At 45.6% G+C, this 141985-nt stretch overlaps 2 protein-coding genes across 2 annotated transcripts; both read right to left on the minus strand.

The window, feature by feature from the left end:
• Window positions 1-5333: 5333 nt before the first annotated feature.
• On the minus strand, window positions 5334-61185 carry CEP170B (centrosomal protein 170B). The gene is made up of 20 exons (XM_082001040.1): window positions 60375-61185; window positions 48644-48733; window positions 45499-45571; window positions 42496-42560; window positions 41045-41183; window positions 32887-32985; window positions 31259-31735; window positions 28953-29015; window positions 27335-28098; window positions 25086-25274; window positions 24781-24889; window positions 21552-23324; window positions 18127-18376; window positions 15798-15957; window positions 11925-11963; window positions 11218-11361; window positions 9557-9645; window positions 8897-8990; window positions 7459-7510; window positions 5334-6732 (listed from the first exon to the last, which is right to left on the minus strand). The coding sequence occupies exons 1-20, from the start codon at window positions 60477-60479 to the stop codon at window positions 6494-6496; spliced, it is 5013 nt and encodes a 1670-aa protein (XP_081857166.1). The 5' UTR covers window positions 60480-61185; the 3' UTR covers window positions 5334-6493.
• Window positions 61186-97754: 36569 nt separating this feature from the next.
• Window positions 97755-102298, minus strand: ZBTB42 (zinc finger and BTB domain containing 42). Its single transcript, XM_082000264.1, has one exon. It carries the CDS (start codon window positions 102282-102284, stop codon window positions 100854-100856), a length of 1431 nt encoding a protein of 476 aa, XP_081856390.1. The 5' UTR covers window positions 102285-102298; the 3' UTR covers window positions 97755-100853.
• Window positions 102299-141985: the final 39687 nt, after the last annotated feature.

Below are 141985 nucleotides of genomic sequence, written 5' to 3' on the forward strand. Positions count from 1 at the left end.
ACTTCCTTTGGAAAAAATACTTCAATTTAAAAAAAAACAACTGTGATTTGCATAGCTTAAGTGATTGCAGAGTCCTTTACTGTCTCAATCTCACCACACTCCTCTCATGTGGCACTTGTTCTCCAGTCTCACCTAGGAAAGATGACCTACCAGTATTAGGACAAGCTTCGGTATGTTCTGCCTTGAATATATCTGGCTTTGTATTACAAAAATTACACTCCGTTTCAATTTGCAAAGTACCTGGCAACCCAGGGAATCACTGGCCGAATGCAACTGCGATCCTCATGTCCTCCTGAAGATGAAGAACATTTTTCTTGCTTACACAGAGGTTGCTTTGCCTGTGGTGAAGGTGTGTTATGGGCTGTGTTATAATCCATCCTCTTCGGGCCTGCCCAGATAGCAGCAGCCACAAGCGAGATCCATGCCCTGGTAGAAACGTACCATCCGCTGCCGATGGTTACTGCTGTGCTAAAGCCACAGGTCCTCTTGCTGAAACCAAATTTCTCCCGTGCCTCTGGCTCTTTCCTCGTTCGCGAAGTGTCCCAGGTGGATGCCAGCTTTTGGGCTGTTTGTGGGGTGTTTTCTTTTTTTTCCTCTTTCTCATGGTTCCTGCGAGTTGGGTGTTGACAGAGGCAGAAGCGTTACTGCTGAACAAGCCTTTTGCGGCACTAATTCTTTTGGCAAGTACAGTATTTTCCATAATTTCTCTTCAGAGGAGGAAAAAAAACCTTAAGAATGGTAGAGTCCTAGTAAGTGCTATTTTCTTACATTCATTTTTCTTGGCTTCCCTTGCTCAGCCCACATCATTCAGAGACCTCAGCAGTCAATGCATTAAATTAAAACACTTTTTCTAGATAACCACATCAAGCATACTCCTGTGTGCAGGCACTCCAAGTCTCTGCAGGGCTTTATCCAAATGGTTGTACCCCTCTTAAGGAAAGCAACACAGCCCACAGCCAAACGACTCATTGTTGCTCCACACCAACCCCATCCCACCAGAAACAGCCGAGACCAGCAGGGCTTCGCTCTTGAACAGTTCGCAAATGCCCTTGTTGAAAAAGGCATGGCCCTCCCCCACGATTGCGTGGGCAGGACCCAACAGATGAGAGTCTATCGGTAGATCTTCACACGACATCAAAAAATGAGAACCTGTCTCTCTGATGACTTGAAGTTTTGCTCTGAGGAAGGATCCTGCAAACCCTGCTCAAGGCAACGCTTGCCGGTGTTCCCTTCTATACACACATGGAGAATCAGGCTCTATTTCCCAGTTGAAGAGCCAGGCAGGATTGCAGCCGAACACTCAGCAGGAAGACGCAGGGAACAGATCATTACTTTTGCCATCTATCCTTTATTTTTAAATTCTGCCAGATAGCGGCTTTCATTATATTGCAAATCATTTCAGCCACAGTTCCACTACCTCTTACATTTGTTCACTGTTAAAAATTAATGAAGTGGATGCACGACTGATTTCAAAAGGGCGCTTTGCACGGCATCCCACCTCAAATACCCCCCAGAACTGCTGGGGAAGCCTGGGGAGAGGCAGCATGGTTAGCGTGTAACCCAGCCTTGTGTTTTAGAGAACACAAGGAGCCTTCTCTGCAGACACAGCATACACAAACTAAGTTTAAGAAAGCTTTTTAAGAGCAGCAGAACAATTTTTTTTTTTTAATTTTACAAAAAACAAAGTCCCTCCCTACAATGTTAAGCATAAAAGGTCTCATGTTCAACTATTTAATGCAAAGGTCACCAGGCAATGGGAAGTCTCCCACTGATCCTGGTTATGTACTAACATTTTTTTTTTTCCCCCACCTTTGTGTTTTCGTTATTGCTGGCAAACAATGCACTGCTTTTATCACATACACATGTTCTACTTCCTACAGAAGCCGTGCTAATGCAGAGAACATGGAGGCAGAGTCCAACGCGGCACCGAGCACGGTGGGGGAGGCTGCAGGCACCTGAAGACTCTGCGGAGGGGAAGGAGGAATTAAAGTTATTTCAGAAGTGCCAGGAAGGATGCAAAGGGGGAGGCGGGAAGGAGAACAATGGTGAAATGCAGGGGGGAGGATCAAAAGAATTTCATGAACACATAAGCTCCAGTACACATATATATAAACATGTATGTAAGGTGAGAGCAAAAGAGCGAGTCCAATAATGTTTTTCTATGATCACATACCTGTTGGGGAATGATCATATCCAGGCTAGATTTAAACTACCATTGCTAATCATGGCAACGAAATAAAACTGTACTAAAAATTAAATTGAGCATCGCCACACCCTACTCAGAAGACAGACCACCCTCAGGTGATAGGGACTTGGGGACTTCAATCGTGTAACTACGGGGGCAGGGGGAAGGGGACTCCTGTACTACTGGAGAGGGATCTGCCCCAGCCTTAGGTGTCACCAGGACGGATCCAGGTGTGCTGCGAGTCTGCATTTGCTGATAGTTCTTTCATTACAGGGTACTTAACACCAATGTAAACAGGCAGTTGAAAAATTTAGTCCACCAAACATATCCTGCCCCCCAAATGAGCACACAAAATCCAGAATCATTGTCACATGATAAAAGAATGATTTATTAGAGCAACTTTATGATAAAATTATATAAAATAACAATTTTTTTAAAGACATCCACAATATCACCTTGAAACAAAATGTACAGATACTGCCTATAATCCAAACAAAAATAAATTACCATTCAAAAAAACAAAAGCAAAAAAAAAATCAGGGCAGGAGAAACAAATCAAAATTATACACAGCATTTCAAGAGGGTGTGGAAAAGAGAAAGTCGTTAATCGATTCAAGTTATACAAACGTGTTTCAGCTTTACTCTCAGACAGCTCAGCTTGCATTTGTGTTGCATGCAAATGGAATGATCCAGTGAACAGCTCAGAACAGCAGAATCAGCAGCATAACAACAGCAGAGAGTGAAATAGGCACAATTCAGCACGGGGCACATTGAAAGTGAACAGGTAGTTCTGTCTGGTCTTTGCAAAAGTTATACACATTTACCGAACTTCAAAAATAGCTAGTGTGATCTGCAAAACAAGAAAAAACTAGTAGAATCTTGCACTTAAATACTTTACACTTTCTAATCTATTTTTGTCTTCTCTTTTTTTCAGTAGGCTGTATGTAAACATTCCACTAGCTGTACCTTTACTAAAATACTCAAAGATGATGCAAGTGTTCTTTTCTCCTGGAGCACAACCATGACATGACATCAGTGCAGATACATTTAGGTGCTCGCTCACATTCTCGCAGGAGTTTACATTCACGCCATCAGAACAGAGTAACGGGTTTTTACATTTGAAAGCATCAAATTACGATGATGGTTTTCAAGTATAGTGGAAGAGCGGAGGGTTGGGATTTTGAAAGGTGCTCACGGTGTCAGGCACCCAAAGCATATGGAAACCCAAAAGGGCTTGAGCACTCCCTTCCCTAAGACTTTGAAAATCCCACCCTTTGTTACATTTCTTTAGCCAGATACAAAACACATGAAAGCAATATGGTCTGAGTGACCCACAGGTCAGCGTCACACCTACCAAGCTCAGCGCAAGGCCCATCCGTAGCTCACGGAAGCAAACGGGTATCTTACGTGCTCACCCTGGGTCACCCAGACACACCGCTACTACACACCTGTGACGGTCACACTGGAGTCACACAGAGGCATGTTTCCATGGTTGCATACAGTACTGCTTGTGAGAACGAACAATCGACGAAGGAGTAATAGTCAGGTGGCTAGCTCTTTGGCTTATCAGGAGCAGACGAGTGCAAACGGGGTGTATTTCAGAAGCAGTGAATACAAGAAAAAAAAATATGTTGCATTTCATCATTCACTAGCAAAACTGTTTTAAATGCAAAGGTCCAAGGAGGAACATTGTGTCAGGACACAGAAGTATTCTACAGTCTGGCCAAGTCATAAATAAAATAAATCAAGCTATGCATCCTTCTCCCCTTCACACATACATTTCCAAATTATAAACACAGACCGATTTTTGCATCCTTATTAGTCACTTGAAGAGGTACCATATTTTGCGGGTTGATTTAATTGATGTAAGGTGTCTGTGGGCTCGCTCTCAAGTTCAGAACAGAGCAACCAAGGAAGTATATCCACTCCTTATGTGTTCATGAATGAAAGAAGAATCAAGCAATTTTCAAGTGAAAGTAAACAGAAAACGCATCAAGGACACGTTGTAGGGAAACAAAATCCACTAGAGCATAGCCATGAAGATGTGGAAATGTGGGTTAACAAATAATAATAAAAGTCAGATGTCTGAGTAATTCATGTGTTCACAGCAAAACTGAAACCAACAGCAACACCTTATCTGTGAACGTCCTTCAACTCCTAGTGAGTTGGGGTAGCACCTGGTTGGTTCAAACCCTAACCAAGAAGGGTTTGAAAAATTGTCTCTCATATGTCAGGAATGATACCACCACTTATGATATTCATCAAGGACACAGTCCGGTATTTCAAGAAAAGACAGATCAGAATAAATGACTGAATCAACACATTCAGATAGTGCATATATTACAGGCAGAAGAATATCAAGGGCAAATTCTTTTTTTATTCTGCATTCATCTACATGAAATCCAGCAGATTTCTTCACGGAAGAGCATCTCCACACAAGCAGATGAGTCTTATAACCTACTGGAAAACTTGCAAGGATATTTGCACCTGTTGTTTACCAGCCAGCATCTTGCACGCTCAAAAGAAACTAATGGCCTGTTGGCATTCCCCCATTTTGGGACTGATCCTACTTCTGCTGAAATTGTTAGAAAGCTCCCACTGGCTTCACCAGGAAAGCAGTCACAATCTTCACTAGTAAGATTAAACACTTTTGTGAGCATCCCTATTTATTTAAATTACTTTAACAGGTTCCCACCGTTAACAACATTCTAGCAGAAAAGCTCAGGTAACTACTGAAGCTAACTAAGGAATCCACTACCCACCCCAAAATATAAAGTCAGCACACAAGAAGCAGTCAAGCTTGGGAAATCATTTTCACTGGTTAAACTACACACCGTATGAGGGCAAAGTGGAACTCATCTGCTCACCTTTCCCAGTAAACGTATCCTCCACAGCTACAAAAGAATTTCTTTACCTCATTACTGTTTATTGACCAGGAAGAATGAAAAAGGAATCAGTAAGAGACAGAAAAAACTGGGAGCAAACACACCTGGAAGAGATTCCCTCGAAAACAGAACTTTTGTTCTTAAAGCAACAAAAAATTGCTGAGATTTGGAGTTTAACTGAAAGACAGAATACAAAAACCAACTTTTTTTAAACAAGGAATTGCTCAGTGCAACCGCACATAATCCTTAGTGTTTCTATAATTATAACAGACCAAAAATAAAACCCAGACAAAAATACCAAATGTACCAAGTGCTTGACACTGTTGAATAGTTTCTGAAGGATACCACAGAATAATGGTCTTCAAGCACTTTTGCATTGACAAAAATTCATAACAGAACTAGCCATAAAGGTGGAGCTACATCTAAGCCATTATTTTTTCAGTGTTGTCAAGTGAACACTAGCTCACAGCAACTGTGCAATTAAGTTTATTACGTGAGCCATTGGAACAGATGTTTTTCTTAGCAATTAGCTAATTGCAAACATCTTAGTCTTTGGCTCAGCCAAGAGCATTTGTAGCTCATTGTAAAAAGATTGTATATTTAAAAAAAAAAAAAGCAGCTTAAAGACAGAGTTTGTACCGAAATCATGAAAATTTGGCAAGCAAAACTGTAAAATCTTACTTTTTGTACCTACCCCACACTTTGGGCTTGAAACATCATCAAAAATAGTAACTGTATTAGTAGTCATTACATGCACACCATTATTAACTTTTACACTTTTCCAAGAGAAAAAACAAAGCGTTTATTCTGTCTTATTTTGGTTTTTGGACTGAAAATAAGACGATGCACAACTTCAGTGTGGTCACCTTTTTACAACCACTGAAAAGGACTTCTTACACTACTGTACTAAGAGTTTCTCCTAGAAACCCACGATATTGCACAATCATTCTGCTGGATTTTGCACATTGATTCCAACAGAGTTGTAATGCTTCACTTGTACAATTAAAAAAAACAAAACAAAACAAACAAAACGACAACAAATGTAGTACCAAAAAACCTGTTTTTTAAATTACGCTTCATTAACAACTGAATATTATAAACAGGCCAATGTAAGAACACTTCAGCTTCCGCAGTATTGAATGGAGCGTACGCAAAGCCTGTTTTCTTATGGCACACTGGAAGAATAAGTAATTTTCTAAAAATTAGTTTGCCTCTATGCTGAATATGTGCTGCTCCACAGTGCTAGTCTTGTTTAAAAGGCATACACAGACTTTCCATTCACCCTCACAGCATAGATTGGGGTTTTTTTGTGCAACGTGTTAGCAATCAAAACATCTGCTCCACACAAACTGTCCACAAACCACTCATACACAAAACTAATGCAACAGTAGATTACAGTATGATAGCAATACAAAATATTGTATCAGATCACATATTTCTCTCCATCTGGAATGAAATTCGAATCTTGTAAGCTAGAAGTCCCACAGTTCGATTTCTGTGTGTAGTTTCTCATCTGTGCTGGGGACAAAGTCTCCAGTGCAGATCCAGAAGTGTTAGTAGCAGTCCTGACTTTAGTGGCTGTAGATTGTTTAGCAGCAGAAGATGCTTTGTTACTGGCAACTACATCCAAGTTTCCAGTAGGGTCAATGATAGCATTTATGACTGTTGGGGGAAGAAAAAAAAAAAAAGGAAAAAAAAAGAGGCACACAGACATATTAACAGCACTCAGCGGTTTCTAAACAGAAGGTTGCTGCCTTCACTTTGAAGGCAGTAGAACTGTAGGCAGTACTTGTGTTCATTTTAGTCACAGTATTTTCTTCATTAATACCTTCAGGCCTAAGCAGCTTTAACAAACAAAAACTCTCCCAAACGGAAGCTACAAGGACGTTCAACTGATGGTTAAATTGGAAAAGACAGCAGCCAAACTACAGCAGCCAAATGGCAAGCTTTTAGCAGGAGTCCAAAATGACACCTGTAATGGTTTTATATGTCTTTATTAAGCTTCTAGATGATGCAAGAGCTTGTCTTGCCTTTCCTATTGCACAGAGCTCTATGTGCAAAATTCAAGTTGAAAAAGCACAGCACAGTTCATTGGCTGAAAGAGCTACTAAATACTATTTCAGCAGAACAGACCTTTGTCTTATGGGAATATGCTAATTACCACAAACAAAGCATTTCCGCTTTGCAAAAGTCAACGATTTTCTTAAAAATTGGCAGCACAAGATAAATCTACTGTTCATTCCATATGCACTCGTCAGAGAGCATTATGCTAACAAACTAAACTTCTGCATCCCTTCCCAGCTTTCACTGGCAAATCAAGCCACTTTATTTCATTTTGTACAACTTACTGGCATTTGAGAGACAAAAAGAACATTTTACATGACCAACCTTCAAGCTGTTTTTGAACTCTCCTAAGCTCCTTCAGGATAGAACTGATTTCCTAGAAACAAAAGCATCATAATGGAAAATTAAGCAACAAAGTACTCAACTGGCACAGCAATCTAGTCTTACTTCTTCTGCCTTATCTGATCAAGAAGATTCAAAGTCAGTTCCAACCTTGCTTATTTAGCAGAAAAGACAAAGCTAGTATCCACAAAGACGATCAGAGGGATGGAACAGCTCTCCTATGAGGATAGGCTGAGAGAGTTGGGGTTGTTCAGCAGGGAGAAGACTCCAGGGAGACCTTAGTGCAGCCTTTCAATACTTAAAAGGGGCTTATAAGAAAGATGGGGACAGACTTTTTAGCAGGGCCTGTTGCAATAGGACAAGGGGTAATAGTTTTAAACTAAAAGAGGGTAGATTTAGACTAGATCTAAGGAAGAAATTTTTCACCATGAGGGTGGTAAAACACTGGCTTCAAACAACTGAAACACAGGTTGCCCAGCGAGGTGGTAGATGCCCCATCCCTGGAAACATTCAAGGTCAGGTTGGACAGGGCTCTAAGCAACCTGGTCTAGCTGAAGATGTCCCTGCTCATTGCAGGAGTATCGGACTAGATGACCTTTGAAGGTCCCTTCCGACCCAAACCATTCTATGATTCTGTGGATCTGTACCTAGGGGCACCTGGTCAGTGCACAGGGACCTCTGCTCTAAATACTTCTTTCACCAAGTGCTACTACACCACCCAGTTCACAGCCACAGTGGGTTTTAGATTTGAAATGCTAACCAGATTAACTGTACAAAGGCTCCCCCATATCTTCCTTAATACCAAATGCACAAAGATATTGGCAAACCCAAGTCCTAGACCAGACAAAGCAATTGGCCACATATATACTGCTGTAGCACCAAGCTACACAGGTCCTATGCATTATGCTTAGCTTTACCCATATTTGCTGGGTCCATTATTGCACTTAAATCCCTACTGGCAGTCCCCATAAATGACAATAAGGGGTTGTGAAAGCACAAACACCACCCTAGGGCCAAAGCTTTTTAATTGACCTGTTATCGAAATGTTATAGGTGAAGAAAACAAACATTCAGGAGAAACACCTGTTTACAACTGAAGCTGTGGCAACCACATGGTAGGTAATGCTTTGGTAGATGTTTAAATGAAGCCTAACGACCCTGAACTTGAACATCTGTTAAGGGACTGGGTCTTTGAAGATGAATCACGAAGGGAGAGGGGAAGAGTTTGTTGAAACACAACAGCTGGAGGAACACACTTTGTTTCACTTCAAACAGCAACAACAAACAGCAGTTCAACATATGCAAATGGACTAGGAATTTCAGAAATATATTTGAGAAGGGCCAGAACTTGTTATTTTGGTTTCTTACAAAGCTTTCACGGATACAAGCCTTCCGTATTTCACTTGTTCGCATGGCCTTACCTTGTTTGATGTCTTCAGAATTGGCACTTCATTTTCTGAATTAATTTTGGCCTCCATCTCCTCCCAGGTCCTTTCTGAGTTTTGAAACAGAATCCTGCAGCACAAGAAGCAGAGCAGGTTTTAAAATTGCTATCCAAAAGCTGCTTGTTTAAAAGACTTAATTATCACAAGATGTGGCAACAAAGGAGATTAGCGGATTAGCAACTGGACAAAGCGCCTTTCAGGTGATTTAAGAATAATCCAAAGTCCTTCCCTAACTTATGTCTTCTAGAGCAACAAGAGACTTTGAAGAGCTTTCACAAGCCTTGGTGACCTGCAGGGTTTTTAAGAGCCTTGGGACAGGGGAGGAAAGAGGAGACAATCCATCAGCAGGAATACATTTTCTCCTAACTCTTTGCACAGGCAACATTTCAAAGTTAAGGCATCAACAGGCATTACAAATCCAGCATTAAAATTCCAAAGGCCAAACATATGAGGAAAAGAGATGGCAAGTGATCATGTTACCTCTCGTTCACTACACACACAGTTTCCTACATCTAGGTTCCCTGCATCCTGATAACAAGACTTTCCAAGACAACAATGCATTATCTTCCGCAAGTAGCAAGCCAACAAACTCAGCAGCAAGTCAACATTTCAAGCCAGGGCTAAAAAGTTACTTACTTCATTTTTTCAGCTAGGTTTTCTGTATTTTCACGGATTGTATGTGATAACTGAGACACCGGGTTCAACATCAGATTGTCGAAGATTACCTAAAATATAAGGGCAGATCAGAGAACTTTTAGCAGAAGTGGCATATTACAAAACTGGAAATCTTTACAGTAAATGATCTCAATGAAACATCTTCATCTATGGGGATGATTTTTGAGGTTCAAGGGAGATAAAAACGACATACAGCTTTGTTGCAGCACTTTGGCAAAAAGATTAATACTAACTTGTTTGGATTTTTTTTTCCCTTGAGGAGTATACAAAGAGACAGAGTTGTCTGCAGTAAGGTAACTATTTAAGCATTTCTGAAAGAAGCAGCTTAAGACTCTCCAAGCCTCACAGGCACCTCCCCCACAAAAAAAACCCCACAAAAACAAAAAAGCCAAATCACAATGCAAGAAGTCCCACAAGCAGCCTCACTAAAACCATCTAATGTGATTTATATGAGTTCAAGCCACCTTCACAGCCATGTAATCCCACCATGTTACGTTCTGCTTTAAGAACAACAAAAAAACCCCACCAAACCCCAAATATTCAAGTCCTGCGGTTCAAAAGAGCCCCCACACTTCTGCCATGAAAGCCCACATCAGTTGGGGGCACTCTGAACCTGCATCTTTTGTTCAGCCTTGGCACATCTCTAGAGGGGAGTGAGGGATTGCTTCAAGTCAGTCACAGGACAGGACCAGTGGCTGAGCCTGAGCTCCCCTCCATCAGCCTGTTTGAGTCACACTCCCCCTCCAGAGCAGCAGAACGACCGTGCTGGGGCCCAGCTCTCCCCTCCTGCTTGCGCTGCCTCCCCGGAGCCTCTGCCCCAGCTCTTCCTTCTCAACCAGAGCCAGCAGGCAGAAAGCAGGCAGAAGCAACAGCTGAGTGTTGCATTAGCAGCCTGCTCCTCTGCTCTCCATCACCATCACCCTGTTACGGCCCTCACTCAAACACCATCCCCAGCCTCAAGTTTCAGGGCCAGGCTTCCTTTAGCATCATCCCAGTGATTTCCAGGTTACCCTGCTCTCTCATCTCAAAAGAATTGCATGACATTGCACATGTTGGAGCAAATAACACAGAACAAATGGCTTGCTGTCTGCACAGTAAGCCAGATGTGCCACAGCACTTGAGCCCAGCTGCAGAAACTCCTTGTAAGGTCCAGATCCTACCACTGCTGCTCTACATGCAGCTCTGACCAGCATGCCCATTGCAGAAAAATAAGGTGCCTTTATTGATTCGGAATTACTGTTTTCATGCCATGATTTCTTGCCATTAAACTATCAGTGCTGGAGATTTCAAAGTTGAGATTTTGGGTTTTTCTTTAAAAGAGCAGTGAAATAGCCTAAGTGGGCTCTGACACTGAATGCCACCTCCTAAACAAGTGACCAAGCCTCAGGTTTTAATGGAGTTTTACACAAGAGAGGAAACTTCCAGTCATATTGGCAAGAAGGGTTATTCTGTTCCTCTTTTTTTCTTTTTTAAACACTGTCTCTATACCTACAAGTCAGGGTTCTTGAGAAATGCATTGATTTGTTTTTTCAGTAGCCGCCTTTGGCAACTTAGAAAGAGTAGATATACATACTGCAGCTTAAAGTAATGTCATATATAAAGTAAAGAAAAAGGTGGCCTGCCTCCTCACGGTTTCTTGTCCACATTTTTCTTGAGGGATCCTCTTCTCTATTATTGTTCATATTTTGGTCAAAATCCTTCAGTTCCACTGATCCCGGAGGCACCTTCTGGTAGTTCAGACTTGCTTCTGGAATGTGCTGCACCAACTTGGAAATAATGAGTAATGAGTCATTAAAAATTACTAGGGAAGGAGGCACACAGGCACTCACTGCAGGTATTGCAGATTTTCAGGCAAGCCCCAGAGGAACACTGATTCATTTAAGTCCTGTTCAGACAGGTATGGGTTCCTAAGCAAATTACTAGACCCCAATCCTGCAAGCATCTACCCACTGGAGTCATCCTACAAAACTCAGTGGGGCTATTCCACGTTATAATTTTGAGACAAGCATGTAGTTGAAAAGTACATTTTTGCCTTTTTTTGAATTTAGGCTAAAACTCAAGAAGACCCTGTTCTCCCATATCTTATGTTTTAATATATCAATGAAACATTAAATCCACACTAAAATTAATCAAAAACCATTTAGTAACACATGGAAGAGATGAAAAAGCAATAGAAAACCACTGGTAATGCAAATAATTAACAGGAAGAACAGAAAAGACAAGACAGCTACTCCTGTTTGGTTCACTGACAGACAAAAACTCTAAAAGAAGGGGAGGAAAATAACAGTGACAAGACAGAGATACAAAAATAATGGGATGGAAAGTGCACCTGAGATGGATATGCCAGCCGAAAAGATCTACGAGCAATCTGTGTTAAAACAGAAACAAAGAGATCAATGCTAGTGAATGACTGTGACAGCAAGTATCAAAGAGAACACATGGTTTGGGGTTATTTTGGGTTGACATTCCCAAAAGCGCATTCCTGAGAACCAGTGCTCGACACCCACCCCCAACATGCACTGAAGCCCATGGAAGTCCTGGTAACCAACCAGTTCTGCAGAGGTGGTCTCGGGCAGCTCCCCCAGTTACTTCGAAACAGACTGTGCTGAGTGAAATCCAGCAGCCCTCAGAGCACAGAGAATGAGCTAAACATACAGCTTTTGGCAAAGCACACAGCTCTTGCAAGGAAACCATATGCTATCCAAAGTCCAGGCTCCCCACACTCTATGCAATAGCACTTGGGTTATACACAGGCAAAAAGTATGAGATATTATACAGGGGCACAACAGCCACAGTGTTTAGCTAATAAGCTGCTCTTTTTTAAGCATCCTTTCATGAAGTGCAGAAACAGTAAGTTAGGCTGCTTGCAGTGGCAAAACAGTATCAGAAGGGAATGAGATATTCCTACAGTCCAGCAGTTCTCAACACAACCAGTTGAAAACACAGTAAGGACAGCACATGCTCCACCATCACCAGATTTTCATGTGTGACTTGGTCCCTTCTCGTGCTTTCTGTTGTCATACCCGTGGGCATTTTCTCTTGTCATACCAACAGTCATATTGAGTACATTTAACAACAACTTAAACATTATTGGGCTTTTAAGTTTTTGCTATTACCATTACAAACTTAAAAAAAAAGACCAACCAGAAGAATTTCACACAGGGTTAAAATTTGCAGAAGTGGCCAGTGATTTGGAATGACCCACTTGACTGTGCTTGCAGCAGCTGAGCTTTCCATTTAACAGCTCAGCTCTGCAGAAAGCTGGGCCTTGTAAAACCTACACACCCACAATGCAAGGCATCCCAAACAACCCATGGCTTTGCTAAACAAGAATCATCAAGGTTTCACCCTTGATGAACTCTTTTTTTGTTTTGTTTGGGGTTTTTTTTGCTTAATTTGTAGCAGTACTCAGCTCAGTATGCCAAGAATCTAGGTTATTATAAACTACACAGCTGAGGCTACAAAAACAAACAAAAACACCCCAAACATGCACTGAGGAAACTGAGAACCTCCCTGGCAAACATCCAAGCCAACACTGGACCTAAAAAGACAAAACATGAAGAATAAGGTTTAAATCTAAGGCTCCATCTTAACTTTTGAGAGAACACTCATGATTTTAATCTGTAACCAAGCTTCGTAATAAAAGTAATTTAAAATGAAATTCGAGGCAGAGAAATGCTGTGCTACACAGTGGTCCAAAGTGAAGCTTCTGGTATGGCATTAAACCCTAAAAAGTGATTCCAGCTTCAGTACTTATTTTTCCTGCATTTTTCCCCACCTTATTAGAATAGGTATAAATATTTACTAGTGGAAAATCAAGAATGCACAATGGCATACAATACTGCAAGAGCCACAGCAGAAGAGTCACACACAGCAGATATTTCTTATTCACATACATACTTTTATCAGATGTTTCAATATATTACTATTATAACTATAGTAACTATTTCTCATCACTATGCCCTTTCCTAGAATATTTAATATAAAGTTGTTTAATAAACATTCACAAAATTCACAGTCTTAGCATCACACACACTGATTTTCAGCTATTTCCTAGCAATTTCCCTTCATTAAGCCAAAATAATTATTTTGGCACAGATTCAGCAGCACCTAGACCAAGGGAAGCGTGTCCGCCGATTCTAGCCCAGTTCCAAAGACAAGATGTGTGTTTATTAAACCCATATGAGTTTATATTGCTCCCATTCATAACATGACCTCCAAGATGCACCAGCATTCAGGATCCCAAGCTAGTCAGGATTCAGCTCCACATCCCAGCACTGCCAGTAGACAGTCCTGCTGATTTAACCTGTCCCTGGCTATCAGTAACATAGGGCAGCTCCACTGACACATGGTGGCGTTTTGGGTGTAACTCAAATGGCCTCCCAGCCACTGGCCCTCCTGAAATCGCCACGCCACCCAACTCGATTTGGAGTGAGTCTAGTTAAAAGCCTTTATGGCGGTTTCAGCCACCACTGGCTGAACACACCAAAGGTTATGGCTCCTGATCTGTCTTCATAGGCTCCTACCAGTGCTTCTTCCTTTACACCACTGTAAGATCTCAAAGACTGCTCTAGCAGCAGGAACCACCAGGAGCATTACCTCCAGCATGACACAGGCCTACGTTTGCTCTCCCAACTATTGCGAGGGGGCTGACCGGCAAGTCCCACATGGCAGCGCTGCAAAGCCACGTCACAGAGAAACCCTCAAGTCGCCTGGGTCCGAGCAATCCTGGCTTTGTGATCCTGCCATTCAGTATCACAACCATGCGCATTGGAGCCCATCGTTTTGCACACAGTAGAAACACTGTGTTTTGCAGGTGTTCTTCCTCTATCAGCAGAGGACATATGCCTTTCTATGAGCTGACTTATGGTTGTACCCTTCAGTGGCACTCGATAAAAAAGTAGGTATGCTGATTTTCTGGAAGGAAGCAGGTGCTTGAATGCTGGTCATTACCAACGCACAGCAAACGTTGCATTTGCAAGTCAGAAGTAAGGTAGATTTGTCACCTTCACTGCTCGAAGAGAATAATACAAAAGGCAGTTTTGTAGGTGTGGCACTTAGGAAACAAAAGGAAACAAAGCAATAAAACACTTTATCTCAGCCTGAAGTTACTGTGAAACGTTTGTGCACTGCTGCTCCAAACAACCCCAGGAAAAAAAACCTCCCTGAGCAGGCTGCAGCAGACCATGGCTTAACACAAGCACAGTCACACTCGCCTGATCTTCTGGGCATCTCCCTAAACTTTTGCTTTGCACCTTCAGTGGATCACAGCAGGGTCACGGGGCCTCCAAATACTCTCTTGGCAGGGTAACAGGTTTGGTCCTCAGCTTTGAACCCTGCTTAGTACAGGTCTGCAACTCTTGCAACAGTCAAAGACAACAGAGGGCCAAGACGCCCATCGGAACAGCAGATAAAGAGAGCTGTGTAATTTTCTAAGCCCAGGCTGGTGGTAGACAGGGGGGAATTTGGATTTAAACAGCAGCAAAGACAATTCTGCTTTAGCAGCTGGAGCCTCCTGGTGACCTTGCAGCCAAGTTTGAGCTGAGCTGAGTCCCTGCGCTGCAGCACTAGCGAGTCAAATTAAGAAATTGCCTCTCTCCACCCACTCCAGTGCAGACAAACTGTGCTACACAATTTGTGAGGAAGCCACAGCTTCACTGAAGAGCTGGAGGACAGCACTTCCCAAGTTAGCTGCCTTCCTCCTTGCCCAACTTGCTGGCTGGAAAGAAGAGTCCCTGCCCTCTCCCATCAATACGCAGATGGAGGGAAGGGATTCAAATAACACCTGCACAGCGTTTCAACAGCCATGGCAGAAAGGACACAGCAGAGGTACAAAAACCACAGCTGATACAGAGCATGCAGCCAGAGCCTGCAGTCAATGCTTTGTCTGAAACAAGGAGGGAGGCTCTGGCTCCCCGACGCAGCAGCGCAGCACACCCACTCCATCCTTTTCCTCAGATGCAAACTTCAGGGACCAAAGTTCAACTAATATGACTCCCACCTCTTGCAGGCTGGCTGTAGCACTGAGGATGGCAGAATAAAGAGCACCATAACAGACTGCAGTCAATCTTTCTGGTGGTGTTTTTTAGGACAGGGGATGAAGGTTTTTCAATGCTGCAGCACATGGGGATGCTACCCTGGTCTCCCACCACAACTGTGCCTAGCATTCAGAGGAAGAGATTTCTGTCATCCGGGATCTTACCTCTTCTCTCGCTGATATGGTGGAAGCAGGAGTGTTGGGCACAGAGCTGAGGGAGGTGCTTGGTCCCGTCCCCGATGAACTCTGTGAGTCCCCATCTCCAGCAACATCGTGAATCTCTCGAGCAAGGATGGCCACATCCTTCACCAAAGTTTGGCTGAGCCTAAAGCACAGGGCATGCAGCAGAGCCATTAGGACACAACAAGCCTCATATTCATAAAATATAAGAGCAGCCACAAGAAGTTTGTGGGAACTATAACCTCTGCAGAGGCTAGGAAAAGCAGGGGTTTTTTGGGGTGCTTTGGCAGACTCCCAAGGAATGCTCTGGCTGCATACAAAATAAATCCGCTCCCCTCCTGGACCCAGCTTCAAAGTAGAGATCTGATAAAACGCAAATTCTAGTGACTGCATACTACCAGAAAGTTATTAGAGACAATCCATAAATAAGCTTTATGTTATTGTTCTCCCACCCATCCACTCTACTCCCTTCCTTTTTTAATACAACACAGACAATTTTTCTTCTTGGGACTTCTTTGTTTTCCCTTTAAAAGCCCCCACAAGGAAAAAAACTTTTTTCTTTGTTACTTAAAAAAATAAAACCCCACATTTCCTTTCCTTTTTCCTTGTGGTTTATAGACTGTAAATCAAAATATGCCTCCACATTCTCCAGAAGGACTGAGGGATTACCAGGGTGAGCACAGCATACCTTAGAGGGATCTGGTTTTCAGAAACCAAGTCTTGAAACTTCAAGCCCTTTGACAGGTGTCCAGTTAACATTCAGCGATTGCAGTACTTTGCTCTACTTCCTCTAGATTTCACAAACAGTTTCTAAGTCTCTAGATTGTTGCTAGCAGAGCTTAAAAAACACCCCTTCAGACCAAAAGTTGCTGTGGTGGTAATTTTAAAGAAAAGCTTCTGAGAGAAAAAAAAAAATCTTGCAGCTAGCCAGCTTCATCTGAAAGACACTTTCTTCTTTAAATGAATAAAACCAAGCAATGTGATAAAACTGTCAGTTCATCAAAACATCTCCTCAGAAAGAAAATGCGTAATTGAACTAATAAAAAGCAGTTTTATCTGCCTGCCTAAGGTGCCCCCCACCCGTGCTGGTTTGGATAGAGCTGTCACCAAACACATCCATTCTGTGATTCACTTACTGTAAACAAGTGGCATTTTCCCTTTTAACTCTCCCTGATTCCTCTAAACCCCTCCCAGTTAATCTGGGAGCAGCAACAGGAATCAGAACTGCAATTATGAAGCAGACTCTGTGACCGAGCCCTGCAACGTGCAATGCCAGACAAGTCTGACGCAACCATTTATTTATAGCTGCTGCAACACGAAGCGCTCTCCCGCGCTAGAAACGCTGCGAGGAGGGAAGCCAGCGTCTCCCACGCGCACGCTTTGTGCGGTACAGGTAACACAGCCTGGTTTGAAGGCTGACACACTTTCTAGCAGCCTGACAACAACGTTCACGCAAGAAAAGCCCTTTCGAGATCAGTGCGGGAACTGATATAGGTGACATGGAAATGCTGACCAAAAGCCGACAGAAGACGGCTTCCTCAGTCGAAAGTATTTCAAGTATGCCCAGTACAATGGAAGACCAGTATTTCTGGAAAGTTGGCATAACACAGTTGCATGTTAGAGATGTCAAACCTCAGATGCCACTGTTTAAAAAAAGAATCTATTTGCTTTACTGCTGAGGTCCTCTAGGCAACCATAAGACCACTAGGATACAATAGGTCCTATATCCAGTGACATCAAGCTAAGTAACAACTAATTTATACACAGGGCCCAGACAGATTTTTCTTGTTTGGATTCAGTTGTGCCAAGCAGAGGTTTCTGTCCTGCAGCAACTGCTTATTGCTCCCTCACCAGCTTCAGGGAAAGCAGCTTCAACAGTTTACGTATTCAGTCTTGCCAATCCATTTGACTTCCTCTGCAGAGAATTAGGACAGTTCACACCAACCGGTCCACGCACACACAGTGACTTCCAGCAGAAAGCAGAGATAAGCAACTATAGACAGTTACATCTTTTGACAGACTTAAAGCTACAAGAGGAGACCCGTTCATAGCCTGAACAAGAAACAAACCAAGATACAATGCCCTGCACCTTGGCCTTTTCTAGAACCAGCACAGCCTAGCACAGGCTGTAAAGCTTCACGAAAACCTTCCAGGTCTGAACAAGCCTACATTCAGATATGAAGGAGCGAGAGGGCACACAAACAACAGGAGAGAGTGCCTCTCTTTCTATCTCCACACCTGAGTGTGATTTGACCACCAAGGAAAACTCAATCCATTTTCAACATGTGGGTCAATACATACAGCCCCACCTCACCTGGCTATTTCTGCTATCTCTGCTGTTTGCGCCATGAAGTTGTAGGGGTCAGGGTGGTCATCAAAATCTTCATCGTCATCCGTTTCTCTGCCGTTGTGCTTCTGCTTGCCCAGCCCAGAGCCACGTATCCTCGGTGTTTGTGTGGCTGTTGAAGTATGGGAGCGTTTGTGTTTAGGGGAGCTGTGATTTGAGCCATATTCTTCCTCCGAAGTAGAAGTGTAATCTGAACCCTGTAGTCTCCGCCTTGATGCTTACAAAAAATGAATTGGTTTCAGACCGAGGAAAGTAGTAAAGAATAACTACAAAAGGGCAAAAAGGTAACACAAGACTAGCCCAAGAGCACAAGGAAAGGAGAGTTTCTGTGCAGATTTTAAGTTAAGCTCTGAGAATGAGCTGGTTATTTCAAAGTTGAGCACTTGTATTGCTCCTGTTCACTATACAAATTTGGAGTGGGAAATTCCAATGGAAAAGCAAAATGGCTTTGTTAACAACTCCAATGTAGTAAATTATTACCACAGACTTGGCTTTCCATGCACAGAAGCTCTGTGTATAAGTAGCACATGTTTCGGACTCCTCATAGTCCCACAGAAGTCCTTTTCTAAAAAGAGCTCAATCTTCAAGCCTGCAGACACCTTTCCAATTAGCTGCGAGGACAAGCAAAAGGACGCTTTTTTGAGTGAAGAACAGACTACAGTGCTTGGTGTTATTTGCAGAAGTCCACACCCCCACATTCGCCTCCTGCCTTGCAATTCACCACTAATGACACTCTACGAGAATGAGCGTTCACACAGTCAGAACCAGCTTCAACCCCTGGAGCCAAGTGGAAGCTGCCCACTTATCCCAACCAGTTCTGCAGATCTGTAGACACCCAGGTCCTCCTTGCATGGGAAGCATCGAGATGTCGTTATTTGAAAACTGGGCTCCCGGTGTTTGCTGCCTCACTACACTCTCTACGGATACCGCTTCATTCCCTTCCGTCCTTCCCTGGAGAATGAAGACCCACCAAACACAGAACCAGCCAAGTTATTTAAAATTACAACACCTAAAAGCATCACTGTGTTACCAAGATTTTTATAATGCTGAACTGCTACAAGTGAATTAAGCTAGCATCATAGCTCATACAAACAAAAATAACAAATTCAGCATATAAGATGCAGGTAGAAACTATAGGTAGTTACTGTAGAGTGAAAAAAAAAAAAATTCCTAGACATTGCTATCTCAGCTGAAGCTATATAAATGGCTTGGCTTACAGAAAAAAATAGAGTTGCTCATATTCCACCAGTAGAAATTTTTTTTTAATTTTTAAACACAGGTTTAGAATCAAGAGGTCACCCTGTCATTGAACAGCAATTTTAAAATGAAGAGCCTAATTTTCCATTACTGTACGCCAAGGGAAATCAGAATCAACTCCCTCAGTACCAGTCAAATTACACTGAGTAAACAAATCATGTACACAGAAGAACAGGGGAGACAGGCCCTTAGCTTTCAGAACTGGTAACTTGAGTTATTTTGATGTTATCTGTGCATTTCACATAAAGTTACTTCAGATGGCCTGACAATCTACCGGCATTTCTTGTCTCATGGCCAGATAGCTCATTCTGTTCCTCCGTTAGTGAGATTAACTTTCTCCCCCTGGGAGAGTTGGAAACTATTGTGGTTAGCTAAACACTTTAAGAAATCCTTGAATAAATCAACCGCATCTGCTTCCTTACTCCCAAGACTTGACACTCAATGTTTTCAAGGGTTATTGTATTGTGCTAAAAAATGTCTTAATGGCACAGTGCAGTAGTTTATCAACATTTCACTTTTGTTCCAGGAACAGGGTGTTAGATGTTGATTCACTCACTCTATCTATAATAGCATTAGTATAGGAACATGCATCGGGTACTTGGTACAGCACGATGAAGCACACTAGTATACTTAGAGCTTGTGCAAGGTCCACAATCTTATCAAGGAATTAGGAGGTTAGTATTTTAAGAGCAACTAATTCAGAGAAAGGATTAGCATCATCTGTTGCAACTATGCACAAGGAAAGGTGTTAGCATGCTGCTACAGAGCTCTGGAAATCAAAAACCAATTCATTTAAACCAAGAACTGGCCAACGCTTATCATTTTTCTCCAAATGATTTGAAGTTTGCGGTCCAAAGACAGAGGAAGTGCAAACAGTGCCTCCTATTTGGAAAACTCTGACCACATTCATTTGCTTTAAATTTGATATTGTTTAACAAGAAGTCAATAATAGCATCATCTCAAAAAAGGCGAGAGAAGAGACTGTACATACTCTTTTGGCTTATTCACATTCTGATTTACATGCATATACAAATGTGTAAGGAAAAAAAATCATTAAAATAAAAGGGAAGCTGGATGCACTAAAACAATCCAAATCAAAACAAGCAGCAAATAAAATTTTTAGCATGCAATAAAAGTGAATACTGCAAGAAGGATAATTATTTCAACTGCATGAAATTATATGGAAAGGACACATCCAGATCTCTAAGACCCCTTACAAAAAACACAGATCTGCTGAAAATAGTATCGCTCTCAATAGGCCTGAGAAACCCAGCCAAAGGGGTTCTTCCTGTCCCTTTCCTCCCCGCCTCCCTGTCACTCCTAAAATCCTAAGCAAACAGATCTGCTTTGCCACATCCATGGTAGGTCAAGGACTATGGGCATAGACCCGGATTTAGACTAAAGGTGTCAGGGACAATCTCTGATTACCAACTACCATCTTAGGCTTGTCATCTGCATTGTCCCCACCTCTTAATTAAAGGCTGATTCAGTTCGACAAATGTTGATATTGGAAGGGGTGATACGTTGAGCAAACAGCTACAGGGCAAGATAGCCCCCAAACTTCTGCCTTGCAGGAAACAGGACTGTGCACCTCCCTTCCATATGGCAAAAGTGAATGAAAATACACAGTATTAGGAATCTCTTGGGACAATCAGCATGTAGTGTCCAGCTCCACATTTGCATTTACAGGAAGAACAAGGGAACAGCCTTCACAACACAGGGATATTAATTCCTTGTTCTCCTGTTTCAAGTGCCTTTAAGCCTGCCACCTTGGACATCAGCTGTCATCAACACCACTATAAGCTCTCTGGGAGAAAGCTTTGAATCTTAGAAGTCAAAGAAAAACAGAACAGAATTCCTTGTAGCACTGAAAAGGCACTAAATTCTACCTTTTTAACAGAAAAATGGCAGCGTCTTCACAGACATACCATAATATCATCTCACTGGGTATGAGAGACGCTCTGCTGTCTCCAAACCCACAGGAAATCTCAACCTCCATACCGCTCGCTAATGCAGATTTCCGTACTCACCAATGCAGCACTTGTACTACTGAGATACCAGTCCTTGACAACCATGTGCAGCCTATAAATCAGAAAGAGGACAATAGGGGAGAAACATAAAGCATGAGCACTTACTGGACGAGGAGGAATACTTGACACTGCTTGAACGGGTCCTGCTGAAAGGCTGCTTCGCAGAGGCAGCGGCTGCCGTTTTCCTCGCCGCAGCTCTAACCTCTGAAACACCCGTCTTCCGATAGGACTCCACACTCCGGCCCGAAAACCCCGTCCTCGACTGCGCTGTCTCAGAGTCACTGGGCACCGTAAATGAACCTGCCCGTTTCCTTGGCATAGCAAGGATGTCCAGCCGGGAGAGCTTCTTCGTCTCTGTGGACTGCTTGGAGCCTGGTGCAGCAGCTTCAGGGTTGGAGGTTGTTTTCTCAGTATCAACGCACTCATTGTCTGAAGCATCTCCCAGCCGGGCACGACGTAGCTTCGAGGCCCTTGTGGGCCGCGGGGTGGATAAACTGTTGGAGCGGGTGAGAACTTGCTGGATCTTCTGCACGTTCGAGGTCGTTTTGCTGTGGTCCTCTTTGGCAGCCTGAGTAAAAGGTTTCCTTCTAGGAACTGGCCGGGTTACCGAGTGCTCATGGTCAGACACAACTGTGTCAGGGACTGGCAAGTAGGGCAAGCTCGAGCTTCTCTCGTCATCCGTGAAATCGAGTGACCCTCGAGCCCCAGCGCTTCGCTTCATCTGGAAGCGTTTGGTGGCCTCTGCGCGGTTTGATGGCTCTGGCGCTTGTGTTTTCCGCTTCTCTGTCAGCCTGTCCCGAGCACTCGGCTGCCCACACTGGTCCTGGATGGATGGCGTGGAGCAAGACTTCTCCTTCTGCAAGCTCACAACCGCTTTGCACTTCAGGGCACTCGTCGGGACATTTTTGCCGCTCACCAAGCTGACCGTGCTGGCAGTGTCCACGTCAGAGTCCCCAGACAAGGAGTCCTCCAGCTGACCAGCAGTTTCCGAGGGCTCCTGCTGTTGGCTTTGACCAAGTAATTTGGCTTCCAGTGCTGCCAAGGCAGTTTCAGTGTCCTTAAGGAGAAGATGAGTCTCCTGACCAAAGTCCATACGGGTTGACCGAACAGCCTCTAAATCTTTAAGCAGAGGGTGACTTGAAATATGGGGGAGTTTATTTTGAGAAACACCACTGCTTGATTTATCTTTGGTAAAACTTTCCTGTCTAACAAAAGATGATGTTTCCTTTCCTGCCATGTTTTCCTGATCTTGAGGCAGACTCTGATGAAGGGAAATAACCACTTTTCCTGCTGCATTGATGTAAGCGCTAACATCTTTAACCGGTGGCTTTCCAGGAACTGACACGCCAGCAGACTTGAAGGAAAACTCATGATCCTTGCTGTCTTTGTCTGCTCGAGCATGGGACACACTCAGAGAGAGCCTGGAGGGAATCCCCACATCATTGCTGTCATCACCAATGTAGAACGAAGTAGAAACTGGCTCACTTACAGCTCTCACGTTTGAGACCCGGGAGGCTCCTGGCTGCCGACTCTCTGATTTTGTGTCTTCCCCCATCTGCTCTAGCATTTTATTGTTCTCTTTGTATTTCTTGCCTTTTTCTGTGCTGAAGCCATCGTCAGATCTGCTGGCATCGCTGAGGCTATCTGGATCCAAGTCTTCTTGGATGAAGAGGCGGGGGCTGGGATCACCATAGGCTTCCACGCAGTGGTCCTTCATGATGGTTCTCTTGGTAATCTCGGAGTAGGACTCCTGGCAGACCAGGACCGTGGGCGTGGGACTGTCTGATTTATCACTTGGTGGGAGTTGGGGAAGAAGGCGCCTTGTTCTCAAGGGGACAGCATTTTCTGATTCCCCAGGTTTTGGGGCTACACTGCTTTCTGAAGAGAGTTAAGTGGACAAGAATCAACTGTTGTACAACTACACCATTTTTTTTTCCTTTTAATTTAGGAAGAGCTTGATCCTGCAAAGTGCAAGTTCGCAAAAGAACTCAAAAGATACATGCTTAGAACTAAGCTTTTATGTAGTATGAACACCAACGGGGCCTGGCTCCTGCTCAGTTTATCAATACAGACACTTCAAGTAAAATTGTATTTAATTCCTTTGCTGGATCACAGTGCTCGACATCTCTCTATCAAGGCAGGATTTCAGATTCATTCTCATATTATCTATCCCTCAGTACAAGCACATATGTTTAGAGGCTAACAGGCACCAATCTACTATAAATCAGGCCATGGGAAGGAGATGAAAAGCCATCAGACAAAACATTGCAGTGATGCAGTGTTTTGTGTGCCATTCTACACAACACAGCCCATTTGACTAAATAGATGCCATTTTTCACAGTACAAGTTCTCATATGATCATATCCCCCAGCAAAGTCTCAGCAGAAAGACCCTGTAACAACAAAGAGGCTCTGAGTTACAGTTCACCATCCCAGCGAGGGTGGGCTTATCAGTACAGACACACTTCATCGAAAGAGTGCTCTTATTTCTCCTATGCCGCTGGCCAGGGCTTCATACCTGATACTGCCTTTAAATACCAGGATAACTGGTTATTTGACTATTTTAATATTTCAAACGCTCCAGGAGTCAGGTTCTCACACAGTGTGAAAACAGTGGCAGTGACCTCCAAAACAAAAGTTTCTCCTAATGTTTACTGAGTCTATCACTGTTGATGGCATGAAGGTAATGACAAACGTTTCCAACCAAAAAAAGGGTGAAAACATTTACAAAAGCCAACAAAGTGCTGTTCTCTCTTTCTCGCATACCAACAGGACCAGGGGGTCTGTAAGCTGTCTTGCCAGCTACGATGAGAGCCTGATGTTCCACACCCTTCCTCCCCTCCATACCCAGTTTTCTACGCTAATCTCCACACTTCAAACCTGTCACATGACAGCAAACCCTGGAACACCCTAAAATTCTCAACACAGCCAGACACAGGGGAAGCAAACAAAAAAAGCACAAGTCAGCAACTAAGCCCAAGACAAGTTGCAAAGGGCTTTCATCTGGCATCATAAGGCAGTCTAAAGAACCACTGCTCAGGGCTTGTTAACACCCAAGGCTCTTACGATGTCTCTCCTTCCCAGATGCCCTTTAGTCATGTCAAACATAACATTTAAGAACTTCTTGGATGACTCTGAAATGCAAACCAGAGGCTCTCTCCATCTTTATTGCCCTAGGAACGATTCACTCTGTCCTTCCCATCCCCAAATACATTAGCTAAAACAGAAAATAAGCCACAGCCAGATGCATAGAAGCCCTTAATTCTTGCTTTTCATATCATCCTGGATTAGGATGATATGCCACCTTCAAACAGTAATGTCAGGATGAGACTTACCTGCACCTCCATCACCCTGCCCAGAGACAGATCCAGAGTCAGAGTAACTGTCCGCAAGGCTTGCCCACCTAGACACCCACTTCTGACTCCCTTGAGATGCCGTAGACATCTACAACAAGGTGGGGAAGGCAGTGTCAGAAAGAGGGTTTGTCAAACCAAATCCTAGCCACAAAAATCTCTCCTCTCATACACGCATCACTCAATCTCCTCAAAATGGAAATCAATTTACGCATCACATTTCCATTCAGACAGAAAACCCATCTACACTTCCACCATCCCAGCAAATCCACCTGGACTGCCCATACCTGCGCATCAGCCTGAGACCCACTCACAGCTTTTGAGGCAAATGCCTGGAGCAAGGGTGACTTCTGACTAGTGCCATTTTCACTGATTAAATGCTGATGAGAACCGCAGTCATCTTTTTCGCCTTTAATTATTGGTCTAAAGGCTGATGAGATTCTGGAAAATTCAGGCGACTCAAGAACACCAAAAACCTGAAAAGGTGTTTGCATGGGAAAGATTAAAACCCAAGAAAACAGGAAAATATTAGCCCAAAATCCAAATCCACAAAGCATTAGTCACACACAAACTATGATCCCAAAGGCTGAGAAACACTTGCAAACGCTTCCATACAAACTAAGTAAATAATTTTATTTTCTTCACCACAGTCGCAGCTTTAACTATACTTACTCATAGAATCCCACTCACACTGACATTTTCTCTCACCCTCATTATTTCAGTGTGTTGTCTTTAACCATAGTAACTTTCACTGAAAAGGAGTCCCTTTTCAGCCCTGAGAAATTTAGGATGAGTGTCAGGAAAGCTATTTACCAGCTAATTCACAAAGAATTAGAAAAAGCTGGGGATGCTCTGTCTCCAGGACCTTCCAGAGACTGTAGCAGCAAGTGGGCTGAGCAAAGCAGCCTTGCACTGCCATGTGAGGACCTGGGAAAGGACACACCTCAGAGATGGGTGAGTGTGTGAGCTAACTGGACAGATTCCCTCTGGCTTTCCTAGGGGGGTGACCAAGATCCATGTCTCTGAAGGGCTTGTTTCTCTTCCCTGACTACAAGTAGTTCAGAGGAAGATGCTACCACGGATGGTATCTAGGCTGGGCTGAGATAGCCTTAAAATTCTCCACTCTCACTTCTATTTAAAAAAAGTATGCCGGGCAGGGGGGCAGAACAAAACAGCAGGGTCACCTCAAAACCTCAGCAAGTCCAGAATTCATATCATCTTTCTTCCTGGACAGAAACACTGAGGTCCAGTTACTAGTTGTTTTCCAAGTGGCAGGTCTGCACTGCACCAAATCTATGGCAGAGTCAGGAGCAGAACTTGGCCAGCTTGCCTGCCTGAGTCAACGGCTGACAAGACTACTCCCCAGAAATAATTGTATTTTTTGTGGCATTTTCCCTCGTATTTCCTCACCAGAACAAATAGCAATCTAAAGTCAGGACTAGGGCTTTTCTGTGGCTTAAACACCCTGCCCTGAAAGCTTCCGATCATATTTCAAGCAATATGTAAGGAACAAATGTAACAAACAAAAGAGGAAAGCTAGATCGAGGCTCACAGAACACCGTATACAAAGCTCTAAAGACAGGTTCAATTAAGGCTTCCTTTAAACCTCACCATCCTCCTGCCTACATTTTACTAAATCTTCATAGCAACTTGCCAGTTTTGTTTTCATAATAAGACTGCAGATGAAAGTTAAACCTGAAAATCAGCCAAACTTTGGTTTGCCCTGCAGTTGCTTAGTTGGGTGGGGTTTTTTTAAACCTCTCCCTCAACTCTGGGGTTTTGTTTTTAGGCTATCATTCACTTTGCAAAATCCAAACAAGTACAGATCCATCTAGGATTGCCTCTGCCCTAGAACACACCCTGTGCTATCTCAACTAGCTGCCACTTGCCCTGCCAGCAAGCACTTCCTTTCTAACCAGGCACAGCCAAATACAGAACCATCCAGCCACTAAGGCTTGATAAGGATCAAGAGCACCAGCCCTTGGTCTGCATTTCCTTGGCCTACCACAGGATGCTGCATCAGTGATGGGCTGCAGCTCCTGCCTTCATAACAGGGGACAGGAGATGATGCAACACCAAGGCAGAGGCCTGGGAGCAGTCCTAGAGAGCAGAGCTGCTCCCAGCCGTGGCTCTCAGCAGGATCAGCCCCATCTTTATTCTGCTGTTGCCTTACCTCTAAACAGGTGGCAAGCCCACTCTTGCACTTTTGCATCCAAATCTCATTTTAGAACCAAGACAGCTCTTTGCTGTGGGCTTATCTGCCCTTCTGGCATTCTGTGGGTTGTTCGTTCGTAATTTTGTTGTTTTGTTGGGGTTTTTTAAAAACCAGCCTCTTCACTTTTTCAATGCCTATCCTTAACACGGGTCACCCAGGATGATTTCCCATCCCTAACCATAAATGTCTGCTGCATCCCATGCAAAAGGGAGCAGTCCTTCAGGGCAACAGCTAATGAAGTTAGGCCCTCCAGCACAACGTGCAGAAGCCCAAGCCTTCAGCCCTCAGCTCGCTGGCCAAGCACAGAAAAGCAGCATTTACCTGATCTATCATTTTTCGCGCTTCCTCCACCTCTTTATCCTGCGATTCTGTCTCGATGGTGTACGTGCCTGTCTCACTCACACTGTCTTCCTCATCGTTCCTCCTGCCCTGGGCAGACTTAACCTCCGGAGGTGGGGCAGAGGCAGACTCTGGTTCTGATGATACAACCACGCGTGGAGCTACTGGCATGGGCAGAGGTGCCGGTTTCTCAGCGCTTGGCTTCCCAGACTGAGCAGTTTCCCGCAAGTACTCGGCCATAAAATCCTGAGCCATTTTAGACTTCCTCCCAACACTCCCATAAGTTTTGGCTGATGCTCTGGAAGCAGAAGAGGATGAAGAGTTGATCCGATCCTCTGTCTTCTCCCTCTTGAAAGAGTTAGTTCTTTGGGTCCCGGAGGAGCTGTTATTGGGCTTGCCTGCCTGGGCCCCAGGGTGGGATGGTGGCACTGCATTTCCCAGCTTCTCTGCTGGCACTGCAGTCTTGCGCTTTTCGATCTTGGTCTTCAGCCCCGGATCAGTGTCGCTCTGGGAGGAGTGAGCGCTGTGCGTGAAGGACTGTGACCGTTTCTTCCGCGGCGTGTCCTCGAAGAACTCAATGACAAAGGCCTGCTTGTTGTGCAGCATCTCGTGAGGATCACGCCTCATCTGGCGCTGCAGCCTGGTTTGCTCCGTCGCACGTTCACTGCCCGTCGCAGTCTCCTTCTCTGCCTTGGGCGCCACGGGGTCTTCAGAGTCACTTTGTGTCCCGTCCTCGTGCCTGTTGCCTGGAAACAAGGTATGGAGATTTGACTTTCATATTCTCAGTTGCTGTGGCCTTGTCATTACCTCGCAGTTGAAATTTATCTTTTCAGTTAAAAGAAAAAAATCCTATAGGATTAAACAACTCCAAAGGCATCTGATGTGATACATAGATTGCATCCCATCAGAGGAAATAAAAGAGAAGGCAGCTGCCTCCTGACCCTTTTCACAATTGATTGGCTATCGAGTTATTAAAAACCAATTCAAGGAATCATTTCAACCCCAAAGGTTGCTGGTTTTATAACACTGATTGTTTTAGATACCTAATGCTTTGTTTCTTTCTTTTATTTCCATTTAAATAAAAATGATGGCATTATTTTGCTGTTCTTCCCAATTACTGTAGTCCAAGATCACCTCATTAGGTTCTCTCTGTTACAGAGCAGAAATACCTCTGTGGGGTCAGTAAATAAATCCTGCACAGAGCACCCCACGCAACCAAATCCCCACGATGACAGACCAGATCAGTGCGTTATGAGTGCATGCACCTCTGAGCACCCACGTTACCCCACTCTACAGGGGGAAATAAACCACAGCCTACCAGAAAAGTGCATTTGCAGGATTCTTTACTTTTCCTGAAGATTTACGAATCGCACTGTGACACCCCCATGAGTTACATCATTTCATCACCAGCAAAGCAAAGGTTAAATGATTACTGAAGAGTTCACTAAGCTTAAAGTTTATAATTATTTTCACTTATATTAGCAACAACCATCTTTACAACCTTCCCTATGTATCAGCGATACCTATCCCTCAGCACCTTAGTTCAAGACTCTCTGAAAGTAAGTTAAACAAAAAGTTAAAAGTAAAACAAAAAACAAACCTTTTTTTGGAGAAGGAAACGGGTGTGAAGGCACACAACACGATTCAGTCAACGACCAGGAACCTGTCATCGGGAGAACGGGGAAAGAGGTCTCTGCGCTCTAGACTGTAATATGCAGCAAGATATACTGGCTAAAATACCACGTGTTTGAAAGGAAAACTGCTCAAACCTACTTTGCAAGTTCTCCAGACACATGGGTGAAGACCATTTATTACCTCGGGTTAGCTGTGAAAGATTAGAATTTAATACAAGATCCATTCAACCCAGGAGTCGGTCCTCTGAGGAATTTCCTAACACCCTCATGAAGGAAGCCAGCAAACTTTGCATTGTGCCCTGAAGGCTGATAAGCTTCGTCCTTGGAAGGGAAAGTTCTTAAATTAAAGGGTCTTGGCTAAGAACTCTGCTGAATGCAAAACAGTGAGGACACAAGGAAGAACACCCATCATGCCCATGGATACCCCAGCAGAACACCATGCACATCCCCTCAAACGGCTAAGGCCTGAACTCTCTAGTCTTGATACCAGGCTTTACATTCAGCACATTGTTCCTGAAAGCAAACAAGTGTTACTAATGAAACCCGATGGTGGGCATCTCTGATCCTGAAGACCCAAACCTGACAGGCAGCCAGCAGTAGCCTCCAAGACATCTTCAAAATTATCCCTGCCAGAAGAACATGTTACACAGCTATCGCAGATAAATGACACCCTGTCCTCTGCCAAAGCAGAGGTGGATAAACTCCTCAGGCCACCAGCAGTGTAGCTTTTAATCAAATGTCCAAAGAGTTGATTTCTTGATATGCAAATTACGCATTAAATTACCTCAGCTTCTTTCCATGCCGTATTGACTGTAGAGAGGCAACTGCAGTCAGTCTAGTATTCCTGTGCATCACTCAGGAAAATCCTAGGATGAGCAGCAGCTGCCTAACTCTCTAGTTTTCCCCGAAAGGAAAGAGCAAAACTACTGAGACACATTTGTATCCCTGACAACGTTCTCCAGCAAGTCAAGAAAATCCAGTATCGTAACAACAGAAAAAACCCAACCCAAACCTCAAAACCCTCTATCACACAGTCACAGTAGACTGAAAATAAGACCCTAAATAATCAAGCAGGGCACCTCAACACTGTCCCTTATGGGGAAGAACTAGAAACAAGCAATGACAACAAAATAGTTCAATTTCCATGTCATGCCAAACCCCAGGGCTGGATGTATGAGACCTTTTTTACCATAGGGGCTTCTCAAAAAACTGTAAGCAAAACACAAGTTGGAGATGTAACAGGCAAGACTTTTCATATTATAAGTTTTTTTCCAACAAGGACCAAGCAAATACACCTTTAAGGGAAAACAACGTATTGCTCTCTTTTATGAAGGATCTCAAGCAGAAGTAGGTCTAGTAATCTTCAATATGACTTCATCAATTAAAGTTGCAGTTCAAAACAATAGCTTTTCCAGAGGCCTGTGAGAGGCAGTGAGAATGCAGGAATCAGTGGTCTCCACCTAGCTGTTCAGTGCATGGCCCAAGAGAGGCATTCAAGCAAGCCCAAATCTTGCAAAATATGTTCAAAGTTGCATGAGAATCATGTGAGTCCCACCAGCTGCACTAAGAACTGGGCTCCAAACTACACTTCAGACCTTTGAAAATCCCCAAAGAATTCCTCACAGTGACACTTAACAGGACACAGGTCTACAAAATCTGAAGTTTTTGAGCAGAGCAGGATTTCAGAGAAGTTTTAGTTGAAGAGAAGAAGCCTTATTCTATAAGCACATTTCCTCCATTGGTGATCATGTATATCTAAACTCTTATCACCAGTCTCCATGTTAGGACCTCTGGTCATCTGACCACGTGGCTCTGGACTTTACACCCATATGGAGGATTACACTTAGCCTCTTCTGGACTACAGTTAAAAAGAAAAGTCATTCCTTCAGTTAGGAGAAGCCAAGAGAAGAAAATCCACTGAAATACGTGTGTTTACTAGCCTGCTTGACCACATGGAAATTATTTTAGACATTTAAAAATCAAAATCCTTTTTTCAATCACTGCTTCTACGAAGCTGGCATTACAGATGTAGAGGAACTAGATTAGAGTGTCCCCAGGCCAGCATCACACATGACTTCAGGGGCAGGTGAAGAGCCTGCTAGCCAGATTCGAAACCATTAACATCCATTAAATAAATATTCTTCACCTTAAAAATGTGGAGCAGATAATTGAATCGAGTTCTCCTTGACAGGAGAAGAGTTCTCCCCTTTTACTATGCTGCATTTGCACAGACAACAGAGAACTATGTCCCCATGACGAGACATTCACTCACCTTTAAGAGTCCTCACATGAACTGGCAGGTCACTCTTAGTACTGTACACATCATCTCCTGGAGACTGCCGTCTCATCAAGCTTGGGTCATTCTGGACAAGCCAGTCAGCCACTTTGCTCTCTGCTGACATCACTTCTGTATGAGCTGGGTCTTTACTATATGGTCTTCTCTGTCTGAGTGAAAATTTAGTTACATGGTCTTTTATCTTTATTTTACCGGGGGTACCATCATCAAATTCAATGGTGAAAGAGGCATGACTCTGTACAACAGGGGCTACTACAGCATCAACATCCTTTGTTGGGATCTCATGGACCTGTGTTTCTGGAGATTTTGATGGATGCTGAAATTCTTTAGTTGGAATCTCAAAGTAACTTGGCTCTCTCCGGAAGGCAAACACAGACTGTTCTTGGGTATCTCGATAAGCAGAAATATTACCATTCAATTCCTCTTCATGTTGGGTTATCTCTTTTGACCTTTCTACAAAAGGGTAGGGAGGGGGGGGGAAAAAAAGCAAGAAAACCTTACATTCACAAACATTAGCTGAAATGGATTAAAGAAAAAAAATACAAGTTCTGTTTTAGATAGCTTTGTACTCTGGCCTCGTCACTGAAATCGGTGCTTACTGTACTGCTGCGGTCTGCCCAACATTTGTTATATTCACTTTGTGCTTTCTTCCACAGCTCCCCATAGAGAGCGCTGAGCACACACAGACACAGGCACAGTTGTATGTTTTGACAGAACCTATGCTGTTGGTGGCATTTTAAGGTTTCTGTATGCCTGGGCTGATGTGGAAGGAAGATCCAGTTTCATTTCGCTGAAATACGCACACCTACTCAACTTTCCACAGTTCAAAGGAAATGCTTGTCTGTGACTAGCTTTGCACACTCATGGTTTTGCTGGATCATCACATAATTCTGCAACATCACCAGGGATAGAACCACATTTTTTCAGTAGTACCCAAACTTCTTGGCTAGAGGGTCACTTACTTATTTCAACCTCTTGGGAGGGTTGCTAATCACAACCCCTCTCTACTAGAGAACACGCTGCACATGCATCGAAATAAAACACTTCTTTGTGCAGTAAAGCATATACTTGATAGAAACATCAGGTTTACTGCACAAATGAAAAAAGATGCATCTTCCATGCATACAGATTCACAACAACAGGAGTGGTAAGACTAAATGGCTTCTAAGGATGATGAGGTGAGAAACAGATTGCTTCCACATTAATCAAATACAGTCAATGCATCAGCTCGTAAAGTGCCTATTAGATAGCAAACTCCTGGGAGACACAGTGGATGGTTCATTCAGGTGTGCTGCATACAACCACAGATACAGCACTGCTGTGTAACTAGATCTCAAACAAGCTTAGCGAGGCCTCTCTCATCCATACTGAGTTATTTCACAACTGCTGTTTCTAACATTCAAATATTTTAGGGGAAACATTTTAATCTTCCCTTATTCTGGTTCCATCAGCAGCAATCTACACATAGAAATGTGTAAATATGAGCACAAAAAAAGTGGTAAATAAAGCCTTGAAGCAGGATGGCTTCACACAGTACAGATCAAAAGCGTGCAGAAATTCTGTGTGTGTCCCCATCTTCTTCCATCCCAAATCACCTCCATTACCTGAGTAATGTTCCTCTTGCCTTCTGTCCTCGTTATTTGCATCATCTTCCCCCCACCAGGAGGGCTGCCCATAAAGAGGGGTGCGGTAAGTATTGGTTTCTAGGAAGATAAGCAAATACTTTGACACAGAAAATACCAATTTACCAGGTTCACAGAAGTCAACCACATGCCAAAAAGTGAAAAACAGCAGGGTCAGATGAGATTATGTACCTGTTACACTGCAGTTATAACAACAGCAAATTATACTTAATAATGAGTATGTTCAGGCTTCCCTGCCCCCACTTTTTTCTTTTTTGTATTCTGCTGCAGGATGTTGACTCCACCTCCCTTCACTGTCTTTCATAGCTGTGTTTCCCAAATACTGGCTTTTCCCCGTCTCTAGCCTCATTATTCACAGGAAGTGAAAGATTTTTGGCAGGACAGACTACAAAACACTAACCACAAAATTGTCTGCAACTTGCCTGCAATTCAGGTGAAAATCAGACTTTTTTTTTTCCCCCAATCTTAATTGGGAAGTCTTTAGCTCTGCCCTTTCTTGCCCCACCACGTCCTTGGATGTTGCGAGGCCAGGGATTTTTTCCAACTATTCACCACTCCCACTCTGAGTGACACACATCCCACAACAGGAAATTCTTGAAGCGTTACAAATTTAGGGAAAATGGTAAAACCACCTCCTTATGCATACATAAAGTAGTAAACTCCTGCTCTCTAATGCTTAAAGTAAACCAAGTGGATTCCAAAGCCATTGCAGGACAGAGGTTTTTCTCATGGAGAAGATTCCCCTAGAAGAGCCAGGCTTCTACCATTTTCTCTGCTCAGTGAGCACTCACTGGAAGATGAGGGCTTCACTGCAACAACTGGTAGTCAAAGGAGCTGATCCACTGCTGCTCATTTTGTCTCCCACAAAACAAGATTGTGTTTTGGAATTGCCTTGGGCTGCTGCTGTTTATGCAACAAGTAAAAAGAATACATCTCAATTTACCCATGGTATAGTTATTACTATTATGTTTTTATAATAGTTTAAGAGAAGCAAATAAAGTCGCTTTTGTTCTTTCATCTAGAGGTGACTAACACAAGGATAGGTCAGGGGCTGAGGTAAAGGTCCAGCTTTGTCAGCTGCTTCTGCCTCTACCAGTAACAGCCACCAGCAGACGCTTTACCAGCCACATCTTAAACCCTGGCCCCAGCTAGAGCCATAGCCAGGCTTCTACCGCCAGCTGCTGCTCGGCTTGTGGTTTTAAAACCACACGCTGCTCTGTGTAAAGCAGCCCTCAAACAGCCTTGCAACTTTGCGTTCCCTACTTCAATAGGGACATGACAGAAAGTAGTTGTTAGCATAAGGGAAGTCAGGAGAGGAAGGAGAATTAAATAAGTCAAAGAAAAAAAGAAGCCTGATTTTATGCTGCTGTTTCTAAAGCTACACAGATGCAATGGCCATTAGTTAATATGGGGTTTTTTTCTAGAATAGTTCCAGAGATATGTAAGCTCATACACTGACAATGCACAGGCAAAAATTTTGCTTTACAGATGCAACCCACAGGCCCTTTTCAAGGTATTTTCTCCATGCTTCAAAATTAACCATGCTGCCTCCCTTCAAACTGAGGATCAAAAGAGGCTGAATTCGCCTTTCTGCCTAGAGTGCGTGGAAGATAAACTGCGTTCCCATCACGTAGGTGGCCTTTGAAAGTTCAAAGGAGGAAGCATTTCTCACCATGAATGAACTGGAATTGCCAAGTAATATGTTTCATAACTGAGGATGGGTAAACCACTCAAGGGAGGGGGAAAAAAAAAAAAGAAAAAAAACTATTCACAAGCTTATCAATGAACAGAGGCACCCAAATGCAGGGTTTGGTATCTGCTAGGCTGAAACCTTCTGTCACACAGACTAGCAGAAATACACCACGCTCTCTTCATGCCATGACTTGCCCACTAGACTCCCACCCCAACCACACAGGATCTGCTCTACCAACGTCAGGCACTTTTTTGGGGCACACACTGTAATGAATTATCACCCTCTGAATTGCAGTGTTCATCTTAGGGTTGATGGCCAAGAGGCAGGCAGGGCCATGAGAAGGAGAGCACTTTGGAGTGATGGACAAATCCATTATCAACAGCCACTTATGGGGTAACTCATGCCTAAAGGTCAACAGGGGACAGTGAAGGGCTCAACTCTGAAGAGACACATGAGATTTTGGATACTTGTCTCAGATTAATACAATCAATTATGAAAGTTCATCAGTCATTTATTTTAAGTTGTTGGTGGAACAAATCCTAGGCATACTACACTACAGATGAAATACAAAGACCATCTCGCACTCGACCGGCACAAGCAGCATCTTTCACAAGCATGGGCGCTATTATGGCTTGCATACATGCCTCATTACAGCTCGCCTCTCCAGCACATCCCAGTCCTTCACAGGATCCCAAAAGCCCCCTAGTCTAGAAGATTCTAGTTACCTGCTCCAAGAAAATTTTGTTTCTAAAGGGGCAGAAATGAGCTAAGAGACCTCACATCCATCCTGCAGGACAGACTTCTTCCCAGAAGCTGCTCCAGCCCCAAGATCTGTGTCCCACCTGCATACTGAATACAGGACCTACTGCCTTTGTCCCCCAGGAACTTTTCTACTACAGGGAAAAGGCAGCTAGGGCAGCAAGTCAACCCTGGTCAGACTTTTTCTGTTGATGGGGAATTTTGGGATTGCAAGGAAAGCTGAAGGAAAAAAAAAGAGGATTTATAAAGAATAATAAGCCAGCTCCTCTGCCTTCTCCCATTTCCCCTTCCACCCTAAAGAGCTCTAACAGGTGCTTGGAAATTCCCCGAATTGCTTTTCTAACAAAAGCTAGCACAAAACCAAAACCCCAGGGCATGTCAAGGAGCATCTACAGAGAGTGCACCAGGCTGGCCAGAGTGCACAGACCTGAGGCCACCAGGGTAGGAGCTGCTCCACTACACTCACTGCATGGCAGCAGAAGGTCCCTCCTGCCCAACACAGAGCTCATGTGGCCCCACGTGAAATGCTGTGTTACAGCATGTGTAACACATCTGCTTACATCTGTGGGGGTTTTTTTATTTTCCTTCCCTCTCCCAGCCTCCACAATAAACCGGAACTTCATTTTAAAGTCTGCAAAAAGCACAGATGGAAAACCAAGGAGTCAGTATCTTGCTATTTGGGGACAGTTTAAATATTTTAAGAGCAATTAATGTTTCCACTGAGCTTTCATATGAATTTGCATTTTTAATAACATTATCAAGTGACACAGACACCCTTCTCAGCTACTGCTCCAGATCCTGAGCTAGAGTAAAATTTCCCTGACTTCAGAACAGCTAAATGAATTTGCTTCTCTGCTCATGTCAGAATTTTCTGTCCCTTCTAGTTTGCCAGCACAACCAACCTGATGCCTCTCCCTGCTCCAGCTCTAACACAACAATATTGTATAAAAAGGGGAGGGAGAAAAAAAAAGCACGATAGGAAAGCAGCTAAACCAGATGGCTGTGACAGGAGCGGGCCAGGGAGCAGCTACGTATGCAGTTGTGCCAGGGGGCTTTGCTCTTCACCAGCTGGGATGCATTTTGGGTAGCAACCTCAACCTGGACCTGCAGCATCCAAAGCAGCATGTCTGTGTCCTGCAACATGCATACCACCGTGAAGCCACCATCTGCCTGTTATATTTTAGTGTAAGATGGAAGCTCTTGAAAGAGCAGAGAGACTCCGGACTTGCCCGAGTCAGCAGTGAAGCAAGGAACACCAATGAAAACTAACTGCTCAGTCATTTTAATGACATGACACTTCCTCCAATTGATGGCAGCTTGTTACCACCTCTCTCCACTCCCTGCCAGGCTGCCCAGATGGTGCCAATTCATTTAGACATACTTCTTGGCTCATCAATTCAGGCAGACAGCCCGAAAACCATCTTTTTAGATAACTGAATTCAGGTCAGCATAAGCACTCAGACAGATAAATACTGAGCTACTGGTGATGGTGTAATACAGGGAGGACCACTGACATACACATGTTTTGCTCCTGGATTTCAGTCTTTGGGGCCATCACTCAAAAGGAAAAAAATGAAGGCTGTTTTAGCACAGAACAAGGGAGGTCCATTTCTTTAACAAGTCTGACAAGAATGCGGCCTGTTAAGTTAATACAAAACTATTGATCACCTGAAGGAGAGGCACCACAACAAAAGAAAATGAGACATGTCAATACAAAAGATGTATTTATGGAGAAGTGAATCACACAGAACACCACAAGGGCAGGACCAAAAATACAGTCCAGGTGATGAAAAGGAAAGGAGAAAGCCTGTGTTAATGCTGCTTTCAATCAGCAAGCGGGCAGAAGAGCTTTCATGACAAGCACGCAGCTCCCACTGCAGAGGGGTCTGATTTCCCTTGAAGGTATCCCCTGTGGCCAGGACAGGACTGAGGGCTGTGCTTTGCCCAGGTCCTCACAAAGCTTCAAACCAGTGTGAGAGGGATAGACAGCAACGGCAAATTTCTTTGCTGACAGAAGCACACACAGCTTTGAAGCTGTCTACAGAAAGTCATAACAAAAGCATGAGAAATCCAGCTTGCTTTAAGTCAAACCGTTTTTGATTCATTATTAATAACAACAATGTCCATCTTCAGAAGATGCAGAATAGGCTTCTTACAGCAGAGGCCTTGGAGGAAAAAAAAAAAAAGGATGATCTAGCTGTAACATTTTAAAATTAATTCCTGACATCTCTGCTTTTTAACGCCTCTCCAAAATATGATAATTCAGAGCTAGTAGGAATAACCATAAAGCCATTCTCTGACTGTTTGCGGCAGTATGTATTTCATGCGTGCGTGGCAAACCTAAGCCCTTGTCTCTTGTACTTGCTGTGAACATACACAAATCCCAGAGGCTTTCAAATCAGGATGATAATCACAAATTTATTTGTATCAATTACATGGTCAAAGCTTTAACATACTGCAGGTACCACCACCGTAGCTCAGACAAAAAGCAGTTACACCACCAACACTCCCCTAAATTAAAGGCTAGAGTAGAGCTGTGCATCTAAATAGCTATTACCATGATGTCATGGGGAAAGCAGCCAAAGACCATGGAAACTACTCCACCACTGGGCACAACTCCCACTGCCTACGTCCACGCTGCCTGCTGACCTCAGCCCCAGACACTAACAAGACTTTCAAGTTGGCCACTCTGTTGAGAGGACTCCCTAATGACACGGACGCTAACCTGGCGAGCAAGCCTATTTCACAGATCCCAGGAGAAGCTCAAAGTCCTGCCCTTGCAGCTGGTGATGCCCATTTCAGCTGGATGCTGCAGGTAGCCTCCACCCCTGGAAACTCAGGCCTGCAGCAGTTATTCAGAGGTTAGTCATCAGATTCAACATTATCTAGTGCCATCAGCCTGTGAGGGCTTTAAAAAAATAAATAAATTAAAATCAGCCCAGGGATTAAGTATGCGTTGAAAACAGAAGACCACAAAGTAGCTTATCTCATGCAGTACCTCAACTCAGGTAGCAACAGACGGGGATTGTGAGAGTCTTAAAATCTGCTCAATTCAAGGCTCTACTTGGCCTCTTCATCACTTAGGGATTTATACATGAGAGCTGGTGGCTATTTTTAGCATTGAATAGCTAAACTGTGGGCACTTATTCATATCCATATCCAACCCACAGGGCTTACCAAGCTCCTTGCCTCAAACATTCCACAAAGACTGATGATTTTCTGCTTACAGGCAACATACATCCAAAAGCTGCAAGTCCAACAGCATAAAGACTAAATGGCTGAGCTGTTTCCCATTCACTCCATTGGATCTCTTTAGCCTCAGCCCCTCACCTCCTCCCATTTTTAAGCGGCTCTAATTGTTCACATTGTTTTGTTAAATCTCTTCCCTGAAAGCTTGCATTCCCTCTGCTTCTCTTCCACCCGGGCCCTGGGAAGCGATCCTTCTAAAGGCTTTTGTCACCCCAGACTTCGCTTTAATTAGTCAATGCAAATTCCTAAATACCTACGGGCTTAGCAAAACAGCTCTCTCCCCAAAGCCTCTTTCTGCTGCCACTAAGCAAGCCCACTCCCCGTAAGAATACTACATTCTTCTTTCCACTAATCATTTTAAATTGCTGCCACTCCTCCGAGCAACCAAGGAGAAACTGTGCGTGTGTGCAGCCGAGGACAAGGTGAATTAGTCACATCTCAGATGAAAAAGGGACCCACTGATCATTCTGCTCACGTGACAGAGATGATTTTTGGAGAGCGAGGCACTGATTTAATGCTCAGACGTCCTCTCTTGCTTCCACAGGCTTCAGTCCAACCCAGCAAAACACTTCTAATGAAAAGTCCTGAATTCCTCCATCTTTCAGTAGGGTTAGCAGCACTTCACGGATATTTTTTTTTTCATATCTGTCCATCAGTCCCACTGCATGTGACATATTTCAGCACTGGCCCCCAGTAAGTACTCACAGCCTTTTCTGCCTTATACCCACAGTCTGTGCCCACTAACGATGGCAGAAACGTAACGCAGGTCTGCGAACCACACGCTTAGAGAAATGGGTCACCTTGCTGAAGAGTCACTCAACATTCTGACTTTGAAGATGTTCCAAATATCAAACACTTACGGTATGTAGGTTAAAACCAACCAGTGTGTACTTTGGAAGGTGGCAAGAATAAAGATGAGAATTTTCATGCAATCAGGCAGCAAATGCAAATTGGTTCCAGTTACTGGCAAACTGGCCTAGTTACTGGCAACGCTTTTCAAGAACCCGATGCTCCTTGCAAGGCAGCTGGAGAGCTCTCCTCCAGTAAGTTTCACCTCTTCTCACCCTCTGCAGTGTCATGGTTAATCATCACCAGTTTCATCCCTTTAACTGCACGCTTGTGAGGCAAAGTAAAAAAAATGCCACATCCATGGCATAGGGCAACACATGGACACAGCTAAAGCAACACAAAGAAAGGTTTTGTGGTGCAGAAAATCGGAGTTGGGCACATGGGTGCACATGCATGTGCTTCCACACAGCTGGAGACAACGAGACCAGGGAGAAAAATTACAGTTTTAGTACACTGTGTCAGCTTAGAGGGATTTTCATAAAGACAATACATGGGAGATTAAGGTCAGCCAGCCCACTCCAATTAGTTATCAGGAAACCTTAATGGATTTACCCAAAGTTGTACACATTTCTAGAAAGCTGCTGTATCTATCTCTAGTTCACCTCACCCAAGAGGCTGTCTCACTTTTTTACTTGCCCATCCTCTTCCCTCCATTCACCTCCCTACTCCTTTCTCCAAAGACCCAGTGGGCAGTGTCTCTGCTAACCCTAAAGCTTTCCAATTGCTCTGCCATCCTGGTGCCACAGTATTACCGCTGGCAGTCCTCCATCATTAGGATGCTTTAAAACCCTGTTTGTTCCTCCCATGCATCAAGCTTGAGAAGGCCACCGACTGACACCTGAGCAGAAGTGGGGAGAGACCTGCTAGGGCAGTATGTACAGGAGGTAGGAAGTTGGGAGAGACAGGTGAGACAAGACTGCTGGGGAGGTCTTGGCCCACCATGGTGGGGAACAGGGAGGAAGCAAGTTTGACAAAGGGTCTTTAAAGAAAGGCAGTAGTGGGTAAAGAAATGGAGAACAGAATACATTTTTCTAATGGAAAAGGTTCGCAGCTGGGGAACAGTGAACCTGAAGCAAATGTCTCCCAGTTTGGCAGTCAGTTTCAATCCCTCACATTGGCACGTTAGGAAATACAGCCATTTAAGACCATTCAGGGCTTTTTGAAAGAAATGGCTTGTTGCTTCTTTGCCTGCCTGCCAGCACCACACCACAGCAGCCATACATTTTCTACTCTGAGTCACTGTCTCTGTTCAAACACCAGCTCACGACTAGGAAATTAAAAATAGACCAGACAGGTACCGAAGAACTTACCAAACCTGCCTGGTCTACTGGTTCTCTAGCACACACACAGTGACAAGGCATGTGTGAGCCATCACGCCAGCTGATTTTTTTTGAAGGCTGAATCTCCAAAAACTGAGAGTATGAAATATTCAGAGGTTTAGAAAGATGAGCCTTCTGGAACTGCTCCTAGACTCAGCCCACACCAACGTGCTGTCAGAATCATGACCCAGTGCAAGGCTCAAGTTGCACTTTGTTCTGAATCTTGATTAACTGGTTCCCGAGCAAGTACCTGTAATTGCTTTCCTCTCTCCTTTCTCCAGTTTTGCTTGAGGGGACTCAGTGTAGACACCATGCTCCATGGGCTGCTCCACCCTCTTCATTGCCGTGCCTTTGTAATTCATCTGAAGTTGGCTGGTGTACTTCTCATGCTGCAGAGACACAAGCAACAGTTGCAGGGTGTCCTTGCGATCTGTGTACCCACGGACATGATAAACCACCCTTCCCCGGAAACGGATGACGCAAAGGCAAACACTGCAGCTATGTTCTGCAACAAAAAGCAAGCATGCCTGAGTAGAGGCTACAGAACAGCAGAAATGCCAGCTGAGAGGCTTTCAAATACCCCATTTGGAAGACATTGGCAATTCTAGTCCATGAGAAGGTCACTGTGGCTTAGCTCTGCAGAACAGCTAATTAGGAAACCCTTTAAAGAACAAACTGAGAAGAATCAGAACTTAGGCCATTTTCCACTCAAATTCTGAAATCCCTTTTGTTCTTAAAGCAACATTATAAATTCTTCCACGGCGGTCATCTGCATTATCTCAGTTTTTCCAACAAGGCAATTAAAATATATTTAATTATTTCTCTCCAAACCCTCTCTCCAGCTAGGAAAGTGATTTGTCCTTAAAACAGGCTCCACACTAACACAGTAAGTGAGCTATTTAAAAGTGGGTTTATTACAAGGAAATTAATAAAAGGGTATACCCATCCAGATTACCCCAGAGAAAATTCAATGAATCATTTGCCCAATTCTAGCTGTTACATTTCCGATCCTCTCCAAGTCCTAAACATGGAAACAGGGCTAAGGAGAGAGTATCTGCTGGCCAAGAGGTGACACGTGGCACCGACAGCGCAGTCCCTCAGCTGAACATGACAACTTTCTTGCCTAGAGGGGGTTGCTTTTCTGCTTTAGATAAGAGGATGCTTGAATATTTTGTACCTGCTACTGAACTCTGTTTAAAAAACACCTCACAGTACTGCTCAGTAAGTAAAAATAAGGAGCTTGAAGGCAAAAATGAGATGATATACAGGAATAAATTAAGCAAACTTTAGCCTGCTGGAGGAAGCGTGATAGAACTGCCCTAAGTCACCATGCTCAGAAAAAGGCATTTGTGCTCCACTTCTGGGAGGGAACAAGTTCTGCTGTGCTTCACCTACAAGTTAATGCACTGAATGTTCTTTAATATGTTACAGCTTTAGTAATCTTTTTCTTTGGCAGTCAAGAAATCATAAATAACTTCATCTACATGTTAGCACAGGGATAAGAGACCACAGCTGAGATAACTGGGAAATGTATCTCTCCTCAAAGGAAGGTTTTATTAAGTCCCAATCCAAGAAGAGCCTCACATTGAGGAGCATTTCACTGCCGTCAAGAATATTTTAATATTTCAGTCTGCTTCACCATTACTAAAGCACTTCAATTTTTATTTTTTTTTAAACGCACCTGCACCCAGACACCCTTACCTTTAATGCTTCTTCTGGGACTTTGTGTTGAATTTGTTCCAGGACATACATGTTCGAATGTACAACTCGTTAAGGAAATGCCAAAGGAATTGGATGGACAGAGAAATCTAGCATTTAGTCACAGAAAGAAAACACGACCATAAAACCAGAGGAGTTTAAATACGCAGGGTACTGAAAGTTGCCAGAGCTGTATCCCGTATCCCACCATGTTTTTTGTAGTGCATGTTTTGCCAGGGAGCATGCAATCACGTCTGCTGGCCAGATCCATGCTGACTGAAGGGCAGCAGACAAAGGGGAGCAGGGCAGCAGAAGCTTGGGGGGAACACTACCAGCCCCTGAAGGACCCAGGGGAGCAACCAGAACCCTGATTCAACTCATACCCTGCTCCTCTCCACGCAGCTGGCAGCTCCAGGCAGACCACTCTCTCCCCATGATATCCTGGCCAAGATGGGGAAATCTTGCACGCTCTGGACAAGGGAACAGTAGAGTTCAGTTCCCTGGAAGGATGCCTGGGACTGTGGTGCTCTCTTGCCCTGACAAGGCCTTTCAGCCACTGCAGTTTCCCAGATGAGAAGTAAATCAGGTCATGAGCTGCTGTAACCTCTTAGGAAGGGAGATATTCAACATGGTTGAGCCTAGGCAATAATCCTCAGGAACACTGCATTGGGGGGGCCGGGGGGGAAGCATCTGGCAATCTGGCAATGTCATCATGAACAACCCTATCAGCACAGCACAGAGCAAAGGGGAGGGAAAAGGAAAGATGGAAAATGTTGAGACTAAAAATAAACCAAGAGATACTGGCATAGCAGGGAAACGCCACACAGTCTGTAAGTGAAACTGTAAATGGAAGAGAGACAAAACGCTCTTATGCAACAGCGCACAGCTGACTAAGACCTCAGGGGATGCTGCCATCCACACCGGTATGCGCAGAAAGCACTGCTAAAGAGAGCGGCACTGAAGCAGCAAAGAAGAGGAGGAGACTGTAACTGCCACAGAAACTGTGCTGAAGTAAAAAGATTACTCTAAAGCCTAGATTCTTTAAAGTTTTCCTGTTGAGGGCAGTAAAATCTACAACTCAAATGCAATCATTCATTTCACATGAATATCCATGTAAGGGCTGCAGGACTAAACACTTCAACTCAGCTGCTTAGTGCTCATAATTGCTTTCTATAAAAAGTTTAAACCTGTATCGCAGCCATTAAAACCTACCCACGCTCTAGGCACTGGCTTATGCCTTCGCTAGACCGGAGTTCACAGCACATCTTCCACAAGTTCCCCTACACATCTAGAGACTGTAAGACACAAGACCAGCTACATCAAAAGAACATTTGCAAAGTTTCAAAGTCAAGAAAAGCTAGAACTGAGGTTGCCTATGGGACTGTAACAGGCTTCATCATGTGTGCACTGAGACACATCCTTTAATAACATGATACCAGATGACACTGCTCTTTTATTGGAGGCAGTGCTCAGCAAGGGGCTGCTCAGGATTTTTTCTCCCTATGTATGCCTGAGCCCTCATCAACTGCAGCCTGTTCAAATGCTGACCTGAAGGCAAATAATCTGCTTCCTTGCTTTTTTTTTTTTTTTAAAAAAAGATTCTGCAACTACCTCCCTTTAAAAAAAAAAAAACAAAATCCACACCGTAAAGCAAGGATTTGTTATTTCTAAAATGGCTAGAGACAGAGCGAGACCAAGACCAAAAGCGTGATCTTACACAAGGTCTAGAAAATCCTCTTTTTCAGCAGATCCAGGACTGCACGCACATCAGTTTAAGCACCCCTGTTCCCACAGTGAGTGCTCCTGCACTCTCACTGCTTAGAGTTGGGGTACCCAGATCCCTGGAAGACCAAGGAGTCTCAGTCTCTTCTCACTCCTTCAGCTCTCTGGGCTCCAGCAAGGTTTGGAGTATTTCAAGGGCTACAGCACAGCCAAGCACAAACTGATTATTATGGGGACAACAAAAGGCACAAGAATGTAGCCTTGGGGTCAAGGATGCACAAGTTTTCCAGCCAAACACTTCCTCCCTGCCCCAATGGTAAAACTTAGTCTCTGCCTCTTATTATCAGAAATGTCTGGCCTGTTTTAACTGAAATTTCCCTACAAAAGGAAAAAGAAACCTGGAGAAGACACTTGCTAGTTCTAAATTCAGCCTGAGTGGGTAAAGTGTGGCAGATAGAAGCAACTGAAAAAAGTGAAAAAATGAGATTACGTGAAAAGGCAGCAGTAGGAACCTCTACTTACCACTGTTGCTCTGCAGGCTCAGAAAGGCATTCCAACATCTATATAGCCACATCAGGATAAAAAGGGAAGGGATGAAGACAGAAGTGTTTTTTAGCAGACGCTAGCAGAATTTGTGACTCTAAACAAAGCAGTAACTGCAACCTAGCCTCCCTCGATAGAGGTGAAATTTGCTATTGCTAGAGAGAGATTTACTCTTGCATTTTGTGGCAGAAGCAATTTGCACAGGCAAACTTCAATCGATACAGAGTCAAGGGTCTGACCACAAGCCCCAAAGCTAAACATTTAAGGCTGAAGACCTGCAAATTGTCTGAAAACAAGCATTTGGGTGAAATGATCAACAAAAACACACAAGTGGGTAAAAAAAATAGGAAGACATTGGTTCATACAAAAGCTTATGAAATATGTTTGCTCCCTGGCTGGTACCATCAACAATTGCCACCCAAATAAAAAGAAAAAAACCACAACCCTTCCTTAGAAAGAGACTAAAGAGGCACCTCCACAGGCACTACCTCCAGTACTGCCAGCGCAGGGCCTGACACTAAGTCCAGTGAAGATAACGGGCATCATGATTAATGTGCTCTGAATCAGGTCCATGGTGGAGAAACAAAAGCTCACAAGCCTTCCAAAGGCTCCAGCAGGCAAAACAAACACCCTTACTCATTAGTCACAATTAGCACTGTTAACTCTCCATGTAGCAAACAGTGCAAAACGCAATTAAAGACAGTGTCCCACTCCCTGTTCAGATGAGAAGGATATCATAGCCGAAGCGAATGACATCATTCAGTTTTAGGGTGATGTACTTCTGGTCAGGAATCCTCACGTCATTGACGAAAGTCTGCAAGAAAGAAGCACAGGAACGGTTTTGGACTGAGGGTATCAAGGCGATGCATCTCAGATGGATGGGGCTCCTGGGGGGCACTCGTGTCCATCTGCCAATAGTACTGCACGCTTTCAGGGTGCACTAGCACAAAGTCAGACAGGCGAGGAGCTAAGTTCCCTAGAAAAATCAACACCAGCAAGTAGCTCCCATGGGCAAGTTAGAGCGCCTCAATTATGCTTCAAAGCAAGGTGCTCTGAAGGGACCTCTAGGGAGATTTACCTTTCCACCAACTGCAAATGAAATTTTAGTCCCTGACCTGAACACATAAATGAGGTGCCTGAAGTTAGGAACTTCAGATGCTCTCGGTTCTCCTCCACCCTTCACAACCAGCAAGAGCAGCAAATGGTGCAACTCATACTCTAATTACTGAGCTGGGAATCAGCCTTCTGCTGGATGTCAAACAAGACTGGTGTCAGCCCCAAGGCCTGATAATTTAGCAAGCAAAGCCTATCACAAAGGAAGTGGGATATGAAAAAATGCACAGCAAAACAAGCATTTGCAGTGGCATTACCATGATGTCTGAGGCCACATTGTCCAAGATACCATATATCGGTACAACAGGCCCCTCACGCAAAAGATTCGCATACTAATTTTTTTCCCATGCTCCGGGCAATTAATTGAGGCCCCAAACCCCTAAGTTATCCTCATAAAGGTGCAAGAAATGTCCTTCATAGCTGTGAACAGCATCTCAGATGCCTCCAATGTCTGCCTTCTGAGGCAACCCCCTAAGGAACAATTCTCAGAGAACAACAGAGGAACAAATCAAGCACTCATGGACATCTTTCACAAATAAACCCACGTACTTTTGTAATAACCTGTGTGAAATAAAAATAAATCAGGAACTTAGTTGAAGAAGCATCAGTGTGCTGATGGGGATTAAGCACTCAGTTGCAGCCTGGTCAGTAGTTACCCTACATCGCAGCTGGGATTCACCAAGCCTCACAGACCAGGAATCTGCTGCTGGGTCTTTGTAGCCTCAATACAAATGCAGCTACACTCTGATGAATCAAAATTAAGCTAGAAAATGAATTTACATGCTTTCACCAGTGAGGCACAGTCTTCTCCTTCTGCCTTCTCACCTCGGCCAAGGCAAACATGCATGATAAGACCAAGTATTAACCACAGGAGAAAAATAAATGCTAGAGCAGGAAACTAGAACCTCAGCAGACAACAGCCCCCAGCTTCATGGCAATTTAGAGAAGAGCTGGTGAACAGGCCTGTAATTTCAGAATAAAAGCAGTGAAGCCAGTTAAAAGGCATGGAATTCCTATTTACATGAATTTTCTTAATATTTAAAAATCCCACAACAGTCAGGTCTGGAACAGGAATAATCGTTTGCTGAATTTTCTGCAAAACGGAAGTCCACAAGAAAACCCATTTTGATGTTGTTACCTATTCATCCATGGTTACTTCAGATAAATTAAGCCAAGGAAACTGCTTATTGCAGATAGAACCGCTACATTCAAAACCAAAAGACCCTTAATAGAGACTGCAGAATTAGCTGAACATTATAATAAAAACAATACAAAACATTCCAACAATTAATATGAACTAGATTATCCAGAAAAGCCATACGATGCATTGTGGACAAGCCATAAAGTAAACACAAAATAAAAGCAAATTCTGGAAACAGAATCAAAATCAAGGTCCTCAAAAGTGATTTCTTAAGTTTCGGGGGACACAAGTTTTCCTGAAAATTTTTAAATAAGGACCTATGTTTCTTTCATGCAAAATAAATTCAGTTTGGCCACAACAGTCTTCTCCAACAGAAGTGTGTTTGACCAGGTGCAGGAGACTGGCACTGCTGTAACTCCTTTTATTCCACTGCCCCTCTGAGCATAAGCCTATTATTAAAATGTTGTAAATTCATATTCTTTAGCCTGTGAAGAAATAAGAGAATTAGTGGTATGAACCTTCCCTCTCTTGCCAGCAGAATTTTCAGCTGCTATTTTGCCACCATGAGTTAAATACTACAGGTTTTGAACCAGGGATCCAGTTAGAGCCCAGACCAGTTACTGGAAATACTCTGATTTCAGCAGGGCGCTCTGCCTTCAGCTATTAAGCTGAGAAGGATTAACGCTCATTCTTGCTGTTTTCAGATGCCAGAAGAGGCAGAACAGTTAAGGTCTGCTTTAGCCACTGTTTTTGTACAACCTCCTGGGTTCATCTTGTGGTTTTGTGGTTGTAATGGTGGAGGGCTTCTGTTTCTAAGCCCAAAACAATGACTGCAGTAAAACCCCTACTAGGAAGACAATTATGTGAATCTAGCCTAGATCTGCTCCTGTAGAGGAATAGCTCCACTGGTATGAAGAAGCAGCCAGAGAGGCATGCCATGACATTAGGACACTTTTAACTGTGATGGTGTATTTAAAAATCATAGAATTCAGGTGGGCAGACAAAGCCCTCACTGAGCTGCCTAATACCACTGCATGAATCTGGACCAGAGCAAGGGTTAATATTCAGGCCGGCTCAGGTCCCTGTTCTGGGCTCACATTACCCCTCGATTTTCACACAAACCAGGCTCAAGGCAGACAAAAGAGAAATTTTTATTACAAAAAATAGGTGGTTTTAAACAGTTTCTTCCCAAAGAAATTAAGTGTCTCATCATCCCATAAATCACTCCATGCACTGACAACTGAATTGCCAAAAGGTCACCCGGCTCATGCTGAACAGCTGCTCCAGAATCTTCACCAGTCTAATGTTAACATGCCCAAAATGAGACTGAATTTTTTTCCTCTTCTTTTGCAAGAGGCTCTATGTTTTCTGAGCCCTGGAGCATTCTTCAAGGACACCAGAAGAAAGGGAAAAAGAAATACAACAGTCACCAAAGTTTTCCTCTTATAAGATGAGATGCTACATGACCTCCATCTCAGGCCTTGCAAATAATTATGTATGTTTAGCTTAACTCACGCCAACAGCTGCAGTGACCCAAAAAGGTCTAACAGTAGAATTAAGTAAGCGCACAAGTGCTTGCAGACTCAGCACACCGCATGTTCGCCTCCATCAGCCAGGAGGTTTGCTACTTACGCCATTTAAGCTCCCGAGATCCTTCACCCAGTGCTCATCTTTCTCCTTGTCATAGTTGATTACAGCGTGCTGCTTATCGACACTGCGGGACTGGCAATGAAAGCACAATGAATGTGAGAGCAGTCAGGCATAAGAGACACTGTTAATCAAAGCAACATTTAGACATTAAACTAACTTGATATAGGGTAGGGGAAGAGAAGGGAAAAGCAGGAAGAATTAAATATTATTTACTACTATAAATAAAAAAATTATAAACAGTAAATGCTTCCATGGTTGTTTAAACAGTTCACTGAAGACAATACACTATTTGCACGGGGGGGTGGGAGGGGGCAGGGGGAGGAATCACTGAAGGCTGTCAAGACTACACCATAATTTCAATAAATTATATCAATACACACTGAAAACAAAACCAGTCAAACTGAAAGCCTGGGGGGCAGCATCTCACCCAGTGTGAACTACAGAGCTCAATTTTTCACTAGCCGAAGCCAGTGGCTTCATCACCAGGAACATTCCTATTTGGGATGATTTCTTCCTATTTTTCAAAAGGAAAAAAATTATTTGCTTAAGTTACAAACCAAACTTAGTCACAAGAATGTATACTGTTCCCAGGATTATGTCCCAGAGCTGCTTTAAAGTCTAGGATGTTCTCCAAATTGGAGGGAAGTTAGTAAACTTGGGATGAGAAAGAAAGCAACTCTAGGAAAATTCAGATTTAAAGCTAGGTTTGAGAACACTGAACTGGACAGTGATTTAGTGCCACTGGCTTTACCACAACACACAATTACCATATACACCTTATTCTCAAAACAAGAGTATGACACTTCAGCAGGAACAGCATCAGACTTCTGAGGAAAAATTTTTAGAACAAAATCTCTGAATAATTTTGAAATATGGCATAAGTGTTACAGCTATAAAGGCACCAGACTGCCTGTATTTAGACCTGCTGCTTATCATAACTTGAATTCTTGCTGCAGATGACCTCAACCGGTCACTGGAACTGGTCACTCTATCAGCACACACACGCAACGCTGAGACCCCCGTGGTGTCTTGGGCCTGGGGAGGGAAAGGCATGCTACTAGAGCAGGGAGACAAGCCAGGCTCTAAATCAGCTAATCCTCCTCTTCCTGGGCATCAACCAACAAGTTCTTGATGAAGAGTCCTTCCCTCTTCCCAAGTATAAACATGCTGGTTTCCACAGCACTGCTCTCAGCAAGCCATTATCTACTTCTTTGCAAGCATTGTGCAAGCAAAGATTGTTTCAGGGCAATTCCTTCGTGAAAAACACAGAGGCTTTTTCTGAACAAACTGTTACCATTTGCAGGAATTTCTTCTGCCCCTGCCAATGTCAGGCACATTGGTAATATCCCAACAGCTGATTAATGGCATCTCCTCCCCCTGCAAAGCATAGGTCAGCCCAGGAGACCTGTCCTCCAGAATAACCCTGAAGTAGTAATACGAATCAAGCACATACTTGGCCAGAAGACTGCCCTTCCACCTTGCAACATCCCTCACACCACTCATGACATGCCACCACAAGCAGAGGCAGTGAGGAGAGGGCAGGTGACTCCAAACCTCCACCTGCCTCACTAATGCAGTTATCCATACACTGCTGAATTTACAAGGTGTCAGCTCACATGAGTCCCAGCTGAAAAATGACGCAGCACTCGACTGATTGCTGCCCAACTGGTGCTACTCAGACAGCAATCACTCCCCAAAGAAACAAACAACAACTGGTGGGACAGGCAAAAATAACACAGTCAGGGAAACCCCAGTTGTACGCCAAGCCCTAAATGCAGGAAGCAATGCCCTCCCAGGAGGGGCACACACAAACCTCTCGCCCCCGTGCAATCCCCACACCTGGTGTCTGACCCCGACCTCAAGGTAGGGCAGGTCTCAAGCATTTGCAGTGTGAAGCTGCTGCTTCTCTCTGCTACTGTTCACATTGGATGCAGCCCCTCAGCCTAATTTGCAATCGCCCAAGTGGCTGTGGCAGGTTATGTTCAGTGTAAAGTAAGGATGGTCCAGGCAAGTATGATTGAGGGATGCTGGCCAGGACCTACACCTCAGCAGAAGCCCTGAGGATGGGAATGTCCCCCACCGCAGCCTCATGTATCGCAGCAGCTGATGCTACAGAAGCTGGGATTGTACCTGACCTGCCACACGGTCCCTCACACTCTTTGAGAGGACACAAGAGGGTCTCCTTCCACTGCCCTGCCTGCCCAGGGTCCATCCCCACAACCATCGGGATGTGTGGGCACTGCCCCCGGGCTTGAGCTCCTAGAGTGCTCATCACACCTGCAAAGCAGAGCGGAAAGACCATCCCCAATCACAGCATGGGTAGAAATCCCCTTTTGCCATCCATGGGTATTTACATAACTACATTTCATCCTGCAGGACTCAAAGACAATTGCACACAGGGGTCCTGTCTGCACAGCAACAAATGCAAGTTCCCCAGTCTCTCTGCTACCCAAAATTGTGGACGTCACTGTTCCCAACAGGATGTGAGGTAATGTTGATTAACTGGTACAGCAATGTTTGCTTTAGCTTTTTACAGCATGTCATAGAGACTCATTAAAAGATTAACAGATTTTACAGGCAGAACAATGCCTCTAGCCCCCTTACAAGGGCAGAAAAGCTTCCACCCCAAAAAGTTAATCCACACAAAAAATTATGTAGATTTTATCTGGTATGTAATTTTAAACGAATCACAGGTCATTTAAAAAAAGCTTTATTTCTGGGAACCAGCTGTCTCCAAAAAATTCAATTTGCCCTGCATGTGACCCTGATGTAAGTGAGCACAGCCTTTGGGCTGCTGTATTTTACAACAGCTGACTACAGCCACTCAGGGATCCCAAACCAGATGAGGGTCACCACAGCAGAGCAGAGACATATTCCAGCAGCATGATACTCCTCTACATAAAAGCAGGAAGAGGTCACCAAAGGAACCATTTTACACCAAAACATCCCATCGTCCCAAGAAGTTTTAGCTGTGTTCAAGACGGCCCTTTGCAAAAGGAGTAAAAACAGTATGTAAAATCCGACCCACAGTCTTGAAAGTCCACAGTCTTGATTAAAGAGCACACCAGGAACACAGCAAACCGTTATACAGCTTGCACTTCTGTGAATTTTCATGCTTTTGTGGAGGAGAGAGGAATTTTCTTAGTTTTGTTTATGTTAAACCAGCAAACACCACAGGAACTGGCAGCAGGAGTTCCTAAGGGCCTGTCTCCAAGGAAACTCAACTTAAATAACTAAAATCACACCTTATTTATCTTGATGCAGACTTGCCAAAGGTCATTCTTACTTGAGAACTGAGGTGCGGTTTATTTCAACGTCAGTCACATTTAACATAAACTGCTCTTGTGTGCAGTGACAGCAGCAACCCAGCAACTGATCATGCTTTTGTTATCAGAGCAGCAGACTGACTCAATCCCACTTTCAAAGAAAACACTAACCAGTTTCAGACTGGTAACAGCCAAGAGCCCGAGAACAGTCCTGCAAAAGTCACTTCAGCCCAGCAGGCCAGTGGTTTCTAATGCATGACCCACCGTGTCCCAACACTAGACCTGTTATCAAATGAAAACAACTCTCAGGAAAACACAATGTGTGCTTTTCTGATTAACAACATTTACACTTCTCTGAAGGCATTGATGGACACAGATTTGTTACTACACTACACTCATCCAGGGCTTGCATTTCCAGACATTCAAATCACTTCCTAATATAAGGCTATCCTGCTTCTCCATCATACTACCTACAATGCATCATGTTTTAAACACCTTGTAGACAAACTGCACATGCAGCATACATCTGAAGACAGAGGTATTTCACAGCTCTTTTTTCCAAGATTTTAAGCAAATAGTCCAAATCACAGATAGGAATGGCACCTCTGGGTCTGCCAGTCCCATACTGGTACCAGTGTCACTGATCAAGTCTCCAACCAGTCATGTAATCAGGCAGCTTGCTTGTGATTCTCAAAACTGCACACATCAAATCAGCAAAAGCCCCTGCTTAGCATGGGAGCAGCAAAAGCAGCTTCAGAATTGCACCGGCGTCTCCACAGAGGTACATATCACACTGGCTACACGTATCACAAGTACCCTACAGCTTTGTGCTTGGTGAAGGGTCTGATACATAGAACAGGGCACTCGGGATGAAACCACAAGCTGCAGAGATGCCAAGCAAAACCCACAAGGAAACAAGACCTGCTTAGGAGGGCAGGAGAAGAAAGGCAGCCAGACAGCCTGCGTTTCCCCACAGGGCTGGGGAGCAGACGCAGCTTAGCTGTCTACATAGATACAGATGCTGCTTTTTCCCCAGGAGAATTACCATGGGCAAAAACCTACTGCTCAGGGTTGAGATTTGGACCTCAGCCCTGCCAGTGCCGCTAGGCATCGTGGTATTGGAGATAAAATAAACAAACGAGAGCAGTTTCCCTGTTCCTCACTGCAGTCTGTTGTGCACATCTGGCACAAGATAACTGCGGCATTCTGGTGGCAGCACGCAATAAACATTTGCTCAAATATTTTCCACAGTGAACAGGTTACATTTCTGCCAGTACTGTGCTGTGCACAAGTGTCCCAGTAACGAAATACAAACCTCTCCCAGTGCCCTACTTTAAAAGGGAGACAAAGACAAATTTAAAAAATAAAAAATAATTTAAAAAAACACACCACAACAAAAAAATCCCTTGCATTCTGGCCTGAAATATGGTTTTTGCTCCTCAAAAGTAAAAACCCGGCTAACATTTAATGACAGATATGAACACTGGGTCTCCCTCTTTCACCAGGATGCATTTCATAGCAGTGTATATTGGCCACTTCAGTACTTTTCCACAACATTAGTGAATGCTCCGTCCTGCACCAGGCTGGTTGCGAGACAGCCCCACAAGAAGCAGCCTGATGGCTCCCAGGGGCATGTGCTGCCGGTTTCTAAATGGCTCTGCCTAAACAGACAAACGTCTCTTCAGCAAGCGTAGCCACCTCATCGTGAAGCTGGACTCACATTACAGTTCCCAAACTGCAGAGGCTCCTGCCTTAAGCTGTGCTGCAGTCAAGATCATGGGCTTAGTGGACCAGGGCCTGAGTACTCATGCAAAAAATAAGGCACTGAACAAAAGAGAGAAATCCCCTAGGAAAATGAAACTGTAATCCCCACAGCTTGGCAAAGGGATTTGCAGGCTGGCATAGTTCTCATAACAACTTAACCCATTACTTTGGGGTAGAATGGGTTTTTGCTTGCTGGTTCCCCCTTCCCAAAGTGGAGCTCCAGTTCAAGTGACCTAGAGTCTGATTCTGACTGCAGGCAGGGAACATGCTGCTCACAGATGCACTGGCTTTCCCTTCATTTAAAAAGCCACGCAGGAGGCAAAGAAAAGCATCATCTTAGGTGGGGCAGAAGCCTAAATTTCTACAGTGCAGACAAGCTGCATGCTAGTGCCTGGATCGGCATCCCAGACAGGGAAGGGGTCCCCTTTTTCCCTGCCCGCTCTGGAGAAGGACAAGCCCTCCCTCCACAGGCCAGGCTTCCAGCACCTTGGCAGCCCGTGCAGCCCTCTCACCCCTAATAACCACCCGCCTGCAGTGCCACCATCAATGCTCTCCCTGCCCTGCCTCCAGCAATGAACTCCCCTCCCAGGTCTGCCGGTCCTGCCATGCCTCCAGCCTCCTCAACCCACATTTCATCACACATCGTAATCCTCCGTCAACTGCACATTAACAGAAAACAATGGAAGAGGCAAGAGCCAAAAAAACAACTCTAGGCCTGGAAATACGGGATGTGCATCCTTCCTCCCACAGCTGCTGCTCAGGCACCTGGAAACACTACCTGTCAAAAAGCAGAGCCTTCCCAAGGCTAGATCTTTTCACTTCTGCCTGTAAGACACCTACTTCCCTTGTGACACCTAATGAATGATTGTCTTAGGTGCTGGTTTACACCTGCTGGATAACTGCAGCAAAAGAGCACCAGCGGGGAACCACCCTGTCCTGACTGCAGCTTCCCACTCCAGCCCCACACTTTCGTGGGAAAGGAGGTCGGGACACAAAAAGCAGCAGAGATTCCCCACGGCTTCTACTGGGAGCTCCCAATGCAAGAAATACCTGAGTGATGGAGGGATACGACTTCTGCACTGCAGTAAATTCACCTAGAAATACGAGAAAAAACATAATCTACCAAGTTCACACCATCTGCTTCCTCCCAGCATAATGCTGTAAGACAAACTACACCACACCTATTAGCACTTGTTTATGTATACAGTTACTAAACTACATAGGAGAGACATTGCATTATCGTACGGCCCAGGGAATGCAGCACACGTCAGGTCACCGAAACCTTAATTTGACCAGATGTCACATGCACACCATCGCACTGTATCATTTGTGGAGCGCGCTGTGCACCTGCATACCAAACTCAGAACAGATCCTGCAGGGAAAAATCCAGTAACAACACAATAACAGATTGCATCTTCACGCCTATGTACACCAGGGCAGAAGCAGGATTACAGAGGTGATCTTCACACTGGTACGTCATAACTGCTCCGCAGTTATAAACACTTGACTTAGCAGCCATAAGAATGTTCCTTCAGTGCCTAGAATGCTTGCAACTCTCTAGCTTTTTACCAAAGCAAGCTAAAAAAAAAGAAAAAAAAGAGGGAAATGGCTGTTCAAGAAGTATCAAGTAACCATTTATCTGATTCACCAGCAGAACAAACTTGTATGTTCAGCTCACAAGGCCCTAGCACTTGGACTGACTAATTGATACCATGACCAGTGTGCCATATCCCACATGGACCAGTGACAGATGCTTGGCTAGTAGCTCTCACAGCTATCTGCTGACATCAGAATAGAAGCGAGTCTTGAGCCCATCTCAGGCCTAAGGGAGATGCTGCTCAGCAGTCACATCCTGTAATGCCCGCTTTCCCACACTGAACAGCTTCTGCCCTGTATGCACCACTTCCCACTTTTTCAAGTCCTGCTGCTCTTCCTCTCACTCTGCACACGTGACAGATTCCTTGTAGTGCCTCCCTGCCTAGCCAAATCTTAATTTCCTGGTGAGGCTTTATTGAGCAAAAATCCAATGACTAAATGGTCCGATCTGGCCTCCGGCTTCCTGAAACACAGGTTAAGAGGTTGAGCAAGTACTCTGGAAGTACTCTTGGCTTGTCCTTGCACTTTCCTAGACAGCTGCTTTGACCACTGTCTGAGTCAGGATACCAGGCTAGATGCACCTTGATCTAATCTATCACAGTTGCTCTTACATCTAAACCCCGGCCTTGTGCATCCCTGCACTTAGTTCCTCTTTGCCCAACCTGCAACAGTTCTGTTCCCCAATCCATCCCCTCACCAACCTCACTCCCAGGTGAAATATGACTTCAGGTGGCCAAGAAGGCCAACAGCATCCTGGCCTGTATCAGGAATAGTGTGGCCAGCAGGAGTAGGGAAGTGATTGTGCCCCTGTACTCAGCACTGGTGAGGCCGCACCTTGAATACTGTGTTCAGTGTTGGGGCCCTCACTACAAGAAGGATGTTGAGGTGCTGGAGCGTGTCCAGAGAAGGGCAACAAAGCTGGTGAGGGGTCTGGAGCACAAGTCTTATGAGGAGCGGCTGAGGGAACTGGGGTTGTTTAGTCTGGAGAAGAGGAGGCCGAGAAGAGACCTTATCGCTCTCTACAACTACCTGAAAGGGGGTTGTGGCGACGAGGGTGTTGGTCTCTTCTCCCAAGTAACTAGTGATAGGACAAGAGGAAATGGCCTCAAGTTGCACCAGGGGAGGTTTAGATTGGATATTAGGAAAAATTTCTTCACTGAGAGGGTAGTCAGGCATTGGAACAGGCTGCCCAGGGAGGTGGTGGAGTCGCCATCTCTGGAAGTGTTCAAAAAACGTGTGGATGTGGCGCTTCAGGACATGGTTTAGGGGACATGGTGGCGCTGGATTAATGGTTGGACTTGATGATCTTGAAGGTCCTTTCCAGCCTAGTGATTCTGTGATTCAGACAATAGTATCAAGCAAGTCCCTGCTGACCACATGCAAGCTCCAACTTTTTCAGAGGTTTGGAACTTGGCCCAACATATTTAGATTACAAGGCGGGAGGGGGCGATAAGAATAATAATCTCTGACCTAGGCATTCACCCTTGAAAAGCATAAGCCCCCAGCTCTACAACACCAAAACTTCAAAGAGCAGGTTAAACATACTTTTAAATAGTTTACATGAAGAAAACAGCATTTTTTTTTCCTCTCAGAGTTGCTCATAGCAAAGACCAAAGGAGCTGATCACATCCAGAACACACTACCTAGAACAGACTCCTGTTTTAGGAGCATCATGCCACCTGCACCTACTCCTGCTGTAACTCACATGTAACCCCACATAGGGCAACAGCACGCCCAAACCATTGCTCTGAAGAGAGGGAAATACTCAAGAGCGAAAAACTCACTGGTTAAGCATTTTGCTTTCACAAATTTTTTAATAAACATCTCTCAAACAAAAACAGGGAAATCATGACCCTGCTTTCCCTTCTCAAGTATTTACATTTAGCAAAATGTTTGTCCCCTGAGTAAATACCCATCACATTATGCAAATGACCAAAGTTGATAAAAAATGGCAACTATACTTCCCAAGGAAAAAAAAAAAAGGGGGGGGAGGAAATTACTTTGTTCAAGATGGTCCAAAAACCCTCTTATTTTTGGTTTAAAAAAAAAAAGTTAACCTTTTCAGAGAATTACTTCCTACCACCACCAAGCTTCACAGAAAAAAGCACACCAGTGAAAATTTGTGAAGGTCTGGATTTCCACACTCCTGCTGTTTGCTGACGGTTGAAGAAATCAAGCACTGTTCTTCAGAAAAAGGGCAGAACTGAGCCCTTGACTGTGTAACAACACTGCATGCCAAGCTGCGCTACATGGCATTTTTGCCCATGCATTAACACTCACACACAATGTAAATCTCGAATTTACTTTTACTAGAAGCTTTACAGTGCTGCAAAAACATTTTAAATATTTCTAATCCTCTTAGTAGGTATAGAAGATTTCAGGGTAGATCACGTTTCCCCACTATCAAACCTACTTCATTTTAAGCTTAAAGACTCTGGTTTTCTTCACTTCTCTGTTAACCAGAAAGCAAATTTAGCACTTGTATGAAATAAGTAAACACAGCCGAAACTAAAGCTTGATTGTTTGGTGACAAAACCATAATTTTTTGCTGTTTAGGGACCTGATACCTTGGGACAGAAAATATCAAAAGACAAAACACTCCTAAAACAGTAAAATGAGAAAGGCAGGACTGCAAGGTCTCTAGGACAAGGCTTATCTGTATCGTATGTTTGTATGCCATCTGACACACACAGTCTCAAAATGGAACCACAAACCATATCACGATGAAATCACTAAGCAGTAAGTCTTGGAGATGAAAAAACAGCAATCAGGTCATCCAGTCCATTCCCCAGACACTGCCAGTCTGCTTCCAGTTGTGCACTTTAAGGGATTAAATGTCAATATCTTGAAATACATAAGCAAAATAACTGTGCAGTGAATATACAGTTTCAGGGTCAGTACCACAGAAATACTACAGGTGCGAACACTGTCACAAGAGCTCTGTCCATCTCCTCTGATAACTGCTTTGCTTCTTAATCTTTCCCCAAGACAAATGATTGTGCCAGTCTGCACAACAATTTTGTGACACAGACAGTCACAGTAGGAAAAAAGTCTATTTTTAGATCTCATCCTCCATCTGCTCACATACAACTTTGCTTGAATATCAAGTCTCTGTTCACAGACTGTCTTCCACACCAAGTCTTACTACAGTCATCTCATTTGGAGCCCAGGTAGCTCTGGAAAACTTCTTTACAAGCAAATGGCTAGGAATAAGACCTCACATGTGATCCTAGAAAAAGCTTCATTACTGGAGATAGTAAACTAATATGTTTACAAAGGGTCACATATAACTCACCCCATGAACGTAAGCAGCTGGCTTTTACAGACAATCCAGAGCCTTCATACCATCAACTCTGAGCCCCCAAATAAAACCATTTCACTCTCACAGATACTGCTGGCTCCTCCAGTAATCCCAATTCATTTGCCTTGTAGAAAGAGTGTGGCACATGTAGAGCGTCACAAGGTTGCGAGTCCATACGCAACACTGACAAGCCAGCTCAGACTTGCAAAGAAGCATAAAATACTCCATGTGGTATGGAGCAGCTCACAATCCATGCTGTCCAGTTAACCCCACAAATAACCAGAGAAACAAGCAATGCATTTTAAGCATGATTGATATTTGGGTACTTACTTTTATTTTGGGGTGCACAACTTGAAACATGTAATTCTCAGAGTGCTCAGAAAGTAAGGAGAAAAAAAGCCTCAAGTACCTTCAAAAGGTATCAAGATGGGCACCCTAAAACTCAGGCCATTTTTGGAAACCAAGGCTACTGTGTATGTTTTCTCCCTTCAAGTCACGAGAGAACACATTTTTCACATCTCACCTTTACATGCCTCACCAGTCAGACACGTAGAAACATGAAATAAAAGATGGGGTGATTCATGGGCAAACCCAAACAAACGATCTACTGTCGACCAGGAGTATGCTTCAGACTCTACCACTGCAGCACAGCCATGCCACTCACTGCCAGCTAGCAGAGCAGTACAAACACTGCAAGCCCTGCTTGTGTGGACACTAATGTTTTATTACAGCTAGACAACACCTCGCCTTCCAAGTACACCTCGTACAAGATCTTCTAACCCCCCTAAACAGACCTCCCACTAACACAGCATACAAAATCCCTGTGCAGTAACTACAAACACAGCTGAACATCAGTAAAGCATTTAGGACGTAACTACAGGGGGAGGGAGCCCCTGTTGCGCAGCTTCCTAATTTTGCCACCAACAGGCACATTTGCCACTTTTGTAAAGGGGCAAAAGGGGTGCAAAGGCAGATGCAATCAAACGTATTTCGCATTGAAGTACTCATGGCATGGATCTAGCAGAAACACTAATTTAATGCTGAGCTTCTACAAATTTCTGAGCTAAACTGCTCCTGTCAAAAGCTCTTTGCAATATTCCAGCTCCATTTTTTGGAGTGACGTCCTTTACATTATGCTGTCAAACATCAGACCACAGTCAACACTTCAGACACGTTGGATTAGGTCCAGCAGAGAGAGACACTGGTATTGGAAGCACTAATAGAAGCTGCAAGTTTGCCCAAGTAACACAATTACTTTGGGAAGAGGTCACCATCTCACTCATTCCACCAAAACAGCTAGAGTTCCTCTGCTAAACATAGGTTTTTTTATCATGGTAGGAAATACTTAAATGAGACATACAAGCACTGTCAATTTAATAAAACTTAAAGGCAAAAAGAGGCAAACAAAAAACCCTGCCCCCATTCAAATCACACACCCCAGTGCATGTATTAAAAGCTACAAAAATCAGCAGCATGATCACAGATCAGGACAGAATGGTATGTCTTTGCTTACTACGTCTAGTAGCATCAAGATAGTTCATCCATTTGATTAATTTCCCACCACTACAGCTCCTATCCATCTGATGACATGGCAATTTGAAAGAAACCTCACTTGTACTTTCACAAACATGTGAAGTCTTCATGGCAACCACAGACTCAACAGAAAAAAGGAAGTTACTTTTCAAAGATGTCAATTGAAAAAAACATGCAACACCTCTACAGATCCCCAGCATCACACTCACATCTACTGCATCTCCAGAAGAAGTTAAAAAAAAGACCAAGTTACCTGGAGCATCAGTTCACAGTCATCTCTGCCAACAAATATCATCTCCCGAGGGAGCCGATGGCGAATGCCAGTGCTGCTCACCAAGAACCACGAAGTCACGCTCATTTTGGCGCTTGGCACTTAATCTTTATACATCCTGAACACAAAAAAACACAACACACAGTGAGTTATTAGTGAAGTATGGAAGTACACCACTGCACAGCTGCAGTTCACAAATTTCCCTGTGCCATGGGACCCAGCGCTGCCCCTTACACTTTGTGTTCATGTCTCATGTCTCGTGGCAACAAGCAGTTGTGAAGTGTGTGCCAGGATCTGCTGCCCATGTGCCATGTGTAGGAGCTCTGAAGCCCTGGAAATATTCCCACAGCAGAATAAGACTAAGGGACCGAAGAAAGAATTGTTTAAAAAAAAAAAAAAATGAAGCTGAATCCAATCAATGATGAAATATGGTGGGGGGAAGAAAAAAAAAAAAAAGTCTTCCAGAACATTTCCTCACCACTAGCACTGTGCAGGAATCACAGCTTGAGCCCCCCCGATCATCAAAGATCTGGACCAGCACATCAGTACGATGACATAGCCTGGCTCCTATTTTCATAGTACACTCTCAGGAGTGGTTACACCAGTGCTGGGAGAACAGCCTCCCTATTGCTCATCCCACTTCCACACTGATTTAAGTTGGGAGCCCACAAATCCTTCCTTCCTGCCTCGCTGCGTAAGCTGGTCCAGAAAACAAACCACACTGCTACCCCAGGATGGGAAACACAGGCTGCAATTCCCACCGGAGGGTTCTGCTGTACCTCTCCCCTCTCTCCCCCGCAACAGGCAGAGAAGCAGGCGGCTGTAACCTGCGAGGACAGCCGCGGCGTGCAGCGCTTATCGGAACGCTCCCAGCCACACCTGTTTGTTGTGGCTGCCACAGCCCGGCTGCAGGCGGCCTGACCCTCCGGCCTTTCCTCCTCCCTCTCCCACAACATCGTGTTTTCCTCTCCCTGACTGAAGGAAAATAAAAGCGCAGACATCAGGCTCTCGTCTCCCCCTCACCCACCTCCCGGGATCTAAGCTGCATTCCTCAGCGCACCGAGAGAAGGAGATCTCCATTTTATCAGGGCTGCGCCGCGCTCCCCGGCCCGATCGCCGGCCGCCCCCGCTGCCCCTGGGGCGGCGCAGGTGACACCCGCAGGAGAATGAACGGCCGCCCCGGCGGAGCGCAGGCCTGGCGGGGCGGCGAGGGGAGCCCGCAGAGCCCCGCCGCCCTCTCTGTCGCTGCGGACACGCAAAACTGCTCTGGGAGCCGACAGTAAGGGCTTCCACCCCCGTGTCACGACATGCGCCCGGTCCTGCCGGGGAAGCGCCGCCCTCCCCGACAAAGCACCCGCGGAGGGGAGCCGGGAGCCGCCAGCCGAGTCCCGCGGCCGCCTCGCACTGCCCCGACTCGAGCTGCGGGGCGGCCGCCCGGGCCGCGCCCCTCCCCAGGGCCCCGGCCGGGCCGAGCTCGCTTGCTGAGGGGAGAGCGGGCAGCTCCGGCCGGAGCCGCCGCAGGCCAGGTGCGGCGCGGGGCGGGCCCGGCCCTTTGTCTGCTGGGGCCCGACTCTCCCCCCGCCTCCCCGCCGCGTCCCCCCGCCCGGCCCCCACCTCCCTACCTGCTGCGGCCCTCGGCGCGGTGGCAGGCCGGGCGCCGCGCCCCGCCAGCCGGCTCCGCCTGCCCCGCGGGCCGCTCCCGGCGCCCGCCCCGCCCCGCCCCCGCGCGCGGCAGGTTCCCGACGTCAGGAGGCGGCTCCCGCCGCTGGGCCCGGCCGCGGCCCGACCGCCCCCTCCGTCGCCGCCCTGCCCCGGCCCATCGGCCCGGCCCCGGCGTGGGGCCGTGGCACCTGAGCGGCCGGTGTGAGAGAGACTGCCGGGATTTCTGGGCCGCGGCCCCGCGGTGCACGAACAGTCGTGCCCTGGCGCGACGTCCCGTGGTCCAGGCTCTCTGAGGGGCTCCACGAACACAAACGGAGCCCGGCAGCACCTCCCTGACGCGGGCGCGCCCGAGGCTGTGGGACGGGAGGCGCTGCCTCTGGAGCCAGCCCCCGCTCCAGCCTCTTGTCCCACCCCAGCCCTCCTCTCCCGCCCTAGTCCCTGCACCGGCCTCTTCTCCCTCACCTTCCACGGGGCTTCGGGTAGCAGCACCCATCTCCACGTGAGCCTCTCAGGTCCCTTGCAGGGCAGAACCTAAAGGCAGTTGGCAGGACTGAATTAACCTCAAGCATGTGGACGGGGAATAAGAGCCTGAAATGGGTGCTGTAAAAGGACACGCCATTTTATGGGTTCTTTTCTCTTGGAGGTAACTGGGAAATTCCTGCAGAGCAGTAAGCATGGAGAGCAATAACCACGTTTTTCTCCAATCGAGAGGAAAACCGAGTATCGTGATAACGGATCCAACTATTTGTCGATGCAAAAGCTTTTTCAAGAGAGCCCCCAGCTCCTGCAGAAGTCAGCGGAGCTGCAAACAGCAGCAGCTACGCGCTGGGTCCGGCTGGCACGGGCTGCTAAGGAAGGATTGTAGGAAGACGGCAAGTTCGTAGTGATGTTCCCCCAGGCTCCTCCTCCGGCCAGGAGAGATGTCTTTGCATTTATATGCGGTACGTTTGGTTGTGAGTATTATTTCTCAGTCACCTGAAGGAGTTTCCTTAGGTATCTTCAGTGCTATCTTTCAGAATTTTGGCTCAGGGTGTAGCCTTAATAATGTCTGATGGCATGGAAGCCATAGGTCCAGGACACCACGCAGTGTCGCTCCATGGGCTTACTTCCAGCCTTACTGCAAGGCTGAGGAGCCAGGGAGGGTGAAGCGAGCTGCAGCAGGACCATGAGGAAGGAAGGAAAACATTTCTTCTTTTACCTCCTCTTTCTGAAGAGCAGTAGGACTTCGTTATTATTTAATTAATTGCCTTCTTCAATCAACATTTGACTTCTACCCTGGCAAATACATCATGCCCCAGGGTGATTTCAAGTGCAATTATCTTCAAAGGCTTCAAAGCTGGCTGAGGCCGCAGCATCTGTGTTTTATTGGAGTGCTCTTGCTATCTCCTCAGAACGGAGCACCACACCCTTACAGCACGCCACGTCCCTCGGACACTGGGCAGGAAGACAGGATGAGCAGCCACCACTTCCGGGGCGCTTTAAAGGCTTTTGCATTGAGTGCTGGTATAAAGTAATAGAAATCCTTTATAAATAAAAATGAACTTCCACCGTATTTGCCAGTTTGTCCTGTCATTGAGTGATATTTTATTATTGATTTAACTGACCTATAGCCTAAGTTTTTATGAATATTATTCACTTGTTTTGGAACTACATCTGTTTACCGGAGAGGCTGCTTGATGAACCAATCAGTAAAGCATCTCTATACTGCTGTAAGGAAGTGGGGTAATTTACTTCTTTATACAAGCCTGCCATCTAGGCAAATCTTTGTTATAAATTACTGTAAAAAGGTTAGTGTTTGCTTTAGTCTCTCTTTAAGCCCGGTTTTACTGTTGATTTATACATATGTATTTATCTGAGCAGTCAGTACTTCACTATTTATAGAGAAGAAAAATAGTTCCTGTTCCCACCACGTGTCTTCTGACCTGATTGAAGGTATAGTTTAGGCCAATACATTGGGCCTGGCTGAATGCTGCATTACAGGCTCTTTGTTTTATTCCAGTGATCTAAAGTGAATAAAAAAGCTAATAAGTCCTTCTCCTTTCTCTTCACCCCTCCCAAAGCATTGTGAGAGCACTGGGGGCTGCAGAATAGCCTGGTGCTACACTGTCATCTTTAAATCCCAGGCAGAGAGTGCTGTGGGAAAGAGAAGCTGTTGCATTGGCATACTTTGATTTTTAGTTCCTATTGGAACAAGCCCCATTGGCAGCCACTGCAACCTGTAGGCTGCTCTAGTTTACACTCTGGGCTGACCAAGCACACAACTGCTTTTGAAAACATGATACTATAGAAGTGTCTTAAAACTTTCTCTTCCTGCAGGGAGGAGGGGAGGCCTGGGAAAGACCTCAAGAAGTTGGGTGCAGCAGCAGCACAATGCAGCTCACACTAAGTTTGCAACAGAAGGTGCTTATCATGCAAATCTCTCTTTGTTCATCTACAGCGCTGTCACCTTCAACTACAAAGGACGTGCTCACGACTGTGTTAATCCGCACAACCCAGGTGGCTGAAGGTTCGTTGTACCGTACATTGTGCAGATGCAGAGCAAGGACCAGTCCCTGTCCCAAAGCACTCGTATTCCCAGTAAACAAGGAGTCTGAAGGTGAGATAAAATGTCTAGGCAGAAGCATAACTGCAGGTCACAGGTCATAGGAAAGCCAGATTTCTGTATCCAGAGCTGTTGAATCAGGTCTTCTGCTCTACTGAAATACCTTTTGTCTGACACCTTGAACCCACAGCTATCACAGCTTGCAGCAGAACCCCTTTAGATGCCTGCTTCAAAAAAAAGATTCCACCATCCCCAGAGGAGCTGAACTAAATAAACTAAGCTTTTTCTGCCATGCTCTGATATAAGGGAGATTTTTGACAGAGTTCCCAAACGTGAACCATCTTGCTGCAGAGGAGGCTTCAGTTCCAGACTGGTCATAGCCTGATCAAGATATCCCATGTAGCTTGACCCCTGAGGGGCAGTTTTCCCTGTGCATGAGCTAAGGGAAAGAAATAATTTGGGTTATTGCTTAGAAATTCACATAATGGGTAGGTTATGAGTAAAGATGTGCAGGACTGCTAGGTGAACTCTGCCTGATTAACCTGTCACAGGCTGTCTGAAATCCAGTGTGCACAGCTGCATGAACATACATTCACAGGCACATGTGCAGCTGGTGAATTCCTGACTGCTTTGCATCAAAGAGACTGTAGAAGTAGTCATCAGGCACTATTCCCCAAGATTATTTCATTTGCTCTTCGCTAACTTACTTTGAGATGCATCAAGAGAAGTTCACAAGTAGTTCACACAGGCTTTCTTAACCCACTTCTGCACTCGGATGAATTCTGCTCCCTGGTGATGACTTTCTTTCCCAGAAAGCCAAAACTGCAGCCAGGTCAGTTCTTAGGGCCCCGCTGCAGGGAGCTGCGTACACTTCTGCTGTATGCCTGCAGCATTCTCACTTCAGATCAGGATTTCTGCATTGATTTTTAATGAGAGCAGGAAAGATCTGTGGACTTTTGCAAGAGGACACTGCAGGTCTGAACCTGTGTCCTTTATACAGCTAATGGTGCTATTGCCTGCCAACAGAAAGCGTGGGATTGAGCCCTTTCCTATAGACCCTGAGAACAGGTTGGTTGTGTGTATCAGCATAAACTGGATCATCATAAAATGCAAATAATCCCCCTTCTGAATAAGCACTTTTTAAGTGCCATTTTGAAAATCTTTCCCTTGATTTTTTGTTTGTTTGTTTGTTTGTTTCTTGTTGATTGATTGATTTTTAAATGACCGGATATTTGTCAGAAGTATGGATGTTTATCTTAACTTCAGTTAGACTGGTGTAACGACATCGCTGAACTGAGTCTGGACCAGCAAAAGCAATCTGCCCCTCCTCTCTGTCTAAGCATCAATCTTTCACACTGCCCAATACCTCAGTTGTGCTGGTTGCCAACATTCCCATCTCCTGTACAGCCAGGAACAGGCCCCAATCCTGCCTAGTCAACTGGAAAACAATAAGACCATTCATGTGCATGGTTATTCACTTGCATAAATGTGCACAGAGATACAGTCTGACTGGGACAGGCCTCTGTCGTTTGGATGTTTCTACAGGATGGATTTTTACCAGACTAGTGTTTTTAACCCATTTTTAACCAGCTATAGAGAGGTTCTTAGCTGGAGTATAGTAGCATTGCACAAAATGGCTTCAGTTTGGTGTCCTTGTTTTATACCAGCTGGAGAGTTTTTCCTCTATTTTTTCACCCACAACATGACATCTAATTTTACTACTATGGAATTTACTAAAATAAAACCCGATATGAGTTAACACTTCTCAGAATGTGTGGTATGGCCTTCTCCAGTCATCCTCTTTTATTCCCCTGCGATGCCACAGAAATTATTTTCTTTTTATTATGTAGCCTAAATTGTAGAGCTATTTTTAATTTATGACCCTCATAACTTGGGGGGGGGGGGGCGGGGCAGGAAGAAATATCAATGCAATAAAAGAGTGGAGCTGGTGTAGTGTGAACATTGTCAGAATGTCTCATCTAGGATTTGTGTGGTATAAAACTTTGCTGAAAGAATTAAAAACATACGCTTAACTGATCTCATATTTAGCATTTTTAATTAGTAAAAGCTCAGCAATGATGATGTCGTGCTGTCTGATGAGATTAGGTCAGATGATACATGGTTGTATGGTGTGGCATCTTAAAAAGGAATCACCTTATGGCAAGTCGGAGCTATTTCAGTATCACGTTTAAAGAAATAGCTTCTCAGGGAAAGTTGATTGGTTTCATAAGAGAAGCAGCAGGGTTTTGAGGACTCCTGTGTGGGAGAATGGGAACAACGGGCAGCTTGAGATCATCAGGTTTTTCCCGCCTATTCATTCAATTAATTTTCATGTATGTGCATATTTCTTATGAGAAAGGTTGCAAGCCTCCTTAGACAGAAAAAATTATTTCACGTGGCCTGGAGAATCCAATGCAACATGCATGGCCAGAGGGCTATACTTTGCCCTCCCAACCTTGAGCAAATTCCTTTTCCCATTCCTCTGTGGTTGTTCTTACAATGTAAGGCAAGAATATTTGGTTGAATACCAGAGATGCAAGATTTCCTTAAGCAATTTTGCTCCAGTAACCACCTCTGGTTTTCCCCTAGTACTCCGTTCGTGCACTTGCCCATTTTCAGACCCAGCCCAAGGTTTCCTTTGGGACTACATTCACTGCAGCTAATGTCCCAGGGGTTTGCCTGTTCAGAAGGTGCTTTATGGAATTTCTCCCATTGGATTAATTTCAGGCCTTTCTAGGAAAATCCTCTTGATATTTAGTTCACTGGAGACATTTGATTGATATTCACAAAGAGGATGAAATTCCTGGTTCAAATTTAACACAAGTCTACACTACAGAAAAATTAAATTGTCATTCAACAGAAGCTCACTGATTTATGAACTGCTCCTTGCCTGAGGCTTATTAAGACAAGACTTAGAGACCGGCAGCAGGTGAATGGGGACTCATGAAAAAGAAGCCATTCCTGTATGTTTTGGTCAAGTTAATGTATTTTACTGGAAATCCAAGACTGATGAACTTTATTTGTTGACCTTATAAATAAGGCAAATAACGAAGGGAAATTTTAGGTTACAGTAGACAGCTGCATCTCTAGAGGAATTATTACTATTGTCCCTGTAACCAAGTGCTTGCTCTGCTAACCAATACTAGATCACACCATTCCGGTTTAATGAAAATGTCAGTTCTACTTGAAATTATCTTCTTGGTTTCTTGCATTCTATTGCATTATAATTTTTGCCTGAGAGATGAAAAGCTTTGATGAAATATTTAACAGATACTTTAAAAAAAAAGTCATAATTCCCTTTAAATTGAAGGATGTGTCTACAGTAACACCCACTGTAGTGGCAAAGGCCTTACAGGAAGAGAAGGTTCATAATTTGCCTGCAGGGAATCATTTACTAAATCACTTGGAGATTTACCTATTTTCTGCCCTATGAAGTTAAAACCATATTCCACTGTGTTGATCTTCAGCGATGGTCTTCCTTCACTTGAGAATGGTGAAGAACGTTATGAATATGGATGAAAAGTTCTGCAGTGTCAGGAAGAGCCAGTGTGCTTCGATGGGGTCAACTGTGGGGGCAGCTTTAGTAATTTATAGCATACAAGCCATCAGCTGGAGATTTATATGCTTGCCAGGCATTTTATAAGAACTCATTGGAGCAATATTTATTTCTTTGGCGAAAACAATTGGATTAGCAGCACCACAGGAGAATCAAAGACACCAGGAGACCAGCAGAGCAGTATTTCTGAGATATAGTAGTAGTGGATTCATTACATGCTGATTCTTAAAAGCTTCAGGATACTTCTGGACAATCTTCTTTAATCAGCAGGTACCTGAACTCCCATGCGATCCACATGCTGTAAATCATCTTAAAACCCTGCAAAATATACACGTTAGCTAACTGCACACGTGTGCTTGGGGCTGTCCTTCTCACCACAGATTTTATAAGTAGTAGCTCCATCTGTTTCAGGTAAACAGAGTGATCCCTACCGACACAAGCTCTCAGGTAAGCTGGGCACAGATCATCCTATGACTTCAACACTCCTGGCAAGTCTCAAGTTCCAGGGTATTTCCATGCTGGTGAAATTTACTCACGAAAATGGGTCGTGGGTAGGTGAGATAATTGACTGAGGAAGGCAAAGTGACATCTGAAGAAGAACCAGAGGTACCACAGTGTTATCTGCCGAGCACAAAGCAACTGCATACTTCCTACGCACACAGGCTGCTTTGTTTAAATTGTCCAGAAGAGACTCAGAGTACCTCTCACCTCCACAAAAAAATACCATCTTGTAGTATTTTTCGAGATTAATAAAATTCTGGGCCCTTTCAATACCTATACCTACAAGGTGGATGCCTGCTGGGAGCTAACAGCACCATCCAACCGCCATGGTTAAGATCAGCTTCAGTGTTTGGGGATGAATTGCATTTTCTGCAGGAAAAGCTTTAGCAGAAATAACTCTGAGCTGATCACATCTGGCCACTGCAGGCAGAAGGACCATGCTGTAGCTCACAGCAGATATGGCCAGATCCAGTATCAGAGGGTGTAGGAGCTTTCAGAGGTAGATCCAGTCATCAGCTTTGGCTGATGCCTCTCCTTTCCCTGGGGCACAGCAGATTTGTGCAGGATTCCTCTTTTTCACTGACTTGGGCTCTTCCATGGCTCTTTCTCTCAGTTCCAGAGAGAAAAGGAGGCAGATAACACCAGCAAATGGTGCCTTTAGGAAAAAAGAGTGACTGTAACACCAGTCAGTGCTGGTCACACCTGCCCAACAGGCCAGTACTTATGGATGAGAATGGATTATGCTACTAAATCTCAGTAAGGGGCTGTAGCCATCCTTTTTTGCACTGAGACATGCAGAATAGGTTCTGCAACACATCACAGGGCAGAGCCTTCTCCACGGCACATCACCATCTCAGTCATGTCTAGCTTCATTTTGCCTTTGCCACAAGCTGCTACAGGTTAAATTTCTTCTCTTGAGATCTTGAAGAAACATCCTAGAGCTTTCTGCCCACTCACTGTGAGTTGAATTTAAATACAGAGACATTCATTAGCACTGTATTTCATCTTAATTTCTCATTCATTCTCAAGGGTTATTTTCCCCACTCTACATCAGACATTTCTCAGTACGTGGGCTTGCATATGCATCAGCTCAAACACATAGTGGAGAATGGAGGAGCCAGCACAGCAGAGAGATGCCATGAAGATGTCCTCCAAGAGAGGACTTTGCTTTGAGACTGGATGGTCAGGGAAAAAACAAACATGAAAGAAAATATAAGGAGAGCAAGAAAAAGGCTGCAGATTGTACACCTAGGTGTTGTACAAGACTGAGAAGAGTCAGGGCATGAGAGTTGTCCCACTTTGCAGCTATTTTCCCACCTGTCATGTGGTACACAAGTAGACTGCAAGCAGTTTGAGCCAGGGACTGTCTCTTATACTTTGTACTCTGTACTGAGCTTCTCAGCACTCCTACAATACAAATAATCATTCAAGAGAAGCTAATGTATACCTGACAAGGTTGAAAATCAGATCCCTTTGAGAGCCTAAGTAACCTTGAGATAGCTTCTTATTAAAATTTAACTATGAAGACAATAAAGTGAGGAGGGGAGAGAGATGGTGGTATAGTTAAGGTTGATGACATGGTCTATAATTTATTTGATGGACTGGTAATAGCTGAGCAGAAAAAAAGAAACTGAGCAAAGTCTTTTACCCAAATGATCACATTTATAACAAGTCATCTTATTACCGTAAGGAGAAGATGAATAGGAAATTCTCCAGCGTGTAGTTCGACTGGTCCTGTGATCTGTTTTTCAGCCGTAAGCTGATTGCTCGGGACACGTCTGGACAAGGAGAGGAGCTGAGGTAAACCGCGCTCTGCGCAGAGCTTGCTATGCCCTTTCACAGTGAATTCAGCAAACTCAATGCAAATGTCTTTTGCAAGTATTTGAAGGGAGGGAAAAAAGCAATACAATACTGTCCTGGTGGCACAAAAGGACTTTTGAAATTTCCAGTTAATACTTGAAAGCATTTTGCACTCTGACTAGTGCATTGGCCAACTATTTGCCAGGTTTCTTTGTTCCACCCTGCAGCATAAAAAGTCACACAAAAGTGTGGCTTAGGCTTCCTCGCCCCTATAGATCAACCTTTGCAAACAGAAATGGGCACAACAGCTTTCAAAGAGGAAAAAAAACCCCACCCAAAATAGCTATCTTCTAAAATATGCTTCTCATCTTTCCTTAAAGAAAAGGGGGGTGGAGTTGGAGGACGAGAGCGACTGTAGCATTCCCAGCATGCTGCAGAGCCCCACACACAGTGAACCAGAGGAGAGGCACTGCGCTGGTGGGACTGGGTTGCTCTCACCGCAGGAACCCTCTGCGCAGCAGAGACACAGCCTCCTCCCCACTGCCCAGCTCACAGCAGCACACAGCTTGAGTCCAAGAGTATCCAGGAAGAGAGAAGTCCACCTGATGTAACATAACGCACGTGAAGTGATGTCAGTACCTTCAGAGCCCTAATCACAAGGTCAGGTTGTAGACCGTAGACTTTAACAGCAGCAGCGATGATGTAATTGGCCGTCAGACACTTCCTCACAGTGCACTTTTGTAGCTCTGTGCCATTTCTCTGTTGTGTTATCAGAGTTAAGACACTTTCCGTCTCTGCACTACAACTGGTTCATTTTTTACATTAGAAGCACTTAGAGTGGATGGTGCATAGAAACCAGCTTTTAAAAACATTGTATGAAAGATGTCCGCTGTTATAAAATAAAGAATGCTATTGGCTCAGAGAAAGTACTGTGCTGCCTTTCTGACTAATTTAAAACTTGAATTGCAGCCATTTTTAGCTTTAACAAAATCAATAAGACCATATACTGCGTCAGTCATTGCCTATTTCAACCTTTGAAGTCATTTTGGCAGGCAGTAGCAAAGATCCTAGAGAAGTTGTGGATGCCTCCTGCCTGGAAGTGTTTAAGGTCATGTTGGATGGGGCTTTGAGCAACCTGATCTAGTGGAAGGTGCCCCTCCCCATGGCAGGGGGGTGGAACTAGAGGATCTTCAAGGGCCCTTCCAACCAAAGCTTTCTATGATTCTATAGCAACATCCTGGGAGGTTGAGTTCACCCCTGAAGATCCTTTGGAATTTTCATATTGCTGCAGCCTTGAACAATCAGGTCCTAAATCCGTCACAAATACATTAAATAGAACAGGGCAATAAGCTGGCATTTGTCTCTAGTTTACGTGTAAGATGATGCTCGCTTCAAAAGCAATTGCATCACTAGAAATGGTAAAATTGTTGATGATGATGTGAAAAGGATTGAGGTGTCCAATAAATATTTTTGTTCCGAATTTGGAAACAAGAAGGATCATGCACTGATGTCACAAGGACAATGCACTTTCTATCCCATTAGTAACAAAGGAGGCTATTAAACAGCATTACTAGAGATAAACGTTATTACCTTAACAGGCCCAGACAACTGTCACCCTCCCAACTGACATCAGTTGGCTCAAGGGACCTCTGACCCACTCCCACTTAATCTTGGAGGACCGCAAATGTTTTAGAGGACTGGAGAAATGCTGCGTTTTGGGCAAATCATTAAAAAAATATCAGTAGGACAACTGAAGTAATTCTAAGCCAGTCAGCTTAGCAATTCTGGGCAAAGTAATGAAATACTACTATAGAAGTCAGCAAATAAAGAATGTCAGTGGAAATAATAGGGGGTTAAAACAATTTACAGGGAAAAAGTCTTCTGAAAGAAACTTGATTTTCTCTTTTCCCTAAATTATTGGTTTGGTTGATAACAGCTACTAAATAGATGTAAGATGTAAGGCCTTTTGTAGATTGCTTGATCATTTGTAATAATCTCGTTATATATTACCACAATAACTAATAACGTTAAAGGGTCAGGTAAGTGAATTAAGAACTGGCAAACTAGCAAGTTTTAAGTAAAATACAGACTTTGGTAGAGGTTCAACAAGAAACAGAAGTGTAACCAGGTCCTGACACTGCAGCCAACACCACTCCACTGCTTTTTCTAAGGTGAGCGGTTTGTGCGGTTCGTGTAAAACCGACTCCAGTTAAAAAAACGGTTTACAGGAGTGCCAGCTGAAGCCGGTTTTGTACCGCTGCCTCCGCTGCAACTGGCTATGAAAAAATAACATCACGTAACCGGGCTGCAGCTGGTCCCTCCGGCTATACGAAATCCAGAGCGTGTGTGGGGCAGGAGCTCAGCCCCGGGGCCTCTCTCCCGGCTGTGGCAGAGGGACAAGTGCTGGTTGGATGCGGCAGCAGGTCGACCTGAACCGCTCCATTTCGGTGCCCGCGTGGAGCCCTCAGATCCCCTCCGGCCCTCTTGGATCGGGAGGTCGCCCGCTGGCTGGGCCACGTCCTCTCGTGCATGTCACCCAGAAACCTCCCAGCCCTGTACGGGCCCGCAGGAGCGCAAGAGGCTCAGCGTGTGGGATTCTGGTTTTTGGTCACCAAAGCAGCCATGCTGGGAGTATTTAGCACAGCTGAGCGCTTCATCTGTGCTCTGACTGCTTTTGCTAGACAGCATAAAAATAAAAAGGCGAGAAATAAACATGGAGATACTGACATCCTTACACGGCGAGATTTCACATCCCTGAGAACTTACGATCCAAATTCCTTTTTTGGGGGAGGAAGAAGGGCAGGAGAGGTCTCGAACACCCTCATCTCGTAGGAATAGATCCCTCAAAATCTATTTACATTAGCAGAGGGTCCGACCGCGTGCATTTGTTCTGCTCTGTGTAATTCCCGCTCTTGCCTCCTGGTAATTATTTTACTATCCATGAAGGATTACAAAGCCATTAACCTGGAAGAGAAAAAGAAAAAAGCAGGGGCATGTGGGAAAGACTTTGAACACCGAATTCATTCACCAGTTAGAAACAAAAGTATGTGTTCAGAAGGTTAATTAACAAAAAGTCTGTCTCAAGGCAACTTCTGCTTACTGCTAATGGATACCATGAAAATTCATAAATTCACTGCTCCTGACGGGAGGATTTGCTGACGGCTGCGTGGGACTGTGTCTCTCTGCTCATTGGCATGGAAAGGTAGGGGATGGCCAGAAAAGCCCCTCGTTCAAGTGAAGGGGTAAGGTCCTGCTGATTTCAGAGAGGCACATTTCTACACGCTGTGTCCTCGTCTGTCAGGGACACACATCGCCCCATGCTCAGGGAACGGCTTAAACCGCAGCTTTTGCTATTTGAAGGGAAACTTAAAGCTCTTGACCTAAAGTTAGCACCGCCAGCTGCTTTTCGGGCAGCACACCAGCTTTTGCTTTGCTCTTGACGCAAGGCAGGAAGGTCCAAACTACAAAGGCTCCCGATGCCCTGTGGACCTGCTCCCACCGAGGGCAGCCATGCGCAGGCGGAGCAGGCAGAGCCAGTGTATGATGAGCAAGAGCTCACACGTGCTCTGGGAAGCGATGGCTTTTCTGGGAATGGCCATACCCTGTCAGGCAAGGGGCCACATAGGCAACAGTGCCTCTCTGGCCACAGCCAAAGCGCGTTCCTGGAGAAAAATGAAAAAATACCTACTTTCCGTGGGTATTGCCTGGCTGCCAGCCATTCCCAGCTCAGGGGCTTCCTGAGGTCTGTGTGGTTTCCCTCTGCTAAACAGCCTTTTGCAAATCTGCCCAAACTCTCCTTGAACTTGGGATAATTTTTATCATTTGCAATGTAATATTGCACCAAAGAGTTATAAGGCACATGGGGCCACGTTTTGCCTTCCTTTATCAGGGTACAGCGGGCTCCCCGGCACCGGTGGAGGCAGAGAGGGTTTAAGACACCTGCATTTGAAGGGGTCACTGCATCTGAAGGCTGTTGGAGATCGGCTTGCACTGAGTTTTCCTTCAGGCCTTTATGCAATTACTATGATTTCTTGGCACCAAGCGCCAATGATTCACCTGAGTTGAGTCATGCACAAGGCGATGTGGCTCTGGAAGGCTTCCCACCGCAATCGCTGTGCTCAGCAAGTCCGCGAGGTGCATGCAAAGGATCTTGCAACTGCTAAGCCTTCTAGGGAAAAGGCGAGGATTAAAAGAAGTTCAGCAGTCGCCTGCACTGATCACAACCATAGACTTTATAAATCAAGCATAGCTCCTTTGCTGGAGAAAAGCAGCTTCTGGATATCTTAAGACTTGAAGAGAGATGGCACAGCTAGAAGACTGGGTTTGGGGACAGGGCTGGATGTTGGGAAAGTAGGATGGATTTCCACAAAAATGACAGAAACCAAGGAGCCAAAGGGCAACACAGAAGTGACTCCTGAGCCCCCCCTCCTGCAGCAGGCGTGAAGCAAATAGCATAGGCTGGGTAGATGGGTAAAAAACTGGTTAGAAAGACAAAAAGGCAGAGAGATGCCGAGGAAGCACCAGGGATGCAGCATCATTCGACATCTAGAGAGCAGAGCGGCAGTCAGTGCTGCGGGTGGCAGTACTGTTTTTACCCGTTAACACAGAGAGTGGAAGAAAATATGGTGCTTACCAGCACCCAATCCAACACCCATTTCCATCAGCAGCTAAGCCGCTGGTCTTTTCAGCAAGGCTCAATAGGATGTGGCAGGGGTTGCCAGGTTTTGCATAAGGTTGGATGAATTACTCTGGTAACACCTCCCCTCACCACTGTTGTGCTGCAGCTCTACAATCTATGACTAAATGACTAAGCCTTGAACAGAATATAACTAAGTGAAAATGGGTTTATGAGAGGAAGTTAGAAGTAGCACTGCCAACCTCACCTATAACAGGTATTATGTCAATTATGAGCTCAACATTTTGTTGTTTCAGACCTCTCCAAGTTTTGTAATAGCTTGTCCCTTCATATATGTGATCACATCAAGAGATATTTATATTTAGAAAATCATTTGGAGAATGCCTAAATCAAATAAGGGATTTTAAGATTCTGTTGTGTATAATGGATTTTCTAAGTTCCTGCTTTTGCTGTGATTCCTTCAGCAGCACAGAATCAACACCGATTATGTACAGCAGAGGAGCACAAGAATATTGCAATGATTTGTTTTAAATGTAAAAATATACATATTTGTATACACTAGTATACACTAGTATATATACTAGTATAGCTTAATAAAAAGAACCCAACCTTAAAGAATCTTTGATAATGTGAACTCTATTTTTTGAAAACTAAATAAACTTATTGTAATGCAGCCCACCAGTGTAAAGGTGGCTTATACCTGTCTAGCCATCTTTCCTTCCAAAAATAAATACAAGAATTATCACAGTCCCTTTTATACTGAAAACTGTGCCTGCATGAAGGAGGGAGATGGGTGAGGAATTGTCTCTCATAGTGATGCCATTACAGTTAAAGAGGTAGAAACAGAAATTGCTTCTGCAGCTGAATGATTGTGTCTAGGATGTGATAAAGAGGTGAAACAGGATCGGGGAATGCTTTAAAATGAGCCCTCCTGTGACAGCCACGCTTGCTGGGGTATACACAGATGATCAGTTCCTTTCAGAGCATTCACTCAAAATTGCCTTATTTGACTTTCTTACTGCTCGGTATTTCACGTTCCTCCTTTGAAAAACAAATGCTCTCAAATTTTAGGTCTTTTTCCCTTCCCCATTTAAATTTTTTAGCATGGATTTCCTTAGGTGTAGTATACAGCTTAGCTACCTCCCAGGTTGAGCCTGGTCGTATGTTAACCTCAGGCAACCACATCACAACACCGCACAGATAAAATCAGGGTCTACCTTGAAAATCACTCTGGGCTTCTCTTCCCTGTACTCATCCCTACAGGGACACCCTTCCAGCTAGCTCATTCCCAGACAAAACTGCTCATAGGACAACCTGGATCTGCTGATCCTGGTGCCAGCATTGAAGCCAGAAGCCAGTCCCTTCACCCTTCCCAGCACATGGTCCCTGCACCACACTGTACCACAGCAGTGGGGCCAGAGATGTGGCCATGGCCTCGTCAGCTCCAGTTTGCTTGACTGGACTCCGCTGGCCATCTCCAATATCTTTTGCATGAGAGGTGATGGTGGAAGAGCATGTTCCATGCTGTGCAGTGAGACACCATCCTGGAAATAGTCATCCCTCCTCTTCCTCACCAAGGCTGCTGCTTCCCACCCCAGATACTGCTTGCTTGTGCTAATGCAAGAGTCACATCGGGCAAATAAAAAGAAAAAAAAAAGGACAAAACACATTGTTAAACACATTGTTTCAGCCTGGGACAAGTCTTCAATGGCAGGATGGCTCCCTTCAGTGGCCACACCACCTTCAGGTGCTCCTCTCTCATTGCTTCCTTGTACATTCCTCTTCCTTGCACACAGAGGACCAAACTGAGCAGAGTATCCCAGATGAAGTCTCTCCAACCTCTGTACCATGGCCTTTATCCCACCTTGTATCTTCTGGAAATACATCCCCACCCCTTGCATCCTAGGAGTGAATACACCATCGTCAGGGCCATGGCATGTTGGTGGCTCAGAGGAGGCACTGAGGTGTTTTCCTTCTCAGTTGTTCCCAGGTGTCAAGCACCCATTTTACAGAAGAGACTCCATTGTTACTTCATGAGCTTGACAGCAGCTGAATTTTATCCCCTTCTCCTTCCATCTCTCTTTCCATCTGTGCCCCACACACCAGCTCTGCTGTACTGGCAATGGTTTCACAGTCTCCTTCTTGAGGAACTGCTCCAGCAGCTTCCCCCAAGGCCTTCCCTCCTGCTCACATTGCCCTGTCCAGTTCCTTACCCCACCAAAACACTCTTACTAATTCCCATCTTAATGAGTAATTTCCCAAATGGGGCTTTATCAACTGCTCTGAGAGACAAGGTGGGTAATGTATGGATGCAGTAGATCTTATCTGGAAGATCAGTTCTCTTATCAAAGAGAGCTAACAGGTTAGGCTGGCATGGTCAACTTTGGGTAAGCTCTGTTGGATGTTATCTCATTTGCTATTTGCTTCTATGTGGTAAGTGCTCAGCCCTTCAAAGTTTCTTTCAAAGTTTTTCATCCCACTGAGGTGAGATTAATCTAACCTGTGGCTGTCCTGATCTCGCCCTCCTTCTCGGCTCGTTTCAAGTTTGTGCACAGAGTGTGTTATTTGCCCTAATATCTGCTCTTCTTCAAATCAGAGCGTATGTGTTGCCTTCCTTTAATGCACAAGTTTTCAGCAATGTCTTGCCACAGGCTTTTAGCACACAACAGCAACAACCAAAAAAACCAACTACCCTGTTAACAGGATGGTTTCAGTACTTAAAGAGGGCCTACAGGAAAGATGGGGAGGGACTTTATCAGGGAGTGTAGTGACAGGACAAGGGGTAATGATTTTAAACTGAAAGAAGGTAGATTTAGATTAGATATTAGGTAGAAATTCTTTACTGTGAGGGTGGTGAGACACTGGAACAGGTTACCCAGAGAAATTGTGGATGACCCCTCCCTGGAAGTATCCAAGGCCAGGTTGGATGGGGCTTTGAGCAACCTGATCTAGTTAGTGAAAGATGTCCCTGCCCCTAGCAGGTACGTTGGAACTAGATGTTCTTCAAGGTCCCTTCCAACCCAGTCCAGTCTATGATCTAGTCTATGACCATGCACTGTGCATGCACAGAGTCGGGCTTGCAGTAGACTTTCTGCAAAAGGAGGTGGCAAGAGGAAACTGTGTCGGTGCCGTGACTTTATTGGAAAGGGGTAGTTTACTAGGTGAGGAAGGAAAGTATGGCATCATTTCTCCTGTCCAGACATTGGAAGGCAATATGTTGTCATTGGCCACATGTCCACCCACCTGTAATATTTATACAGATCTCCATCATCTTTTACTTGAGCACTCAGAATAATAGGTTTATTCCCTTCTGAGGCAGGGAAATTAGCCTTTTTTCCATTTTACAGGAGAAAAAAAAAGGCACAGAGGGACTAGATTGGTGTCATATAATACCATAATAGCATAAATACACATAATAGCCATATAATGGCTCTTTTAAAATCTTTAGCTGCACTCTTCATTATACACCACTTTTCACAGTGCAGTGAAAATCAAAATGTCCCAGTGCGGGAAAAATTGCTTACTGTTACTGAAAATATAAAGTAGGTTTTCATGGCAAAAGAAAAAATCCCACAACCTCAAAGGTGGTTTCACTTACCTTTTCTAATTAGCAAAATACATTTATAGTCAAAACACACCCCTTACAGACATTACTGTAATCTATAAGCACATAATATGCATTTTAATTCATTTTAAGGAGTTTGTCTGCAGCAAGTCTTCCATTTTTAATATACCCGGCCTCGTCAATACATTTAACATTACGAAATAGCTGGCTCTCAATTTGGCTCAGTTTTAGAGATGAGAGCTACCCAACTGCCCCATAGACAGGCTCAGCCCCACGGGGTTTTCAGTGCTAACTCCTCCTGAAGCCAGCCTTGCGTGGGAGCAAGGACTTACTGCCTGCGTTTGCATTTACTGCCTTAGCTAGCATCGTCTGCTGCCTTTTACCATGGAATTCATGCAGGTTTTTTGCTCCTTTGCTCTGACAATATCATTTTTCCTAAGGCAACCAGGCGAGGGACGTGTCAGTATTACCTTAAATACACACTAGAGGATGCTCTTGGGTCATCAGTGAGAGACAAACGGCTCGCTTGTACTCCCAATCTGCAGCGCTTCAAGACGTTTCAGGGCTCGGAGAGTGTTTCGAGGCTTAGCCAAGGCTTAGACGGTGTTTCAAAGCTTAGAAAAGATAAGAAGAAAACGCTCACATAGGGACGAAAGTGTAATGTAAATGACAAAGTAAAGTAGTGACAAAAACTACTCCCCCCTGCTTTTTCAATGCTATTACCGCTCCATATACATTTAAAATACACATTCAGGCAGGGACTTAGACAAGCCAAATAGCTCTTTTTTTTTTTTTTTTTAATCACCTATTCATGATACATGACATGGGACATAATTTTGAGAGACAATATGGGGCAAATATCAGAGAAAGGATATTTCCATCTTGTGCTGTAATCGTTATCGTAGACAGCAAGGAAGGAGGAAATTTGGGGCTGTTGTGCATTTCTGCAGCGCTGCAGAGAAGCACCCACCCCACCACAGCACCCCTGTCCCACCAGGCAGGAGCTCTCAGGACGCAGCGAAAATCCTGAATTTCAGCCTCAGGGGCTTTCTGCTCTCAGGCTGCTGGGTGCAAGTGGGAGCCTCCGTCCTCCTGGCCCCTCTTGGGGTATCGCAGGGGTGTTGCTGGGTCCAAGATGCCCTCACAGCCTGGAGGATGGAGGTCAGCAGATTTTAAAACACCCTTAAGTACCCAAGTGCTACTGTTGAGCCAAGATTACACCTATATGTATAATCCAGATTTGCAGCGGTGCCCTCCCTCCCCCCCGGTAACGAGAGAAATTCTGCAGAGATTTGTATTTGTACCAATCCCCTGTTTATAATGGCAATAGTATCTTGCTCTGTCTTGGTTTTATTTTGCTGGTTTGAAAGACTTTCCCTAAAAACCCCCTTCTCAGCAAACTGCCTCATTTTGCAGGATGAAACCCGTTGCAGCACACTGGAACAAATCCAGTGTAACGAAACACCTGGATGCAAATTCAGGCTGTCAGGTGAGATGCAAACTAATAATAAATAAATATTTTGAATAAAGGGCTTGTAATTTCAGAGGGAGCTGGAAAACCCAGGGGGCATTTTTGCTTTTTAAAAATGGTCCTGGCGTTCTCAAAACAAAAGAGAAAGGAAAACCCACCATAAAAAGCCACATTAATTTCAACACAAGGTGACTAGAGGATGCCGCCTCCGTAACAACCATGCTAAAACTCCAGCTCAGGTGGCTCTTCAGGGGCCCAGCAGCTGCAAGGCTGCAGCCAGGAGAAACCTTTCCTAAGAGCAAGGCTTGCTCCAGACTTCAGCCTTGACAGTCCATCCAGCAAAACTTGTTTCATACACAAAACTTTCTGTACTTTGCTCCTGTCTAAAGGGAAGGTTGATTTCAACCTCTCCCAGAGTCACTCATCAGCTGGAGGGACGGGGAAAGCTACCAACGCCTTTGCTGCCCACACACAAAACCATCAAGCCCAATCCATCGTAGTGCGGGTATGGCCCCGAGGAGGAAGGTAACGTAAACTGTACCACTGCTGAAATTCCTCCAGTGGGGAAGTTTGTGCTTCTGGGTGAACTGGTGGTAGGAAAAGCAATTATAAAAGCACATTAACGGTGTAATTGGTAGTTGTGATGCTCACCTGGGACTGCAGGTTGCAATTCAAGACGCTGCTGCAGTCCAGAGAGCATCTTAATCACTCAAACTGAAGCTGAGACTCCTGCTCTGACCTTCAGACCCCTCATTCGAATTAGAATCTTTTCCCTCAGCAAATCTGTTTTTCATATAAAACCCCAGATACCCTTTCCTCCCCAAAAGACGTGCTAAATGTTTGGCCTAAGCAGCTCCATGTGGTAACAAATCCCAAAGGCTAATTGTGTGGAAAAGCATTTCCTTTCATCAGGTTTAAATTTTCTGCCTTTTAGCATCGACTGCACCCTTTTCCTTGCATCATGGGAAAGCAATGTTTAATGCACAGAGCTGGAAATAGCCCAAGACCACCGAGCTGTTGCGTGAAGACCAGCGAGCTGCCAAACAACTGTTGATCACCACCACTACCAAATTCCAAACAGATTACCAAAAAAGGCCAAGGCCAAACCCATGTTTTTAGGCTATAAAACCAGATTCTTCCAACTGTTTTTATGGTGAGGAATTCAGCTTGTTTGCAGATGACAGGCGGAGTGGAGCTGTCAGTCGCTGGCAAGAGAACACCCAAGGATTGGGAAGCTGCACCTTTCTCCTCTATTTTTCCTGGGTAGTCACTAACATCGCAAACAGCTTTTTAGAAGAAGATGCCAAATCAATCCGCCTTTAGTTTGAAATGAAGCAGTAGTTATTCTGACTTTCCCCAGCAGCACCTCTAGGATGTCTTTGCAATGCAAAGAGGTCTCCTCACTCCTCGACTTCACTTTCTCCTCCCAAATGTCTGCCGGGGCTGGTGGATCTGAGGGCACCTTGGGAAAAGCCAGACCAAGGGGTGAAGGGAAAAGCTGGCACTGCTCCTGCTTTGTTCTTCCTAAGGAGCATAAGCAGCTCTGGACAGAAGTTGGTTCAAGCCCACCAACCTGGTCTGGTCTGAATAGCTTCAGGCCCCTCTCTCATGGGAGTGAAGCTGGGATGGCAATAACAGAGCTCACACCAACCTGTGGGCCGGGGGTGGAGGGCCCTGGACATGGCTACACCATAGCAAGGCTCAGGCTCCCTTTCCTGCTGCCACCTCCTTATAGGTGCTTAACCCTCAGCCTAAGGCAGAGGTGGTCCCCAGGGATGGGGCAGGGTGGAGCACACCCATCTTTTCCTTAAGAAACCCAAAAGCAGCCTTGTAGAAGAGGTCACGCGCCCGAGTCCAGCCTTTCCAAGAGCCAGTAGAGCACCAGCTATGCCAAGAATCCCCGTATCAGGCCTCCAAACACAGTTTTTCTCCCATTTTTGAAGGAAGACAACTTTAAAGAAGGCAAACTGGCCACCCACAAGCTAAATCAGCGTGGTTTTCCATGCTCATTTGCATGGCTGACACCGGCCAACGAAGGCATCGCTCCCGGCTCCACCTGCTTCTTCCCCACGCGTGCCGGCGGCAGCAAGCCGAGCACCTCCGGCCGTGCCCAAGCCGAGCCCTCTCCCGGGGCGCAGAGCTGCGCGTGCTGGGCAGAAAAGGCAGCAGGCGGGTCGGGAAGCAGCAGAGCCCGTCCCACAGGGCTCCCGGAAAGTTTCCTTCCTTCGGGCGATTAGTCCTGTACCTGGGCTCTGCGGAGCTCGGGCAGACACCAAGTTCGTCCCCACCGGCAGAACGCCGCGGCGTCTGTTCGGCCACGCGAGGCAGAGGATGCCCTTGGGCACGCAGCTCTGTTCGCCTTCCTCCCTGCCCAGCCGCTACCGACGGGGATGAAATAACTAGCTGATAATCCTAATAAAAACACAATTAAAAATTAAGCATTACCACCCAAATCCTTTGCTGTAACCAGGTACAGGGTAAGCTTACAGCAGATTAGTTGGCAGCTCCCAGCTATCCCATATTCACATGCATAAACCCCACTTTGCTAAAATAGCTGTTCCTGTAACCCGCATCCTGCGATAACCTGGCACTGCTTTGCTCCCTTCCCTGAGAAGACGTGGTGCGTGAGGGACAAATGATCGTCAGAGGCAAGAAAACTCTGGGGTAAATCCACATTTGTTATCTGTAGATGTAAACAGAAGGGCCGAAAAGAAGTCAGCTCAGAAAATATCTGGCTACTACACATGAAAAAGTGGTGTTTGGAGAAGTTATCTGAAGGGCAGCAGCCTTCCCGAGGCTCAAATCTTCTTCCATTTAAGTCAATAAACACGAACCTCAGCTAAACCACTTAGCAGAGATTTCTTCACAGATCCTCCGTTCTAAATCTTTGGGTGAAAGAAAGTACAATTATGATTTTTGTAGGTTTATGGGCAAGAAAATATAACTAAGTTATTATGATGGAATCAGTGTAATCCATATCACCACAGGGACAATGCTGAAGTTCTAGTTGAGATGGAGCCATGAATATGCATCTTTGGGGTAAAGTAAAAAAATACACTTTTGGTTCTACAATACAGCCAAACGTATAAATAATTAAATTTCAAAAGGCAGAGTTTTGAGATTTTTTTCTTAGTTTCTGAAGGGGTGTTTTTAGCTATTGCAGTTTGAAAATGTTTGGGGTATTTCTGCGGGGGGGAGGGAGCTGGACTGGCTGAATTACAGTTTTGAATACAATCTCCTTATTTAACTGGTCTCATTTCTTCAAACAAAAGTCCTTTAGGATAAAAAATTCTCTACTTCATCCATCTTCACAGTTATCTTTGCTTTAAAAAAGTTTCCGTGGTAAGTTCAACGTGAATGTCTTTTCTGTACACGTCCCACACACATTCAGATGGGCAGTTATGCACGTTCATAACCTCAGCAGTTAAAATTTTGTTTAAACACAACTCGCCTCAAAGAGCTCCAGAACAAGCCAAATTTGTTGCCTGCTGTACACAGGCTTCAAAGCGAGGTCTGTTTGCATTCACATATCATTAAAGACAATATTGATGAGTTAATGAAAGGTAGAACTGGAGCAAGGCATCAAACACTTGACAATAATCCAGGGACAATTTTATATCGAGAAAAGAGCTGCTCTAGTCTAAAGCAGCAGAGAAAGAACTCGAAGCAGCAGCAGAAGTGCGGGCAGATGCTAAAGCAGCCTCTGCCTGCAGAGGGGGAGACGAGGGAAGAAACTCAACTACACATTCTGCATGTTGTCAGATAAAACCAGCTGAAGACACGCAGATAATTTTTCCATCCCAGTTTCTTTCCCTTTCTTTATGCCTATGATGCAAGTGCAGATTAACATAATTTTAAAGAAAACCTGGACTATTGCACAAATTCAAGTTCTGCAGACAGTCTGGAGGAAAAAAAAAAGAGGGATGAGTATATGAAAACCAAATATTAATACAACCCGTTTCTTTAGGAGTGTGGAGGTGATTTTTGTTACATTTCTCTCTAACAAATAGCCAAATGGATATTACTGCCTCATACCTCAAAGGGTAAAAACGTGACCACACTCAGTTTGAGGATGAGGGAAGAACCCACGTCTGTCATCATTCGCCTTTGAGCTACTTTCAAATTAATTTTCCTTCTTTTTTTTCTGTTTTTTTCCCACCGCTTTTTCCCAACTTCCTTCTATAGTGAAGCCTGTGCTCATGGCACCCCAATACCGGGGTGGGGTGGCCCATCTTGGCTTGCTAATAACCAGATGTCCTTTTTGCACTGGAGCAAGAAGCTGCTGTTGGTTTAGTTGAGTTTGTTGCAGTTCTGCACACGCACAAGGTTTGAGGAATCGCACAACAGGCCTACTATTTTTAAGGAATTAAGAGGCAATATGCAAAACAGCATGTCAAGAATCCTCCCTGACCTGGGTTTCCTTCTCCCACATCCCACGCAACAAATGTTTCATGCCCTCAATTTGGTTTCTGGGTCACTCTGGCACTTCTCCCAGCCCCAGCCTCAGCAGTGGGTCATGTGGAGAAGCTCAGCACGGGGACTAGACGCTGCTTTATGATCCCACCCTGTTCAGGCACTCCTAACCCCCATGCAGAGCCTGGTTTGGCCGAAACCCAGCTCATGCAGGGAGCACATCCACGCCGTGTCGCCTTCATGCTGGTGGATGCTCCATCACCATTTTCTGCGCAGCGTAGAAGCACCTCCCAGGTGGGTCTGCAGAGCCAGGTGTTGCAGGGCAACACCCCATCTTACTGCTGGGAACAGCAGAATTCTCCTTCATTTCACAGGGCTCAAGATTTCCCCCAAATATCTTTTGCTGTTTGTTATTCTAGGGAGAGGGGGCTTTCTATGGCAGTACTGCCGAACTGACTTCAGCATTATTGGCTCTACCACAGCCAAGACACAAACGGTTTCTGCTATTTACGCCCCAAACTCCGGTCAATATTTACTGTATTGCCCTCAATGCATTAGTGAAGATGTTCACCCACATCTGCTGCTTGCCAACAAGCAAGTTAATTTAGCTTGGTGATACAATTCAAAGCAGTTTGAGTCATCTACATCCCTGACTGTTGGTGTCCAGACAGACACTGCATCCATCCACACATGCATTAATAAAGACTTAAAAATAGACCATCAATTCCTCTAGACATGAAATAACACGTCTAATCCCAACAAAAGACCCGGCAGGGATGGCCTCAACCAAGGGGATGCAACGCAGGTGGTTTTCCTAATGTATCTTCAAGTGGTGGTGGCCGGGTCCTCCTGCTCTCCTGGATCCCGTGACTGGGGAGGGGGCACTGGAGATGCTCCGGCAGTGCTGGCACAGCCACTTTGGCTGGGCTTAGGTGCTGACGAACAGTGGATCAATTATTCATCAGCTAAGAGGCAGACTTCTATTACAACAGATGTTTCTCTGAATGTTTGACACTGCCCATTAACTCACCCTTTAATTTTAATTGCTTAACTAATGGCTATGTTCAAGTTTAAATGAGTTTAAATCTTCATTCTTCTCTTGTGCCACTTAGATACCATCCAACCTAACGGGGAAAAGGGAAGGAGAAGGAACCGAACCAAGTATCATCTTTGATGGGATACAAACAAGTGACTGGTTAATCCTCTGTGCGCCTGCCCGGGGGTAGGCACAACACTCGGACCTGGTTTTCTCTAAAGCAGAGAAGCCATGGAAGGATCCCTCAGGCTGAAGGTGGCTGTGGGGTTGCAAAGCCGGGCTGGACCTGGGACCGCAGCTGGGAAGAGGCGGCGTGGGGTGAGCATCCTTCCTGAAGCCAACACAGGGAGGTAGGAAGTGTTTGTTTCAAACACACTGTTTAGGTAGCCTCCAAACTGAGAACTCGACTTAGGTGGGTAATTTAGGTTTGTAAGTCATGGCAGTGCTGGCCTGGCACAGTGCTCCTATGCTTCCTCCTTTATTTATATTTATTTATAGGCCATCTAAAGAGCAGAGTTTGCTGGCCGAGCAGGGAGGGAGCTCCCGAGGGAGAGGAGAGCTTCACCTCCTTGCCTGGGGCAGCAGGGAGGGATTTGTCCCTCGGAGGATGTGGCCCCAAAGAAGTGCTGGGGTCGTGGTCCCTGCCTTGCTGCTGCTGTTGCATCCTTCTGGCTGATTTCTCCACTCATTTTGTACGAGGCAGGACTACACAGCTGGTGCTCGGCATCTTAGCAAGATCACAAACACACGACTTTCTGCAGCACGCGTAACCACAGTTGTGCTATCTGCCAAGCCAGTAAATACCATGCATTTTAGCTCTACGACTTGGTACGCGCCAGGAACGAGCAACGTAGGTGCTGCTAATGCCACAGAAAGAAGCGTGCCCGTGTCCCCTCACTGCTTCCCACCGCAGGCAGTAGGATGCCCCCGCAGCAGCATCCGCCTTCGCTGCCAGGATCAATCCCCTCAGGCCACGCTGGAAGAAAACAAAGTCGCATCCCGGAGTGGCCACATCACCAGGTGGGAGGCTTTTCCTCAGCTCAGGTATGTTCCAAGGCACCCTTTGGCATGGCATCTCTCGGCGTAACTCAAGAACATGTGGCACCACTTTTCTAGCAGGGCCCACGGATTTAGTTTGGATAGTTCAGATTTGCCCCCCGCAAAATTACCAGTAGTACCAAGGGGAATAATGGGAGAGGCAGGACCAGACCCAGCCCTCCCCAGCCCAGAGAGCAGCACCCCAGAGCACTCCCATCCCAGGAGAGGGACTTGACACACACGGTGCAGGAAAACACTTTTTATTCTCTGTGTCTTACCACACTAAGGACATGAGGGAAGGAAAGAGGAAGCAGGCAGAAGAATAAGCATTTTTTTTTCTCCAACATAGAGGAGAAAAGGAAGCATGCCTCCTTCCTTTCTGGCTTGCTTTCCTTCTTGTCCCTCTTTCAAGAGGTGAAGGAGCAAAGATTGATGCACAGAATTCTCCAGCTTGTTCTCACCCTTCAGGATACATTGGTCCAGATACTTCTTGTCTGTTTTGTAAATGACTTGGAGACTGAAAGGTGGGCAGACCCCATACTAGGGCAGACCCCATACTAGGGCTACGGCCAGCTAGGGTCTGATCTCTGCTTTGCTGGTGTAGATCTAGCTCAATTTAGCTGTTACTGCCAAACCAGGCTCTAACACCACGTTTCTACCAGGATTTTGTGAAAACCCTTTGGTTATACCACTCAGATTCGGGAAACCTAGTCCCCACTTTTTGTCCTGGAAACATTCAGGGTCAAGTTAAATGGGTCTCTGAGCAACCTGCTCTAGTTGAAGATGTCCCTGCTCGTTGCAGGGGGGTTGGACCGGTTGACCTTTAAAGGTCCCTTCCAACCCAAACTATTCTATGATTTTCCAAGGAAGTTATAACCAGTTGCTTCATCACGCATCAGCCCCTGCTACGACTGTGACCTAGAGCATGCCCAGGCCTGGGTGTCTGTGGGGGAAGAGGGAAAAACATTAAAGGACATCAGCCTGTCCCGTGTTGCCACAACCAGTGCTGCACTACAGCAGTTAAGATGGGGGCTGGTCATGGTTAAACATCCCTCCTGGTTCCAGGGACAGTTTAGCACAAGAAGAGTCACGCTCTCCTCCCTGACACTGTCTCCTCCGCCCCAAAACGGTACCACGGAGAGACAGCTGAAAACTTGTGACCTTCCACTTTTGCACGCAGCAGGAATGTTTCCCAGCCCTTCTCCCCAGCTAAGCAATTACAAAGTGGAACAAGCCTCTTTAGACTGAAAATAAGTTCTTAGCCTTTTTTAAGTTAGGCTTTCTTCCCCCCCCCAAGCAGGCTCACGAGGACATCCACTCATTCGATTTTGGCTCCAGCTCAGCAGTGTTCGGTAGTGACAACCATCAATCCTGCCAGACAGCCGATGGCACAGACTGCTAGGAGTGGGCGATCTCCATTTTTTGCAGCTACGCTGCAATTTGCGTGGCGGTTCAACACAGGCTGGCAGGCAGCCGGGCCTTCAGCATCCCCCTCCCACCCAGGAAGGTGTCTCTGCGGAGCAAGGTGCCGGGGCCGCGCGGCGGCTGCCAAGACCCCGGCGCAAACCGTGCCAGTCCTGCAAATAGACGCCGGATCGCAGAGCTGTTAATCCTACACGTTTCGGCGTCGCAAAGTTCAGGGGAGAGATTGTTGGGGCTTTTTTCCCTTCACCCACCAAGTTCAGCCTGAGCGTTATTAAGTTTAGTTTTACAGGTGGTGCAGTGCAGCCCCATTTTTGGCAGAAGAGCGGAAGGCTCCACAAAGCACGGGCAATGCTGAGGTCCGGCTACCGGCTTGCCCCTACCCTTTGGCAAATATCAGATTTCTGAGCGCAGAAGTGAGGATTTCATTCTTTGTTCTTGAACTCATTCTTTCCATTCCAGGGGCCAATGGAATGTAATCTCTTCAGATGCCAGCACCTCTTAGGAAATTGTAATATAGCAGCTACGCACTGTAAGTGGCTTATTCATAGATGGAGAAGAGAATAGTAATATCCTCGGGGGCCGGTTTTGAAACGGTGCGCGGTGACACAACCCCGGGGACAGGCGGGATTTACTTCAGCTGAGGGTCTGTCCCCAGACACGCTTGTTTTCAAGAGGAGCAGCAGAGCTGGTGTTTCGTGTTTTACTCTTGGTTTGTTTAAAGTCTTTTCTTGCTGTTTAAAGCCACCAGTGCTTCCTTCCTGGGGAGGGAGGCAATGCTTTTAGGGTTACTGTAAATAATCAGAGCCAGAACAATCGGCTGAGTAAATTATCCTGTCTGCTGACACTAACAGACTCCACCGAGCTACTAGGAACTTCATCAGCTTTTTTTTCCCCTCTTGCTACTGTTACAATAAAATAAAGATTTGCTGAAAGTCCCACTTTGGAGCAAAGCAAAAGAAATGCCTCAGGAAGAGCAATGTCAAGGAGCATTCTCAAAGCTTTTATCGACCATCTCCGAATTAAGAGGTTTGTCGAGAAGAAAAGGCATGAGGAGAACACGGGAGCCCGAAGAGCCAACTGACAGATGACCACAGGACAAAGCTAAAAGGGATCTCCAAATCCTGCCGGCGCGGCTGCCCGCAGAGCCTGCCAAGAGCCAGATGCTGCCACGGGGATAATATCCTCCAGGGCTGGGGAACCGGGCGTTCTCAGCCCACCGAGCTGAGGACACAGGGACGGAGGGGCAGATGTGCACTGGGTGGTCTATAAGAAAAAGCCCAGAGAGAGGCATAGGCAGATCTCTTTGGAAAAAAATCAAGAATTAATAAAAACCTACCTAGAGTTTCTACTTCTTACCCAGGAATAGCTGCCCAAAAAAAAAAATATCAGTGTCCTTCTGGGTAGAGTCTTTCCTCCTTATGCAAAGCAAACCGCCACTCGCAGCGGGGGGAGAGCGAACAGGTCAGGCGGGGGAAGAAAAGACACAGAAGCAAGAGAATAACCAACGCGCTTTGCAGAATTAGGAACCAAACTGTACGTATTTGGGAGCTCCGTGCTCACCCCTCTCCAAGGAGGCTTTTATTCGTAACCGGCTCCGATGGCTCTGCAGCAGGATTATGCTGAGGAAAGGGCAAGTTAACACGGAAGCGTCGGTGTTAACATTACCCTTGAATGGAAGTAGCTAAACACAAAATATTTGTTTCGCTGCTACCGTGCAACATCTGCTCCCGATGACTTACTCGTTCCCCGCTCTCCCTCCCTCGGGGTTTCAAAGTACAGAAGGAAGAGGGAGAGGCTCGCAGGTACCCGACGCCGTTGTGCCCGCTTGGAAGTTGTGTGACGTCAGAGCCCGTTCAACAGCCTGTACGTGGGCAAAAGCCTGTGCCGCTGCACTGGAGTTTGCCCCGCCGGGGCAGAGCTTCGCAGGATACGGCCAACGAACCTGACGCTTCCTATAGAAAAGTGCGTTGTGTTTCCTGCAACTCGGTACCGCCGCACGTGAAAATCTACGGGGATGGCAAACCTGAAGACTTTTACATGAAAAGCTGCAAATCTACTACTTTCCTTAGCAGATTAAAAACAAAAGACAAACTTAAAAAAAATCATATTTTAAACTTGTATTTTAAACCCCACTGAATCAGCCAGCTTTGGCTGCGGTGCCGAAAGCCAGCGATGCAGTAAGAGGTCTCACTACATCTATTTTTCTTCCACAGAAGCCTTTAACATCACGCAGTTGTAAAAGCTAAGGGAGTTTGTGCCAGGTCATGATGTGGAGACAGGCTCTCCCAGGGAAACTCCCGGCACTGACATTTTAGCAACAAGGCTTTTAGATATGTCAACTTGAGAGGAGAATTAAGAGATCCAGATATCATGACTGTGCATGAGATCACCCTCAGGGACAAATTCGGGTTTTGTAGCTACATTCCTGATACCTCCCTGCACTCCCCAGTGCTCCATCAACTGCACACAGCCGCATCACATACCCTGAAGACCCAGTAAACAGAGAAAAACACACACAAAAAGGCACATTTTGAAAAAAATCGTTTTCCAAGACGAATCTCCTACGGTTCCTTATTCTGAAAGCAGTTGACATTTGTTTTTGGGTTTGAAATAAATGAAACAAAAAGCCAGAACATCTGATTTGAAGGTGAATAATAAAGCATTGCAAGAACTTGCCGGTATGCTACTGGAGGCACAGTGAAATACCGCAAGGAAGGTGCTGTGCTCATACCGTACTTCAGAGCAGCATTTGGCAAGTTTTGGCATCTTTTGATGTTTGCAAATACTGTAGAACAAAGTGTTGTCTGATCTTTTAAATTCTAGTTTTACAAGTAGCAAGGCTTAAAAAACCCGAGTCAAACGAAACAGGTGGCTTTTGTTGTTGAAAGTCTCGGGTGACTTTTTAGCCTAATTTTAGAGGTAACAATAGTTTCCGATTCCGCTGACGGCGAGGAGTTAAAGGCAGAGCTCAGCAAGCATTGCAGTTTCTCTGCCCCGCTGGTGCTACCGGGAGCCAGAGCACCTCGGACCTGTTAGCCCCAGCAACAAGAAGCAGCAGCGCTGTTACCATCATTTTAAGGTGAGGTCATGCCCAGAGCCTTGTGCTTTACTCCAAAACCCAATCATCCTTTCTGTGTTCAAGTCTACAACTCCAGATTCCTCCCTCTCCAAAATTGTCGTCATCTGCTGGGCGCGGAGCCTGGCTCTCATCTTCGCTGTCTCTTTGGACAAGTGTTGCCCTTGCAGGAGGGGATGGAGGACCACCTGCAGACACTGCTGGCTGCGTCCTAGGCAATGAGGCACTCAGTAAGGTTGAGAACAGCATGTTAAAGTCCCAAAAGGCTGTGAAAGGCCTGAAGATCTGCCTGCATCCCTTCCAGGCAAGCGCTGCCATCCCTGGCTTATTGCACTGAACGGCATCACTGACTCCAGCTCCTTTCTTCCCCAGCTTTGAGAAAGTCCAGACAAGACAACATCAGATGCTTAAGACTCTACCACCTCTGGATACGTGGAGCTGAACAGAATTCAGTGCTCCAGTTTCATGGCATTGAAACTAAGACACGGTAGCAGCTGAGCAGCTTGGCCAAGCTCCCTCAGAGCTGCGACCCAGCTAGAGCAAAACTCAACCACTTGCATAAACTTGAGCTTCAGAAAACTTTCCATGTTCCCTCAGAAGCATGGAGCTGAAAGTTTGTTTGCCAGGTGTAGGAGAAGCACCAGGAGACAGAACGCTGCCCAGACCAGGGAATGATGGTAAGCAGGCATCAATCCCGCTTCACCCTTCCATCAGCCCAGAGCAGAGATACGGGTACTTGCAGCACCAGGTCTCACAGACCAGGTGTTTCCCAGCAGTGCCCCAGCAGCACCAGGCCCCTTCCCCTCCAGCAGTGAATTTTTCCACCATACTGTCAACATACATCAGCTGAAGCACTTGGCCCTTACAGGGCAGAATGCAGGAAGGATCATCACGTTCACTACCTGATTCACTTACCAACACCACGCTACGCTGTCCTACACTGGTCCAGCTCCAGTCTAATGGGTCTCACAACAACCCCTGCTGTAGCCTGGCCCTTGCCTCTCTTTTCCTAGCATGATGTATCTGCACACCCCCCTATTGATTCAATGTAAGAAAAATTAATATTATTAGTAAGAGGTTAATTGGGTTATTTCTGAAGTCAGAACCAGAGGTTCAGTTTGAAGGCTACAGAAAAAGGGAAGGCAACCACATTTGTGATTTCCCCCCTAAAAATTTCAATGGTGTTCATTAAAGAGAGATAAAAATTCTACCTTAAGCAAAAGCCTAAGACAAGCCCCAGGAGAACACAGCCTGCTGTTGGTCAAGCAGAGGTAGGTCCCTAAGAGTTTTCTGAAGAACAAATAGAGCACTGAGGTCTTAACCTTGCACATTTTATAGAAGGCACTTCGACATGCATTGACCCAACGGCTTGTTTCTTATGCTGCCCACCTACAGACAGCAGCTTACACCCTGGGGCCTCCTGTATCTTTACTGCCCACGAAATAAAACACCCAGGGGGCTTTAGAATAAGCTTGTTCTGTGGTTTGGCTGCTTTGCCCAAGACTCTGCATCCAGATCTAGTTTATAGGTTGGGTCAGTTCACCACGTAAGCTCATTTTTACAGCTCGCTCACCACGCTGCTGGTAGGGCCTCCCTCCTTATCCACCTGGAAAGACAAAAGCATCGGAGCATGTGACCTGGGCTAGAAATTCGGGGGAGGAAAAAAGCTTCCCAGGCTGAGGGACAAGTAAGCACTGCGACAGATTGCCTGAGGAGGTTCCCACAAGCAGGTTAGATACATATTTGTCAGGTAAAAATAATGTTGAGTTTGCCCTGCCCAGGAGCAGGACAGACCAGACAAAGTCTCTTCCCATCCTTTTCCAAGGATTTTGTGTATGTTCTTTGACAGCAGCGGGGTGAAAGGGTTTGCTTACAAAACATTTTCAGATACAAAACGGTTAGATGTGTAAGAACATCTCTAAGTAACCTATTAAAAGGAAGCCAGTTTCTTCTGACAGCTGATGAGACATCAGAAGGGTTGAAATCCTAGTCACTGTGATTACTCCTGGTCTACGAAAAGGAAGATATTTTTACCTGATTTACAAAGTAAGGGAGAGAGAAGCTTCTGTTCCTTCAGATGTTGCTGGCTGTCTCTAAAATAAAAGTGGCTTCTGGTACACAAGAAATGTTGTGACCCATTCCTGGTCCTTGTTCAGTGCTCATTGCCATAACCTATTGCACAGATGTGATGGATTTTTGAACACAAGACATATTATGTTTCTTGCCAGAGGCTCAAATGTGTACAGGCTTTCAAAACATCTTGCCAGGTAGTTACGTTTTACACTGACTCAGTATTTGCCGGCAGTCGCTGCCAAGCATTAGGTCGAGTCTCACCAATAGGTTGGGGAGTCAGCACTGCTAATGAAATTCTCCGTATTATCAGAAAGATCACCCTCCCCCCCATCCCAGGGCAAAATTCAAGCAATTCTCACACTCGAGGACATACCCCAAGGCACGTGAGCGGAATTTGTGATACCCAAGGCAGAACTGACATCACCCTCTCTGCGCCCAGCCCAGCCCCACGTAGCATTTGTTCTGCGAAGCCCTGCTGCCCCATTGCCCCACAGGGCAATTCAGCCCCTTATTTCCCCCACCGTGGAGACCATGTATTTACACACTTGTGCTTTTGAGTCCAAGCTCTCTTGGTACGACCTTGGGAACGAAGATGGCACTGTCTCGTTCCCGTCTTGTGCCAGCCAGGAAGCCCAGCGCCTGCCAAGCGCCGGCCGGACACCGCAGAACATCACAAAGTGCAAGGGAGGTTCTTCCCTTCCATGGCCAAAGCCAAAACAGCCATTTGATAATTAACCACCCGGATCAAGCCAGCGAAGCCACGACGACGCAGGTGGAGATCGCTGCTCCCCCACACACAACCTGCACCCCGCGGGGCGGCCGGGAGGAGGTTAGGGGCTGACCCCAGACCTTGCTTGCAGACGCGGCGGCAGATGTGCCGGGCTTCCCCACGGTCTCCCCTTTGCCTGGCAGATGCTGGCCTCTCTGGGAAAGCACTAAACGGATTCTGCTGAATCACTGCAGCAGATGGCTCGTAACACCACCTGGATAGCACAGAAAAAAAAAAAAAGAGAGAGATAAGGAAGGTTGGGGAACAGAGAGTACCTAGTGTGTGGGCTGAGATATCCCCAGGGAAAAGTAACCTGTGGATAAGGTCGTCATTTGAACTTTTGTTTCCCCAAATTCCTATGTTATTAAGACTGATAACATCCCTTTCCCTAGCAATTCTGTCCTGAGGTCTACAATACATGTTGCTTCAAAACCCTTTGGGAGAAGCCTTCAAAACCCCTTGGGATGCCAGAGCCCACCCTCTGCCGCTGGAAAACGCTGGCAGCGCTGCCCGGCACAGGCTGCTTTGGCTGGCAGCAGCTCCAGCCTTCATCCCTGCCTGTGCCCAACTCCTCTTGCTGGGGTAGGGCACGTACAAGGTTGATGCACATCAAGAATATTAACAGGGGGTTTGGGGGGGGGGTATTTTTGTTTGTTTTTAAAGCCAGGTGGGCAAGTACTTTACTTTTCTGCCACAGATCATTTTGAAAGGGCAGAAGAGCCAGCTGTGTACAGAAGCGTGCAGCTGTACGAGAGGGAACAACGAACAGGAAACAGGTTACAATAACCAACGTGTTTGCTCACTCTCCTCCCGTTAAACGGCATCAGCAATTTTTTTTTTTTTCTCTTTTTTTTAATTGGGATGAAAAGAGCTAGGCAGGAAGAGAGCGGAGGGCTATGGCACGCACGCAGAGGACGCACGCTTGGAACGCGCTCGGCGACCTTCTGCAGCAGCTCATCCCCACATACAAAAAGTAAGAAAACAGCCAGACCGAGGGATCCTGGTATGAAAGACACCTCACTGCACAAAGTTGCTCAATCTACGGCACTTCCAGCCAGGTCCTCCCTGGCACAAAACATCAAGTCATTTGAGACAAAATGTTCTCTAGGCAGGTCGGTCACAGTTCCTCCTCCTCCCAGGACAAGGCGTTTTCAGACACCAACTGCACCGTAGGCTTGACTCCATTTCACTTGAGCCCAGCTTTGTCCTACATAGGCTGTTTTTGCTGGGTCACACCTGCCATTATTTCCTCAGATAACAGCTGCTGTTTCATGTTCTGCTGTGTGCCTTCCTCAGCAAAACAGCACAGAAAGACGCTCACGGGCAAGCAAAGCTCAGGGTGGCACAATCCAACCCTCAGCACCAGCAGAAGCCGGATGGTGATGGTACTACCAACAAGCCGGGCAATACAAAGATCCCTCCACCCCAACTACTTCTCATGGGAACCTCCCTCATAAACAGGCTTCGAGGCTTATCTCACCTGCTAGAATCTCATTTAAGGAATAAACACGGTCCATCCACACACGGCTTCCCACAACGTAGGATCCAACAGCACCGCGGACCTCACCTGGAGACATCCCTAATGGGCCAGCATGAACTCTCCTCAGTGGCTGGGAGGCACTCGATCCAAACCCGCACCCCACCACCCAAGCTAGGAAAAAGCCATTCCACCATGGTCTCCAGCTGCACGGTGGCATTCGGTGACACGTGGCCAGATGCACCCGGGCATCCATAGCCACCCCTGTGCATACCAAGGCCAAAACACCTCCAGAAGGCACTTAGCACTTCAAAATAGAAGCTAAAACCGAATAAAGCGGTTTCCCAACACTCACCCCAAGAAGAACTGGGCTTTGCAAGGGCGGTAGGAGCCCAAGCAGCTGGCGCTGGTAGGACCAACGCTTGCCTACCTCAGGAGCACGTTACGTGCTTCAATCCTGGAAGATGACAGCCCTTGCAGCCTGGGGCTAGGACAGCAGATGCTCCTGGGGGTCACCCCCTTTCCCACAGGGAAGGGCAGGATGGCTCCCAGCGTACCCGTGAGCTGGCAGGCAGGGAACCCTACCTGGAGGGGACCCGTTGTTTATTCGGTACCTACACACCCTACACCCCCCTTTCCAGTATCCGCTTAGCAGCCTGGTTTCTTCTCAATGCTTTTTATATTTCACATTCCTAAGATTTAATTATGTTATCAGAGCAACAGGCATCAGGATTTGGAGTGCCAGAATTCACATTAGCAATTGCTATCAACAAAGAAAATGGGCACAGCATGCCCAAGCCAAAGGAGATGTGGGCTGCTCTCCTCAAGCTACTCGCAGTTATTTATAGCCTATTTGCAAGCCATCCACCTCCCAGGTTCAGCTTCAAGCTCTCTTCTTCCTGCACCATCCCTCCCTCAAAGAAAAGCCTTTTGCTTCTCCCTTCCCTAGCACAGCACCCAGGATTTGGGCACATTTAGTTAAGTTTTTGGGGCAGGGGGGATAAAACACCTTTGAATCTTCTTCCACATACTCACAACAGCAGGGAAGAGTAAGAACAGTGTCACAAATAAGCAGCTGCAGGGACACCCACCCCACCGCGGTAGAAAAAAAAATAAAAAAAAATAAATATATGTATTTATAGCTTCTGACACTTCGCGTCGGAGCAAGGCCACCGCGCGTCTCCGGCAGCCTTCCGCCCTCGCCGCAGACGAGGACGGAGGCACAAGCTCCGCGAGGCAGGACGCCTGCTTGAACGCAAGAAATGCCTGTTTTGCGATGACTGCAAAGCAGCGGCTCCATGAAAGCAGGAGGGGAAGAGATAGCTGCGCCTCCACGTCAGCTGCAATTTGCCCATCCCTCAACCAGCACCATTTCAAGGCAGTCCGACTCTGCCAGGATCCTTCGCCTCCAAATAATGAGGACGTACCAGACGTGGTGCAGGTAGTACAAGCGCAAACCTACCCACCAGCTTCTTTGCCTCCCCGGAGCCGCCGCTGGCACGGGCGGCTCCCGCCACCTTCTTCCTAATCCCAGCTCCTGCTGAGCGCAACACGAGTTTTAAGGCAGACGCTCGCTGGAGCTGGGTCAGACCTCGGCTCTCCCAAGCCCGGGAGGGATTCAGGGATTAAGAGGACCCCTTCGTGCGAGTTAGCCGACGCGGCCTGGGCCAGCCCCACGGCGCTGGGACGCCGCGGGCGCCAGTGCCCTTGGCCGGGCTGTCCTCACGCGCGGCACCGCTTCTGCGCCCACGGGCTTGTCACCCGGTCCCCTGCGGCTGTAGAGCAGCATCGCTCGGGCAGGGCTGGTCCGAAGCTCTCTCGGGGCATCGGGGGAGAGCTGAGCCCGTCCAAACCTCCCCGATACTCTGGTTAAAACGCAGAAGTGGTGCTGGTTTTAGTCCTGCCCAGCGACTAAGGAAACGCTCGGTCAGGCTCTGACTGAGATACGGCAGCTCCTCGCATGCCTAAAATTCCACGTGCCCCTGAAAAAGAAAGAAAAATTAGAGTACGCAGCAATTTCAAAAAGTGCAGCACAACCACCTGTAAAATATTAATAACAAATAATAACAAAAACCCCAAGTACCACACCCCTTCCGCTAAAGGGGAGGCTCAAGCTTACAACTCTAGCACGTTTTATTTTGTGTAAATTTATAAAGACAACAATCCTAGTCACGATTGTCACATTGTACAGCACATACCAATACAGTTGCAAACAGAACTCCACGCAAAACTAAGCGCTAACAGTAGCTTGAATCACTCTTCCTGCGATTGTCGTATCTAGACTAACAGTATTACGCTAACACTGAAGAAAAAATAGTTCACTATAAAACAGTGATAGAACGTTTTTATAAAATATATTCCATTCCAATAGCTTTTCTACATACTGTATACTATAAAACTCTCCCACAAAAATTAGTGTCTTTAAATATACATATTTAATCTGAACTGCACCAAGATTAAAAACAATTAAAAATATCAATGATTTTTATTTCTTCTTTTTTTTTTTTTTTCTACATTAACTTCACAGTATTTGTTTGTAGTAGAAGACAAATCCAGTGTTTAAAATGCGGAGCAGGACTGTCCCCTACAGAGACAGTAACTGCCCCACAGTGAAAGGTTTATGAAGAGACAAGCGTAAGTGTGCAATGTTTTTAGTACTTCTCTGTAGAGCCATGAACCATTTTGAAAACATGCTCCGAGCTATTGCAACTTAAAAATAAGTGAGACACACAGAGAGATAGCCAAAAAAAGTCACCTTAAGAACAAAAATAAGTGCAAACATTTTTTTACTTTAGAAATTCAAGCTATGAGGAGTGGGAACACAAATACCAGACTACGAGAACAACGTGTTCATGATGTAGTAAAGAATGAGAAAGTCTTTTTTTCTTGTTTTTTTCTTTTTTTTTTAAACTTTTGCCCCATATTCACTGCAGTACAGAGCATGCTCATAGCATCAGCTTAATGAATTATTTCTACACTAAGATCAGACACAAACTTGTTTCAACTTTTCCCTGCTCCATACGCTAATGACGTTCATATGGCACATCCTATTTTATGATCGTCTAAAAAAAAAAAAAAAACACAGTAATTGAAGACTGAAATGCAAAAAAAGTGTCACAAGAACGCAAAATTAAGATTACCAGCTTCAGTAATGCTGACTCTACATTAAACTCTTTACATGTTGTTCAACATGCAAAACCCATCGTTATAAAATTTAAAGTGAAGTGTAAATTAACTAGTTTTGAAATAGATTAACAGTAATAATTCCACTTCAAAAAAAATTCTAATAAATACTATATCAAGTATCTTCAGGAGAAAAAAAATAACTTAATTTTAGTAGAAAGAAAAATAACTTAATTTTAGTAGATTTTGTTCAGTGCTATTTCCAATCACAGCAAAAAGGAAATAAAAAAAAAGAAGAAAAAAGCTAATTAAGTAGAATAAGACCACAGTACCAAAGCCACTTATGTTCAAGATACAGTACTCTCCCACAACTTTCATATGTAACAATTTCAGCAAAAATATTTTACAGTTGAGAAATTAGACTGAAAACAACAAAACCCAAAACTATAAATAGAAGCAAAATTTCACATTACATGTACATTCATAGTTTAAGAGATGAATAATAACAGGAGGCTGTTAACAAGTATATCCCGATTTTCTTTAAAAGAAGTACTTATTAAAAAAACAAAAACAAAAAAAATCCCATATTATTAGTGTAGGTAGTGCTCAGTTTTTGGACCAGAAGGGGAAGGCATGGGGAAGTTTTTTCCTCATAAGATGAAATACAGTGATTTAAGCACAACTTTTTAAAATAATCTAACTCAGTGCTTCAAATTCCTTTTAAAATAAACGCTCAAGTTTCACAGAAGAACTCCAGGAGTGTCAGGAAAGCTGGTGAAGCAACGCTAACGCAGCAGAACGACATTCAAAACCCTCAGATACTCTTATTATTGTACTTCAGTCCTGCGTACATGTACCTTGAATGGGTAATTTAACTGGAAGGGAATAATCTGATATTTACTGACATGCACAGACCAAAGGATGCTCTATTAGGCAAGTAATTGAGTTATTTGGAGTACAACTGGTTATAGTTACAGGCAGCCTCAGTATACAAACTACAAAAAAAAAAACCCAAACCAAAGCCTCCCCCAAGAAGGGTGCGACACGGGGGAAAAAGTTGGGCCGTGTTTTGCCTCGTGGTTTATCTTCACGCTACCCCTTCAAAATACCGACAACTGCACAGAATTTGGCCCAGAGGGAATCGCCAACTTCATAAAAAATAAAATAATATGAAATCCTGAGCTGCTGCTTTTGCCGTAGCAGCAACTTTTTCGGACAAGATAGCAGGGCATCTCCTAACACACATGGTATGAGGTACCTTGAACTAACACACCCCAGGAGCCGGGTATCGAGAGGGGTTATTTAGCTGCTTTTGGGCTGCTCTCCCCACCCAAGGGTGTCGATATGGGAATGAATATATTAATGTATCATATGATTTTTCATATGTCCTAGTGTGCATCCTTCAGTATTTTGGGAGTGAATATGCTGCAGACAGAAAGAGTTTTTTCCATCCACGTTTTATGCCCAGAAGCAGCTTTTCAGTAGGTCAGTCCACGGAGGAGGATGGGTGGAAGGGAAAATTTAAGTCAAATCCCAAGGCAAAAACTTCTCATTCAGATTTTAGGACCTACTGCAGAACTACTCTAATACAGTAAAGAGAATAAAAAATGACCAGTACCAAAGACGCAGCCAGGAATCCTCAACCCTCTTTGTAATTGGGGCCAATTTAAGGTCTCGTCTAGCTCTATAAAATAAGAGTACGGCCGTTTACTCTGCGATATGCAGACAAGTTTCTCTACACTGAAATGTATTTAAATCATAGTTCACCTCTAGAAAAATCCAAACTCTTGGATGTTTCTACGCAATACACAGAGAGCATTAGGGGAGCTTAACAGAATCAAAATTTTTCTCCAGAATTTGCTGATAATCTTTTTTGAAACTAAAAAAACAACAAACAAACAAACAAACAAAAAAAAAGCCAAACCAAAAAAAACCCCTGACCACAAAACAAGTACTCCAGCATGAAAACAGATGCTAAATCATTGCAGAATTACTTAGATCATTTCACATTAATAATGTAACATGGGTGTGCAAGAGAAGACCTAAAGGACAGGGCTGGAAAGGGAGGGCAGCAGGGGAAGAGGGGAGATGGGGAGGTGGAAGGACTGCATTAAAAGGCCTCTGGAGTGTATACCTCTGCATCTTTTAAAGATCATATACCTGAAGTGAATATCACCACAATAAAATAAAGGGGGGGGGTGGGGGGTGGAATTCAGATGCTGCCTTTTCTTCCTGTTTTGTTTTAAAAGGATGGGAGGGAAACAAAAAAAATACTTCAAAAAAAAAAAAAAACGCGTCTCAAACAACCAAGGACTTTACAAGGCCACAATGAAATTTGCGGATATGTCTGTACAAATCCCCAGACTGCGTGAACCGTCTCTCGCACCACTTGCACCCGTGGGGTTTCTCCCTGGTGTGCACCACTGCGTGGCGGCTGAGGTTGTGGGAATACTGGAAGCTCTTTCCACACTGGCCGCAGGTGTAGGGCTTCTCCCCCGAGTGAGTCCTCTCATGCCTCTTTAACGTGTACATGCAAGAAAAAGTCTTTCCGCAGAGGGTACAAGTGGGGACGGACCCATCGGGGGACAGGCGGGTCCGGGAGCCATCCTTGTCGCGGAAGTGGGAGCTCAGGTGCAGCTGAAGGATGTGCGGGCTCGGGAACACCTTGCTACAGAGGGGGCAAATGCAGATATGCCCGGGAGGCACGAGGACGCCCGAGGAGGAGATGTCCGACGAATCCATGTCGTCCTCGCTCTCGTCTCGCTCTTGATCTATATCCTCCTCTCGGGCATGAGAGCTGCCATTCCCCGCGAACATGTGTCCTAACCCTGTCACTAGGCTTTTGGCTGAATTCCCAAAATGCTGACTCTCCGGACTCCTGGCTTCGCCGTCCTCCTGATCTGACAGCAAGTCTTGTTCATCTTTAACAAGTGGCTCGGTACCCTGCTGCTGGCTGTCGGAAGCCAGCTGTCCAAAGACATAGGAGGGGTGTAAGGAATCTCTCCCCGGCACGGGCTTGAAAGACAAATCCAGCGCGCAGTCCACATCACTCGAAGCCAGGGGATGGTTAACAGACCTTTGGGACAAAGGTCCTGTGGAACTATTGACATTAGCCTTTGTTTTTCCAGCTGCTGCGGCGCACGGTTCTGCCTCTGTCGGCGCAGAGCTGACACTTATATGATCAGAGGACCAGGCGGGGTGACTGCTGACCTTTTCTTTGCCTGCTGCTCTCTCGTATTCTGCAACGCTGAATTTTTGTTTGTTTCCTGGGTCAAACTCGTGGACCAGGGGCACCCCGGCATCTAGAAAATGCTCCGCTTTCTCCAAACTAGCCGCCTCATCATTAATCTTCTCTTCCGAACATAATTCTTTATCTTTCAACTTGCCCTTGCAGACTTTCACAATGTCATACATGTGAAGGTAGCTAGCCGCAGCCAGCACATCTTCGACCGGGAGACTGTTGAATTCCAGCTTTCCCTCGTACATGAATTCGAGCAGCAGGCTGAAGGCAGGGGCTGTGACAATGTCACTGTTCAGATGCACAATATCCCTTTTGTCTAACTGGTCCCTGTAGAAAAGATGGAAGTACATACTGCAAGAGGCAAGAACGGCTCTGTGAGCTCTGAATTGAGCTTCTCCAACTAAAACAGTACAGTCACACAGGAAGCCCTGGTGACGCTGCTGACTCAGACACTGCAGCAACTGGCGGCTATGGTCTGGAAACTCCATTCTTCCTTCATAACCTGTTCAAAACAGGAAAAACTTGAATGCTACTGTAAACTAAAGCCTCCTAGCAGCTGTAGCAAACAGATCGGCTTTTTGGTAACGCAAGCCAAAGAAACAGCCTTGGAGATAACGTTTACTGTTAATTGTCTGTAATAGTTTTATTAAGGGGGGGGTGAAGAAAGGGAAAAAAAAACCCACAACACAACATGCTTCTTAGCCTTTCGCACCTGCTTTGAACAGGAAAAACTTGATTGTAAGTAAACAAAAACTAGTAAAGCAGCAGCCCCTCCAACCTTTGTTTCTCCCACTAAGCACTTTATTAAAATTAGGAGGAGGAAAGCGCGCACACACACACACACACACACACACAAAAAGCACAAACTCCCAGGCTGTCTTCCCAGCAACGCGAACTCGGGGCATCTTTTAATAAAGCGTATTACCCACGTCACGCACATACACACGCGCACATTTAAACTTTATCCTCAGTCGTTATGCACCGAATCACAACAAAACAGTCGCGCCTGGCGCTGGGGAAGCGGCGGGTTGGGCGGGGGGGGCGAGGGGGGGCTCCCCCGGCCCCTCAGGCGGTAAGGGGCGGGGGGGCAGAGGGGAAAAAAAGTTTCCCTTCAAGTTATTAGAAGCCGAAGAGGAAAATAAGCGGCGTAAGGACAGCGGGCGGGCAGGGCTGAGGCCGCGGCCGGGCGCTTACCTTCCCGCAGGGCGCGGCGGAGCCGGCCGCGGGCGCGGAGCCGGGCGGGCAGGAGGGAGCGCGGGTGCGTGCGCGAGTGCGAGCCAGGCGCGGCGGGAGGGAGGGAGGGAAGGAGAGATGGGAGGCGGGAGGGAGAGAAGGAGGGAGGGAGGGAGGAGTGCTCGGTTTGCTAATTACACCGCAAGCTGGAGAGTCAGCTGCTCTGACTTCACTGCGATGGAAATGCTACCTCCAGCTGTGCGCCTTTTAATGCCATATGTTACTCCAAATCTCGCTACCAGCCAACCACAGCTTGCTGCCTTTTAAAGTTCCAGCAGCCCCATTTATAGCCCACGATTAAATCCCACAAACTTGCCCCGAGTCCGCCCCCCCCCCCCGCACTCCCCCCCCCCGGACCCCACCTCCCGCCGCAAAGTTGCTCCCCGCAGCCCGCCGCCGTGACCTTCGCCGGCGCCCGGCTGCGTGCAGCACGGAGGGGGGAGGCACCGCGGAGCCGCTTTTCGGAGCCCCCCCCGCCCCCCGCAGCCGCGCTCCCCAACTTTGCAGGGAGGACTTTCCCCTTGCGGGGGGGGAGGGGAGGGGTGGGTTTCGCCCTCCCCACCGGCTCACCGCGTACTTACCGGCGTGCGGCGGGGCTCGGCGTCCGCATGTGCGCGGCGGTGCGCGGCGCTCCGCGGGTGCGGCGCGGGGCCGGCGGCGCGGCGGTGTTGTGGAGCAGGTTGTTAGCCGGCCGCTCTCGCGATACTTTCCCTCCGAGCCGCGGGTGTGTGCGTGCGTGTGTGTGCCAGTGTGTGCGTGTGTCCCCGTCTGGTGCACACAATAGCCCCCGCCGCCCCGGCCAGCCCCGCCGGCGGTGGCCGGTGCGCGCTGCCGGCTGCGCCCTCCCCCTCTCTCCTCCTCCTCCTCCTCCCCCCCCCCTTCTTCTTCCTCCTCCTCCTCCTCCTCCTCCTCCTCCTCCTCCTCCTCCTCCTCCTCCTCCTCCCCTCCCGGCCGCTGCATTGGCAGCGCCGCCGTCCCGCTCCCAACTCCGCTGCGCCGCCGCGCAGAGGGCGCGCCCGCCCGCCCGCTGCAGCCCGGCATGCGGCGCAGGGCGGCGGGGCGGGCTGCCCGGCGGAGAGCACAGCCGCCTCCGCGCCCGCGGAGGGCCGGCCGGGGGGGGGGTGTGGGGACACCGCGGCAGCGGGAGTTGCGCGGCTCCCGCCCCGCGGAGGGGACGGGGCGAGAGGCGACGCGCTCTCCCGGATTTACCTTTAGTTGTGCGTCAGCTGATAAATACCAGATGCCGACGGATTTTTCAAGATGACCTTTTCGATAGTTGATTTGAATTTTAAATTTTAATTAGCCGTAATCCCGTCAAAAGTGAGCGCCTTCAGCGGGAGCGAGCGCAAAGACGCGGGGCCGGGGCCCGGCCGCGGTTCCCGTCGCGGCGCTGGGGACAGAGCCGGCCGCCGCCGAAATCCGCCGCAAAGCTCCGGCTGCCGGAGCCCCGGGTGCCCCCCTCGCCGCGGGGGAAGCCGGAGCGGGGCCGGCGGGGGGGTCGTCGCTGCGGCGGCTCGTCCCGGGAGCCTGCGGGCCGCGGCAGCGCCGGGAGGGCGGGGGAGGCCGCAGGCGGGAAGCTTTGGGCTGGGGCTGCGGCGAGAGATCGGTGGTCGCGGGTTTGGCTGCCCTTGAGAAGAAAAAGGGGTGAGTCCGAGCGTGCCGACAGGTTTGGGGGAGCGGAGCTCAGGGGTCACTTCAGGGCTCCCGTGCGAACACCAGCCGGAGTCTCCAGCCCGTGCTTTAGCCTCCAAGAAGTGAAGCAGGGATCTCTTCCTTCCCCTCGGCTGCCTCGTCTAGATTACACTATCGGCAGGATAGCAACTTTTTTTTTTTAATGCATGTCATCTCCAATGCGCAATGGTAGCACTAGCACCTTAAAACATCAGGTTTATTGATTGGTGTTTTTGTTAGTAATTCAGTCCCGTTCTTTGATGTTATATCTTCAGGCTCTTTGTCACAGAAGTCAGGGACTACATTGCCAACGCCACTTTTCTCTCACCGACCTCAACTATTTAACTCCACTGGCAGTGAATACCAGGATATTTGGGTGGTTTTTGAGCACAGACGACTGCATCGTCACAAAACTCTTCTCAGGTATCTGGTAATACTATCCTCCGTAGCGTTCAAATTGGGAAACTCCAGCCCAGAATGTGGGGGAGTTAAAGGTCCTGGGCTTAAATCTGCTACCGTTCAGTAAAGCTGAGAGCTTTATCTATTTGTCGGCAAACGGGAGCTCTCTGTCCTTTTAAAGACAGTATTATCCCACAGTTGCAGCTTGGTAATACAGGCTCTACCAAAAGTGGAGCAATTTCTTCCCCAAAGTGCAAATGCAGTTTCCATCAAGTTACACTGTGGATGTGTCGACTTGTAGAGCGTCTCTGCCTTTGTGCACTGGAAATGTTGGGCAGTCTCTTATATTCCTATGAGTTATGCTGCTTGGCATAAATCCCTTATTTTGTGTAATTCATTGTTCATTTTTCCCCTTCTCTCTTTAATAATAAGGAGAGAAAAAATAAGATAAAAAAAGAACCAAGGTTTTAATTCCTGTTTGGGTGCTGCAAGCTAGGAATAATTGTCTACTAATCTAGCAGTGTCTTATTTTTAGTAAACCAATTACAATTTCACAGTAAGTCTGTGGTCATTACCGAGCTTGAAATGTCAGAAAACGCAACAGCATTCCCATTTTCTCTAGGTATCCATTTTGCACGTTGTTGGCTTGCTTTTTCAGGACTCAGAAATATTATACTCGCCTTCACACCAAGGCAATGATAGACACAATACGGGTGTTGTACTGATTTAACTATGGTTGTATAAAATACTGGTAGTACAACTCTCTAATGTGAGCAAGCCTGAAGCCTTTACTGCAGGCAACAGGAAGAACTGCCCCAGACGCTTTATGCCGAGAGCTCCTGCCTTCCTGAAGGCCCTTGTGAAGCACGACGCGGTAAGCGAACCGCCTGCTTTCATCGCTCTGGCCCCCGAGCCCTTTGCGGGCGGAAGGCTGCCCTACACGAAGCCCAGAGGAGGCTCCATTTTCAGTCCTTCCCTGAGGGAACGGAGCCAGGCAGCAGCTGCTCAACCGATAGGAAACTCCCCAACTGGCATCGATGCTCGGGGGAGACCACGACCATCATGCTGCCCAACATGAGGATGGCTGAACGTGAAGGGGGACGGATGGAAGACGTCGGGAGCCACCATGTTAGGCATCCTTTTGAGGCCATGTGTGTTCCTGGGTCCAGATGAGATGCTCCTGGGTGCCAGCAAGCCTTTTGCTGCTTACGGAGCCTTCTAGAGTTGAACAGAAAGCCCAGGTTTAGGGCAGAGAGAGTAAAAATCCGTGGTGCTGGCAGGGCTCTCATTTGCCAAGCAAGGCTAGCCCTGCTTCTGGTTGTTTATGCTGCCTGGACACCAGCCAAAGCCCACAGAAATTAGTAGAAAAACCAACTGGATCAGGTCCATAAAGCCCGAGGACTCGCTTCCATTCTTACCCCTTTGATCCAACAAGAGCATATATTTACCGAGTGGGGCCTCTCTAGCCCTCTTTGTTGGCCAAATGTAGAAGTGGTAGCAACAGGTTTTTCATGAGATTTAATCGTTTTCTTTCTCACCGCATTGGGCAGAAGCCTCTTTGTGTTTGTTTCTACATGATTTTGGTGCTTTTATGTTCTTTTTGTTCTTTTTTTTTTTGTAGGGCATATTCCTTGTGGTAGTCCAGTTGCATTTCAGAGGGAGAGTCAGGGCCTGAGACTGATGCTTGCAGGGATTGAAGAGATTTTCAGTGCATTGGTCACAGTGAGGTTTATTTGCAGAAGTTGTTCTGAACTTTTCCAAAGGTTGATTTATCCCATGCAGACAGCAGCGGGCATTGGAAGGACCGAATGCTTCATTCCCTCCTCTGAAACAGGGAGGAATTTAACCCCAAAGGATGCTGAGCCCCATGGTGTTAAGAGAAGGACCTGGCATTGGCGTCCACGGATCTTCTCCAATTTGCAATCTACCCCAGCACTTACCCTGCAGTCAAACCCAAGGTCAGCGTGCAGGGGGTTGCTCCTTTTGCAGTCAAGTCATAAAAGTGGGCATGACCTTCCCAAAGATCTTTTCAAGCACGTCATCTAAGACTCAAGGAAGCATTAACTTGCACTATTGCCATTCCAGACATTAATCAGAGCATATATTGCAGACAGGCTCCTGAGCAGTTGTGCTTATGTGTTGTATTTGCTTTATGGCCGTCCTGCCGATTTCTTCCCTGATAATGAGACCCTGGGTGTGCACCGGAGTATTTGTGAGTGTGTATTGTAGCAGCTAGGGCCTTGCATCTCCTTTGTCAAAGCATCCCACCAAATGGATAGGCTCACAGCACCAAGCTGCATTTATAATTGAATATTAATTTCTGTTTGCTATAACACGGCTATCAATAAGGACACACCAGCCTAGCGACATGCATTAAGAGCGCAAAGGACTCAGCAGAGGCACCGCCAGCCCAGGTCACGTTCGACGCCGCAGCAAGAGCTTGCAACGTCCGCGTCCGACCCAGCCAGACATTTCATACCACACCTGTACTTCGGCTCCCTTGTCAGCGGCTGGGAGACAGCTTCCTCGCGGTTATTCATCTTCCGTAGCTTCACTCAGCTTGACTAACCCTCAACTTCTGGTTGTTTTTGTTACAATCTGCTGTGTTCTGGATTTCTAGAAATGGTAAATGAAGGTACTTTTTCAGCCTTGAAAAATCCATTGTTTTTTTCCAGCAAAGGGAGCACACTTCTTGGTTTGCAGTGGTGAAAGAAATTCGCATGGCACTGATAAAGCACACTGTCCTCTGAGAGCGGTTTTTTCCCTCTTTCACCCTTGCTTATCACCCTGGCAGCCATATTTTAATATTTCTTGGGTTTTATTGTGCACCTTCAGAATATAATATACATTTACTCTGAAAACTCGAATATAATAAAGCAAGTTATTTCCTTTTTAATATGTGCATTATCTATTTATCCATCCCCAGGAAGGAAATCTGAGAGCCCACATTATAAATTAACAGGTGTGTAGAAGTTTGTGGCAGGATATGTAGAGAATGACAATGGAAGGCCATAAATAACAGTGGACAGTAAGAGACAAAATTGGTGTCTGCTTTGGGACCAGGCATAAGATTTATCGGGCCCAGACAAAACTCTTTAAATCAGAAGCTCATGTATTCTCAGATAAGCTGAGCAGCACTGGTAGGGTCCAGTGTAGACTTTCTTATTGCAGGAGAGGGTCTTAATTGGTGTTGCTCTATTTGTAAGCAAATAATACACCATGTTAACAATACACTTTATTTTAGTAACTCCTGGAAGAAAAGAGGGCTAAATACTGCAGAAGCGTTTTGCTACATTAGGACTGAGAAATCTCACAACAGAAATACTTGCTGAGCAAAAATATAACCTAGAATAAAAGAAAAAAAAATAAACATACTAGCAATGTTCTGGTGCCAGTTTAGCAGCAGTTCTTCTGAAAATGTTTTGTCCCAGGATAAATCAATTTTACCTCCAACTATTACCCTAAGCTTTGTAAGGGAGAGAGTTGGTGTACCTATCCCATTCTCTGTAAAAGGTCTCAAGTAGGATCCGTTCCTCTCTTGGGACTTGTGGGGTTGGCTGAGCATATTATTAGTACAAGTGTTGTGATCCTCGTTAGATATATCTGCAGTCTCAGGGCATAAAAGACTCATATCTTTTGCCATGTGTGTGGCATATAATAGCGATCTTCTCTTGATTTTTGCTTTTCCATAGGGTTTCCAAATCAACCCAGCCTGAGCAAATATGAACAAGCATAAGTATTGCAGATGCGAGTGAAAAAAATAAAATCCCAAACATCTCGCTTTTCTCCATTCCCCATACTAAAACCTAAAACTGCTGCACAGTTCAGACCATCGTAGCTACAATCTCTTTGTTGTTGGCCATAGCGGTGCCCACTTCTGCCCTCTCGATCCCATCCAGACAGCTACAGCAATCACCTCTACGATTTCTTTATCCTTTTATCATGTAGAGAATCAAAACCAAGCTCCTTGTTCTCACCTCCAAGACCATCTGTAATTTGGAGCACTCACAGTGGCGGTATCTTCTAGCCCCTTTCGCGACCCTCCCTGGATATTTTCTTCTTCCCTCACTCCTGTGTCCTTTTTGTGCTGTCCTTTGGGACTAGAACTGCCTTCCTGGCGCAAGGAGCCACACTTCTTCCATTACAAACACTATTTCTGTCTCTGCGTACATAAACTACCAATTTTTAAACATATTGGGTCCCTTTAGCATGGGCATCTGCCCTCCTCTTCACCATCCTTCAATCTTTCTTTGGCATCGGTCTCCTCAATCAGTCAGAGGAGCTGGGATGAGGATTTCGGGAGAGGCGGCACTGGATGGGAAGGATTTTGAGGTGAGTCTGAGAGCTCTGTGTAGAGAGAAACTGGGCTCAGCATGCTCCCAGCCTCTGCTTGACTGCCCTGGGAGCCTGGGTGCCAAACCTATGCTTCTGAGAGCAGTCCAGCCCCCAGGAATGGAGAGAGAAATGGGAGGCTGGGGATGGGGAGAGCAAGACAGACCATTTTTCTAGTCAAAAAACGCTGCTGTTGTCTCAGGGCTGTGTAGTAGCCATCACACTGGTCGCTCCACTTCCCTCTGATGTATTCCAGGTGGAGGGGAAGTCCAGAGAATGTCATGTAAGAAATGCAAATAAAAGTATCTTTCTAGACTTCCTTCTCTTACGTACTGTCTGCCAAAACCTTCACTCCCTCCTTTACTGTTTTGCCTATGGATGCGTTTTATGCTTTTATCTTGCTCTTCTGGTAAAAGAAGTAGTACTTGCTGCGAGTTTACATAACCTGCCTTTTACTGCTCTGGAAACGAATGTGGAACTTTGGTCTTAATTAGACTCTCAGCATAAGTCCTGTTTTAATGAATCACTGAAATATGTGAATAACATTAAGCATAAGAATATGGCTGCAGAGCTGGATACTTAAAGCTGGTTGCACGGCTGGGTCTATGGGGAGACCAGCGCTTAGCACCCGGGTGAGGATTTAGTAAGGGGGAAGGGACTCCCTGGAACTAGGGCATAGGTTTGACTTTAGCTGCAGGTAGATCTCTCTGCCTGTGGAAGAGTTTTGATTTCAGAGCTGGTACTTGTGTACCGAACACTTTGCTCCTGCATCACGGCTTCATCGCACAGCGAAGTGACAGGCGTCAGGACATCGGGGGCTCAGGCTGCGGTTTGAGATCCAGGCTATTGCGTTACTGCGTTCCTCCTGCGACGCAGCAAAGAGCCTGAGCTCTGCACCCATGGAGGAGAAGGTTTTTAGTAGTTTGCCCTTGGAAATGAAATGCCTCAGAATATGGAATAGCAGAGATGTCAGCAAACATGCAAAAGGTTGGGAGAAAAAACACCAGCTCATTAAGACATAGTCCTGATGCTTTTGCAAAGTGTGAGTCTTGTCTGGCTAACTCAGTGACACTTATTAAAGAGCATTTGGAAAAAAGGCTTCCAAAAGACACTCAGCACCACGCTCAGCTGGAGGTCAGCCTGTAACAGTTAATAAGTGAAAGGAAACAACCTGGAATGGTGATCACCTGCCGGGGACCTGCGGGCGTCACCGGTGGGATGTCACCTGGTCAAAGCAGGACGGGGTTAATGGACCACTGTCGTGGAAAAGGTGACAGTATTTTCCATTTGGTGTACAAAGTGCAGAAGTTGGCACGACGCTGAAATGTTCATTTGCAGAAAACAAAAAATGGACTAAACTAAAACTAAAGGCGTTAGGAGAGTTGCAGAAGTAGCAGTGGGCCAAAACCCCATGTTTTTTACATCTCCCTTAGTTTGTCTGCCTTTCAAGACCCAGACTTGAGGATGAGCCTAGATGGTCCGTTTGTCTGCGTGACTGTAGCACCTTACTTTCTGTAGCCAGCAGTGTACACGAAGTGATGTGCTGCTGCTCATGTCTGCCCTTAATTCCATAGTCCAAAAGGCTAGGTACTTACTTCAGCCTGGTAGCCTCCAGCCTTGAGCAATGTTCAGATTACACCTTTGTAATCGGGATACTCTCAGGCTCTGCTGCGTCTTAGGGATGAATATGGGGGAGGATTTGTGACTGCACGCATTTAGACCAGACTTGTAAGAAGGCAGGGAAAGAAAAGGAAAGCAGAGGTCCTTTTAAGATCAGTTATGATAAAAAAAAAAATATGGAAATTTGTTTTTTGTTGGTTCTTGGGAGTTACACCTGAACTCTCCCAGGTCTTCCAGCACTGCCTTTGATGCTGAACCAATACTGAGAAGACCAGCTCTGATGCAGAAACTGAAATCCAAACAATCTCTCCTAACAAGGAGATGAAATTGCTGATTTAACTTATGTCTACAAGTAAGGTGGGCAAATGTAGAGCGGTTTATACAGAGGATAGATTGGAAAGAAAGAAATTGCAAGTTAAATGGTGTTTGAAGTGATAGAGAGCTCTGGGGAAATAGGCAAAACCTGAAGAGCAGCAAAAGAATAAAAATGAAGTTCTCTAGAGAGGCTGAAAAAAGTACATTTTATTTACTGGAAAAATAAGATGGGTAAAGGCTAAATCCCACAATCCCTTACTCATGCAAGGAATCCTGTTGACTTAAATACTTGTGTAAAAGTATTTCTGTGGGTAAAAGATTTGTTGGACTGCATCCAAAACCGGGTTAAGGTTGAAGTTTTCACAGAGACGGCAGTCTTTCGTGTGCCACCCCGGGTAGTAAGCGTCAATCATGGGACACGTTTTACAGGACACACCAAATTAAAAAAAAAAAAAAAGAAAAACCAAACAGCCTTTGCTTAAGTGCGTGGCAGGTCCTGGGTGGCGGGGGGCTAAGAGGAAGGCGACTCGGTGACCTGGCAGGCAGGGTCGGTGGTTACGAGTCTCTGCCGCGGCTGAGCGCGGACCTTCTGCCGGAGAATGCCGCTGCCAGCGCAAACTCGCACAAGTTGTTTTGGCACCTGGCCTAGAACAACATGGGGCTGTTTTTTCCCTTTTGTGCTCGACTCCGTTGCACTAGAACAATGTGAGATTTTTAATTTTATACACAGAAGGAAGAAAGTATACAATCTTTTCTTTTTTTCTTTTTCTTTTTCTCCGTTGTACTTATCTTTGCGTGTGGCGATGTTACAAAGCCAGGTCAGCAAATATTTTATTCTGGCATCAAGTTTTCATGCAAAGGGCACAAGGGGCGGCTGTGAGGGACCAGGGCACCTGTAATAGTCACAGACAGAAGAGAAAATCCAGGATGCGCTGCCCCCACCTTTAACTTTCTGCAAGGAATTCTTCAGTTGTGTGCTGCCAGGTCCAGCTGATGCAGAAAGAGGGGGAGAGCAACAAACGGAGCGAGGAGAAGGGAAGTTTTAGGTGCTTAAAGCCTGGTAGACAAAAGAGATAAAAAGTCCCGTCTCCCCCGTGCCCTACTCTTGGCACCAATGACTCAGGGAGCCAAGTTGCAAATCTTGCACTTGTTCAGGTGTGCCTGGATGGAGATGAGTGACTCCGGCCACACATGACTCTTCCCGCATCTTCAGCACAGCCGGCGCAGCGACCCTTGCGTGTACCTGCCCAGCAGCTCCAGGAGGGACTCCACGCTGCCTACATGAGACTAGTCCGAGGCAGCTGGAGGAAGGCTTGCTTCTCGTTCTCATCCTCCTCCAGGACTTTGCCGAAGGTGCCGTGAACGTCCACAGCCCCAGTGTCACCGAGGCTTAGTGCTAGGCAGGTGCTCCCTGGACCAGGACCTAAATGGTTAATTTTCAAGTGGCTTCTTAGAGCAGATGTTCCCATGTGTATCCCCTCCTTCCCTCTTCTGACACATTTCCTACACAAACAGCAGATTGCATTGCTGCTGTCCTTTTGATCTGTGGGAGGGGGAGGAAAATCCCACACAAATGATATTAGTTCTCTTTTCAAGCAGGCTGGTGACGGGGCGTACGGGCACGTGCCCCCCTCCCACCTCTCCCTGCCCAGATGTCTTTTCTGGGACTTTCTTCTTTAGCCTCTGCCCACTTCTGGAGCTGCTTTTAAGGTTGCTTACCTTAAAGCCTGGAAGGAAAGAGGAGGTAAGGTTGGGCAAATTGTGGAAATACGATGACTGCAAAACATTGCCGTCTGTCTAAACACATGCAGAGGCTGGCACGCAGGCTGATGTGTCTGCTGCCACGCCGCCGGCACTCGTGCAGTGCCTCGCACTTGTGTACCTGCACTCCTTGCTGGTGCTGATGAATTAAGCTTGGGTGAGGCTTAAGATCTTACTAGGCAGGAGACTGTCTTTAAGCTTGTGTCCAAGACTGTTCCCAATCCCAAACTTGCTGTCCAGGCTGGTGACATCTGGACCCACATGCCTGCGTAGCCTCAGGGTAGTCGCAGAGGGACGACTCCTGCCGCCTCGGTGCGAGACAGCTCAAGGAGGGATAGAAGGAGCCTGCAAGATCAGATAGGGATGGGGACATCAGTCCTTCCCTCTTTCTTCCAGGATAAGAACCAGGGACAGCAGATAAACTTGGCAAGTGGCAGGTTCAGGATGATTTAAAGGAGGTGATTCTTTATGGGACTGTAGTTAAGGTGTGGATCTCCTTGGTACAGCACCTTCAAGGTGCCAAGACTGCATGGGATTGGAGGACCATGAGAAAATTTCATGGTCAATAAATTCACCAAAAGGTGTTAAATGCAATGCACTGGTTTTGGCTTAGAAAGCCACACAGTGTTGACAGTGTGAAGAGTATTCTGGGAAAGTATCACTGACTGCTCACCCTGTTCTCGCATTCATCCCTCTTGCTGTTCTTTGCTGGGGAGGAAGCACTAGACTAGGTGTACCTTTGGTCTGCCCCAGGATGGTCTTTTTTATGTTATTATCTCTAGATCGAGAGAAGATTGAGAAGAAAGCTTGCTTTTGCTCTGCTACTGGCAGCAGTTGCAGAAGCCCTCGAGATATATGGTGGAGATGATGGAGGTAGGTATGGTCACCACTGATTTTTCTAGCATTGTCCTCTTAATTCCTTCCTGTGACTTGACTGGTGTGAAAAAGGCAAACAGTTCTGCCTGAGCTCTTTCCTAGAACGACCAGACATCATTGTTGAGGAAGATCCTTTGGGATGGCTGGAACGCTTAAAGCTGCCGGTGTCACTGGCCTTGCTACAGCAGCTGGGTGGATGCACCCACACAGAGCAGGACGCGTGCAGGATCTAGCCTAACACTGAGCTGGCTGCCACTGAGAAATCTAAACGTGGCCAGTGGAGTTTTGGAAATTGGATCTTTTTCTTCATCTAATTTTGTCTTCTTTCCCTGCGCTTTAGCATCATCCTCATTTCTAACCCACAGCAGTAGGCTCATAGTACCGGGGCTCTCTCCTGTTGTCTTTGGTGGCTTCTGTAACAAACACCTGGTTATTATGAGAATGATGTTTCTTGAGGCAGGCTGAAAACGTGACACTGTGACCAGCCAAAACAGCAAGCCAGGGAGTGACTGATAGAAATGCTCTAAATAACAAATTCTTTTAAACCAAAAACAATTCCAAAGAGACTCAGCGTATTTGCAGATGTTATTCATATAGAAGGAGAGTCAAATATCATCAAATAACCCACTAAGCCTGACTTGCTCACTGGCTTAGAGAGGATACGCTAAGCTTCGCACTTTATTTCACTCGGTTTCTTGAGCTTGTAACCAGAACCAGGCAGTTTGCAGCATGTTCAATTCAGCTCCTTCTTCTGTAGTTAAAATTGTTAAAATTGTTGAAGAGTATGTAATGGACCCGTGGCTGTGTGGCTGTGCACCAGCATTGCTGCAGAGGCACAAAGTACGCGTGGATGCTGGGTGGGTCTGCGCGGTGATGCGGGCCGGCGCGGGCAGTGCCGGCACCTCTGCGTTCCTGATATCCTTGGATTTAGCAAATTTCTGATCTTTAGTGTTTCACCTTCACTCCAGGAGAACAAAGAAACCTGCCTAGTTCTTTGTCTTCCTCATCTAGGTTTTCTAGTTATTTTTCCATTGCAACCCATCAAGTGAGCTCTTGTTTCAAAAAGCATGGGGGCAGGAAGGCTAGAGTTTGCTGTACTTTCCTGTAGATTTTCTGGAGTTGATGAAATGATGAGAAGTTAGAGACTGAAAAGAAAAGCAGCCAGGAAAATGGGGACAAATGGATCCCTCCCACTCCTCACCCTGGCATCTCCCCAAAATCTTTCAGTTTATTTTGTTCAGCAATAACAATAGGAAACAGAATTATTTGTCAAGTAATCAAACGTCCTTTGTGAATGCTCAAAAAAGTGATTTTTTAGTTTATTTCCATAAGTATTGGGCTTTGCTGCTATACATTCTCAGGGCTGTTTAAAAGGGGGGTTGTTTTGGGGGAGAGCACATTTCATTGAAAGGACACCAGAGTTGCCTGAAGCAAATTCATTTAAAATTCAGATGGAATAAGGTGAGGGAGGAGGAAAAATGGGAGAAGTTAAGTATAAAAGCTGTGGAGAAAAGCAGGTTATGGGAGGTGCACCCCCAGCCACCAGGAGCTCAGGCTGAACATGGGAGATGAGGATTTGTTCAGCAGCGTGGGAAGAGCAGGGTCTCCACAGACCATGCAGGTACACTTGCTCTTAAATATTATTCTGTCCATCGGATCATATTCTTTGTTCTGTATCAGTAAAAGCTAAAAGCAATTTCTTTTTTTGTGCCTTTCCAAAGTTAGCGTCATCCCTCATTCCCACCTCGCAGCTGGCCCATCGTGTGGTACCAGCTCTGCTTCCCCACTGCTGCTACAGGTTGTCCTGGGAGTGTTACGAGAGCTCAGGGCTTAGGTGTTTGCCCTTCACATCAGGAGACCGTATGATGCATTTCAGCATTAAAAAAGATAATTCTATCAGTTTCATTGCCTTGCATGTAATATATATTTATGAAGCGTGTGTCCATATCATTTCTACCGCGGAGCTTCTAACCCTGTGGCAGCCCTAAGTCTTAGTAGACTTACACACAGCAAGACTCAAATTCTTTCCTTTTAACATCAAATCGTTCGTTACTGTGTGATTTATTCAAAAGCTGCAGCATGGAAAGTAAGAAATGCCCGTTGCTGCCAATAATCACATGTGGGGCTTAATCCTGTAAACACGCACAAGTAAAGTTACTTACATATCTAAGTCTTTGGTGCATGGAGCCATTTGAATGTAGACTTCTCAGCCTGAACGTGCATCTGTACAGTATTTAACGCAAAGGGTTTGAGCCAGCCTGGGGTCTTTGTGCTAAGTATATAATAATTATTATAATGAGGCTATTAATGATTTGTTTGTTTGCTGTTCTTACATCTAGTGCCAAATATTCTATAGAATGTGTATCTGGGAAGAATTTAGCCCTTCGTGTTTTATATCTGTAATAATCCATGACTGAGTTGCTGGATTCCATCTCATTTGTATATGCCATATTTTTTTCCAGAACATCTGTTTAAACCCACACTGGATAGCTGCCAGATTAGTGGAAAGGATATGGTATAAAGAAGACTTTTGTTTCCTCCGAGCAAAGAGAAAAAATAAGTTACAAGTCAGTGCATATTGCCGAGAAGAAGCAACTTTTTCTCTCCAGAAGCAGATGTCCTGTAGTGTTTGAAAATGAAATGTTTTTGTGTCTCACAGGCAAAGGTTCTGCGCTTCAACAATATTGATTGTCAGTTAGTACAGGCTGTCAGCCTGCCGTGGTTAACCTACCAGTTGTTGGAGAGACAATCATGAGCAATTAAGAATCACATTTCGCAGTTTCCAATGCATCCATATTGCCACTTTATTCAAAATCCTTTTTTTCATGTTGGAAAGTACATTGATGAGAGAGGAGGAGTTTTCTTTTTTTCCCCCTGCCAACCATATTTTCATTGCTGACCAAATTAAGAGAGAGATATATTGCTCATAAACTTACTTCAGTTTCTTGATTAAAATCTTACATGCAGCACTCCTTTTAACATCAGTCTATAATAATAAGGAGGGAGCACATCGCATTGCATGTCTTTGTGTTGTGCCTTAGATGCAAAGCACCGGGGAAGCATCAGGGAAAGATTCAGCAGCGGGACAAGCAGTAGCACAATGAGAAAAGGGCCATTCTTCGAGAGGATGGACCTTTGTGATCTGAAACGGGGAAAAGGATAGGAAGATCAAAACCAAGAAGAGCCAAAGGCTTAGCAGTTGAAGTTACAACGGTGCTGGCTACTCGGCCATTCTGGGAACGGCTGATAGAAGCCAAGGAAAACAGCCCACGTAAGAGGAAACACAGAGTGCTATGCAACCCCAAAATCAGCAGTGCCTGGAAAGCTTGTGGCTCTTGTCGCCTCTTTGCCAAGCACCTTTCAAGGCTTTGGTAGCTGGTGGCCTTTTAGATGTAAATATCAGAGACACATACCCAGGCACTCTCTCAGCATAACTCAACCTGTTACAGAGCCTGTGCCAGGCACTATGCCCGTTATGTTGTCACAAACTGCGTGCCTGCAGTCACCTTGGCTGGTGGTTTTGGTCCAAACACCTGAGAACCATCTCAGAACCATGAGCCAACACGGCTTGGAAGGACTTTAGGCAAAGACAAATCCTGCCTCGTTTTCCAGTACTTTTCCAAACCAAATCATTTCCTAAAAGCAACAAAAATCCATCAGTTCTTCCAAGACAGCACACCACTCGTGGCCTCAGAAGAGATTTCTGACCATCAGATGACACCCTCCATGGGGCTCCTCAGCACTCCGAATCTCAGAAGCCCTTCCCACGCCTCCGCCACCCACACACCTCACATGAAATCCATGTGTATGCATGGTCTGGGTCCATAAAGCTCAGGGGAATGGGACCGGGACCAGCATCAGCAGGTTTTGCTGGTGGGAATATGCCCCTTGCAGAACACATGACGTTCTGCCTTAGACACAGGGAAGGCAAGTGAATGTCAGTCCTAAGTAAAACCGTATACATCATTCAGAGACTGTCAAGAGTAACTAGTAGAAAATGTCGGCACACACTTCACAATTAAGAGGCTCAGAAAGGCAAGTTGCCTGTGAACCTGTCCATGGAAAGGATTTCTTTCCCATCATGTATTCCCCTCCATCTCATCATCATTACAAAAAACTCCAAAACCTGAGCAACATCAGAACAGCGCAAGCCAGAGATGGACCTGAGCCGAGTATCACCGTGCTGCCTTGACATTGCAGCACTGATGGATTAATAAACTGAAATCTTCATGATTTAGCATCTCAGCAGAAGTATTTCAGAAACGATCGACAATTCGGGGCAGCATTAGCAGCAAATGAAAGGTGCTGAAAATGGGGAATCACAAGAAAAAAGGGAAATTATGCAGCTGAATAATATTGAGAAATCATCTCCCACACAGAAATGTACACAGGTTCTGATACCAAGGCTGGTATGAGTATAAAAGTGAAGAGTTTCATCTTTAGTAAGACTTTGTCAATTCAAAACTTAGATTAAAGGAATTTCTGTGCAGTACCTCTCTCTGACCATCCTCACCTCTCTTCTGTACAAAACACAAGTTTGTGGTTTCACAATCACATTTTCCTATTTTTAAAACATGTTTTCTCTGCCGTTCTGCTTTGCAAGAAAGACACTGAAACTCAAGAGAAACTGTCTCGACAGAGGAAACTGAAATGGCTTTGTGTATGACATGCGAACAACGGAACAAAGTAAACAGTGACAAAAATAGAAAGCAATGCTTTATTTTCTCTCTGATCTTTCATTTTTAGGGGATATTTGTGATTATGGAGGACTTCCAACATTTCAGGCAAATGGGAAATTTTTAAACAACTGATGTAATAGAGAGTTTAGGTGTTAGCATGCGATGAAACAATATCTTATTCCTACTGACAGCAGGATACAAAGATTTCTTGTATTTAGGACTCTTCCTGAAACTATCAAGAACGATGGGTAAGTGCCTTTAAATGGGCTGCAGATCTTTGCATCGCACTCAATAACCAAATGCTCTGTCTCTTTGATTCTTGCAGGATTAAACATTCAAGAAAACTAAACATGCTTTGCCCCCATCTCCTATGTTTGCCTTTGACTTGAGGAAGTTTTCTATCAAATGATTCAAGCTGTGGAAAACATCAAGTACCCTGAGCACCTTACTGTGATTTATGATCCCCAAAATCTTATCTGGATACCAGAGATGAGAAACTTGGGTTTGCGTTGAGAAAATGATTTGATCTTATGCTAATCTTGATCAAACTGTTGACACTGACATTAAGCAAGCATTGTAGGGCGTAATTACATTTTACACCGATCTATGAAATATTCATGTAGTAATAACAAATACATACATGCAATCATACAATATCATCATCAAAAACTGTCATCAAATACATATGATATTTGCAATGCTTATACCTTGTTCATATAAATAAATATTCATTAGAACTTAAACTAATTAATGCATGGTTGATGACAGCTGAGAATATTAAGCACCACTACTGAATTATGCCCTCAAAGGCAATTTTGAAATTACATTAATTTTCAAGTTGTGGACCAGTTTATTTTTCCAGCTATGATAATATTTTTTTCCAGTGGAAAGAATAATGTTTATAATAATTGCCATGAGAATGTCTAAGCATTTGCTGTGACCAGTAATCAAATCAGGGAGTCGCGAGTGTCTGTAAGTACACCAATGTTAGTCTATTTTCATATTTAAAATTGGCCTTTCCCACAGCTCATTCAAGTTTATGTTCTAGCCACATGTCCCACAGATAAATAAACAGATGCTCTATATAAAGAGTTAGATCATATTCTGAATGAGCGAGGAACATATGTCATCATTAAGGGAAGCTTCAGTGCCAACGCTGGCATTAAGGTAGAGGAAAAAAAACAAGGAAGAACTTGAAACAGAGCAACATAATCCCAAGGAAGTTGTGAAAACCAGAACAGAGGTTATTTGCACTAGAGTTGGCAAGAGCATGTTGTTCAGCAGTTCTTGCTGAAAACCAAAAGAATAGCAAGAGGTATTTTTGATTTATAATTAAAAAACATCCTCTGTTCTTGGCACCTTTGGGCTGAAACAAAAAATTATGAGTTTTTTCCTCAACATGCCAAACCCCTAAGTTTGTTTGAACAGAATTTTTTGAGAGGGATTTAAAGTGTCCAGTTTTCCAATGAAAATAATGACAAGACGAGCAAAACTGAAATTTCCCAAGAATATTTCTCTTTGCTGGAAATCTAACTTTTTTTTTCAGTAAGAAATTTTCATGGAAGTATTTTTTCCCATGCCACCAGTGAAAGGAGGATATCCAGATATAGCTGATAGTAGATCTTTACTGTCTGAATGCAACTAGATGACATTGTTTTTATTGTTACTATTGTGTTGTGCGCTTCATAAATAGAGACTGGAAAGACAGTTCATGCCCAAAAGATCATTGTAATCTAAATATAAGTCTAGAGGCTTTATTTATAAAATGTACAGAATCAGGGTTTTTTTAATTGCATGCAGAAATATTGTTCAGAGAAAAATACTGTGCACACATAAAAAGAATTGTAGTTCACAGGATTTGGGAAAATCGTAAATGAAAAATCATGCTGTAAGTAAAAGAAAGAAAGAAAAAGACAAAATTATCTGCAAATGTCTTCACCAATTTATCTGCAATTTGATCATAGTAGATGGGCAGAGGACTAACACAGAAAACCTGGAAAAGACCGTAGAGCTCCTTGAAGTACTAGAAAAGGGAGGGGAGTCTGCGATGGGCAGAGGAGAGATCACGGATGCAATTAGAGGGTTTATGTAGGAGATTGTTTTAGGTGACGGTTATTTCCCAAACAACAAACTTCCTAAGATACATCTGAAGATGCAGTGAACAATAACGCGCAAAGCACTGGAAGGACAGAGATGCTCTTACACTGATTTTTATCTCTAAGTTCCCTAAAAAGGGGTTTATTTCTTGGATGAAACCCACAAGAACTGGGGGATCCAAGGGCCAGAGGGTGAGGTGTCTCCAGGAAAGGAAAAGACCCGTTTCCCTGCTATCGGTGTAGCATGGGGGATCAGGAAATTGGGGCCCGGCTGGGGAGCCTCTGGCCGGGGGTCCGCATGGGAGGCGGGATGTTCTGCACCTGCACCAGCTCCGGAGGAGGTTGCTGGATTTAGCGAGCTGCTTTTGGCTGCCGGATGCACTGGTCAGTGGCAGCGTGTAACGATCTGGCAGTACGCGGCTGGATCTGCGTGAGACTTGGCTGCCTGCACCATCTTTTTATGCCCTTAATTTGAGAAATGAGCACACGACAGAAATCTCTGATGGTCTGACGCGGCAGAAAACATCCAGTGCTCTGTAAGCTGAAAATGTCCTATACAGCCCCAGATTCAGGTGCAGTCCTGTCTGAAAGAAACGCCCACCTGGCACTCGGCATTTGGAAAAGAAACTTTACCAGGGAAGTTGTCGGAAGGTTTTTTTGAGCAGGACCATTTACACCAACAAGCTTTGAGCTATTTCTTGTCCGCAGTTGTGCAACTGTCCTTCTGCCCAGGTCTTCAGCTCTACCACTAAATGAGTCCCACACCGACCAGACCTTGCCAAGAGGTCCCAAACATTTGGGAGTGAGGGAAAGGGGCAGCCTGGTCTAGGGTGGCCATTTAAGTTGTCTTCTCCCAGTTGTTGTGGCTGTCACCACCTGCTCCAGGTCTCTTGGATGGGCAGGTCTTCTGAGGCTGGCTGGAAAGGAGAGCAGAGCTGTGGTTTGCTGAACTCAGTCAGCGGGTGCTGGCAGCCGGCTGGCAATTGGGTACGTTCCTACCTTGCTCCAGCTATTTCATTTATGTGACAGTTTGTGGGAAACATCTGGCACGGCATCTGACTGACACATCTCCAGCTACAGAAAGCTGAGAAAAATCAAAGCAGCCACCAGGGATAACAAAATGCGGTTTTATGCGTCTTAAACCTCATTCTTTTCCCTCAGCCACCAGACTGAGCCAGGGGTAATTCAGCTGAAGTCAGTGAAGGACAGGCTAAAGATAGCATTAACTTTGGTTAAAATGTTCCTGCCTGATGAGACGATTCTTGAACCAGGCCATCCAGGTTCCCCTACTTGCTCCACCACTGATTTTATGTACGACCTTGGGAAAGTCGTTTTTCTTTCCCTCACCTCAGTTTCTCTCCCGAAATGAGGGAAACAAAGACTGCTTTGGTCATGCACGTTTGATATCTGCCAGTGCAGTCTAGAAGAGTTCAACATAATTACAGCCATTCTGGCTCCCTCAATGATTGTACCTAACTTTTGGTGATCATCCAACAACCAAAGATAGAACAGGACCAGGAGCTGGAGGGCGAAACTTTTTTGGTTCAGCCTGAATGTGTAGAGCATGTTTTTAGGGCAGATGATGAACCACTGCAATGGCTTACCAGTGACCGTGGTGGATTCTCCATGCACAATACCTACAGGCGGTCTGGGGGCTGTTCTGACATTAAAAATAGAGGTTCTAGAAGACTAGAAATGTGTTTTAACATTCAGTTTTCTTTCGCCCTACACCTGATGTTATTGCTACTGTAAATTAAGGATAATACTGTTATTTGAGGTGGTCTTGGGTCTCTGCAGGGCTCAGATGCACGATCCAGTTACTGCGAGTGAACAAGCTACTTCGTGCCAGCTGAGATGTGGTAACTCTGTGAGTACTTGCTCCTACAAGCAGTAACAATAGCTCCCTACAGCAACTGTGCACTATTTCAGTTTTGCCTTCCCCACCACAAGAAGTGCCATTCCTCTGCCTTTACAAGAGACAAAGCGTGCACACAGTTATACCAGTTGCCCAGTTCACTTGGCAGTAACTCAGTCGAATGTCTGAACACTAATATTGAAACTCTGTTGATAATGAAAAGACCTTTCTGGAGATGTGTTCATTCTTAAGACATGGTGAAAGTGGATGTGGCTGTACGGCGGTGAAATTCAAACAGATAACAATCTTCTCCCCAGGTCTACGTGAAGCTCTGCAGCTTCATAACCAGTCACTGCTGCTGCTATCCAAAGCCACTGCTTAAAATACTCTCTGTTGTTGGAACACACCAGAACAGCCCTCCTCCCACATCCAGACCCCATACAGAATGATCTAAATGCAAAAGAAATGATAAAAAGAGTGTTTTTGGAAATAATTAGGTCAATTAGAATGTAACAAGGAGAGTGGTCTAGACATAGATGGCATTTAAATTAGCAACAAACTGCTCCATTTGGATTCTTCACCTATTTAATCATCAATTCATCTATGCGAATTCCTAGCAAATTAGAGAATTTGCTAATTTAACGTACCCTGAAGGTGGTGACTAAATTATGTATCAATGTCACCAATGCCTGTTCTAAAGCGTAAGAGAAACGCAGCCAGGCTCTTCAGAGAGGAGCTTTGGTGCCACACGGTCTCCAAGGATCACACAAAATGCTGTGTTTCAGAAAGGTCTGTAAGGTTAAAAAAGTCACTTTGGTTCTGCATTGGCTGTTCTGAATTTCATTGAAACTTTTCTTGCCCCAACCTGAAGCCCATGCGCAAAGCCACCAATAAAAGAGAGGGAACAAAAATAAATTTAACTCTCAACATGTCCTGCACTCCAAAGTTGCAGGTGGACATTTCTGAAGCCAAAGGTAATGAACAGTAATCATTTTTATAAGTGATACAGTATAAGCAGATCTAAAAGTGGGAGATGATACAGGAAACCATAATGTCCTCTCATGAGATATGCTAAGAAAATAATCCTGTGGCTTGTGTAGCACTTCTCCCAGGCCATACAAGATGCCATCAGTCTCTCCTAGTGGGGCTAACCCTTACCTGGGGTGAAAATGGTCCCGGTGGAAAGCATGCACAAGAGCTACCCATCAGTCAGGTCGCTCCTCTAATTGCAAGTGACATAAAAAAAAATCTGCTCTGGCTTTATAGTTGATGCCCTGCCAGAAGCCTAAGTGTCCTTCCTCCAGGGCTCAGATGTGGTCCCCTCATGTCCTTCTTCAGGACTGACATGGACTTCAGTGAGACTGAAATCAAACTCTGAAGAAAACAAGTGTGGTGGTGCGTCTCCAAAAGGGATCTTTGCAGAAAACATGGGTAGGGAGGGAATGGAAGATGAGGAAGTTGGGTGGGGAACAAATCTGGGAGGAAAGTAAAACTGGAATTTTTGAAAAGTCTAGTTTTATGCTGCGCAACCTGCATGCCTTACCTTCTTTCCAGTGCACTTTCATTTTAGACTCAGCAATTTGAGGAAGCCCCTACTGTGTAGCCAGTAACAGATTGAGGATTCAGTCTCGGGCCCTGCCTAGAGCAAAAAAGATGGTATTATTTGTCACACACAGTAGTTCTGCTTAAACATCCCCTAGAAAAGGGCATGCTCCTGCCTGGTGAGACCAGGCTGACAGCCCCAGAGATCCTTTCGGGTATGGTGGATGGAGTGGCACCTCTACAGGTAAGAGGCAGCATCGTTCCAAGGTGAGGTGCGCTTTGTCAGCACACCGTCATCTGCAGGGGTTTCTGAGAGGTTACCCGGTGACTTGAAAACAGGCCTACAGTCAAAGGGTTCAGATGCTTCTTGAATGGTATTCAAATGCCTAGAGATACAGGGATGGGTGCAGCCTTGGCAAGATTTTAAAAGCAAGATAAGAAGAAATGAATAATTAGGCATCTGACTGGAGCTGAAAATTCACATCTCTCCTCAGGACTGGTGAACTGCTTTGGCTAAAATAAGATGCAATTTGAATCTTTGCCAGTTGCCTGTATTAAACTGAACCCAATTCCCCCCCCCCCCCTTAAGATCAGAGATTGCTTTGTTCAATGTTGGAGCACGTCAGAAATTCTTCTGTGATCCTTGGAAGTCTAAGTGAGGGGGGGGGATGGAGAAGAAGGAATTACCATATTGCTGCATTTGGCACCGGGTGAACTGCATGAATGCTGCCTCCAGGTCTGAGTCTGTGATTCCACAAGGATTTTGATAAATTAAAGAGGCTGCACAGATGCAGGTAGCCACCTCGGTACCCCACCACGCCACGCCTGGTTTAGGACATTTGGCTTGGTTAAATATAAACTCCAGAGAGAGGATCCCTCTGCTCGCCCTGGGGCTGGCTGTTTTCAGAGAGATTTGCCCTTCAGCCCAAGACCTTGCACAGACACCAGCTTTCTTCCATAGCCACTTGCTGGCTTCAAAATGGCTTGCTGCCTTCCCAGATGGGCCCGATAATGGCAGGGAGCTGGCTGGCCCCGGGCCCTCGGGACTGTAGAAGGTTGTAGGCACCACTGCCGCAGCCCAGAGCAGAGCCAGGAGAGGGGTTACAAGAAAAACTCCCTTTGACTTCAGTAGAAAGTGAGATTATTTGGGCAATAAATGAATACAGCAAGTATAAGCTAACATGGCCAGATCTGAAATGAAAATAAAGGCAATTTTAGCATTCCTTTACTTTACAGTGCCTGACTGAAGAATTTGGTCACATGGCAGGAAAGAAGGTCACTGAAGAGAGCTCTTTTAACAGAAGTTCATTCGTTTTAAATGAACTTCTTGAAGTTTGAATGAATTTAAAAGTTTTAAACTGGTCACATGCCTTTTCATTTGTGTCTTCTCTGACGCGAGTCTCCTCTTCCTTCATCTTTATTTGCGTGATCTCTTTTCATACTTTCCTTTGAATTGCAAGCAGGCTTTTATCTATTAGGCAGTTTGAAGGGACAGCAGAGCCATCCCCACTCAACTCCTGTTTGCACTGTGTCCAAGAGGAATCATTTTTCCTAATGAAAGAGCATTATGGCAATCGCATTGCCATGTTGCATTTTATGCTGACTGGTCAAGACCAATTCTAGAAACAAACTGTGTTTCAAACTTGTTTCTACTCTTCTATTTGTCTTTGCAGTCAGGTGCACGTCAAATACATTCCACGTCACGTCGCGGCCCAACAAAAGGTTTGCGTCTGAAGCGGTGGGACTCGTAGCTAACTTTATCAGTCAGGGGTGCTGCATAGCGATGCCACTGTAGCAAAACACAGATTTCTATCAGAGAAACATATATCACGTTCAGAAGGACAGCAGTGTTTGTAAAAGCATGCGGTACATAATGAGGAGAATTTCATCATGCAGAGCAAGGAGATGTGTTGGCAGCTACAAAGCAGTAGATTTAATTCATACCTGAAAATAATTTGATCTTCAGTTTTCCACCACACTACTTACTATGCCCAAACAGCCTGTAGGAGCTATTGATGGGCAGAAATTGTTGGGGAGTTATGGCTTTTTAAGATCTGACTTTCTCAGCAGTTGCAAATACAAGAGCAGAATGCTGATTAGCTTTAAGATGACATATGCAAAAATAAAAAAGGACCTCAAGAATATAATAATTCAGGGCTACTTAAAATGAAATGTGTTTGTTGTAAACATTGCACAAATAGTGATTTGGGGAATCTGAGCCCCGAGCCAAAAAGCCAGGCTGAATGCATTTCCAGGGAATGTGCAGTTAGTGCCTCGACCGTGGTAAGATTACAATGAGCATTTTCGACTATTGCAAACTATAAACAGAAATTTGAGCTGCGCGGGTCAACCTGGTGACTCAGCAATCGAAGTTACTTCGTCCTGCTGCAGTTAGAGGCTGCAGTTTGGTTTCCAGCCCCACGTTTAGTATTTCCAGGGGGAAGAGGAGCTGAATCAGGGAATTGGAGCAACCTTGCGTTACTTAACTAGTGCCTGTGGCTTGATCAATGGCACTGGGAAGGCTCTGCTGTAGGGAATCCCTGCAAGAGTGTCGCAGTGTGCTCGCTCTTACAGAGCGCTGGGGAGGCTGCCAGTGCTGTCGGATGGGGGGGAAGAGGGCAGAGAAGAAAAAAAAATATACTGTCAGCAAATAACGTGAGAATTTACTGTGGCATCACGTGGCAGCTAATATTTACTCTGTTGTGCATGAACTGATGCATACTGCATCCCAGCTGTGGTGCAAGTAGACACAAAACTTTATATCCCATGGCTCAAAAATACCGTTATTTTCGAGGTACAGCCAATCACCAGTAAACGTCAACGCACACAAAACCCACGACGTTCCTAGAGCAGGAGTGCATCCTCACCAGTCAGCTGCGACATCAGGCAGGTAATTAACAAATGCCTGGATAAAATGAGCAAGGTCTTGTTTATCAATCAACATACTATTAATTAGCTCACGTGTCAATTTTAATTGAAGTGATTTGTATTAATAATGGTCATCTGCGCAAGATGTATGGCATACCTGCAGGGATATGTGCTTGCTCTTGGGCTTAACTTTTGGCAAATATTCTGACCTAGGAAATATCTTCACAATTTCAAAATACTAATTTTTTTGAGAGATAACTAGCTGTGTAATTGATGGCTATTTATTAATAGAACCTATACATGGAAAGCTATCACCTAACAACTATGCCTGAAATAAAAAACAGAGTAACAGTGTTATGTAAGACGCTGTCTAGCTGAAGCCATGTCATTAAAAAGCTCCAATGACACACATAAAGGGGGTAACATTATTTGCAAATTATAATAATAGCTTTCCACATCTGTTCTCATGAAGGGGGAGAGCTGTGTGGCTGCTGGTATTTTATTTAAGGTTTGAACCCATCCATCTTGCTTTATATTTTGCAAAAAATCTATGACTCTCTTCATTTTACCTTTTCTTACCTTGCTAAAGGCAATGCTGTAGCTCAGGTTACTCTGGGGTTGTCATCATCCCAGGATCAGGCTGAGCCTCTTTGGGAACTGAATCATTCCATGTGTGCTTTCAATTTAAAAATGACTCTATGAGGACAAATATTAGGGCAATACCAGCTGCTTCTGCGCTACTGAACATGATTATTATTTTATCATTTATAGGATTGCCAGGGTTCCCTGGTGCTATGTGGTGTCCCGGCACCCCACAAGAGGCAACGTCTGCCCCAAGAAACCTATAATCAAAAACCAGAGAAGGGGCTGGGACAAGGGAATTAATCAATGGTTGACTTTCTCTGCATTAAATACAGGAGTGTCTGAGGTATGGAGATTAAATGACTTGGCTAGGTTATGCAGAGAGTCTATAAAAGAATTGGGAATTGAAAGCAGCCCTCTTCCATCTAAATTCAGACATGTTGAGTCATCAGTCAATAACAAGACTGATTTCCACGGCAGTAGCGTTTGGAGGCTTTAATCAGGTTTCATGTCCCATTATGCCGAGTACTGTGTAAATATAGAATAACAGATACTCTCTGCCGGCATGTCCTTAAACAGATCCCCGCTGATTTCAGTGGAACTCTACACGTCCAGAAGGATACTCTGGGGTAGATTTGGTTTTCTAAATAGGGATGAGATGCAGTAGGTGGGAGTAAAACCTGCAGGATTTATGGGGAAGAGGTTATAGGTAATGGGGTCACAGGGGTGCCCGCGAAGGGTATGTAGTGTAGTAACTTTGTTGGTCGCTTGTTTTATTTTAGAAGAGGGTAAATGAACCAGGGAAAACCGTAAACTTTTTCAGTGGAAGTTTGGTACCTGTATGTTTTGAAGTATCTGAGTACTGGTGTTTTACTGAATTGTGAAGTTCTCCTGACCAAGAGCAAATCAAAAACATGTAAAACAACAGCAGCAAAGCTCTTTTCCATTTTTTCACATGAACAGTCTTTGCTGACCTAAAAGATGGGACAGTGAAAGGTAAATGGAAGATCAAGACGCAGTAATAGGAAGAACCGCGAGCGCATTTGGAGGACATCTGCTGAGATGTTATCGGTGGCAAAGGGGCCCTGCCCATGTGGCGACATCATTTTCTACAACTCCCCGCGTGTCCTGGCAGGCTCAGGGGCTGCAGCGGGAGCCAGGCTGGATGCGGCAGAATACAGCGGGCCTGATTCCCTCCAGGCTGGCACCGAGCATCTCGAGGAGCAGCCGCCTCTCCAGCCGAATGCCGGTGACAAGGCTGAGAGACCGCAAGGCAGGTCAAGAGGTTGCTTGCTTTCACCGCTGCCTTTATTATTTTAATATCTAGCGTGGATGCTAGACAAGCACCAAGAAGCTCTTGCAGAGACTGTTCTCGGCACTGGGCATGGACATGCCGAGAGGCAGGTCCTGCCCCACGCAGCCGCAAAGGGACGGCCCTGTTGTGCACAGGACCCAGCTTAACGCGGGAGCCATTCTTTTCAAGGCTGGGATGGGAAGGTCAGCAGACAGGCAATGTTTGCAGACTCAAGGTCCAAGAAAACTGGTGTTATGTGCTGAGTATGGTGAGGGTTGAGGAGGGCAACCAAACAGGTACTTGCTATATCAGCACACTTGCAGTGTTTTTTAGCCTAAATTTTGCAGTGTTTGTGCTTATGCCTCATTCTTATTCCTAGTATCTTCTTAACTTCTGGATACTATCGGCTCATGGGGCAGCAACATTTTCAATGCCTGCATCTACATTAGCATGTTTGAATAAGGACTGTGTTTTTGAAGCAAATTTCTGGTAATTTTGGCCACAAAATGGTCAGAGGGATGGAACACCTCTCCTCTGAGGACAGGCTGAGAGAATTGGGGTTGTTCAGCCTGGAGCAGAGAAGGCTCCAGGGAGACCTTATTGCAGCCTGCCAGTACTTAAAGGGGGCTTATAAGAAAGATGGGAACAAACTTTAGCAGGGCCTGTAGCGATAGGACAAGGGGTAATGGTTTTAAACTAAAAGAGGGTAGATTTAGACTAGATACAAGTTTTTCACAATGAGGGTGATGAAACACTGGCACAGGTTGCCCAGAGGGGTGGTAGATGCCCCATCAAGGTCAGGTTGGACGGGGCTCTGAGTAACCTGGTCTAGTTGAAGATGTCCCTGCTCATTACAAGGGGGTTGGACTAGATGACCTTTAAAGGCCCCTTCCAACCCAAAGATTCTATGATTCTATGATCATGCTGATTTACTGTGCTTTAGTTTGTATCACGGACCAGTCTGTGAGTGCATGGACTGGGTTCCCTTCCAGGGAACCTAAAGCAGAGGCATCCTCCAGACCAGCTCACGTGAACTCCAGCCACCACTGGGCACGCAGTCCATGGGACCCCATTACAGGTGGCCTGAGGCACCCCACTTCACTGAAACACCTTCATTGTGGAGACAGGGATCTTGACACCAACTGAATCACTCCAGAAAACCACTCCTCTAGGGCCCCACTGCTCACCCAGGCCGAGCGCGTCTCGGCTTGTTGCCCACAGGAAACTTCAGGCTGGGGGGAGAGGAAGAGGGTTTGGCCTTGGAGAGGAGCCCTGCCCCTCAAAGCAGGATGGACATAACTCGCTCTGGCCACAGGGTGCAACAGCCACAAACATATCTGTAGGCACAGCTAACAAAACCAGCGTAGATGTAGCCAAAGGCTAGTAAAAGCACTCAAAAGTTTTGTGACAATAAGAAGACAGGCAGAAAAGGAGACCTCAGTGATTTCACTGAGGGCAAGAGGTTAGTATGAGCTCAAACCTGATTAAACATCAAAGAAGTACAGGAGAGAGATGCTCTAACAGCAAAAAAATATTTATATATATATAAAATTTAAAAAATGTATTTTTATATATACATATAGCATATAAATTATTACTAGGGCTCTCCTTTCATAGGACTGCTTCCTGTGTTATAAATAAAGCAGAAACTCTCTTGTCGCTCCATAAGTCATTGCTTTTTGGTTGGTGTCTGATGGGCTTGACTGCAGAAGCGAGGCTGCAGCAGGGCTCTGAAGTAAAGAGAGCACCAAAGATATGAATTTATCTTTCCTCTATTTTCCTGCATTTATTCATGGTAGTGTCAACTCTTTTACCTATGAGGTGTGCATACAGATGAAGACATCACTATATGCCATTTTATGGCTGCAGTAGCCAGAGGGTCGGACCAGAATGATGCTGACACAGTCACTTCTGCCCTTAAAAGTTTCCAAATGATACAATTTTGAGGAGGTAATTCAAAGGGTAGCAGATTTTCATGTGCACGCAGATGCCATCTAAAACACTGAAGAAATTAAAAGCGATCCCTTCTTTTCTAGTATTAATATAAAAATAATAAAAAAACCTGCCAGTCCACTGGATAAATGTCATACATATATACATTTTAGAGGATCCAGGAAGCCCCTGACACCATAATGCCTAAAACCTTAAAAGCCTGATTACAGCTCTTGATCTCAAGGTAATTGCAGATGTCATGAGGAAGACTGACCTGCTCTGCGCTGGCTTTCACCTGGAGCTCGGTGACAGCCAGAACCAATGCTCCAACAGCCCATGCCCATGTCCAGCAGCGCAGCTGCTGCTCCTTCCATGTTTCCATGTGGGGATCTGCAGGGGCAATCAACCACTGATACTGCACCCAAGTTAATATGCCCACATTGTGCTTAACTCTGTAATTTTAGGTGAAGAGCATAATCAGCGTCGCGTGCGTGAGAGTTGGGAATGCAGCAGGAACCTGAAAGTTTTACCTTTTGTTTTAACGTGTGTATGTAACTCCAGTATTTCAGCCTCAGAGGATTGGCCTTTCTGACTATAGTTAAGATTGTCATGTTTCCTCACACAGATCATTGGAACTTCAGCATTTTCAGGTATCTTCCCAGAACTAAGAACTGACATGTTACTTTATAAGCAAGGGGGAAAAGCAGCAGTTTGAAGCAGACTTCAGTCCCTTCAGCTCAAAGACCACATCTTCTGATGTGTCTCTACACCGCCTAATGGTGCCTGGTCCAGAGTGGGACTTGTGGTTATTACTGTGACAACAAAAGCAACTGCGGTGGTGTATGGGACAGAACTGATATATTTGCTATTTTTGGAGGTTCTATATCTAACTAGTGCATTTTCTATGCAAACCAATTCAGTTCCTGTTTATATACCAAATTCCCTATAGCGTGTTTGCTGCCCCTTGTCCCGGCTATCATTATTCCTGGTGAAGAGGACTGTACTACTCTCCCTTGGGACTTTGACAGCAGCGTTCGTGACCCAGCCAGAAGAGCTCCTTGCGGCACTGTGAACCGTGCCGCCTTCCTCGCGCTCCAGCTGGAGAAAGCACACTGCCATCCCAGGGCTCTCCAGCTTTAGCACGCCGGCGACCAGGAACAGAAGCTGGAAACCAAAACGAAGCCTCCTGTCTAACCTCTCTCCCAGGGCTTTTAGCGAGCCATCGGGAAGAGCTCCCAGAAACCCTTCAGCAAAAAGGCAATCATTCAGTTTGCTGCTCTTGACGTTACCAGTTGAGCTGACACTTAGTCTTGTAGGAAATTCACCAGAGAAGTACAAACGAAATCATACATTTATTTATTCACAATATGAATTTCTAAAAAGCAAAGCTACAATGTTTCAGTATGATTATATTTATTATTTTTCCCAGCTAGCCTGCTATCATTTTGCTATTGAGAAATACACCTTCAAACATTGGATTCGTTCAATTTTAGAAGCACAACTATGTTTATTGTATTTGGTGCTGTGAAATGCACTTTTAATTTGTATTTTTATTGAGCTAAATTTTATTGAGCTAGCAGTCTGAGACCAAATCTGAGTTGTTTGCTTAAAAGCTGTTCAAGCCTAGACTGAGATACTAGCTCTGTAATTCTAATCATATTATCATATGTCATATAGTCTCTTCCGTTGAGTACAGCCCACCTTTTAAAAAGGGAGGAACAAATTCACAGCCCATAAAGGTGCTGTCATTACTTGCAATCATGGAACAGAACTCGTTCTACTGGGGGTTAACTCAATAATTCCACTTCATCTTACCGTGCTAGTCTTTCTTCTTATGCCTGACTGGATAAAAAACATTTTTATCCAAAGTTGCATAATTTAAATGTTTTAAAATAACTTTTAAAAGTTACATCAAATTATATGTTACCTAAATATGCGTTCAAAATGGATGAGGACTGCCTGCTCTTCTGGTGTGGTATTGATACACTGCCTGGCAATCAACCATTCTTTGCCACTAACCCCTATGTTCAGTGTTTTTGGGTAATATAATACCAAGGAACAGTTGATGCACCTTATACTGAAGCACTTTATAAACTAGAGTCAACAGATGTGAAATTTGAGGAAGTGCTCATGGAAATCTAGGGACTTCCCTGAAAATTAGGGTTTATAGACTATAATCCCATTGATGATAACTGATAAAACCCACATTGTTTGCATTTAATAACAATTCTTGAGTGATTTTATTGTTCTCAAAGAAAAAAAAGCTGCTTTTGTTCATTGTTGATACAAAGTCACTCTCGTTGCAGACCAGGCACTTCCTACTTTACCTGGGTATTTTTATCCACAGTACTTTGCTGTGTTTGAGAGATAAGCCCTTACTCCAGACTCTGAATTGCACTTCCCCCTCAAATTTGGGGAATGTCAGATCCAGATCAGGATCCAAACTTTCTAGTTTGGGCCTGTCTTTTATCATGGTAAATCAACAGTCGGCAAATCTAAACAATCTGGTCGTGTTGAAATTTTGGGTTTTTTTAATTGTACTTCCTTTCTAGCAAACAACAGAGGTTTATTTTCTTCTCTTCAGGACAGAACACTGTTTACTGTATGACCTTATTTTTTAAACTGCTGCTTCATTTGCGGGGGGAAGTCCTAATGACCTTGCTCACCATGCAGCCTGGGAGCTTATCAATCAGGACAGGGTTTGGCAGGAAGGCAAGAAAGCTCTCCTGCAATCAGATCTATTACCAGAGATCCCCCTGCCTGGACAGAAGTGTCTTACAGCCAGTGAACTCCTGTACTTACACACGCTCTTTATTGCTAGGTGTAACTGCAGTCTGAAGACTCAAAGTTAGTCCATAAATGAATTTTCTGCTTGTTTTTGTGAAGTTCGATACATGTCCTCTGAGCTGCCTGCAAACTTTGCATACTGATTAATTTAATTTTCAATATCTCTTATATGCCTACCTAAATTTTAATCTACACTAAATATTCTGTATGTAATGCACAGTAGGTCGAAATGTGATCACAAACCCAGATTTCTCATTTCCACGGCCTTTGCATCTTAGAGAGTTCTCACAGCCATCTCATTCTGCCCTGATATCAACAGAAATCTTTCCACTGACTGCAGCAGATGAGGATCTGACACTAAACAAGGTAACTGGGCCTGTACCAGGGGGTCTGCTTATTCCGCTAAGTTGCCCGAATGGTACATTTTAAAAACTGCTGAAATATGCTCCAGTAAACCTAAAGGAGAGAAATAGAAAATACCACACTGGTGTAGGCAGCTCTGCCAGGAGGAACTGGTCTGTTCCTTGGCGGCAGAGGCTCTTTCTCCCTCCACCACGAAGAAGAGTGAAGCCTTTCCTCCTCTGTCTCACGGTTGGATCCTCTAGCACACCAATGTACCCAAAATCCAGCGATACATTTGACGCTCAGGAACCCTCGTGACAGATATGATTAGACAGACCTAGCTGATCAAAATGGAAGAAGAAAGTGAATTTCATTAAACACGTACAATCATCCAAATGATGTGGTAGAAAAGCCTCTTATTAATATCAACTAGGTTTGCCACCAATGTAAAGGCAGAGTTGTATTCTTCAGCTTTACTGCTCTAAATGCATTTTATGCACCTTTATGTCGTTAACATTGCAAAGCTGTGGGAAGATGTGATCGTAGGTTTCTGAATAAATCCAATTGGTTCTTATAGTCCAGTTAGTGTTTATGGTGGTGCCAGTTAGAAAAGAAACCAAACCCCTTAATGACCAAAGAGGGCAAATTTTGATTCTGGAAGCACGGAGAAATAAGATGACCGTCAAAGCCATTTCCATGTCGTTTTTCAGAGCAGAACGGCTCTTAAAAAAATCTTACAAAATATTGCCATGCTGTCAGCAATAGTTCAAGCAATTTGGGATGTTTTGAGCCATTCCTGCTGCGGGAGCAGGATGGCCTCAAGCGCAGCGAGGTGGTGGGGAGAGCAGCACCCAGGCTCGCTGCCACCGCCAGCCCCCGGGTGCTCGCTTACCCTTGCCGCACCTCGCAGCCTGCCTGCTGCGGGAAGGGATACCGAAATATCCCCCAAGGTACCGTCAGACATAATTATTTAATCAACTGCTATTTCGCGGGCGCAAGGGAAAGCTCTGAGCGCGGGGTAAGCGGGCTGGCACCCCACGCTTTCGGGGAAGCTTGCTGGTGGCACCCCAAGTGGTTTACGGGGGACCAGCCCTTCCCAGAGGTTGAAAGGCCGGGGGCTGCCCGGGCCTCTCCCCTACCGCGGGGGTCAGGCCCCTGTTTTTTGGGGTAAATTGTCCGCGCTCCGGTACCGGGCTCCTAACGCTGGCGGCCCAAACGGCCGGGTGAAGGGCCAGGACGCTCCCGGTGGGGCGACCCCGCCGCTGGACCGCCCGGGGCCAGGCCGCACCGGGGGCCCGGAAACGGGGCCGGCCCGGCGGGTGGGCGGAGGGGGGCGGCGGGAGGGCCGGGCCGGCGCGTGCTGCCCCGCCGCGCTGAGGGGAGCTCTGAGGGCGGCGAGGCGGGGCCGGGCGGCGAGGTCCTGGTGGCGAACCCCCCGCCCTGGGGAGCGGCGCGGCGTGGCGCGGCCCCTCGGCACGGCGTGGCGGGCGGGAATCGGCGCGGCGGCGGTAGGACCCGGCGGCCGCTCCCCGGAGGATGTGAGCGAGCGCCGCGGAGACGCGTGTGGGACGAGCCCGGCCCCGGCTGCGGGAGCTCGGCCCGGCGGCGCGGGGGGAGGCGGTGGCGGCGGGGGGCGGCTGCTGAGCGGGCCGAGGGGCGGCCTCCCCCTCCCGGCCGGAGGCAGGGCGGCGGCGAGGCGGAGCGGAGGGGAAGGCAGGCCGGCAGCCGGAGCGGGCGTGTGAGCCCCATGGGCCGAGCGCCTGCGAGAGGGGGAGGAGGAGCCGCCCCGCCGCCCGCCGCCCGGGGATGGTGAGGAGGCGGCGGCTGCCGGGAGCCCAGTGAGGCCTTCGCTCCGCACCCGCCGGAGAGCCCGCCTCACCAGCCTCCCCCTTTCCCCCGCTCGCTCGCTGGCTCGCTCCCCCCTTCCCTCCCCTTCCCCTGCCTCCCTCCCGGCTCCCTTCCCCTGCCGCCGCCACCCTCCCATCACCTCCTCCCCGGGCTCCAGCCATGTAAGTGACCCGCTCCCCCGGCTGGGAAGGGCTGGGGGAAGGAAGCGACGGGGCCGGGGCCTGCTCCGCTCGGCCGCGCCGTGCCCGCCGCATTGTGTGGGGCCGGGAGGGGAGGGGAAGGTGGGCGGCCGCCCTTCGCCTTCCCTGGGCGGTGGCCGCTGACCCGCCTAGGCCGCGGCGGCGGGCGGGGGGCTGCCCCGCCGCCCCTTAGCCTCATCCCCGGGCACGGCCGGGCTGCGGCTGGGCGAGGGGCCGGGCTGCCCCCGGCTGGCGTCCTGCCGGAGGGCCCAGAGCAGACAGGAAGCCGCTGGCGCCCCCGGGATGTGTCGGGAGGGGGGGCGGCGGGGCGGGGGGCTCCCCGGCCGCCCTCGGGCCTGGCCCCGCACCGGCACCCTCCGAGCCGCGGGGCCCGGGGCCACCCGAGACCTGCGCGAGCATCCCCCAGGGAACGGGGCTGGCGGGGCGGAGGGGGTTTCTTTCTAAACCGGCGGGAAATAAAGTCGCCAAGTGCCACTCTCCCAGCCGCCCCATTTTCTCCCCTTGTCTTCTGTAGCCGCGTTGTTCAGCCCAGCTCCGCTTCGCGGACCACTAAGTGTTTGCCGACGGGGGTGTGATTGTCTCCGTGGGCATTTGCCGTGTTTAGGTGGCTGTGCAGCGTTTGTGGACTTGATTATTTTTTTTTTCCAGTCGTGTTTTGCAGAGCTGTAGGGAGCTGTCTGCAGATGCCCCCCGACCCCCAGGTGGAATTCTGCAGTTGCTGAAATGTTCTTGGAGACTTCTAGGACTTTTGCTTCTGTTTCTTAGGAAAACACATAATTATAATGAAGTATATGAACGTGCTGGGAATTCTTATATATTTTGCTGACAGTACGCTACTGACGCTCATGCAGCTTGCACCTTATCGGTATCCCCACTCCCCTGGGGAAAGTGTTTAACTCTTTTTGCCTTTTTTTTTTTCCCCTACCATCTCTAACATATAAGAAGCAAATCTCTGATTTGCTTGTTTGTTTTATTTATACCACAGGAGGGATGTACGTTTCAAAATACAGTTATAAAGGGGAGTTACTAACACTTAATTCAGAAGAATATTTGTTTACAGGTAAATAAATTTGACATACTGCATGACTAGCAATTACTTTTATGTAGTAGTTAATTTCCTGATGACAGCCACAACATTTGTCTGAGTTAACAGATTTAAAGACACTGGGGAACTACCTTTGATTTTTTTAAATAGGAGGGGTTTTGTTGTGTGTGATGTTTGTAGAACTTTGTGTGCAGCAGTTGTAAATCAAATTTAAGAATTGATCCAATGTCTGCAAGTAACTTGTAGCTCCAGCATTTAGTTGCCAGCTTATAAAGATGTCCTGTAAGTGACTACATTAAGAATTAAATAGGTTCATGACTGACTTGATTTGTTTGGGCACGGAACAAAATTGTTATAAATACTTGAAATGCAGTTGATTAAATGCATCTCAAGTTGGTACAGAAGTTCTGAGCAGCACAGTTCTTAAATTATATGAGCACAAACTGTAAAAGGACTTGTTCTTGTTTGGGAACATAAAGAGGATTTTGTCTGTTCTGTGTCTTTGACAGAGAGGGTATGAAGAAGTCTCTCTTCTGCTATCACTCAGTTTTGAAATAGGCAGCTTAGTTTGTCCTAACAAACTGTAGTTGTGGTTGCAGCTTGGACAGCTGGATGTCGTAACTCTGGCCCCTCACCTGAACAGTATTAACCTCCTGTCTATTGATCAGAAAAAGGCATGAGAGCACAAGTATTTCAAATTACAGTTTTGTAAATCTAGATTAGGCTAACAGATTGAAAGAAAAGTGGATGTGCATTCAGAGATTTTTATTTTCTTTTCCACTTACCATTTTCCCTCTTAGTGTAAGAGAAGCCTTTCTGAACCTTGTGATAAGCTGCATGTGCTGCCATGAAATACCAGTTTAGATGGGGTGTTATTTGACACAGAACATATAGTAGCAGATACTAGTGACCGCACCTAACTCAAGGCCCACAGTGCGTTTTTGTAAAGTAAGCTAAGATGCTGGAACAACCTGGTCCTTCTAAGCTTTCTTGAAAGCTGTCTGCCCAGATTCGGTAATTGGGTCATGGTGCGAAGCTACTACTGTGTGCTTAGAGGGCCTTGAGCGTGTTGGAACCACTGTCGCTCCCGCAAAACACCCAAGGCAGGATTTGCATAATGCAGGAGATGTACTTCACTGGTCAAAGCCTGGTGGGGACACCTATCTGTATGCTCCGTTTGAAATGTTGGCTGGAGCCCAACTTTGTTGTGTCTGTGCTGTTCAGGTGCAGTTGGCAGGCAGCTGTGAGTTTACGCTGGGGTCTGGGATCTGCTGCCGGAAGAAAGCTTAGGTTGCTCATGGTGTCCCACGTAATGGGCCTTAAACACACACTCCTCTGCCCCCTTCCAGTTCCTGTGTGTCTCATCTGCTCTTGTGACACTGTCATGTGCCCAGGGGCAGCTGGATCTTTTTTTGCCTGGTCCTGCTGTTGTGCATTATAAGAACATGTAAGGATGTGTAGAGCATTAGGGCTCAGGGTGTCCTGGGAGCATCAGGACTGTGCCACACCAGGGCAGCGGGCATCAGTGGTGTGATGGGCAAAGTGTCAGTCCAGGAGCATGCTTTGCTGTAACCCACTTTCTGATCTGGGATAACTGGTGCAGCCTGGACACAGTCTAACATGCCAGGTGGGGCAGCAGCAGGACTGAGGTTAGGAGGTCTGATCCACCTCCAGTCTCTTGCTTACTCTTCCTCATAGATGAGGTAATTTCCATAGATGCTCCTGCATCCCGTACGCTTAGGTTTCAGCTTCGGCATTATGAAAGAATTTCTCCTCTTCCTGCACTGCTTTATGGTGTGAGTAAAAACAAATACAAAATTTCATCTTGGAAAGAGGACAAGGAGGACAGATTCATCTCTTGATCTGCAGAGGCAAAAGAAAGTGAGCATAATAAGTAGAAGAGAATGAGGGAAGGAGCTCCAACATGGCTCTTACAAATACAGAAAAGATGGTTCTGCTCCACCTTCTCCTGGACGGTTGGTTTGACTGACTCCTTAAAGCCGGTTTCGCTGCTGCAGTGCCTAGGGAAGTGAGTTATCTCATTATTTATGAAGACGTTAATAACCTTTAAGGAGTTAATATATTGTATAAAACTAGCATCACCGTGATACGATGCTGATGTCATGCCATTCATGATGTACTGCACTCCAGCTGTGTGAGGAATACTTTGATATTAAAAAAGGTGTTACAGAAATGCATATTGAAAAACAAGCAAACAGAGGCTGAGAGAAAGATGGAGTTGTTTAGCTTTTGACAGTATTCAGTCATGTGCAGACACAGGCTGGAGCAGCCAGGTCATACTTACCTCAGATGCCCTCTGTTCACTGGGAACCATTCCTAGATGGCCATAAATGAGGACTGTAATCATTCCTTTTTTTTTTTTCTTTGCCTCTAAGGATTTTATGGAAAATGAACTTTCTCTGGTTTATGCATCTTCAGTAGTACGTTGACCTGCAGTTAACTTGCTCTTCTATTCCGAGAAATTACTCTCACTTGCTGCCACTGTCTTCAATAGTGTCTTTTACTAAAATAGATATATTAGGCACAGCTTGAACGTTTGTTGTAAAATACACCAGATAGAGCATGTTTGCCACTGTTGAAGCTGTGTCTGTGGTCATCTTGTTGGACACTGAGAAGGGATCCCTGGTTCTTCACAATGTGAAGACAAAATAGCTCAAGTTGCCTCTTATAAAATAAGCGCTCTGGCATAGCTGACTGAAGGACTGAGGTGGAGCCCATGCTGCAGGTTGCTGTCGGAGAATGTTTAGTGTGTTCCCACTTCGTTGTGCTGTGCTACTCAATCTTCTGTGCATGGCTCCTTTATAATACTCCCTACACCTTCACCACCCCTCTCCCCTTGAAGAAGACGGGCAGGTAGAGGCACATCGCTCATAGCAGAGCTGCAGTAGCAGGTGGGGAATGTTTCTTGGGTAGAAATTGTAGGGAAAAGGCAGTCCACATTTTTTGGACACCACAGAAAATAGAAAAAGTAGTTTCTCAGAACTTCAGATCAACAAAGAAATCTGCTTTTTTTGGGCTGTATTGTCATTCAAATTCAGATTATGAGACAACAGTTTAGCTGATGACAAGCAGGAGGCTGCCAAGTGGTAATCTTGGCAAGCATTAACCCAGAAAAACCTGGAGTAAGTTAGCTGCAGATTGCAGAATTTTGGGCCTTTGCGCTTTTTTCTGTTTTTAATAATAGGATTGTCCTTTCTATAGACTAGTTTGGCTTGTAGCTTCCCTTTTTTATGTATGGTTATTGAAAAGGATATTGATTGTTCAATGCAGCTAAGTCATTAAATTCAAGATGCAGAGGTGGGTTGTACAGTCCCTGCGTTCTGTAATGGCACAATGTTAGAAGCGTTAACTTTCACACCCGGGTGTTGCATTTCCAGGCATAAACTGTGATAATCTTACGTGTTTTGTTCAACACTTTGCAAATTGCTCGATGCTTAAACACAACCTCTAAAGGAGGTCTAGTCTTCACTTGACATCAACAAGTAAATTTAGCTCACATGACTATTGTGCATGCAATTTTGAAAGGAGAACGAAAGCCTGCCATGTTTGTCAGGTTCTATCATAACTGCTCTGGAGCTGAAGAAGTTTTTTCCAAGATAACTCTGGCAGCTGTGGGTTACTGGTCTCTGTTCAGCAGCATATGGTTCTCTCATATTTATGTATGAAATTAAAGAATTCTTACAAGTCTCTTCCAATGTCATTTTTTCATATGTTTCCCTCCCTCAGGCAAACGTCTTATCTGTGTCTTGGAGTTGGTAATTATAAGCAGTGAGATATGGCAGATTTGCAATTTGGAAAAAAAACACCAAACAACCCAGCTTGTTTCTGGGGAAAAAACTAGAAAATAAAGTGTTCCTGGAAAAGCTGAGAGGTAGTCATAAACAGCAAAAGTTCATAGGGAAAAAGGTCATGGGCATGACCTCCCTTCTCCCATATCTTCTCCCAGTCCATTTCTGGTTGCAGTGACTGAACTTCTTCAAATTTGACTTTCTTGCTTTGAAGACTGAGAGCACTGGTGATGTACAGTACAGAGCCCTTTGTCCCTGCTGGCGTTTCAGTTCTAGGTTGGATTAATTTTAACCACCTGTTTCTTCCATCCAGGGTTATGTCTTAGTGAGTTATGGAGAATTAGTTGCTTTTTAATCGAGATTCTGATGGATGGCTCTCACCTGTGTGCTCACAGATAATTGATGCACGTGTGCCAAATGCATGGAGAGATGGTACCTATTTGTTAGGTGGGAATGTGATGTCTCTGTGGCTGGAGAAAGCCTCCAGTAAAAGCCGGGTCTTTGGTGGGTGGTTACAAATGCTGCTGTGTTCTGTTTTATTAAACTTCTTGGTTATTGCTGGGAATTTGTCACCAATTACATTTTTTTGATCACCCAAGTAATACCAAATTGAGTGGCAGTATGGACACTTCAGAGAGCGCAGAAGTCATTAAAGGAAAACAAACAGGGAACATTTGTACCACAAGCAGAAAAATAATCAGATTCAATTTAGAAAAATAATAAAAGCTAATGCATTTGGGAAGAGATTACTTTCAATGAGGGAGAGAAATGCGAAGAACATTTCTGTGGTAGTCAGCCATGAGCTAGACACATTTTCAGTAAGATACAGCAATTTTGAGCTATTTAGATAGGGACTTCCATCTCACAAAGCAGAGGAATAAAAATTCTAAGTTGTGCTTAGGTATATTTCATTGTGAGAAAGACAGCAGCAAACTGCAGTGTGATCAGGCAAGAGCAATAAAATTGGTCAGGGTGCTCTAAGGGTTGATTTAGGATAACAGAAAGGTACATGAGCTTATGTGAGAGTAGGAGAGGTAGGAGTTCTAAATCTCAAAGGTAGAGAAGACCCTCACTGGGGACTTGAGGCGATCTGAGCAGGATTA

This window comes from Phaethon aethereus (assembly GCF_964289735.1).
Source record: "Phaethon aethereus genome assembly, chromosome: 5".
NCBI classification, from domain to species: domain Eukaryota; kingdom Metazoa; phylum Chordata; class Aves; order Phaethontiformes; family Phaethontidae; genus Phaethon; species Phaethon aethereus.

Bases quoted from the DNA above. Each gene is read 5' to 3' on its own strand.
- ZBTB42 (XM_082000264.1), bottom strand. From the start codon at position 102,284: ATGGAGTTTCCAGACCATAGCCGCCAGTTGCTGCAGTGTCTGAGTCAG.
- CEP170B (XM_082001040.1), bottom strand. From the start codon at position 60,479: ATGAGCGTGACTTCGTGGTTCTTGGTGAGCAGCACTGGCATTCGCCAT. The intron at 45,572-48,643 runs GTAAGTAGCAAA...TCTTTCTTGCAG, and splicing joins ATCTCGGGAGCTTAAATGGC to ACTTTCGTCAATGACGTGAG. The intron at 11,362-11,924 runs GTGCACTTTCCA...ATTATTTCCAAG, and splicing joins GGCTGGCATATCCATCTCAG to TTGGTGCAGCACATTCCAGA.